The sequence below is a fragment of the Sturnira hondurensis genome, unplaced genomic scaffold, assembly GCF_014824575.4.
Source record: "Sturnira hondurensis isolate 20B ecotype Veracruz unplaced genomic scaffold, ASM1482457v3 Scaffold0011880, whole genome shotgun sequence".
In the NCBI taxonomy this organism is placed as follows: Eukaryota; Metazoa; Chordata; class Mammalia; order Chiroptera; family Phyllostomidae; genus Sturnira; species Sturnira hondurensis.
The window spans coordinates 58,334-194,092 of NW_028084511.1; the positions used below are offsets into that span (position 1 = coordinate 58,334).

Here is a 135,759-nt window from a genome sequence, read left to right on the forward strand (position 1 = left end):
AACACTGGTGATCAGGATGCTCAAAGGACTCATTGGGTACAGCAACAACATAGAGGAAGAAATGAAGCTTCCACTAAATAAAGGTTACACGAAATAAAAAAAAAAATCTACAAGGAATGAACAGTGAAGGAAGGAGGCCAGGATTCAAATCGATGATTTGGAATGTTTTAAAAAAGTGAATATTCAAGCAGAACAGAAAGAAGGAACACAAATTTTTTTTTTTAAATGAGGATAGTATAAGAAGACTCTGAGACATCTCCAAACATGCCAACCATAGGGATGCCAGAAGGAGAAGAAGAGCAAGAAATTGAAAACTTGGTTGAAAAAATAATGAAAGAAAACTTCCCTAATTTGGCTTCCTGCACTGACGTATCAGTGCAGGAAGCACAGAGTCCCAAATGAGTTGGCCCCAAAGAGGACCACACCAAGACTCAACATAATTCAAATGCTGAGTGTAAAAGATAAAGAGAGAATCTTAAAAGCAGCAAAAGAGAAAAGCAAAGAGTTACCTACAAACGAGTTTCCATAAGACTATCAGCTGATTTCTCAAAAGAAACTTTGCAGGCAAGAAGGGACTGGTAAGAAGTATCCAAAGGATGAAAAGCGAGGACCTACAACCTAGATGACTCTACCCAGCAAATCTATCGTTTAGAATGGAAGGACAAATAAAGTGCTTCCCAGGCAAGGTAAAGCTAAAGGAGTTCATCATCCTCACCAAGCCATTATTACATGAAATGTTGAAGGGACTTATGTAAGAAAAAGATGGTCAAAAATATGGATATTAAACAGGCAACAAATTCACAATAGAATTTGTGAATTCATAGTAGAATTCATAATAGAATTCACAACTGTTAACACCTGAATCTAAGACAAACTAACTAAATACATAAACAAACAAGCAGGTTAGGAACAGAGCCATAGGTGTGGAGATCATTTGGAGGGTTATCAGCTCGGAGGGGGGAAGGGAGAATGGGGGAAAAGGTGCCAGGATTAAAAAGCATGATCAGTAGGTACAAAATAGAAGGGGGGGTGGGGTTAAGAATAGTATAGGAAATGGAGAAGCCAAAGAACTTATATTCATGACCCATGGATATGAACTAAGGGGTGGTGATTGCTGGAGGGAAGGGGACTACTGAGAGGAGGTGGGCAAAAGGAGAAAAAATGGGACAACTATAATAGCACAATCAATAAAATATATTTACAATGATTATTTTGGAGGAGAACGAATTTGCATCCTTCAGAGCAGAACACGAGAAAAAAACACTTGAAGAACGCCAGATAAATAATAGTAATGGGTGAAGTGATCAGAATCTGAACAGTGGCCAAATTCGACTTCAAACTAGAAAAGGTCAGAGTGGAAGAATTGTAATCATTGCAGGAGAGGAAGTGCTGGAAATGAGGACAGAAACGCTGGCCCTCATCTAGACAGACAGGAAGACAGACACTGAGGTTGCCGGCCTCCAAACCAATCTCTCTTTGCACAAGCTCGATAACATTAAATATTTGATGGGGTGTATATTTACATGCCTAACAGTAGCTCCGGGATTTTTATCACCTGTGGATATAATAACATGTGGTGACTTAGGGATTAGTTAAGAGTGAAACCACCCAGCTGGAGATCAGATGTGGAGCTGTATCTTTGCCAGTGTATTCTTTTAAGTAATTAGATTATAATTCTTTAAGTTTTGGAGAGGATTATGTCTCCACAGAATTTTGTATGTGAAGGCTTAATCCCAAATGTGTCTGTATTTAGAGATTGGACTTTTAAAGGGGTAATTAAGGTTGGATGAGGTCCGGGGGTAGGGCCTAATCCAACAGGACGGGTGTCCTTGCAATAAGGGGAAGAGACAGGAGAGAGACCCAGAGGGCAAGGCCATGTGAGGACACATGAGAAAGCAGCCCTCTGTGAGCCGAAGAGAGAGACTTCAGGAAAAACCAAACCCCGTGACACCTTGGCCTTGGACTTTCAGCCTCCAGAACTGCGAGGAAATACATTTCTGTTGTTTAAGCTGCCCAGTCTGGTATTTTGCGATGGCTGCCCTAGCAAACAATACAGGTAACAGTGACGATAAGAATTTTCTTGGGAATCTTCCTTGAATTAGGGTTAGGCCATTGATGATAGGCAGTGAAAATCACTGCATTGGAAGCTTCCTGAACTTTTTTTCCCCCCTGTGGCTTTGCTCCGTTAACCAAAGTTAGCTGTTTTCTCTCTGTGGGAAGCAGCTCACTGGATGGATTTCCTGTGCCGTGCAAATCATTCACTCTTGAGCAGTCCTTTGTCAATATGTTGCTGCAAAGGAAGATTATGAGCTCAAATTCAAGCTCTTCTCCTAATCTCCCAGCATTTTCAGTTCCGTCAGCTTTCATCCTGAGCCTTAAAAAAGATTTCTAAAATCATCCCAAGACAACTACAAGCCTGCTACAGTTTCACGGTCTCCATGGAAATGCTAGAGATGGAAGCAAACCTGACTTCTTCACTTATCTCTTGGACTGTTTTGCTAATGCCTTTCATGGATGGTTCTTGGCAGTTTATAAAACCCCTTCTCGCTTTTATCTTGGTTAATCCTCGCAAGGAGCCGACATGGGAAATATTATTACCCATGATTAGCATACTAAGAAACTGAAGTTTGGGGAAGATAAATAGCTCAACAGAGGTTTACACAGTCTGTAGGTGGTAGAGTCACATTTAAACTTTGTTTTGTCTGGTACCAAGGCTACTTGTTCTTGTCCCTACACCCAAAACAACACGGGCTGCAGCACTGGACCTGTCCCACCCCAGGACCCTCACTTTCCCTTTCACGATTCACCTTGCGGGCCACATTTCTGAGATGGGCTATCCATCATTCTTACAGAACCTTTCCAAGAAGTGCGCCAGGCAGAGACTAGGCCAACTTTGGTCTGGTTCTAATGTTATCCCTAAAATCGAGTGACCTGGCCTAATCACCTAATAGATCTTTTTTTTCCTACATGTAAAATGGAAATAATAATCTTTGCCCACTCCTTTTCTCAATCCTCTCCATTATTAATTATGATACTAGGTGAAATACATTAAACTCCAGGGAGCTGGGAAAATTGTAAAGATTTGAAAATTAATGGCTTACCACACTTTCAAAGTATTGTGATTATAAGTGATCCGAAGAGCTTCCCAGTGGAGGTGTTCTGACATGCTGACCCCTTCATAACTGTCCCCAGCAGGTGTTGTACGTTCCCCACCCATATCTGTTGGCATTCACTGCTAGGAGCACACCGATGCTTTCGGGCCCTTGTGACTTCCAGTAAGGGCTTTCTTAGGCCACAGAAGCATGTCCAGATTGCATAGCGCAGTCCAGAAGAGGCAGAGGAGGGGGTGGTTGATGTTCCCTGTGTCCTATAATAGATTCCAGAATATTGAGCTCCAACTTGCCACAGCAGTAACCTGATTGTGCATACGTGTGGAACTGGCCTGCTTCCCTTTGCCGTCTCGTTCAGCCACCTGTGCATCCAGACATAAATAGACTACTGCGCGCAAATCTTCACCTCAGGATCTGCTTCAAGGGAAATTCTAAACTAGGAGACGCTCTAGGATGAGTGATAGCTTCCCCAAGCGGTTCATGTCGCAGAACCCCCCACACACCATGGAAGATGGAAGCAAACCTGTGGGGGAACCCCCCTGTGGGGGGGTAACAGACACCCCCCCACAAACCATGGCCTCCTTCTCCTCAGGAGAGTGTGTCACGTGTCACCCTTCTCGTTTCCCACGTTTCCTCTTTGGCTAGATGCTCTGGACATTTCACACGTTGAAATGTTGGCTCCTTGACCAACTCACACGTTCTTCTATGTAGCTTATCACGTTCTCCCCGCTTATTTTCTTCTTTCAGAATTTTCAGGTTACCCTAGAAAATTTGCTTTCTCGCTCAGCTTCTCACTCTATTCTTAAGTCTCCAGTATTTAATTCACATCTGAAAATGCAAAAGCACCTGGAGTGAGAAAGTCTTGTTTTCCAAGTGTCACCTGACATAGTGAAAACCATCACCTTAAACCTGACACTGAAGTGTCCCGGAGATCTCCTCCCAGAATCACTGTAACTGTCTTCTTTCTCTCCATTCAGCTCCTGTACACCCAATTTTCTCTGAGGACCAACTTTGAGGATAGACATCCATCAGATTATTTTGTGGTTTTTACATTTTTCTTTTGCTTTTGCTTGCACGTAAGACATGAAGGTGTTTTTAAAACTATTTCTTACCACAAACGCTCAACATTGCAGTAACATTAAAGATGCAATAGTTTTCCACGAGTGAGCACTAGACAAAGCAGCATATATATTATAATTTACATGCATTTTTGCATCTTGGAGGATGACAGCACCCTGCCCCCTTAGCAATATTAATAAACATTACTCAACTTTACTAACAAATTGGACAGGAATAAGAAGTTTTTATTCTAAATACATCAGCTATCCACAGGATACCGCAAACTTAAAATACGAAGTGTTTCATTGTGCTCTAATGTAAACGGCATTGGGAAGTGATCAGATACTACCTTTGTCTATGGCCATACCACCCTGAACATGCCCGATCTCATCTATCTCGGAAGCCAAGAAGGGTCGGGCCTGGTTAGTGCTTGGATGGCCGGTACTGGTTTTGTCTGTTTGTTTCCCATGATGACATGCAACGCACATTCTGTGCCACTATTCAGTTTACGTGTTCATTCACTTATTCATTCTCTTTGCAACACTTTAAGTTGGTAAGAGAGAGAATATATCTGTTGTGCTTATTCAATTAACTGGTGACAGACTTTCAACTCAAATCAGTTTAAGCAAAAAGGAGAATTTATTTACGGAGGTAACTTCCCAGGCTGGGGGTAAGATGCTCATGGGGCAGGACTGAGGGGCTCAAAATAAAGAAGTCATTGCCTCATCGTCACTCGGCTGTACTTCCCTCTGTGTTGGCTTCTTTCTCACACAGTCTCCCCTAAGTGATGATAAAGATGTTTCTCAGGAGCAATGGGTTTTTATTAGTCTACAGATAGAATCCCAATAGAATGAGAATCCCTCTTCCCCAATCATTCAGCAAAGGTCATGGGGAGTAATCTGACTGGCTTTGCTAGAATCACAAGTCTACCCCTGGTCTAATCACCTTCCCCAGAAGAACAAAATACGGTCACTGGTCAGGCCTGACACTCGTGTCATTCAGGAGCTGAGGAGCTTCAATAGCCACATGGCCCCAACAGGGGAGAGATGCGATTTCTTGTGGAGAAGCTAGACTATGATGGAGACGTATGCTATGATGACTACCAATATGGTTGGCACCAGCAAGGATGTGAAATAGAGTGGGGGTGCGCTTCTCAGCGTTATTTTTTTCGAAGTCCAAAGGCAGTAAAGTCCAGAATCAAATTGTGTCACCCCCTTTAAGTTAAAGTTTAAAGGAAGTCAAATCCTCTGGTTGCTCGGTGTGCTCCTTCTCAGCTGTCGAAATCATTCCATCAGCACCTGAGATCTGAGGTATCTCTCACAGGAACTGGGGGAGTTATCCCAGGCTAAAATGATATTCCTAGTCTTTTGTTGAGATTTGGTGATGTAAAAACTAGAAAGGGAAGATGGATCATTCTCACTAAGATGCCAGGAAGTCTATGCAATCGTCCAGACTATGAACCTAAACACAATTAGGAGCCATCTTCCCACAGGAAATTAATTTAGGCGCCACGCGTTTGATTAACTTAGGCACAAGGGGGAGGTGGAACCTCCTACGTAAACTGCCTCTTTTTTAACAGAATAGACTTAGGCATTGCTGCTTCCTGACGAAGAATAACTTCCCGACAAAGTTATACAAGTGCAATGGCAAGCACCAACTCTGTTTACCTGAGATCTGTTTCTTTCTCATCCAGTGACCCCAATAGACTTCCAGTTCTCCTTTGAGTTCTGTGTTTTCAGCACCTACATGCTGCCCCGATGGTGAGTTTTACGTAGGAACAGAGCCTCCACAGTCCTGTGGGAGGAGACAGCTGCTTTTTCAGTTCCATATTTCAGTGGCTGCCACCACTGCCCTTATTAAGGGCTTGTTGATGCCGAAGACTTTTGCCCCGCACAAGAGGTGGTGTTGTTCCTTCTCACTTATTGTGGCTGAAAGAGCTCGCTTTTCAGATTCCCAGACTAAAGTTGCTTTTCTTATTTTAAAATTTTTATTTATTCATTTTTAGAGAGAGGAAGGGAGGGAGAAAGACAGGGAGAGAAACATCAATATGTGGTTACCTCTCATGCACCCCCTACTGGGGACCTGGCCTGGAACACAGGCAGGTGCCCGGACTGGGAATTGAACCGGTGACCCTTTGGATAGCAGGCCGGCACTCAATCCACTGAGCCACACCAGCCAGAGCTGAAGCTGCTTTTGCTGCTTCTTAATGCTGTACCCTGGGACCTAAGGAAGACCGTACCCCACCTCTTATTTTTTTAAGTGTTATTTTATTGCTTATGCTCTGCAGTTTTTCCAACTTTTCTCCTTTATCCCCCCCTTCACCCTTTACTCCCCACGCTCCAGCATCTCCCCTCCTTAGTTCAGAGAAGTCAAAAACTTATATGTGCCTCCTGTTCCTTAAACACCATTATTCATGGCTCTCCTCTGCTTTTGAACTCTGTAGACTTCTTAGGCATGATCCCTCAGGGCACTTGGAATATCTATTTTCTTACCTTCTGTTACCTTGAAACTCAGAAGACAATTTAATATTTATGTTTTTTAACACAGAGTCATATAATCTCAAGATTCATTACCCCTTTTTCAGCAATAGCCAGATTGTTTTAAGTGTTCTCATCTCCTCCACCTAGTCCTTGCATTTTGGAGAACTTAGTCTTGTCCCTAACTCTGGAAATGGTCTGGTTTGGCTACAGCCAAGCTGTGCACTCCATTCCCCACCCACAAAAGTCACTAGTGGGTCTGTGGCCCAAGATGGCCGTTAGGAGAATCTCAGGACTTTTTTAGCTGAGCTGGAGGAAAGGACTCTGTCTCCCTCTGCTGGTCATGAAAAAGGGAGCACAGGGTTGGTAGCCACCCTACAACCAGAAGAGAGAAGTGCTAGAACTTGTATGGAAAATAAACATTATCTTCAAGAAAGAATCACCTTGGGGGATTATATACTTATTTTAAATAATAACTGGCCAGCCCTGGCTGGTGTGGCTCAGTGGATTGAGTGCCAGCCTGCAAAGCAAGGGGCCGCTGGTTTGATTCCCAGTCAGAGCATATCACATACCTGGGTTGTGGACCTGGTCTCCAGTGGGGAGCATGCGAGAGGCTACCACACATTGATATTCCTCACTCTCTTTTTTCCCTCCCTTCCCCTCTCTAAAAATAAATAAACAAAATCTTTAAAAAATAAAAATAAAATTAAAAGTAATTTACCAACTAATTGAGAAATTCCTCTTTGAGAATAGAGTTTCCAGTCTACATCATATTTTTTGATATTTATATCTATCTATCTATCTATCTATCTATCATCTATTTATCACTGGTGGTAAAGTCCTGGTCTTTGAGAATAGGTTTTACTTTTGTAAAATCTAGGAGTTACTCAGAATCAAGAATGAACAGGTAATGGGTTTGAATGATAGAATTTATGTTTTTTTTTTCAAAAGCACTTTTCACTCGCAAGTTCTTTTTACTTCCTTGTGGCTAAAACACTAGTCCTGAAGGTATCATCTCGGGGTTTTTGTTTTTTTAAAATAACTTTTTAAAGATTTTATTTATTTATCTTTAGAGGGGAAGTGAAGGAGAAAGGGAGAGAAACATCAATGTATGGTTGCCTCTCGTGTGTTCCCTGCTGGGAACTGGCCTGCAACCCAAACACGTGCCCTGACTGGGAATTGAACCGTGATCCTTTGGTCTGCTGGCCCGAGCTCAATCCACTGAGCTGCACCAGCCAGAGCTATCGTCTCGTTTTGAACAAGTATAACCACTGCTGTTTATTGTGAGAAGAAAAAGTCTTCACTTCTTAATTGTACTTTAATGAACTCTGGCATTTCTCTGACGTTTTAAAATATTTAGATCTACTGAAATCTCAAAATAGGTAATTCTTAACAAAAAGTTTTAGCACTAAACATCCTTTCTTGAAGGCTAAAACCTCAGGTTCAGTTTGTCAAGTTGCCAAGGCAACCATGACACTCCCACCTGCACATGGCATCACAGTGTCAAATGCAGTAAGAGGATGTTTCGAAGTTGAACGTACATTTTGCTTAGTCTGGTATTCTCAGCCAACCAAACAGGACATGAGGCCAGATGGTTCCCTGTCTGTGTGGCCTCCCACACAGCTTGGATCCACTTGAAGTTCCTATTTCATAGAATGAACTGTTATCACTTCCTTTAAACTTTTACACCCCTTATCGTGCATTCCAACAAATGCGTGCATGTGGTAAATATATATGAAGAGGCACCACACCACAGAGCCCAGATAGACATAACAAAGCTTGATAAGAACCATTTAATCTAGCAGTTCTCCAAGAAGTTCTGTGCCCATACCAATCTAGACACCAAATCCGTCCTTAAGACATACCTTGAGTTAAGGAGTTTTCCTCAGTCATTTATTCATTTTTTAACAAATAATCATACACTCCCTTTAAGACCATGGTAAGAATGATATAGTACGTTGTCTATCAATACCTCTTTTGAGTAAGCACAACTCCTTCTGAAGCTTTCCTGAGGCCCGACATGAGCAGGTCAGATTCTTTCATAACCTGACTAGCTTCACTACAACTTTCCTTGAAATATTTTGCAGAGGAACAAACAATTAAGTGGAGATTTTTTACTGGGTGCTTGGATTTCCTAATCCAGACTGGAAAATGGTCACATGGTTTTCCATAACCCCTCTCTTCACTGGCGTTCTAAAGACAGCTATCTCGTTTGCCTTCAGGACATGACTGTGAGGTTGAGAAGGATGCATTTCCATTTTCAAACAACAGCTTTACTGGTATATGGTTGATGTACAAGAAATGTGGGCATATTTAGTACGTGCAATTTCATGAGTTTGGAGATACGCATACACATGCAAATATGGATTTGCAAGTTCCTAGTGGAGATCCAGTTTTCCTGTTTCAGTAACAAAGTGATGAAAAGTATTTTAAGAAGCTTTGCCATCTTTGCAAATGATTCATTTATCTAAGTGCAAAAATGTAAAGTAAAAGAAATGTTATGGGCAGGCCCACATTAATTTTAAAAAGTTACTGAATAGGAGTCCCTCTTTTTAGTTTCTGTTGGTGAAAAAAGTGCTAATTGTGTGGAAGTACACAAGATGTATGATACACATTTAACTGCACAAAGTGCCCAGTACACTAATATAAAAAGCAGGAGGTTTGTCTACCAAACTATATGACACTGAGTCATTAAAACAGAAGCCACTTTAATTAGCAATTATGTCAGCACTCAAAGTTGTCCAGTTAAAATCTACTTCCATCCGAAAAAGAGAAATATACCCAAGGGAGATGCCAGGAGCTTGAGAATGGTACCCCAGTTCCTCACAACAAGGATAAAGTCCGCAGCCATGGCTGTGGGAAACTGAGTCACAGGGAACTACAGGAAGCTCGAAAAGGCCAAAGGAGAGAAGATGTGAGCTGGGTCATCAGAGGAGTGAAATGTGAGAAATGTGAGAAAAACGGAGAAATGTGAGAAAAACAGTTGTGAAAGGATCATGTGCACGAGGGAGAGATATCTGCATAGACGGCAGGGCCCAGATATAAATCCAAGTTCCCAATTAAAAAAAAAAAACAACTAAGACTAGAAATCTGAAACTTAAGGCCACACGCCTAGTCATGTGACAGTTAGACACCCCCTTCTCTGTTCATCACCTTTACTTTCTCTCTATGCTCATTGAGCAGAAGGTCAGTAAGAACCAACGTACTCTTTCCTCTCTTGGTTTAAATTTTATAGCTGATCTGAAGGGTCTGTGGGTCAGCGGAGATTACAGTGAGAAGAGCTTTTCGAAGCAGGGCTTGCAATAGATCTTGTCACTCTGTTCCCTGAAGATTCCCTGTGACAGCTGAGTCAGGCAGAAAGCACACACGAAGTGCTCGGGATGGAACTTGTGGCCCATGGCACTGATGCAGCGGCCGGCGATGGGCTGCCCACACACGTAGCAGAGCGTCCCTCGGCGGTGATGGTAATGGAGCTCACAGAAGGGTCGTCCATCCAGCTCAAAGAAGGAGCCGGCAGAGAAACTGCTGAAGCAGTCCTAGGGGTGGAGAGAAGATAAAGGGAAGGAATGCAGATGTCAAGAAGATAAAACCTCAGTAAAGTAAAACTTTCAGGCTAGAGATTCCTGCCAGTTACCTGCCAGCAGCAGGGATTCATGCGGGTCCTTGACAAACAGAGGAGAGAACGTGGCCCACTTGCAACACAGACAAGCAAATGCCCACAACAAATGCTCAAGTTCGTGTCTTCTTTTGGAAGCCCACACCAGGGCCTCATCCCAAGCTGTGAACCCTCTGAGCAGCTCTGCCTCTTGGAGAGGAGAACCCCTGACTTTCCCGAAATTCAAAAATAACTGAGTGTACAGACCCCACAAACAAAGCACTCTGGATGCCAGACATTGTCCATGGCTGACAGGTAGTTTTCCAACACTGGGCGGTTGCAGCCACCGCACTTGGGTGAGAACATGGCTAAGAAATCCTTTCGGCAGTATGGCTTCTTGTCCTTCTCGTGAAAGCCTGCAGGAAGAAAATCAAGGGTTCACTGTTGCACATTGAGACCTTAAGCCAATTCAGAGGTGTGGAACTCATCCAGACTCAGGGTCCTCATATTAAAATGGGGCTAGGAATAAATACCCACCTCAAAGGATTGTTATAAGAAATACATGGATAACACGGGTAAAGTGTTTCAGCATCGTGCCTGGTTCATAGGAAGCACCTGGCAGTGTTAAAGATTATTCCTCCTCGTTGCCTTAGTGTGAACTATTCTGTTGGCCTTGACATGGCCAGCCTCATCTTGGCATTCACTGATCAGCTAAAAGAAAAATCATCTTGTTGGAGAGGCATCTCTCCAGCCTGTATCTATCACTTCATCTTTTTCATTGACCTTATAGCATTTGCCATCATCTGAAATCACAACATTATCTGAAATGTCGATATCTGATACAGGGAAGGCAGTCCCAATGAGGGCCTGTCTTCCTTCCTTGGGGCATGAGCTTGGAGAGAAACAAGATTTTGTTGGTCTTGTCACAGTGTATTTCCAGTAGCTAAAATGGCACCTGGGGAAAAAACTGCCTAATATTTTAAAATAAACTACTATGAAATAATAATTTCCAAATGGGTGCCAGATCTAAATGTAATAATTCAAATCATGCAAATATTGAATTAAAAATGAATGGGTTTAACAGACAACTGTAATTGAATGACAATAAAATAATTTTTAAAAAATGATTGGGTTTTTCTTTAATCTGAGAATGACATGAGAACTGTCATAAAATGGTTCAAATTCCAAAAGGAAGTTAAAGATTAATAAATTTAGCTACACTAAAAATATTAATGACCTACCCACGACCAAAAACACCTTAAGCAAAGTCAAGAACAGGACAAACTGAGGAAAATATTTGCTAATTATACCTCAGAGAACTATAGTGAATATAAAGGTCCCTAAATAAATATATGGTTTCAGTTATTGTTTTATAAAATATATTCTTAAAAACTGAATCAAGTTGAAACAAATTAACTACATATCAATTGGTGATACGACCAAAGAGAGGCAATGATTCATTCTGGTGTCTTTAACGCATGGTATTTTGACTGTACAATCCTACTGGATGTATTCTAAAGACAAAAAGAATTACAAAGAAATCCTAATGGACCCTGACCTTGACCTCTCTGTGGGACCTGATAGTATTGGCTGAGTCCAAATATCGTAAGTGAACAGCTTTGTAAATATGAAAGCTCTGCCTGTGCCCACTACATGCTCAGTGGATCAGAGAGCAGCTCACCAAGAACATGATTTCTAGAAATCTACTTTGATGGTAGCAGGCAGATTTTTTTAAGGTGGTTGGAGGTTGGAAGAAGCAATGGCAACAGCCAGGGATTGGGACCCAAATCAGGTATCATGGTCTTTCCATGATGCCCCATCACTATTGGATATGCCTTGCCTTGTGCAACTGTGCTGTCCTGGAAAAGCAGATAGTTGAACAGATTCCTGAGGCCCACAAATCTAACAGTCTAAACTAATCATTTTATAAGCTGTCCTGTGTTCTCCTCCCTGAGACATAGGACAAGCTTACTTTACTTTTTTTTTTACTTTATCAAAGAACTTCTAGAGTTTGATCAGTACGACAGACTGTGGGAAGACCCAGTATCTAAGGAAAACAAACCAAAATACACGATTCTTTTTTGCTTTTCTGTGGCCCAGTATTTCTTAAATGTTCATGGGCATCCATCACCTGGAGAGTTTATCAAAATACAGATTACCGGCCGGGCCCCACCCCCAGAGTTTCTGGTTCAATAGGTCTGAGATGGGCCTGAGCATTTGCATTTTTGACAAGTCCTCGGGTGATGTAAATGACCTAAAATGAGCTTGCCCGTAAGTCAGTGTTACTTGAGAAAACTACAAGACGTGCCAACTGACCTAGGGATGACCTTTATCCAGGCATTTTGCAGGGTAGCTGGTCATAAGAATGACATAGCAGGGAAATAACAGTCTCTTTGAACTCGGGTGAGTCTCAGGAGAGGACTCAAAAGCAATCAAACCAAACGTGCTGTGATACCCCCGCAGTTGGTATCCAATAAATTGAGAAAGTTTCTGCACTTACTTTCCTGGAAGCTCTCTCTGGGGCCAATTACCTCTGGAGGAAGGATGAGAAACACTAACAATTAAAAGTGCCACCAAGAGAGGGGACGAGGCTCTTAGCCAGGGGGGAAATTAGGGAGCACCTGCATGGCCTGGATAATGAACAATTAAAAAGAAGGGCAGGCAACCAGGACCCAGTCCCGAAGGGAGGATGTTGAGGCCTAATGTGCTTAGAAACTTGAGCCTTGAAGTGGAATTCCCTGAAGTGGAACAGAAACGCAGATGAATTTGATTTCCCAGAAGGCTCAGGGGTTTAGCTGTCATCATGGAAGCTCTGTGTGTGACCATGCAACTTGGGTATGGCAAGATGCCACTTAACTAACGGACTACCTGTATGGCAGGAAACCCATTTACAGAAAGCGAAGGATAAAAAGAAAGATACTACCCAAGAGGAGCCTCTGATTAGTAAATGGCCTTTGGTATCAGTTGTCTAAATCCATATATCTTAGGTATGGCTCCATATTTATGTGAAGTTATAAATGACCCGGTCTGCCTCGTCTATTTAGAGGAGGCCCAGGACAAGAGCAGGGGTGCTTCCTGGTCATCCTATGGATAGGACAGTTTTCTTTTGTGTATAACTTATATGTCTTCTCGACATATGTCTGTACTCAGTTGTTCTGTTCTCAGGCAACTTCTGTGTCATAATTGTCCCTGGGCAGTGTTTATTTGCTGACTGCTCTACTCAACTAATCCTCAGACTTCCATGGCTACCAGTGAAGCACTAATTCACCACGACACGTTTCAATATACTTTATATGAAATCTAAATGAAAAAATACCGTGTAACAAAAGTGCAATCTAGAAAGGAAAGACCTAGTGATGTGGGAAGAGCATTAAACAAGCTTCAGTGAAGACGCAAATGACGGCAAAACACTTTGCTGGTGGAGGACATCAGCACTATTCCATCCAGGTCTATCTTCAAATAAAGTGTATCATGTTGGGGCCAAGGAAATAAAAAGATCCGGTGACAGGACAGGAAATTGAGTCTCTATCAAGAGGGAGTTGTGATGTTGTAGAAAAAAGACACAGGAAACTTGCAAAAATAAGACCGTAAATTAAATGCCAACTCTTTGAGTTTCCCATTATATGACTTTAAATAAACCACTTTTCCTCCCTGAGGTTCAGTGCCTTCATCTATAACTAGGTAAAATGTGGAATAAAATCAGTCCCACACAGTCATGGTAGGGATTAAACGAATGGTAGTTAGGAGTTTACATAATCACAGGCCTGGCATTAGGAGAGTCCATGTTGGTGAGAGCAAGACACGTGGGATTATTTTCACTTCCCCTTGAAACATCACTGACGTGACAGTTAAAGAATCACTGGAACTAGAAGGAGCCATAAGGAAAAGGAGAAAAAGAGAAGAGATGCCACAAATGAGATATTAAAATTTTTTCAAAAATTTAAAGTAGGTATAAGTGTGACAACTAGCTTGGCAAAAATACGAACACTGAAACCTACATCTCCAGAGAGAGGTGCCAATAAAACCCCAGCCATCTGGAGCTCCATCACATCAGAGGGGCTCAAGAACTGAATGCATAAAATACCCTTCAAGGCTGCAAACAGGATTGTTTGCGAGTTTGAAAACAGGATTGTTCTCACACCTCCTCACAGGAGCTGCGAGAAGATCAGATTCCCCACCCTACCGAAGATGCAGTGATTAATTCTGGGAATATCAAACCAGAGAGTCTCAATGATCAGGGAAGGGACACTGGGCACTGTGAGAGAAGAAGTTAAGCTTTCTACCGGAAAATGGGAATTAGATAAAAGCTGGCATTCTGAATGGCAGAACCTCAGCTTCCAATCGCTTTTGAAAACTCTCATAATGCTGGCAGAAAGAACGTCTTTGGGGTAGAACTGACTCAAGATTACTGACCTAAAATATTGGTATTTAGGAGCCGTCCAGAAAAATGGCCAGAGCATCCCACCTAAGTACCAACAGTTGAGTCTCCCAGTTCACGTGTTCTGCCTATATTCCAATCAGCATTTTAGTGTCTCATTCTTAAGTAGGAAATGGGCAAGCAAAGACCAGCAGCATTTTACAAAGAATAGTATAACAAGATATAAGGCATTGAGACATTATAGACATCAAATTCCGAATTAAGCTGCAAGACATCCCTCAAAGTAGATAGCCATGGACTATTATCACAATTCTTGAATTCCTCAGTCACATGGAGGACACAAAACAGGTAAAGAGAAAGAAAAATTGAGAGAGGGATTTCTTTGAAGAACACTGTGCTATGGGTGATCCACCACCCTGCTTCACCCCCAACAAGAGGGAGGAGGCATGGCTCTTGCTAATCTCAAATCAAGAGAGGATCGATTCCCAGTCAGGGCACATGTTTGGGTTGCAGGCCAGTTCCTGGCAGGGGACACACGATACATTGTGTGTCCCTGGCAGAGGCAACCATACATTGATATTTCTCTTCCTCTCTCCTTCCCTTCCCCTCTAAAGATAAATAAATAAAATCTTTAAAAAAAAGAGAGAGGAACTTCAACAGGACCACTCAGAGAGCTGGGTATATGTCCCCTGCCATTAGTGGGATACCACTGCTGGTATTTGGCTCATCCCTGGAAAAAGTCCATAGGTGAGAGTCTGGTTGAAGGGGCCTACGACAGTTGAAGACGGAGTCAATCCCACTGGCCGCAAGAGAAAGGCACAGGTTTCCTGTGATCCATATATGCAAATGTGAGTTAAAGAGATGATCTGGAACTGCTATAATCACTTCTAAGAAATCAGCAGGAGCAAACAATGTCAACCCTGCAATAAAGAATCAGTATGATAGGGGAGGTATTTAGAGGAACATACATAAACGATACATGGACAACAACTGAGAAGGGTGGAAATGGGAGGGAGGGGGGAATCACTGGGGGTGGGATGGGATGGGAGTAATAGACAGAAAACTGTACTTGAAAAATAATTAAATAAATTTTTTTAAAAAGAATCAGTATGAAATGGATCCTCAAAGAAATGTGCCAAGGGGAGAAGAACCAGCCAAGACACATGAAGGGGAATTAGGAGCTTGCAGCTGGGCCTGTACTAAATCCACAAAAGGATCCATGGAGAATAAAAGGCAGAGTTAAACATCTGCCAGGCCCACGCAGCACAAAGAAAATGTGTAACAGTACTAGACAAATTGGAATTCTCCTGCCCTTTAGTCTCATCTCTGTCCACCCCTGTTTCACCTCTGAAGGAATCAAATATCAAGAGCAGTAGGCTAAGCCAAAAAAGTCAAATTGAAAAGAAGAACTCTATGATTTCACTCATATGTGGAATATAAAACAAAAAGCAACAAAAGAATAAACAAGAAAAACAAACCATGACTCTGGTTCTATTTGGCTTGTTTGTTTGTTTTGCTGATTAGGTTCCACTTATGGGTGAGATTGGGGGAAAGACGGGGAAGGGTCATCAAGGAACGTGTACGAAGGACTCATGGACAAAGCCAAAAGGCAGTACGACTGAGGGTGGGAGGAGGGGGTGGGTGGGAAGGGGGAAAGTGGTGGCAGGAAAATGGAGACAACTCTACTTGAACAACAAGGAAAAAGAAAGAAAAGCAGACACAAAACCTCGTAGCCACAGACAACAGCATTGTGGTCACCAGAGGGAAAGGGTGGAGGGAGAGTAAAGGGGGTCGAATATGTGGTGATGGAGGAAGACTAGACTTTGGGTGGCGAGAACACAGTGCAATATACAGATGATGTATTCGTGTTATAGAATTGTGCACGTGAAATTTCTAAAATTTTATTAACAAATGTCACCCCAATATTAATAGATTAGCAATGGGGGTAAGTGTGGTAAATGTCAAAGGCAGGAAAGGACAGATGAGTGGCAGTAGCCTCCTGCAGCTTCAAGGCCCACCAGGGAAGAGTCACTACCACTTTCAATAAGTTGTAAGCTTTAGCTATTGCACAGACTGAATTACCTAAGGATTCGGTTTTATGTTTCGACTCGGTTTTCTATTTAGAACGGTTTATTAAGAGTAATCAGATGGAAAATGTCAAAACCTATATGGTATTACTCATATGTGGGATGTAAAACAGGAAGCAACAAAAGAACAACAAGAAAAACAAACAAAAAACCTCATAGACACAGGCAACAGCATTGTGGTCGCCAGAGGGAAGCGGTGGAGGGAGGGTGAAGGGGCTCGGATATGCGGTGACAGAAGGAGACTGCAACTGGTGGTGAGCACACACAAAGTGTTATACAGATCACGCGTTACAGAATCGTCGACTCAAAACTTATGTAATTTTATTACATAATAAATTTAATTTAAACATTTTAAAAGAAAATAAAAGAGTAATCAGAAGAGACATGGGGCGGCCCGAGTTTTATTTAGGAGAGAGGAGAAAACGTTCCCCATCGAGTTCATTGCAAAAGGACAGCAAAAAGCAAAATACAGAAGCTTTCTGATTCAAGGCATGAGTCATATTTGTTCAAAACAAACATAAAAAGAAGTCGGGAAAAAATCAAGATGATTCCGAAAACAGAAGGGGAAAAACATGCAAAGAGAGAAAAACAGATCACACAGGAAGCATTAGGAATAGGAACAAAATCTTAATAAAAACTTCTCAACCACAGAAGCTGGAAGACAGCAAAGCAAAATCTTCAAAAATATGAGGGCATACAACTTCCACCTCGAACTGTCTGCCCAGGCAATTTAAAGTAGACAACAGAACAAATATATTTTCAGACATTCAAGGTCTTAACAGTTTTACTTCCTATCCTGTTTTCGGGGGCCATTAAAGGATGCGCCCCACCAAAATACAGACAGTAACATGTATTAAGAGGCTTGAGATCCAGGAAATGAAGGACCCAAAGAGGAAAATAGTAAAAGGAATTCCCAAAATAATGACCTGGAATAACTGTTTCTCAGTTGGCCTGAGGAGCAACCATTTCAGCCTAGAGCAGGAATATGGAGGTTGCCGAGACAGTCTACGAGGAAGAACAAACGAAACTTGACCTATCACCACATGTGGCTGACCATTTTGAAAAGGATTTCACAATTCTGTCTGAAATATTAGTGATAAGTACAATAAAAATTAAGTTAATGAAAAAAGGATCCAAATATTACCTTCAGGATGAAATAAATTTATAGAAAAAGGTTACCATGATAATAATAATTATTATTATTATGTCTCCAGGTGCCAGGCACTGTTACAAACATTATACTTGTGTTGTCTCATAAAATCCTCATAAGCACCCTGTAAGGTAAGCATCACTCTTAGGCCCATTTTGCTGAGGAGGAAAGTGAGATACGGAAAGGTCAAACGACTTGAATGAGATCAGAGAGGCAATAAATACCACAGCCCAGATCTGAACCAGGCGGTCTGACTCCCAAGTCCACGCTCTGCCATCCTCACGGTCCACCGCCTGGCCCAAATGGGAGCGACATGTACGTGATCATCCACGTGTACACACTGAACACTGATCTGACCTGCAACCACCACCTAACTACATATTGAGAAAGCGAGGGAAATATGTTGGGGGTAAGATGGGATAGGAATAACATTTCTAAATCTTCTTCTCTGGTAGAAAGTGAATTCATAATGATTCAAATTTGGGGGGTCAATTTTGGTAATATATCATTTAAAACACATCAGTAAATAACAAAAGAGAAAGCTAAAAAATTTTAAGACAGAAGCAGATTTGGGGTGGAGAAGGAGGAGCAGGGGACTCTCCATTTTCAATATTACCCTTGGAGTAATGTCTGACTTTTAAAACTGTGCATTCATATTTCTTGGATTACAATAATTCAATTTAAACAAAATCCTTCAATGTTGGGGGAGAGGTAGGGAAGGATGGCATCTAGTACTAAGATGGGCACTTGGGTGGTAGTAGCAGAAACCCAGGGCAGGGCAGGAAAGGCAGGTCAAGGAGCCCCGGCCGTACCTTCCGCACCGAACACCTCTCCACAGTGAGAGCAGAAGAAGTGCTCTGGGTGCCAGGTCTGGTCCATCGCCGTCAGCACTCTCTGGAGAAGGAGCACAGGGAGAGATGCTAGAATGCCGCAGCGCTGTGACCCAGGACCCTGGCTCCACCTGAGTGAGTAACAACCACAGGAAAGCAGGGGGGAGGGGGTCGACTCACGTCCAGGATGGGAGCCGCACAGTAAGCACAGCGTGGAGAGAACAGGTGGTGGTAGTCCTTGGGGCAGTAGGCCAAGCCACTGCGCTCGAAGAAGGGCCTGGAGCCAATCTCCTCTTTGCAGTGACTGCAGATGAAGTGCTCTGGATGCCACGCTTGCCCTAGAGCGTGGATCACCTGGCAGATGGAACAAAGCCTGGCGTGAGAGCCCAACAGGGCGCTCTAGGGCCTGCAGGATGCACGTCGGTGGTGGGCACTCTTCACACCGTATTCCACATAAATGACACCCCCTGGAGCTACACAACACTGAGGCCTAGACCTAGGTCCTACCTACGTGGTCTGTTCTCCATGCTCTAGGGGGAGAAAAAGGGTGCCTGCTTTCTTGACTGCTCATGCTGATAAAAGCCTGTAAATGCTTGTTACCACTGTGCTGCCCCAGACAGTGGAAGCAGGAAAATAGAGCACAGTAGTGAAAGACAACAGATAACTACAGCCTCGGCATGGAAGGGATCCCTGGAAGAAGAAAAGGCAAGAGGACAGTTTTTATTCCTCTGGTATGAACGCCTTATCTCACGCCTCATGCGGAGTCAGGTCTCAAAGCCCTGTTATGCTTTCGGTGCAGAATGATGCAGAGCAGCAGTCACAGGCTATGATCCGGAGCTGAGTGCAGCTGAAAATCATATGCAATCAATTTAAACTAGGAGCAAAGGCAGCACAGAACAAAGAGCAAGGGCTTAAACTCAGGAGTTCGACTCTCCTGGGTTCAAATCCTAGCTTAACCTCTCACTGGGCCTTGGACCTGTCGGTTAACTTCCCCTAAGCCCTCAGTTTCCTCATCTTTACAAAGGGACCAATAACAGAGTCTCCCTTCAGGACTAATGTGACCACTGAACAAAGAACACTGGTAAAGCACTTAGCTCAGTGCCCTGACTACAGTAAGTGGTCAGTAATTGTTAACTATTATTAGATTGTCTTAGAATGTAGGAGAAAGAGCAGTCCTTGGTGGGACAGAGGCAGACACACCCAGAGACACCGATGGCTGCTGTAGGACCATTATCTGGCGCACCCCACCTTTCCGGCGATCGGCTTCTGGCAGGAAGCACAGTGGCCCTTGGGCACGGTGGCAATCCCAAGGTCCTGCAGTTCCTGCTCCAAACCCCCCAGCATCGAGTCCAGGGAGGCCTTGTCATCCTGCTTTTCTGTCAAGAGCTTCTTGCTGGCCTCTGCTTTCACTGCAACCTGGTAGCGAAGAGAGAACCATGAAGAGAGTCAGCCTCGTGGGCGTTTATCCATGAACTGGAAGCCTCTTCTTCAGGACCCTGTAAGCTCACCTCTCCTGACTACCCCGTTAGTCTTTCCTGAACCTTCCTCCAAGGTGTGGAAGGGTACAACAGTGTAGCACCAGTACAAACACCTTTGTCTCTTTTTCAACCCAAATTCCTCAAGCCAAATAAAATCTGATTTATCCTCCTCCATTTGTAAATCGTTTTCTGACCAGAGGAAACTGAGTGGATTAAGATAATACTTTTTCTGGTTCTTGTAACGACCACAGGTAATAATCTTCTTGCTATTCATTTATTCTGCAGCATTTATTGAGTACCTAGCTTGTGCCAGTACCTGCTCTAGGCTCTTGGGAGAGATAGTGTATGAGAGCAGCCAAGTGTCTGCCTTCATGAAGTTTATATTCCCTGGGTAATAGACAATAAATGGTTAAACGAAATAAATATGTGACGCAAAATTTCAGATAGAAATAAGATATAAGTTATACACATCAAGATAAAAGTGACAGGGTGGGATGGTGCGGGAGAATTGATTAAAATGAGGATGTTTGGAGAAGGACTTCTAAGGATGTGATATTTGAGTGACGTACTTAGGGACCCAGAAATGTTGATGTCTGTGAGGAAAACATTCCGGAGGGAGGGGAGGCCCAGAGGAAGGAAATAATTTGGTAACCAGAAAAACGGTAAGAAAGAGAAGAGGGAGTGAGACTGAGTGGGGCAAAAGACAGTGGGGATGTGAGGCAAAGATCACAACGATCACATTTCACCCTCATGGCCAAAGCCTGGGTTTTATTCCGAGGGTGACAGAGCCGTTGAAGGCTTTCAAGCACGAGAGTGAAAGAATCTGGTTCATAAGATCCCTGTGGTCGCCGAGTGAGGAACCAAGTGCAGAGGAAACTTAGAGGCACCAGTCAGATGGGAGTCTGTTATTATGGCTCAAACCAGAAATGACTGGGACCAGTGTCAGCAGAGAAAGTGGTGAGAAGTTGTCAGATAAGACTTGCTGATGGATGGTAGTTATGAAAGCAAAGTTCCAAAATAAGTATTATAAAACATTCAAAGAAAAAGCCTCAGACTACAGAAAAGATCCCCAATTTATCCTTCATCAGCTCAAGTCCTGATTTCGTCTCTCTCAACTCCTGTCTAACTGGGCCATTGCTACCCTCTGTCTAATATTTCCCCATCAGAAAACTACAATGGCTGTCCAGTGCGTCCAGCATCAAATCTGCACACATCACACAGACTTCCAGAGTCTCCCCATCCACTGCCCTCACTTTACCTCTCCAATCTCATCTTTTATCGCTCAGCAAAAAGCCTCCACTGTCTAAGTCCAGCTAGGTTCCCAGCAGTCTCTTGAATGGGATCCACCACAGTCTGACTTCAGGCCTCCCCTTATCCTATTTTTACTGCCAGGAAAAACCTCACAGTATCTCACTAATCCAAAGTGCTCATTTCCCTTCAAGGAACTTTTATCACCTGACAGATTTCCTTCCTCTTCCCTTATATGATGTTAGTTAATGTTGAAAAGATTAGTGTTCAAAAGGTTAATGTCTAAAAGGCCTAAAGGTCTAAAAGGTGACCAATATTAAGTATGAAAAATAACCAACTAAAAACACAATAATATATCTATATTCACATCTGCATTTATATCTATTTATATTTGCTTCTTTATTCCAGAATACTTGCAAATCGCTATGGAAGAAACAGGAAATGCTGACTACCTCCAGGGACAAGACTGAACAGCTAGGAACAGAGCTGGTAAGAAAACAGTTCACTGCAAACTTTTGTCCTTCTGATTTTTTGTACCATGTGACTGTGTGGCCTATTGAAAACATAAACAGCCCTGGTTGGTGTGGCTCAGTGGATTGAGTGCCAGCTTGTGAACTCAAATGTCAGGGCACATGTCTGGCTTGCAGGCCAGGTCCCCAGTTGGGGGCACGTAAGAAGCAACTGATTGATGTTTCTCTCCCTCTCTTCCTCTCTCTAAAAATTGACTAGTTAGTTAAAAAAAAAACGGATACGTTAAAATGTAAATAAAGCGAGGTACATGTTAAATCAATCAGAAAACACCACACAATTAAACCTAATGTAGATTTTTTCTAGTGTTCCCAGATATACAGCACAATGAAGCATACACTCAGCTTTATTGTAGACATTAAAGAAAACTTGTTTCTGACGTTTATTCACTTGTCCCTCTACTACGTCTGTTTTACTCACAGTGTGTCGGGAACTCTGCTGGGTGTCAGGAGTCCAACGCTGAGCCCCAAAGGTAAGGTGCTTACCCTCACGGATCACACGCATTTTATACACTGCCTTGAAATCATCTCCTAGTCACTTCGTGTGTGTGTGTATCAAATCCTCCAACCAATTTAGAATGGTTGTATTGTCTACCTTAAGAATTCTAGATGCTATTTCCCTTGATAAATTCTTAAGCCCATTTATCCTACTTCCATTCCCCACCAGGCCACGCGAGCTCGCCACTCCTGCTCTGGAGGCTGGAAAGAGAAGGGTTTTATCTCAGCGTGGTGCGTAGGACTTCTCACGCTTCCTATGGTGAAAGCCACACTCGATCTCCCTTGCTCTGCCCCAGCTTGTCCACGGTGCTCCTCTGTCCTGCTCAGGCAGGTCCCCGTAACAGTCCTGCCACATTTCACCTGCCATTGGAGGCCAATGCCCTCCGCGCTCACTCCAACTAGAAGAACCACCGCTCTCATCTCTTTTTGTCCAAACCCTTCCCCTTCTTCAGAGTCTATCCCACACCGGTCCCCGGCTCTGATGAAATCTCCCTGACCTTCTACACTCCTGATGTTCGCTCCACATATTTTGATAAACCACCTTGTCTTTCATTCTACAAATGTTACAGCAGCTTATGCCTCATTTTATGTACCAAGCACACTCCAAGCTCCTGGAGATCAGTGCCTGGATCATAATATCCTCTGTGTCCAGATAATACCTATCGCAAAGCTGAATTCATCCACCAAATTAAATGTAGTCTGGGAAAAGAAATGACAACTGGGAAGTGTCCCTCCAGGGGGCACGCAGAGGCGAGTTCCAAAGACATAAACCGGAAGGCTTTGCCCCAGGGCCTATGCTCACCGTGGCCTGCATTTCACACAGGTGGGCCATGAGTTCATCCAGCTGAGTGGCTGCTGATGTTTTAGAAGGTGTCGGTGATTCCTTGGGTTCTTCGACGTCACTACAGGAAGTAAACAAAAAAATCACACCAACACATCAAAACTCAAAAAATGTTAAGGCACACATAAAATACCGGAAAATGCAATTTTAACTATTAAACACTTAGCTGTCAGTAAAACTAAAGACAGATGATATTTTAAAGTATAGGTACTAGGCCAAAAATGCATCTCCATGTCTCCCTCTGTTCATCTCCCAAACTGACTATTATTCTCAAGTGCATGAAGAAAAGCACTGGGCATGTACCTGGCAGGCCATTCGGACCCAACAGCCAGGTGCAAAGCGGGCTCTGCAAAGTGTTTTGAGACTGTGGCTCAAATGTGTGTGTGTGTGTGTGTGTGTGTGTGTGTGTGTGCGTGTGCGTGTATTTTAGTAGCATTCTTTTTCAGTTTTAAAGTATTCGATCTTCTCTCAGTTATTATCAGGCGAGAGACAAAAAAGTAAATGAGAACATAGAACAGGCATCCATCCAATAGATTGAGGTGCATGGACCACATTTGGCCATGTCCATTCATACGGTCTGCAGCTGTTTTCCTACAGAGTTAAACCACTGTGACAGAGAGACACCTTATGGGCCACAAAGCAAACATAGTCACTATTTGTCCTTTGCAGAAAAAGTGTGCCGGCCCACGATAGCATTTAGATAATGTACATGATGTTGATTTTAGACCTACATAATTATGAATCAATTATTAATAAATAAAATTTGGGACCCAAGACACAGAATACAGATTCTATTCAAATACTTGCACAATTGTGTGTGTGTGTGAGAGAGAGAGAGAGAGAGAGAGAAAGAAGAGGAGAGGAGAGGAAAGAAAGAAGCATAAGTAAAAATAGTGGAAGTGTGTCTAAAAATACCACAGCTGGGTAGTGTTTATACTAGTCATACAAGGATGTTCAGCATTATCAAATGGATTAATATAACACATTATAGCAATGCATAAACACATTGATAGGTGCTGAAAAGCAGCTGAAAAACAAGTTCAAACACCATTCCTGTTACTGAAGATAGATGTTTTTCCACACCCTTATGTACATCCTTATCTGTCCTTTGCAACCATAATAGCTAACATTTATTGCTTACACTGAGCCAGGCCCTCTGTAAAGGGTTTTTAAATCCTTTAAAGGGTCTTTAAATCCTTATAACAACCTTAGGAGTCAGGTACTGTCACTCCCAGGGGAAAAAAAAACTGGGGCTCCGGGAAGGTAAGATTTTGCTGTACGTGAGTAACAGAGTTTGGGCCTGCAGACTCTAAAGCGTACGTTCTTCCTCACCACAGTAAACGACCTTCCAAATGATGTTTAAAGTCTATGTAGTTTTCAAAGGTACAATGTGCCATGACGTACTAAACCAATCATTTATTGTTGGACACCCAGATTAGGCTTGGTTTTTGCTGATCAGTACTGCAAAATAAATATTTGTACCCATATTTGATTATTTCCATAGAGTAAATTTTGAGAAGTGGAAAAACTGGATCATGAGGGCAACTGACTCAAGTAATGTTTGTAACCAACATTAATCAAGGGAGTTCAGCAAATCGCCCACCAAACCGACTCTCTCTCTCTCTCTCTCTCTCTCTCTCTCTCATACACACACAGCGAAATACTCAGTCTTTCACTAAATGCATTTTCTACAATGAAAACATATATTTACTACTTTACTTCTTTTTATGTATTGACCAACCAAGAAAAAAAGCAGAAGGAGAATGTATCTCTTTTTCTTTTAAGAAAAGCAAGGCCTTTCCTTGGGTGCCTGTGGCACCACTGACCCACTCGTGTTTGAGAATTTAACAACGAGGAAAACGCAGGAGAAAGGTGGATCTTCTCCTCTTAGGATGAAAGTCCTTGTCTTTTAGGTACCACATGGTCTCCGAGAAAACATACAATGTTTTTTTTTTTTTTTTGAAATCTAGGAACAAACAGGGTCAGGTATACAAGTGACTGATTCAGTCCTTGGAGGTTTCCAAGAAGAGTGTGGAGGAGGTGACCCTCGCAGCTCTTTCCAGACATAATCCCTCAGTAATTGCTGCCACAGGGCATTGTCTTGGAGGCACAAAGGGCAGCTGGACTGTGAACACTTTCTGCTACCCTGTGCCCCAGGGGAGGGTGAATGCAGTTTCCTAACACAGGTTTGTATAATCCTAAGAAACCTGTCCATCTCACAGCTGGGGCATACGTGTGTTTATTCAAGGAATTCTCACTGGTTATTAACTTAACTCCTAGGGCACTGTGTAAAAAGAAGTAAATCATCATCATGATAACTTATTAGTAATCGAGTCAACGATATAACATTCTATGTAAGAAATGGGCTGGTGATTACATCATTATAGCCACCCTGGCTCTGTCTCCTGACTTCTTGAAAGTCATAAGGGTGATTTGCTCTGCCACCAGTAACGACTCACTGCGCTTCTCAGACATTTTAATAACATAAATCACAAGTGATGTGTTCAAAAGAATCCAGACCTGTCGAGTAAGAGGCTTTACTGTGCTGGGTTACCCCGCTTCCCCTTGCTCTGCAATATTTTTATGAATTGTTTCTCCCTCTTCATACCAAAATTAGTTTTGCACAGGCAAAATATATATTTCTAAATTATTGGTCACAGTGCTTCTCATATATCGCTACATTAGAACTATTATTCCATTGTTATATTCACAACTGGTGTTGAATATGCTTTCAAGGTCCAAAGCAATGCTTTGTGTAAGCAAATCAGAGGAAATGGTGAACACAGACGGCAAGAATCTGGTTTCTGAGTCCTGTGTTCTATCTGGACTGGACAGCCTGTCTGCTCTGAATTATACCAGCCTTGGGGATTTGTATCATTCTATTATGTATTTACTAGGTCACCTGGATTTGGTCTCACTCTCCTTATGGGAGAGTGAGATACATTCTGATACACAGAATGTATCATTCAGTAATGGGAAGTGTGTCAGTTGAGATGCATTCAGAAAAAATACAAGCATTGTGAGTAAACAAAAGGCATTTAATCCAGAAATATGATTACACAGGAGATGGGAGAGCTAAAAAGCAAACAGAGGACACTGAGGGAACTCAGAGATTAGCCACAGCCCTGTCATTAGGCTGAAGGCACAAGGCCAGAGGCAAAGTGACCAGAGGCCAGGGGACCAGGTCAACAGGCATAAACTGGAACCATATCAAACCTGTTTTGCTTCAGCTGAAGCCATAAAGGAGCTATAACCGCAGATGGAGACTGTGAAGCGAGAGAGAGATTGGGGGAGAAATGCCTAAAATCTCCTTGCCTTTCACCTTCCAGTCTCTCTACAGTGTCTCCCATTGGTTGAAGCCAGCAAGAGACTACTGCCCCTGCAGCCTGGAAAACCCCATCCACAAGGGTCAGCTCCCCTGGAATACAGAGCAGAGCAAGGGAGGAGGAAGGAATAGGCCTGATGGGAGACCTCTCAGTGACGGAGGCGGTGGAGAGGATGCTGATGAGTTAGTGCTGATGCACCGTCAATTCACCGCAGTGCTGACAGACAGGAAATGGCTGCTGGTTGGGCTGGTTTCCATGTTATATGTTCATACGTTCATTAGCATTTCTGTTAAAGTCTTGGCGTCCTGGACTTAAAAAGCCAAATATTTACTACGAGCCTATTGCGTGCTGAGCACTGTTTTGCTACTGTTGTTTTGCTTTGTTTGCTTTTTCTCACAAGAGGGTGAACTGGGAGGTGTAGGGGGCATGCCCACCCGGCAACTTTCTGGAACTGGAATAAACTGGCAATTGTAATAATAAATTGGCCTCCCTCCTATCAAAGTAGAAAGTGGGAAGTTGTCCAAAGGCTCTTTGATGGCCTAGGTTCCTTCCTTATTTTGGCATCGTATGTGCACTATCGGCTGCACTTATGAAACCAAATAAAATGCCGTGTAGTGCCCTTCACCAAGCATGAGCCTTCACCAGCTACATTTTAAGTCTTTTATGTTGTGTCCCAGAATATTGTCTGATTTTTTTTAATTGCAAGCAATAACTGAGGAGAGAGCAAAGAAAGAGGCCTTTTTCTTTCTTTCAGATTATTGATTCTGCTTTGGCCAGTAGACATTATTTAGTAAATGAATCTGTTTCAATCTGTAACTTTGGTTGAAAGGTAATCCCTCTATCCACTAAATACATTTGAGCAAACATGGAAAGAAGAAGTCTACATTCATTAGCCGAAGAGACCCACTAGCTCTGACTTTGTGAACATCTTGCTGAAATTTCACATGGTGTTTTCTCTTTTGTGACCTGGAACACCTGTGATGATTCACACTATCCACACTTTTCCAGGTGGTGAAGGGAACAGCAGAGCTTGTTAGCTGGGATGCCCATCCAGAAGGCCCCTGGAGAAATTGCCCCATCAGCCTGGCAGAATTCCACCTCTGCTCAAAGACTATAGAGAGGAGAGGAGGGTAGCAGGAGTTCCAGGCAAATTATTGTCCAAACACAGGCTGGTAACAATTATTTAATGACTTTATTTTTTCAAGTATTTAATAATAAAAAAAATACCTGTATGCATTGGGCTTCTTGATCTCAGTAGTGTACACGAGTTGTGCCTAAGACAGAGAGATGGAGAATGAATTTGTTAGTAGAATGTTGGTGCTTATCTACACCCAGAATTAGAGAACGCTTTCAGCTTCTGAAGGGGGCTGCTCACTAGCGTATCTCTGAGATATCCTTTTACAAGGCAGAGGAATACCAGCCATCGCACAGAGAAAGGCCAAGTTCTAAGCAGAGTAGCTGCCCTGGGGACAGAGAGTGGCCCTCTCCCTGCCCTAAAAACACTGAAACAGAGAAGTACTCAGATAGAAAGCATAAAACATAGGAAATGAGTTGGAGCAAAGCCCTTTTATAGGGGAAGACCATAACACAATTAAATTTAACATACCAAAAGAAACAATATGTGACTGTAAAGGGTAGCTGGCTAGCAACTCACTTCTTTGTCGAACGAATATTTATTGAGTATCTGTGTCATGTGTCAGGGCTAGAGATTTAGCAGTCAAAAACAAAACAATAAAAAACAACTGAATAGTCTACCCTGGATCATACACTGTGAGAAATAGATAATAAGCAATTTAATATGTAAAAACTAAATTGACTAATGTGTACAATTAACCAGGAGAGGGAGATAGGAAATGCAGAAGAAATGGCAATTATTAAATATATTGGTCACCATGAAAAAGAAATCTTACCATTTACGACACTGTGGATGGACCTAGAGGGTATAAGTCAGCCAGAGAAAGACAAATACCGTATGATTTCACTTACATGTGGAATCAAAAGAGTCCACAGATGAACAAACAATATACCAACAGACTCGTGGCTAGAGAACAGACCAATGGTTGCCAGAACGGAGGGGGATTAGGAGGGTGAGGGAAAAAGATCGAGAAGTGTAGATTGGTAGTTACAAAACAGTCATGAGGATGTAAAGTACAACATGGTTATATAATCAATAATATTCTAATAACTACGTATGGTGTCAGGTGGGTACTGGAAATATCAGGGGGACCACTTCGTAAAGTATATGATTGTCTAACTACTATGCTGTACACCCGAAACTAATACAAAATAATATTGTGTATAAACTGTCCTTAAAATTTTTTTTTAATTTTAAAAACGTAAAAAAAAAGAAAAAGAAAAAGAAGTACGAATGGACAGTTACAAAACAGTAATGGTGATGTAAGGTACAGCATGGGGAATACGGTCGATACTACTGTAATAACTATGTATGGTGCCCGGGGTTGGGGGCGTGGGGTGGGGGGCAGTTCCAGACTTACTGAGAACACTTCACAATTTATATAATTGTCTAGCCACTATGCTGTACACACGGAACCAATATAATATTAAATGTCAACTGCAATTGAAAAAAATTAAATATAAATACATAAATAAACCAGCAAACAATCCAGAGAAGGACTCACTGAAAGGGGGACTCTCGAGCAAGGGCTGATAGGTGGAGGTGAGGAAAGTTTGCGGGTATCAGGAGTAACTTGGTTCGGGCAGAAGGAACAGCAGGGAGAGAGCACCCTGGGGCATCTGGGAACAGAAAGGAGGCCAGAGTGGCCTGAGCCGAGTGAACCAGGGAGACAGGGGAGAAGAGTAACAGGGGCCAGATCACACAGGTAGAGGGACTGGGTAATTTATTGTTCAAACCAGAATACTTTTGAGAGTGAAAAAGGCTATGAAAAATAATGTATAATTTTATTTTATTTTTTATTGTTCAGTTTCAACTGTCCCCATTTCCCCCCCATTGCTCTCCCTCGCCCTTCCCCGACCCTGCTTTCTCAGTCAGTCCCCACCCTGCGGTCTATTGCCGTGGGGCCTTTACACGTGCTCTTTGCCTAGACCCTTTCCCTTCCTTCCCATTATCCCTCTCCCCTTCCCCTCTGGTCACTGTCAATTTGTTCCTTATTTCTATGTCCCTCGTTCTATTTTGCTCATTAATTTTAAAAACATGTATTTATTGATAAAAAATTTGGTTTCATCATATTGGACAAACTACAAAATAATTATTCAAAACTTATTTTCAGAGTAAAATTTTCTAGAATATTTTTGAATGACACATACCTGTGAACATTTCAGCAAAATTTTTTTTCTTAAAATACCTATTCTATTGATTACTTGAACATTTAAGAATAGCACCAGTAAATTATTATTCTTGATATAGATCGGTTTACATACCTTAATTGGTTACTTAGCCATTGTTGTTTCTAATATTGTGATGTAGAATTTTTTCTCAAAAATGTTTTAATATGATCTTAAATTTGTTTAAGATGATCTTAAGATTTGTTTTTGGGGGGGGTGTTTTTTTTTTAAAGATTTTATTTATTTATCTTTAGAGGGGAAGGGAAGGAGAGACGGAGAGAAATATCAATGTATGGTTGCCTCTCGTGAGTCCCCTGCTGGGAACTGGCCTGCAACCCAGGCATGTGCCCTGACTGGGAATCGAACCGCAATCATGTGGTCCGCAGGCCCGCGCTCAGTCCACTGAGCTACACCAGCCAGGGCGATTTGTTGTTATATATATTTTTCAATTGCAGTCTTCTACAAAGCTGCATTTTCTGGTTAATATATTTGAAATTGTTGACACTTTTAATTGATAGATATTTCTCTGTAGACCATACGTCTTTAGTTAGGAAAGCCTTCTCTCTCTAGATGCTGATGAGCCTATAAGTCCAGACGAAATCCTGCTAAATGGAGGATAGTCTCAATTCTATTTCTTACATCAAAACGTATAAATATTTCAGCCCCCAAATTTTCACAGGTGCTGCATTCCCACCCCCATTCAAAGCACCTTTCTTCAATAATATTTTTATAAGACAGACCTCTTGAATTGTCCCTATGTGTGGTCCTTTTGAACATGTCATCAAATGTAGATACTGCAAAATCACAGGCCTTCGCAATTTCATCCCATTCTGGTGGAGAAGATAAATTTATCCGATTAAAATGAGCAGCTCTGTCAAAATCAAGATTCTTCTAAAGCCCAATTTTCAAATTCGGGAATTAAGCCACTGGAGCTCTCACCTCTTGATTTGTTCAATTCCTCTTTGGCTTTTGTAGGCAGAAATTTGGGCCTCTTCCTTTGTGCGAGCTTTCTTTTATATAATTGCAACTCGCTAACAGCTGAATTTTTATGCTACATTCATTGAATATTTGATTAAATATTTCCAACTGATTTTGCACACGCTGTGACCTGAATTTAGGTTGCTTTATGAAATGATCTTTCAAAGCCCCGGGCATTTCTAAAATTCAATTGATGACGGGCAACACAGAGAGAAAATACATATGGCCATGCTGAAATACTTTGGGATTCAATATCAGCTTCTGTCACAAAAATTTTGTTGGTGATATTTATAGCTATGTATCACCTGATTTGTGTATATATAATATTTGTATTTTTTTGATTGGAAGAACATTGTAGCTTGTTTGGATGCAGTCATAAATTTTGTGCACTTCACAACTAATTCAAAGTACATTTCTGCTCCACAGGTCTGTTTAGTATGTAAGAACATTGATTTTAGCACAGTGTGGTTCTCCACCAAAATCTGTATTCATATTATCACCCCCCTCACAAAAACCACAGTTTATCTTCACTGTTGAACTTTTCAACTGAATTTACAACGGCATGAACAATGTCAGATGTTTCATTTTTGACAAAAGAATGAACTTATACTTTATTTTGATCCTTTGAATTGGATGAAAAAAATGAAACCACATTAGAGTTAACAAGTTCTCTAAATGCAGCCTCTGATAATAGTGATATAAATCTGACTTTATCTGTTGGTTTAAAAAAGGAATCAACTCATTAATAACCACCAGTTTACTTTCAAGCACACACACACACACACACACACACTTGGAGTTTAAAATGAGCAAAATTTATTTAGATGAGTCATTTGACCCACATGGAAAGGTATGTTTTACAGTGACATGTAGGTATACATGTCACTCCTGCAGCTATACATGTTAAATCAGCATATTTGTGTGCATTCTTCTTAAATTAAGTATAAACCTTTTAAAAATATTTATTTATTTATTTATTTATTTATTTTTAGACAGAGGAAGGGAAGGAGAAAGAGAGGGAGAGAAACATAAATGTGTGGTTGCCTACTGGGGACCTGGCCTGCAACCCAGGCATGTGCCTTAGACTGGGAATCGAACCAGCGACCCTTCAGTTTGCAGGCCTGCACTCAATCCACTGAGCTATGCCAGCCAGGGCTAAACTTTTAAAGTAGATACTGAAGCTTCTTATTTATATCTGTGTCTTCTAGTTTTCAAAGGGACAATGCCATCTCTACTTATCTCCATGGTAGACAGTAAATGTTGACTAATATTTTGTGCAAATTACTTATTCATCATCAACTTTCTTGAAAAATTAAACATGTAGTTTTGGTTTTGGTTTTGTTTTGAGCCAAATGCTGCTAAACCTGTTTGTTGCAAAATTTAAAAGTATTAGCAAATAAAACAAATAGTTATAGTTTTATACGTACAATTAATGACAAAGCTGCTTTACCAGAAACATTTAGACGACACCACATTCTATGGCAAGCATGCGTAGCCTCTTGTTTCTTCAACAGAATTTACAACTTGTATGACATTAAACCACAGTTTCTCATTTTTCTTTATGACCCTGAAGAGGATTCGGGCATCTCAGAGGCCACCAATGGAAACATAGCAGGATGTGAATGGTGGTATAACAAGTGGCCAGCAGGGGAAAAAGCTTCAAAAGTTTTCTTACCGCAGCCTAAGACCAGAGAAATTACCTGGCCCTGACCGCTGTGCTTGGACTCTTAGCCTTAACTACCAGGACATTGCACATGAAGGGCACTGTCAGTTAGGTTTTGTCTGAACAGGATCAGGAAAAGAGAAACGAGTTAACATTAGTCATCTTTTGGATTTACCCACAATAAAATAAGAACTCTGTTTATTGTATGTGTGTTTTATATACTACTACATGAGACCATAAAGGAAGCTAGAAGAACCTAATGGATGTTTATCAACCCATGCTGCTTTACTTTAATATTAATTCCAATAAGAAAGCTTTATAAAAATGAAAAACCTGGGGCAAAAGGTAAAGCCAATAAGTGGATGTCAAAAAAAAAGAAAAAGAGCATAAACCCTGGGCTCTTGACTCAAAGTGAACTAAGACATATGGCCACCCCGTAAAGGTCAGTGTAAAGACTGTGACTCCAAATGAGGTAGGAATTCTGAGTACAAAAAAATTACATGATCTGATTTAAGTATTACAGGATCACCCTAGCAGCGAATAAATGACAGGGGGCAAGGATAGCAGACCAATTAACGACCTATGGCCATAATCTAGCAGTGAGAACAAAGACAACAGCTACCCAGCAGAGAGATAAACATGCATCCTTAAAACTCTATGTGTAGCTGGAGGGAAGATAAGTTAAAGGTGGTACCTACCTATGGGCTCCAATTTTGGATCCGTGCCACTGGTGATTTCATATACTAGTGTACAAGGATAAATCCAAATACCATAGTTCAAAAACACCAGATATAAAGAGCATCTACTTAATTCTTCTCACACTAATTTCCTTCTTATCAAGCAACCTTCTAATTATAAAGTAAGGTGCATGTAGACTTATCCACACGAAGGAACACACACATCAGCAAACACCAGCATCTGTTCTACTTGATAGTTTTAACTCTAAGAAAAAATGAATAAATTGGACTTCTGAAGTTTTTATACATTATCTTCTATGAGTTTAGTTTGTTTGTGTTGGTTTCCTAGAGCTTCATTATCTCTGGCTATACCAGTAACTGAATTTCTTAACATATCCAGCAGAAAAGAAGACCTGGAAAGTGATGACCCTAAAACGTCACCCTGAAAACACTCAGCTGCCACCTGGTCTTGCCCAGGTGATCTGTGACCTTATTGATGGTAATACCAGAATACGCCAAATGAGTTAGGGAATACTCTATTATTATGCTCTCATTAGAAAAAATATAGTTCTCAAAGCCTAATTCTTCTATGATGATTTTCTCAATCTCCTCCTCTTCCCCAAACCAAACACCTTTAAGTTATCATTGATGGATTTTTCTCCTCTTTCCTGGATATATGATTGCCCTTTCACATTCTTTTATGTGAGTTACAATTCATTTTCAGAAAGCACTCCGACATCTATATTCAAGGCAACCAATAAACGAAAAGTTACCGGCAAGGGGCTTGTGTCATCCTGAAGAGGAGGGATGTCTGAAGTCTCAGCGCAGTTACGCTCCTTTCTGGAATGCTGGTCCACGGGGAGAGGAGTGGGACTGGAGTATTCGTCATTGTCCTGGAGGGTGGAGCGTTCCAGTTCCTCCAACAAAGCATCTATGGCATGATGTACAAGGGAACCATAGTATAGAAAGTCTTCTGAAGTAACTTCCCCCTTAAATGTCCCCCAGTGCCTCCATCATCGCCCTCAGCTCTCGGAGTAAGGTCATGTTCCTTAAAGTATCTTCTTCCACTCTTATTTTACTTCTAGAATGTGGTCTATTTTACCAGGAGATATTTAAGGCCTTCACCTACTGTGACCAATTTCTCATATCTTATAGTTGCATTCAATTTCATAGTCTCACTCTATAATTTGACTTATTTTATTGCAGAGTACTAATTTTTATTATTTATTTGGGGTTGGATGGCTCATAGAGATCCCCAATTGGAAAAAAAAGCAAATTGTAACCATCATCAACATGAAAAGGGACTGATCATATGGGAGAACATATTTGCCAATGATACATTCGACAAGGGTTTGATCTCCAAAATATGTAAAGAACTCATCCAACTCAACACCAGGAAGACAAACAATCCAATTAAAAAATGGGCAAAGGACCTGAATAGACACTTCTCCAAGAAGGACATACAGACAGCCCATAGATATATGAAAAAATGCTTACTATTACTAGCCATCAGAGAGATGCAAATTAAAACCACAATGAGATGTCACCTTACACTGGTCAGAGTGGCCATCATTAACAAATGAACAAACAACTGGTGGAGAAAAGGGAACCCTAGTGCACTGTTGGTGGTAATACAGACTGGTGCAGTCACTGTGGAAAACAGTATGGAATTTTCTTCAAAAACTAAAAATGAAACTGCCTTTTGATCCAGTGATTCCACTGATGGCATTATACCCTAAGAATCCCAAATCATCAATTCAAAAGAACTATGCACCCCCATTTTCATGGCAGCCCTATTTACAATAGCCAAGTGCTGGAAACAGCCTCAGTGCCCATCAGTAAATGAGTGGATCAAAACACTGTGATACATTTGCACAATAGAATACAATGAAGCAGAAAGAAAGAAGGAGCTCCAACCTTTCACAACAGCATGGATGGAACTGGAGAATATAATGCTAAGTGAAATAAGCCAGTCAGTGAAAAACAAATACCATATGAACTCACCTATAGGAGGAATCTAATGAACAAAATAAACTAGCAAGCAAAGTGGAACCACAGGCATGGAAACGTGGAACAGACTGACAGCAACCAGAGGGGAGGTGGGAAAGGAATAATGGTGAAAGGAAGGGAAGAGGCTAGTCAAAGAACATGCATGAATGATCCATGGACATGGACAAGAGTGTTGTGATTGACTGTGGGAGTGGGAGGGGGGTTAGGCTTGTCAGAGGAGGGCAGAGGGGGAAATATTGGGACAACTAAAATAGAATAACAATAAAAAAATTTTAAGTAAATTCTACATATTTTTCCTATCAGAAAAAAATAAAAGTAACTATATTATAGTTTTTCAAAATATATATACCAGGATAATAACATTCATTCTTAACCTTGATGATTTTTTTAATATTCCAGGCACATAATAAAATTCTCAAAGGAGAGTATAAGTATTTTGTCTTTTAGAGTATAGGAAGAAAAGGAGATTGGGGGAAAAAGGATATTTTAAAATCAAGCAAGATGTTGCAATCCAAAGAGTTGAGATTATTTCTCTTGTGACAAAAAACAATGGGAAAAAACAATGAACACCACAAGTATTACCTTTCTGTGATGATGAAATTAATAACATAATAATAATTTATATATGATAGGCACTGTGGTCCATTTACACATTTAATTCTGCCATCTTAATTCTTTGAGGCAGGTGATATTATTACCCTTATTTTGTAGATCAAGAAATTGCCAAATAAATGGTTTGAGTTCACACTGTTACTGGGTTCAGAACCTGGCTGTCTGCCCCTGGGCCATCTGATCCCCAGCTCCTGCACGACCTTCACATCAGACATTCCAGGCCCCATGCTCACGTGGATTCCCTGGGTGATGTGAGCATGGTGTGCTCTTCTCTGAAGCTGTTTCTTCTACATAATGAACTAATTATAGTACAATAGGACTTTGCAATTGTATTTTTTTTAAGTTTGCAAAACACTATATTATATTATTTCTAAGGATCTGCCTATCTCTGAAGTCCTCAGATGAAGAAAATGAACTTCAGGCAGTTTCAAATAAGATTTTCATTTATTTCAGCTGTTGGGGTGATGGATATTTCTTGATGGCATAAGAAAAGACCTAGTCACGTCTTACAAACAAAATCTACAGATCTTTCATATGGCGGATATAAAACTGAAAGCAACAAATGAACCAACGAATGAAAGCAACAAAAGAGAAACAACAAAACCTCTAAGAGACAGACACAGTATGGTGGTTACCAGAGGGAAAAGTGGGTGGGAGGCAGTAGTGAAGGGTAAAGGGGGTCAAATACATGGTGTCAGAAGGGAATCTGACTTTGGGTGGTGAACACACAATGCAATATACATACACTGTGTTACAGAATTCTACACTTGAAACCTATATAATTTTATTAACTAATGTCACCCCAATAAATTTAATTTAAAAATCTACATATCTTTCTAAACTATCTATTTCATAAAAATATTGAATTTTGTGCACCATTCTAGAGATAAGGAAACTGAGTTAAATTCTTCAGGGAAAATTACCCTTTAACAAAATAAACTGTAATAAAAAAGGAGTTGGAGGGTGAACCAATAGATTCAAGAAGGCTTTAGAGACTTATAACTGATTTTACTACATGAATCTTAACTTAAAATGATATGATAAAAATAAATAAAAGTACCAACTGTGTTTTGCCATGTATAATGTGTCCTTTTTGCCCAAATTTTTTGAGGGAAAAAATAAGGATGCACATTATACATAGGTAGTACTAATTCCATGTCTATATAAATGTTTTTAATTCTTTTATTTATGCTTATTTGTTAAAAGTGTAACTCTAGAAGCAGATGGGACAAAGCCACCATCTATGATCACCTTTAAAAGAAAAACATTTCTGAAAGAAAAGAATCCAAGTGGAGTTATTGTCCATGCGCATGAAAAAGGATGGATGAATGAAGAAGGCATGAAAATCTGGTTTAACAAAGTCTGGTCATGAAGGCCTAGAGGATTACTTTAAAAAAAAACTTGGCTTGTTTTTGATCCCTTCAAAGCCCATGTCACACAAAGGGCGTAAGTGATCGCAGCAGACTTCAAAACCCAACTTGCTGTGATACCAGGCAGACCAACCAGCTAACTACATCCTCTTCATGTATCAGTAAACAAGCCTTTTAAAGCCCTGATGAGGAAGAGTGGGCATGGTGGATGCAGTCAGCTGGTAATGATTCAACACTTGCAGGCAGAATCAAGAAATCATCCATCGCCCCCGATTCATGATTGAATCCTAAGGTTGTGGTATGGGGTTAAGAAGGAAGTGGTTGTAAAATCCTTTTTAATACGTGGCATCAGCAATGTTTTGAGTGGAACTAAGGATGATGAAATTTACCGGGATGAGAAAAATGACTAGTCCTTCAGAAGACACTGGTAATGTAGAAATTGAAAAAGATGATATTTCTAATATTGACAGTGAGGAAGAGTTCGTGGCCTTCTATGATGCGTAAATATCATAAATTTGTTACCAGTACATAACATATCTGGAACCTTGTATCTGTTCTTGTGTTTTGGAACTATTTGTTATATAAAATTTCTTGTACCATAGTATGCTCAAAAATAAATGCTAAAATTCCTTTATAATACAAAAAAACCAAGTATCTAAATATAAATAAATAAAAATTGAATTAAAAAATTAAAACGAAAATTCCTCTTCCTGAAAGTTGGGGCCAAAAATATGGGTGCGCATTACACATGGCAAAATACAGTAAATAAGCAAACCAAAAAAAAAGGGAAAAGTCAGGAATATTAAGAACTGACTTGATAGTCAATAACACTAAGTAAATACTGTTAGGCATGATAAACAATATTTGATCACTTCTGTTAATGTTTTAAGTGTGACCATTGTATTTCATAATATTAAGGAATTACTATTAAAGATTTTATGGGTAATAATGGTTGTATGGTTATTTGTGTCAGTACATATATATTTATTTTAAAGGCTATGCTGAACTATCTACAGATGAAATTATATCATTTCTGAGATTGCTTTAAAATAATATAGAAATTAAAAGAATGGGTAAGTCTAAAAATGAAATAAGATTGGCCAAGACTTGATCGTTTAAGCTGCCTAATGGTTACATCAGATCTCATTAAGCTATTTTCTTTACTTATAAAATTTATTTATTTTACTTTATAAAATGTATTTTATAAATTTTAAAATTCCCTGCAATAAAAGATTTTTTAAAAAATAAAATAACTAAGGTAGAAAGATAAAGTAAAACTTTTCTCACATTTTTACTAGCCAGACTGAATGCCAAATTTCTAAGTTCCAAATTTTTCATCTATATCCTTCTGTTAAGCTATAAATAGCTCTTTTCTATTTTCCAAAATTTGCTCCAACCAGAAATTATGGATCCACTTGAATTCAAACTAGAAAGTCATTTATAACAAAATTAGAAGGGGTGGGAGGCCCTATATGAGAGAAACAAACCATACCACTGGGAGTAGGTCAGCCTTAGAAGGGCCCGCTAGCCAAAGTTACTGAAACTCGTCCGTCTGGGTCATGAGTTAACAGGCGCTTCCTGTTTCCTGAGTCCACATATCATCAACACCCCAAGATTATCTTGTCCTTTGCCAGATTCTGTAATTTGAAGATGACTAACTTCAGTATGACAAATATGGAATGACTGGTGGTGGTGGGTACTAGACCAAAAACCCGACAGTACTTCTCTGTAGCCCTTCATCTGAGGAAATCAAATAATTATTGGTATTAACATGAAAGGATTTATAAAGTGAGGTCTCTTGGGGGTCTCCCTGGATTGTAATGATTTCATTCAGAGCCAGAGTCTGCTCCTGGTTTCCCTTTACCTAGCATTCCCACGTAAAGAAGGAGGCAAGGAGGAAATACAGGCCTGCCTGTGCTGACCTACCCTCCAGGCGATTTCTCAGCAGCAGGAAGAGAGACATAATCTAGGTAAGTCTTTAGGGTAGCTATTGGGCTGATGAAAATTTGAAGAAGCGGCTGGGGTTCAGCCACCTGAATCATCCACAGGAATGTTGATTTCCAGGTTGCATGTACTTTCCACATTTCTGAACCAGATTTCTCTACCATTCATCCTGCTCAAGAAATGGAAAACTGTGCAAATCTATCTACTCACTGTTTTTATTATCTAGGTTATTCTATCAGCCAGAACACGTAGCTTAATGTATTTTGGTGCCAGGTGCTCCTGAGAGTGACATAGAACTAGTTATTTTGCTTTTCTTAGTTTTCTCATTTTGACACAGAATGTGGATAATACTCATTTTAGAGGATTGCTTCAGACACAAAAATGCTTAACATGTAAAAATGTTGAGTTTTAGCTTAAGTTACTGAAAAAGTATTGGTGCATTTTTTTAAATTACTGGCGTAAAGTCCATTACATGTCCCTAAATAAAACAAAGCAGAGCTAGATTCTAGTGGAACTCAGGTGGAAATTTGAAATTCCCTAACCCTCACACAGGATAAGAATTTGAATTCCACCCTCAGTGTCAAAATAGACTTCACCTTCAAAACCGTTCAATACATATTTATCGAACACCATCTTTTCCTGTTCCCTCCTTTAACTTGCCCTCCCGCCTCTGTTCCTCCAGCTCTCAAACTACATTGCTAACAATTTTTAAAAAAGAATGTGCAAGATGTGTTTTTGTTGTTGTTTGCTCTTTTGACATACCCCAAATATACAAAAACTCGGGACATTGTGGAATTCATACAGCTTGGAAATTGGGTTAGTGTTAGTCAGGTTAATAAGGATGTCAGCAACAAAAGTTGGCAAAGAATATGGAATGAGTTCCCAAGAATGACAAACCTTAAGTTACTCCAAAGATTTAAAATCAGGGACCTCTCTTGAGCAATCTGGCTAATAGTTTCACTGCTAGTTTTAATTACTTTGGAATGGAAGGAGGTATCCTATTTGCAGGCCACAATAATCTGTTTCCTCAGTTTCTCTGAATAAAAAGCTGAGCAACAAAATATAGTGCTATGTCATCTTGATTTAATTAATACTAAGTCACAGAATGAATCAAACCACCCTGGCCTTTCTCCAACCTTTGCAAATCCCTCATTCTTGTACTCCTGTTTCTTCTCCTCATTACACTCTTTTTTTCTTTCTCCCCCAAACCACATCTCTGCTGTTGCCTACTGTGTGATCACTCTACAATCCCAGTAGCCCCCAAGGGGCAAATGCCCATAATAAAATGACCATTTCAACCACCACTCAATACAAAAGTGTTTGTGCAGAGTTCACTCTGTGGTTAGCACCAAACTTTCTGTCTTTTGTGCCACCGAAACAGTGAACCTATATTTCCCCCAAACTATCATAGTTCCTCATGCTTTAGTCTTAGTGGGGTGAGGTCAGGAGAGAAGTGAAAACAAGATCTTCTAGCACTACCCTCCTTCTGGCTAGTAGTACGCCCAGCACACATGCAGATCGCAGCCAAGTCTTTATTCCCTCAGAGCTTCTCTTCCAAGAAACTCCTCACTCACCCAATTCTTCCATTGTCACACACCCAAGGTGCTCTGGTGCCACGGGCTGCAAGGAACTGCTTTGGTCTGTGCTGAAGAAGGGGACCGCAAAGGGACTGAATGAGACAGCGTGAAGCAGCCTCTATAACCCTTTTTGGTTCCTATATTTGCTTAGCACTTCCTCTCTTCTCATTTGGTGAGTTTCTTTTCGTTTTTCTTTTTTTGTAGGTCAGACTTTTTAAAATGGGACTGACATAGAGAGGTAGATACTGATATCAGAATTCTGGTGGTACATTGACCAGGACAATTAAGATTCAAAGTTCATTTTGAAAAATTTGAGCACTTACTACATGCCAGAACTCATCTTGAATTCATGAGAATGGCAGATTTGCACTTGTGATTTTTTTCTAATGTGAGTATCCCACTTCTACCGTGCATTAGAAAACTTGCTTTTTTGTTGTTCTGTGAAGCTGGGGGACCATGGAGGCATGGTTTGCTTTATAAAATTTCCATCAGAGTTGACCAATACCCAATTCATTTTGCTGTCTTTGTTTAGCTTTCTAGAAATTATGTTTATCTGATATTCTGAATAGATAGTAAATCCATTAAATTTGGCAGAGGCATATTCACATTTGGATTCTTGGGGCCTGTTTATTTCAGTGGTCCAAAACGCAGACAACTACAGGGGTCAAGAAGAAATGAGACTGAAAGATTTAAGACACCGGGTGCTAAGCTGCAGACATCTCAATTAAACTCAACTCCTGCTTAGTTACATTGCTTTACAGCAGTTTTCTGAACCAGTGATTTCATTCACCTTGAACAAAATAAAACATTTACAAAGGCCTATTATGGGAAGACAGTAGGTAAAAGACTATAAGTATGGTTCTGTGAAGTTGATATTATCCCCACTTTTACCAGTGGTGACATAGATTCAAGGAATAGTAACTTGCTAAACTGATATAATTAATTAAATTAATCCACATTTAACTTCAAAGCCTGTGAACTTTCCTGTATAACAGAGTGGTATTTTTTTTTTAAGATGGTCTAAAGAAATAATTCATTCTCCATTCTCTAGTGAGTGAAGACTTTTTAATGGAGATTCCCACTCTGCATTACTTTGAGCAGCCATTGGATGTCAGTACTGTCCCAAAAGCCTGCATACTTTAAACACGGGTTTGAAAAAATTCCCATCCACACTGTGCCATTTTTGTGCCATTTTAAAAAAAATATTTTATTTATTTATCTTTAGAGGGGGAGGGAAGGAGAGAGGAAGAGAAACATTAATGTATGGTTGCTTTTTGTGCATCCCCTGCTGGGAACTGGCCCCTGCCGGGAACTGGCCTGCAACCCAGGCATGTGCCCTGACTGGGAATCCAACCGTGATCTGGTTCGCAGGCCCGCGCTCAATTTACTGAGCTACACCGGCCAGGGCCACACTGTGCCATTTTTTACAACTGAAATGCTATTAGTGCAAAACACTCATTGGAAAATAGAAAACATCAGCCTAATCTAAAGTGGCAACTGAGCCAAAGTACTGTAAGGAAAAATGTACTTCAGCACTTGGTATGCAAATACTGGACTGTATGTTCAGCTTTAACTGAATGATTAATGTGAAAATTGGATTCCCCAGATCTTGTTTCCATTCGCTTTCTTTGGGCATTTTACTCCCGGATACTTTATTTTCCAGGAGTGGGAAAGTAGTCCTAAAAATCCCTCCTTGATTACAATGGATCAAAGAAAGGAAGGAACGCCAGAGGCCCACTCCCATCACCAAATGCAATTCATAGATAAGCAAGTGGAAACTCCCGTTTATCGCATCGGGATGATTTAGCCGCACTCGCTATTGGGCTGAAAAGAAATTTTGACAAAGCTGCTAATCTGATGTACTTCCTGAGAAGCAAAAACATTTAAAAACCGCAGAAGCAAGTCGCTTCAGAGCGAGGAGCCTGAGGGAGGGCTTCAGTTTCTACGGATTGGTGACTGTAGTCACGCTAACAACTTCCCTCCGGCCCAGGGATCACAGCCAAGTTAGACAGTCTACGTCAGCACCTTGGTCTCCAGAATGTCTAGTAGAAACGCAACTCCACAATTCCTTCCACCAACTTTTATTAAGAATAAAATTGGTGGGTAGGCCCCCCGAGGACCCGATAGAGCCAGATTCAGTCTCTGATCTCCAGGGGCTCACAGGTTGGTGGGTCACACACAGGGTGACAAGATGAATATTGAAGACATGAACGCCAGCTGGTTTAAAGGAGATGCCATCGAAACAAAACCAAGGAAAGGGCTATTACGTAATCACCCTAGAAATGCTTCCCGACGCCAAGAAACGAAGCAAGAAAAAACTCAAGAAATCCTGACAGGCAACTGGCTCAAAATTTGCGCCGGGATGTGCTCGGGCGTCTCGCCTTAACCCAGAAACACTGCCTCCCAAGAAAAGGACACTCGGACTGCGGTAACACTGAACTACTTTTCCCACTAATCAATCAAAAGCTCCCAGCAACCTCTTCGCCTCTGGTTTCGTTTTCTCCATAGCCATATGGTAAGTAGGACTTCATATCCCAGAATGCCTTTGGGCAAGTTAACCATGCGCATGCACTGAAGAGGCGGGTCCTCTGCCTTCACGACCACGCCTCTGTTCTACCGCCGCCATTTTTTCAGAGACTTTCATCCGGCAAGCGACGGGCTTTTTTTCTTAAAGGAGAAGCGACAGCTCAAAAAAAAAATCCCCTTCTCCCTGCAAGACCTGGCAACGCTGGGGACAGAAAGGCTACATACAGGAAAGTGGGATCGGGGTGGAGGAAGTAAAACGCCGGGGCTACTTCGCTGGCTTAAGAAAAGATAGAGCCCTTGTGGCATAAGCGGCTCCTTAGGGAGGCAGGTGCGCGCGCAGCCACACCGGGGAGCGCGCGAGGCGGGAAAGAGGTGCGTTTTCCTCCAACAACCTCGCGAGACCTGCCCCTCCCACTGTCCCTAGCGTGCGTGGAACTCCGGAGGGAGGGGAAAGGTCACTTTAGGATTGTCGCGAGACGAAGCCGTTAAACGGTGAGAACGGGTACGCGGGGAAGGAAACCTCGCGCGCTCCCTTGGATCCGTTCCCTGATTGGTTGAAGGAAGGGGTGGGGGAGGAAACCGAGTACGTCGCTGCGTGAGAGATTGTGGGGGCGGGGCGAGGAAGCCATTCCTCCTCTTGGATTGGCTCGCCGAGCGTCTTGGGCGCGCGCGCGCGCTCGCGCTTGGGAGCTTGAGTGGCAGGGGGCGGGGGCTGCCCTCGGAGCGGGGCGGAGGGGTTTGGGGGGGGGGAGAGTGGAGCGCCGAGTGAGAGTGTGCAGGACGCTCCGGGAGGAGGGGGGCGGGGGGAGCAGCGCCGCGGCCGCCGCCGCCTCCGCCTCCACCGCCTGGGACGAAGGGGTGGGGGACGGACGGGCCCCGATGCCGGGGGAGACAGAAGAGCCGAGACCCCCGGAACAGCAGGACCAGGACGGGGTAGAGGCGGCGGCGGCGGCCAAGGCGGCTCCAGAGGAGCTCCAACAACAGCCCCCTGTGGGGGCGGCGGCAACGCCGCCTGCGGGGGCCACTAGCAGCCGCGTGCTGAGGGGAGGACGGGACCGGGGCCGGGCCGCTGCGGCCGCTGCCGCCGCGGTGTCCCGTCGGAGGAAGGCCGAGTATCCCCGCCGGCGGAGGAGCAGCCCCAGCGCCAGGCCTCCGGATGCCACAGGGCTGCAGTCCCAGGCCGCGAAGCCCCCGTCTCCAGCTCAGGGCAAGAAGAGTCCGCGACTCCTGTGAGTAATGCAGTCTTTCAGACGGTGGGAAAGACCCCCCTCTGTCCGCACGCAACCCTCTCGGCTGCCGTAGTGCCCACTCCACGTGACATCCTGCTTGCTGTGCCCTCCCCCCCCCCGCCGGGGCTCACCACTGATGTCACAGCGCTTCTCTGGTTGCAGTCTTAGCACGGCTCCTCTCCGTTTCTGTGTCTGTCGGGCTCCTTCCCCACCCCGTGAACTCGTTATTTGTAGCGGACACCTCTCCTTCCTAGCGGCTCTCCCGTCCCCGGCCGTCGCAGGCTTATCGCGCACTCGGGCTTCTGCACTCCCTTTGTCAGCCTATCCCTTCTCCTCCAGCGGCGGCTCTCCAATATTACATCACGTCCCCAGTGAGAAATCTACGACGGGGCTTAGCCTTCAAGTGTGTCGGTCCCCGCACCTCCTTCACTTTAATTTGCTTAAGAGCGTAGTAGCTCTGTGTAGCTTTTTTCACTACCAAATTTTTGTTACTTTTCACTTGCTACTAGGATAAAAACGTGACTTTGCCAATTTTGTTAAGTGTAGTTTTTCATATAACAAGCTTAAATGGGTATTCATTTTTGTTGTTTTTGCTCAGTAACACGTTTTGGGGGTATTTTCTTATACGTTTTAACATAGGAACTTCATCCCGAAGAACTAGTCTGAATAGAATTTCTTCATTTCCTAGAGATAATAGAGGATATAGGAACATAAATATTTGAAATTGTTTATTAAAATAATGTTTCTTTGTTGAGAACTGTAAAGCACACAGATTTGTAAATCCTGGAAATTAATTATATTAGCCACTGAATTCGTGACTGGCAACATCATTTTTGTCTTCTGACTTTCGAGTGAAAAAAAAACCTAGTAAAAACAGGGAGAATCGAAAAGGGGTGGGAAATTAGGATTTTAAATCACCCACTTTCCTACTGAAGTGTGGCAAGATTTGGTTTATACCTGCCCCAGTAGACTCTAAAATTAAGAGTGAAGTTAGTATGAGCCTTATTTGGATATAACTTCCTTCCATGAATTTCTTAAACAGCCTGTTCCTCATTTTACTCATCTGTAGGACACAATGTTAATCCCTGTGAGATTAGTTTGTGAGAATCAAATACAGCGTGTGAATCATTTAGCGTAGGGATTTTCAACTTTTTTGCACCTCAAAGCACAAAAATTAGTAAAATCCTTCGGCACACCAAGAAGTATATTTTTTAGATGGTCTGGTAAAAAAAAGTATTATTTTGATTCATTCACACCAGTTGGCTCTTGTCATTTTTTTATTTGACAATCTAAGGGAAAGGAGGTCAGTATTGCAAGTTTTAAAAATTGCTGCACACCGGTTGAAAATTGCTAGCTTAGCGCAAAGCTTGGTACATAGTGAATTTTTTCATAGTTTTTTTGTTTGTTTATTTTTCCCTCATTATCATTTATCCCCTTTATACCCTCTTCCACCTCCATCTACCCCCGAATATTTATTAAAAGCTATTGGTTTTGAGTAGTGGTGTCATGAAAGAGGTATAAATGGTGTGCTTTTGTGTAAATTGTGCAAAACTGGACTTTTTTATCACCATACATTGTAGGGTTAATAATTTAGTATAGTTTTCAAAATTCCCTTTTATTCTTACTTACCCAACTGAGAGTCAAATATACCTATCTCCTTGACACCTTTCCCTCCCTCAGTTTCAACAGTTTTCCTTACAGAAATGATCTTTTCTTAAGATGATTATAGCTACACTAGTAGCTTTACCCTCTATCGTGGCTTATTTTTTCCCCGACTTGCCCAAAAAGTACTAAACTTTTGTTAATTCTACAGTATAAATACTAGAATGGTCAAACTTGAATAAAAAGGACTTAAATTTTTTTCTCTCCACAATATTCCTGTGGGGAGGAATGGTTTTGATTCTTAGCATCTCTTCCGCACTTCATCAAATAATATAAAAGGTATTAGTGTTCTTACACCTTCTGTTAGCCTCTGAACTATCTTCTGATTATTTTAAATTATGCCAGTTTGGATAGCTTAAAATAAATTTTCACCATGACTCTTTTTTTTGTTACGCATTTTCAATTTACTGCCTGTCCTGGAAATGAAAGCAGTCATAAGGCATTTCAGCTTCGTAGACCCTGATTGAGCAGTAACTGAGCCTGGTGCTGTGCTGATCTAGGTTTTATAAAGATGAATGAGATGAGATTCGAATCTTATCATCAAGGACCTTGCAGTGTAAGGGGAAGATTCATTGATTAGTGGAAGTTTATCAAACACATGTGCCTGCTTTACAGATTGTCACAGTGATGAAATAAATTTTAAAACTAAGTAGAAAGGTTAATCTTTTACGACATGTCAAGAGGTTTGAGTATCAGTTTTTCAGAACCCTGGTCAAGTGCCTGCTAACCTTGATTCATCTCTGCTTTCTAATAACATTATGACAATTTTTTTAAAGGAGTAAGATAAAACTTTTTTTAAAAACCTAAAAAAGTATGATTTAATTTCTATATTAATTGTCTTATTCAGACCCTTTTTTCACATTTCAATATTGCCCCTTATAGACTCCCAGTAATGAGCTATTTAACCTACATTTGTTACTTTTTGATTGAAGAGATAGCAGAATGAACAGTAGCTTAAAAGGTCAGTAAATACGGCAAATTGGATTGATTGAATCCTCTTTTCTTATTAGGAGGCAAAATAATACAGTGGCAAAATCATAGGACTTCATCTCAGGTCCCAGCTTTCTACCACTCACTAAGTGACCTTGGGCAAGTCGCTTTAACCTCCTTAAATCTGCATTTTCACCTATAACTGATCATTTATGAGTTGTGAAATTAGATTTATAGGTCGATCACAATTAGGTTACAGTTTTTACAAACTTTTTTTTGACTTGGGTGTAACAGATGAAGGATTTTAGGGTTTTCTTTTAGGTTCGTTAAATTTTTATTATGAAGATTTTCAAATATAAACAATATTGGCAAGATAGTATGATGAAACTCCAGTGTTTATTAGCTAGATTTAACAGTTATTTAGATTTCGCCATGCTTGCTACCTCTATCCCTTTTCCTCTTTTTCTTTTGGCAAGGGGCATTTTAAAGGAAATCTCAAACATTTCATTTCACCTCTTCCTACTACATTTATGTAAAATAAGAACATATTATAGAACCACTTAGTGAGACAAAATTAGTAATATTTTCTTTGTATTAGTTTGTGCAGATACAGAATATTTTCATCACTGCAGGAAGTTCTGTTGGACACCCTTCTGTTAGGTGCTATCAGCATCACTGTAGAGGAATTTGTATAAGTATTATGCTCTGAGAAAGTGTGTACGATTGTTCATTTAATGTTTTGTTTTTATTTCTTTCAGATGTGTAGAAAAATTAACAGACAAAGGTAAGACTTGGTCGTTCTTACCTCTCATGTACATTTCAGTGATTGTTATTTTATAATCTGGTAGAAGATAGAATGAATGAACTTCAGCCTGATAATTTAAGTTGTTCCTGTTTAAAGATGACTTTTAGTAAAGAATTACTGGAATGGGTAGGTAGAATCCAGGCAGGTTTGGGCAAGTGGAACATTTCGACATTATTTAGAAACAATGATGGAAAAGCAGATTATTTGACGTTACTTTATTGCAGTTTCCTGTAAGTGCTGTCTTTTTTGTAGGGGGGGAGTAAAGTTACAAAGAGAAGAATGATACACAATATACAAAGTAGAGTGTAGACAGAATCCTGATGCTGACAGAGACTCAAATTATAAATGCAGTTTGAAGAATGTGGAAAGAAAGTGTTCTAAGATTTCAGCCTGGTGAATAATTAAATGAGGTCATGAGGTCATTTCTCTTTCAAGAGTTTTAGCAATATTGAATATAGTCTTCTGCTTATCTGAGTGTATGAAGGAAAGCTAATGTTCACTTTCTCTTTTTAAACACTTTAACTTTTTAAATTTAAACTTAATTGTATTTTTTTCATTACCATTTAGTCCCCTTATGCTCTCCTTTCCCCAGCACAGCATTCACCACACTGTGTCCATGTCCATAAGTCCTTTTTCTTTTTCACTTAGTTTCTCCATCCCCTAACAACACCACTACCACCCAACCCATCCACCCACCCCAGTAGCTATCATCTGCTCTCCATCTATGAATCTGTCTCTGTTTTGCTTGTTTGTTCAGTTTGTTCATTAGATTCCACATACAAGTGAAATCATATGATATTTGTCTTTCTCTTACTGGCTTATTTCACCTAGCATACAGGTTTCCAGGTCCATCCATACTGTTGCAAAGGGTAAAATTTTCTTCGTTTTAAGGCTTAGTAGTGCTCCATTGTGTAAATGCCCAATGGTTGGTTTATCTGCTTATCTAGTGATGGATACTCAGGCTGCTTCCACATCTTGGTGATTGTAAATAACGCTGCAGTGAACACAGGGGTGCCTATGTTTTTTTGAATTAGTGTCTTGGGTTCCTTCATATATAGTCCCAGAAGTGTGATTTCTGGGTTATAAGGCAGATGCATTTTTAATATTTTTAGATATCTCCATACTGCTTTCCATAGTGGCTGTACCAGTCTGCATTCCCACCAACAGTGCACTAGGGTCCCCTTTCTCCACAACCTCACCAGCACTTGTTTGTTGATTTATGGATGGTAGCCATTGTGCCAGGTGTGAGATGGTATCTCATTGTGCTTTTAATTTGCATTTCTGTGATGGTTAGTGATGCTGAGCATCTCTTCATGTGTTTGTTGGCCATCTGTAGGTCTTCTTTGGAGAGGTGTCTGTTCAGGTCCTTTGCCCACTTTTTAATTGGGTGGTTTGGGTTTTTTTGATGTTGAGTCTTGTAGATTTTGGATATTAACCACTTATCAGATGTATTGGTGAATATGTTCTCCCATTCTGTGGGTTGTCTTTTTATTTTGTTGATGATTTATTTTGCTGTGCAAAAACTTTTTAGTTTGATGTAGTTTCATTTTAACAACTTTTTAAAAAAGACTTTATTGTTCCTTTGCAGATTGGATTATTAAAATTAACCCTGCCCTGGCTGGTGTAGTTCAGAATTGAGAGAGGGCCTGCAAACCACACAATCTCCGTTCGATTCCCAGTCAGGGCACATGCCTGGGTTGCAGGCCAGTTCCCAGAAGGAGACTCACGAGAGGCAACTGTACATTGATATTTCTCTCCTTCTCTCCTTCCCTTCTCCTCTAAAGATAAATAAATTAAATCTTTAAAAAAAGTATTCCTTAAAAAAAAATTAACCCTATCATGTTGGTCCAGTTGCTTATTTGTTTCATTATTTTTCTAGTTATTGGTTGTTTTCCTTGATGCTAAATTTAAATATATAGCATTCTTTTTAAAACTGGAACAAATATGCTCTTAAGCATTTTTTTACATGCCTCCCCCTCTTTAATTTTTTAAAAACACTCATTTATTTTTAGAGAAGGCGGAGAGAGAAACATCAATGTGTGGTTCTCTCTCGTGCAGGTCCTCCCAACCCCCGGGGGACCCGGCCCACAATCCAGGCGTGTGGCCTGACTGAGAATCGAACTGGTGACCCTTTGGTTCGCATACTGGAGCTCAATCCACTGAGCCATGGCAGCTAGGGCACTTTTAAGCATTTTTAAACATGTTTTATATGTTGTGCCTGACAGGAATCTACTTAATATCTGAGGGGTGACTAATTAATTTATTCTCATATTCTTATTCCTTCCCCTTTCTCTCTATATAGACACACATAATTTTTTATAAAAGTTTTCCTCTTCATGAAAAATAGTTCCAGTATATGTATGTATGTGAGTATACCCACCACACACAGCAAGTTTAAAACCTGTTGAAATAATGACAGTGTGACTAGGAACCAGTAACTTGAAGTGGTGGCTGTTTTGTAAACAATTAGATGTCAATGCTCAGGTTTCTTTTTTCTCTGAATTTTAGAATGAGGCTAGTATTTCCATAGTGTAACAGGCAGAAGTGTTTTGTACTAGGCAGATTTTTGTATAGAAAGCTGTATATGGCTATTTTGTATAGCAAGTTTTTTATTTTGTTGCTGTTGTTAATGTGGAAAATAGGGTATGTCTGCCAAAAATAGAAAGACTTGTGTTCTTTTTGGAAAATTATATGGAGAAAATGTAGCTATAGCTGGCAATCAAATACCAGGACAGTTCTTATGAAAACATAAATCCTAACCTGCCTTTATTTTTGGAGCTAAAAATTTTTTGTGTGTGTCTAAAGAGTATTTCTAAAGAAATATTTTGGATTGCCTTGAGGATAACTTAGAGAACGTGGTTGAAATTTTGAACCTTTGTTGGGAGGTGAATTAATTGTTCTTTGTGTAGATGTCTTAAACCAGAAGTTGGATGCTACTTGGAACAGCAGTTGTACAGCTATGAAGAGATTAAAACTGCATTATGGGTAATTCCATCTCAGTATCAATCCTGCTCTAATCCACCAGTTAACTGCTCTGGATATACAGTTAGAGCTCAGGGTTTGAATTCAAGTTCTATCATTTATTGCAAGTAATTCTAATACTTAGCATCTAGTAATTACTCAGTAAATGGTAGGTGTTAAGTTTATAAAATTTTGAAGAAATAGATACTCTCCAACCAAAGTGAAATAATAATAAATAATATAGTTTCCTGTTCCTACTACATTTATGTAACCCTATGGGTATGTATAAATAAAACAAATGGAAAGTTGCTTTGAAAAATAGCGTTATTCATTCCACAAGTAATTACTGAGTATCCACTAGATTCCAGCATCATTCTAGGTACTGGAATGGTTGTATTGGTAATCAGTTAAGTGCAATGAAGACATTAAAACAGTGTAATATAATGTTTGATGAAGTTAGGGGTAGAGAAGTTGAGTTTCCATAAAATGGCAAATTTGGGATTATCTTGAGAAGGTAACACTTGAGCTCAGGCCTGAATATGCAGATAGATATCTGGATGAAGAACATTCTGCAAAGAAGCAAAAAGCAAAAACTTAAAATATGAAAGCTTGGTCTGCCCACTGCCAGAGGATTCCATGGTCATTGTGAAACTTTCAAGGATATTAGGAGAAATTTTAAGGGATAGAGCCTGGCTAGTTCCTTTTTACCTTGGCTTTGTTTTTATTTTGTTCTTTTTGCTTTGAACCAAGGCACATATAATTCTAGTTTTAACCATTGGATATGCTGTCAGTTTTAGCTGAAACAACTCTCTTTCATAAATTAAATTATACTCTTCTGAAGTCAGCTTAAATGTTAAAAAAATCTCACTTTCCCTGACTTCTCCATACTGCTGAGATTAGCTAATATTTCAATATGGACTTTACTAATTATTTATGGAAAACAAAGTAGAGCTAGTTATAGAAATACACAGAGTAGTCTGATCAGGTTTCTGACTGTCATAATAATGCTTATGTCTCAAATGGCTGACAGTACATTAGATAGACATTTTATTTATCCTATTTTCCTCCTAGCCCATTATCTTAAGGTAGCAGAAACCAAATTATTTCTATCAGTGTGAGAGTGATCTACTTGGATATCATGTTCTTTCTTAGTAATACCCCATATCCTTTAAATCATTTTTCTAGTTCAGACATCTGGATATGCAGATATATCTCATTTATGGCATATCTGGATTGACAAACAGTCTTAGAAAACCTTGATTATCAACTTATTTCAGTTGTGGGACATTTTGTAAATCAGATAAATGAGTGTTTCTCTTTACCTACAAAGAAATGACTTTATAATAATTTGCCAGTTACACTGTAAAACCATCTCTGACACAGTTTTAAGTTTATTCTGTTATATATAGTAATTATTTTATATTGAAATCCTTTTCCATGCTGGAACCACTTGAGAATTGTAGCAGAATGCTTTGGTGTAAGAAAATTAAAACAGAAGAAACCTAAGCTCCTGAGTGGGGAAACCTATATTCAGCCGATAAGAATCCAAAATCTTTAAGAGACATCCACCTCTACCTGAGGCCCTGACATTATTTTCACACTCATATGATCCTGAGTGGGCCAGAACCTCTGACAAAAAGGAATTAGCTCTGATTTAATACTCCCTGGCCTTTTAAGTCCGAGAAAGATAAAGCTCCTCTGAATTACAACTAGCAAGATTGATCCAACAGCATCCAGACAGAGGCCCCTTTAGCTTCAGTGCAGTTAATTCCTTGCAGGTAACCATGATTTTTGCCTTCTGCCTCCCCACCTCATTAAACTTGGCATGCTTCTTTGACCCTAATCAAATGCCCAACTCTTGTCCTAACTTCTTTTTTTTATTCTTTATTTTTAAAATTATTTATTTATTTTAATATATTTTATTGATTATGCCATTACAGTTGTCCCATTTCCCCCTTCACTCCCCTCCAACCTGCACACCCCTCCCCCACCATTCCCCCCTTCCGTTCATGTCCATGTGTCATAAGTTCTTTAGATTCTGTATTTCCCATAGTATTCCTGCCCTCCCCCCTGTCTGCTTTCTACCTACTATTTATGCTACTTATTCTCTGTACCTTCTCCCCCCTTCTCCTCCCATTCCCCTGTTGCTAACCCTCCATGTGATCTCCATTTCTATGGTTCTGCTCCCGATCTAGCTGTCCTCTTAGTTTGCTTTTGTTTTAGGTGTGGTTGTTAATAGCTGTGAGTTTGCTGTCCTTTCACTCTTCACATTTTCTATCTTCTTTTTCTTAAATAAGTCCCTTTAACATTTCATGTAATAAGGGCTTGGTGATGATGAACTCCTTGGATTTGACCTTATCTGAGAAGCACTTTATCTGCCCTTCCATTCTAAATGAAAGCTTTGCTGGGTAGAGCAATCTTGGCTGTAGGTCTTTGGATTTCATGACTTGGAATACTTCTTTCTAGCCCCTTCTTGCCTGTAAGGTCTCTTTTGAGAAGTCCGCTGACAGTCTGAATGGGAGCTCCTTTGTAGGTGACTGTCCCCTTATCTCTTGCTGCTTCTAGAATTCTCTCCTTCATTTTAATCTTGATTAATGTAATTATGATGTGCCTTGGTGTGTTCCTTCTAGGGTCCAACTTCTTTGGGATTCTCTGAGCTTCCTGGATTTCTTGGAAGTCTATTTCTTTTGCCAGACTGGGGAAGTTCTCCTTTATTATTTGTCCAAATAAGTTTTCCACTCATGGCTGTTCCTCTTCCCCTTCTGGTACCCATATAGTTCAGATGTTGGAACGTTTAAAGAAGTCCTGGAGGTTCCTAAGCCTCTCCTCTTTTTTTTGAATTCTCATTTCTTCATTCCTTTCTGGTGGGATGTTTTGTTCTTCCTTCTGGTCCACTCCCTTGATTTGAGTCCCGGTTTCCTTTCCATCACTGTTGGTTTCCTGTGCATTTCCCTTCATTTCAATTAGTTTAGCCTTCATATGTTCCTCTAATTTGTGGCTAAAATCAACCAATTCTGTGAGCATCCTGATCACCAGTGTTTTGAACTGTGCATCTGAAAGGTTGGCTGTTTCTTGGTCACTTAGAATTATAGGCTCTGGGGCTTTGAGCTGTTCTTGAGTCATGGTGTTTGGTCTGTTCGCACCTGTTTTGTATGAGGGGCGGAGCCTTTGGTGTTCGTCGGGCAACCCAGTTGCTGGGTTGTGACATGTTCTGTTCTGGCTGAGTGGTTCATTGTTGTCGGACTTCCGTACAGTTCAGTTTTCACTGCTGTTTTGGCTGCGTTTTTGTTTCTAAAACTTTGCTGTCTTTAAATTTAGTTGTGGGAGGGGGCACAGTGTTTCCACCTACGCCTCCATTTGGCCAGAAGTCTGTCCTAACTTCTTATTGGCTGTTTCTGTTTGTAATTTTGCCTCTGTGAGAATTTCTAAACTATATTTTTTACTGTAACTCTCCCCAAACTCCAGTGTCAGTTATCTATTGTATAGCAAACCATTAGTAGTTAAAAAAATTTAGTAGTTAAAAATACAGCAATTGTTTTTTTCTAGTTTGGCTGTTATTACTTTGTTGTAGTCCAGACCTTTTCTTGTCATGGTGGTCTCAAGGAGTGTTCCAAGGGGTGAAGCCAAAAGCTACAAGGCATCTGGAAGCCCGCACCCACATGATACAAGAGCAACATAAAAAGTCAATTGTGTCTGATATTAGCAACAAAAATTGAAAGTATAAAATTAAAAAATAATAACATTAAAATAGTATCAAAAGTACTGCGTAGGACCAAATCTGATAAACATGAGTAAGACTTACACATGGAATGTATAGAACATTGCTGAGTAAAATTAAAGACCTAAGTAAACAGCCATGTACCTTGTTCATGGGTTTGAAGATTTGATATTGTTAAGTGTGTGTTGGGGAAGCTGGACCACTCTCGTACACAATTTACAAAAATAAACTCAAAAGTGGATTAAAGACAGAAATGTAAAGCCTGAAACCATAAAACTCCTAGAAGAAAACATAGGGAGTAAATGACATCAGTCTGAGTAATATCTTTTTGGATACATCCCCTCAAGCAAGGGAAACAAAAGCTAACGAATGAGACTTCATCAAACTACAAAGCTTCTACACAGCAAAGGAAAACCAACAAAACAAAAAGACAACTGACTGAATGGAAGAATATGTTTGCAAATGATATGTCTAAAGGATTGATATCCAAAATAGTAAGAAATGACTCAGTAACAAAAAATAATCTGGTCCAAAAATGGTCAGAGAACATGAAAAAAACATTTCCCCAGATAAGTTACTCAGACTGCCAACAGACATGAAAAAATGTTCAGCATCTCTGATCATCAAAGTAACGCAAGTCAAAGCACAGTGAGATACTACCTCACACCAGTCAGAATTGCTGCTATCAGAAAGTCAATAAATAACATATTGGCGAGGATGTGGAGAAAAGGGAGCTCTTGTGCACTGTTGGTAGAACTGCAAACTGTTGCAGACCCTAGGGGGAAAAGTATGGAGCTTCATCAATAAAAATAGATATGCCATATGACCCAGCAATTCTCTCTGGGTATTTATTCAAAGAAAATTAAAAAACTAATTAAAAAAGATAAATGGACCCTTGTGTTCATTTCAGTGTCATTTACAATAGGCAAGTTATGGAAGCAACCTAGGTGTCCATTGATAGATGAATAAAAAGATGTGATACACATATATCCCTACATACCGTGGAATACTATGCAGCATAAAAAAAGAATGAAATCTTTCCATTTACAACAACATAGATGGATCTACAGGATATGCCAAGTGAAATGAGGCAGACAAAAACAAATGTTACATGGTTTCACTTATATGTGGAATCTAAAAAAAATTAAAAAGCAGACTCAGAAACAAAGACCAAAGAGACTATCAGAATGGAGGGGTTGGGAAGGTGGGTGAAAAGAGGTAGGGGGATATAATCAATAATATTTTGATGAGTTTATACAGTGACAGATGCTTACCAAAATTAGTGGGGTGATTACATTGTAAGGTATAAAAACATTGAATCACTTTATTATACATCTGAAACTAATATACCCAATATGATTATATACCAACTTACTGAAATTTAAAATTTTCAATTAAATTTTTCTTTTTAAATTAAAATTTAATTAAAAATGTAATTTCTCCCTATATTGGTCTATAAATGCAATTAAAATCCCAACAAGATTTTTTGTGGAGAGTTTTGACTTTGAAAACTTGAAAAGTTCTTGGGGACCCTTTGAGGTATACATACACCTCTTTTCTAAGAGTGGGATTGATTCTTTAAGGAAAGAGGAAGAAGTGAATAGATACTTCATGGCCATCACGACTACTACACATGTGTATTCCATAGTTTATTTAATTGTACCTGATTGGAGGACCTTTGATATTTCAGTATTCTGGAATTGCAGATTTTTTTTTAAAGCAAAAGTAGATTTAGAGTTCATATGGAAAATAATACAATACTGAGTAAATAATAATACAAGGATAAATTCTGTTTCGTGTACTCAAAACTGTAAACCTACTTTTGCCCAGCCCTCTAGTATACTGTTTATTTGCTGATGTACTTCTCTCCCATTCTAGGGAATATAAAAAGCACATGTTTTCTGTTTCCTGAATTGCCCATTTCTTTCCACTTTTTTCCCGCATCTGTTTAGCCTCTTAGAGATTTTCCTCCAGTTTTGGGTGTTCTCTTTTTTAGAGTAAAGTACTAAAATGCTGATTGGAAGGTCTGTGTATACACAGATGTTCTACTCGGTAGACATCTCTAACTTATATGTCCAAAATGGAACACATACTCTCTACTATCCCCTCAAAACAAACAACAAAATCACCTGATCTTTTTCTGTGAATGCTCTTCCACTATCCATCCAATTGTTCAGGTCATAAATGTAGAAACCAGTTAAATCTGTCCCCTTCTGTTCCTTTATTTAAGTCATTCTTTAGTCCTGTCTGATTTTTCTCCTAAGTGTTTCACATTATTTCCAATTCTTTCCATCTGTCATACTATTTATTACTCTCAATCATCTGTTAATTCATTGCCTAGTCTGTCAGAGTAGACTTTGAGCAGGTATCCTTGAATCTACTTTTCCTACCTAAGTCATTCTCTCCCCTGCAGCCAGAGTGAACATTAAAACCAAATCTGATCATGCCTTCCACTCAAACTCACTGGCTTTCTGTGGCTCCCCTTTTTTAAAGACTTTTTCCTGCCTCTTCAGCAACCTTGTAAATGACAGTTTCTGTCATGTTCTCTCTGCCCCAGTCATATTGGTCTTCTTTCATTTCTTGTCTAAAAGCGATTACATGCACTATGCCTACTTTTTTCCTCCTATCACCCACCCATCTACTTAAGAGTCCAACCATATTTATTCAAACTTAAATGTTAAATTTTGAGCTAATTGTTAGCTATAGAGAGTTTCAAAGAGAACATCCTTTCACTCTCTCAAACTTACGTCTAAGCAGTCTTTTAATGTGTTAGAGACGATTTATTCACCAAGTGCCTCCACTGTGAAAATAAATGGCATTAACTCGTGATTCTGATTTTTTCCCCTAAACCTTTAGTATCTATAGAAATTTGTAAATGCTCACTAATATTTTTTATCCTTTCACTGTTCCTGGAAGTAAAATCAAAACATAGACGTAGTAAACAGAAGCAGATGACTAGAACAAAAAAAAATGAATTTAAGTACTAACACACACATATATATAAACTGTCTTGTTGATTTAAAAATGAATAAACCAGATTGGAATATATAAAAAAATCAGCTTTTATGCTGGTCTCTAATTTTAAAAAAAATTCCTCCAGTTCTCTGTTTTAAAATACAACAAAATGCAATCTTAGATTTAAAAATTCACTTTTACGGAGTAATTCTTGTGGTCTTTTAGGTCAGTGTATTACATAAATGGGGCTCCCTCTCTTGGCACTTGAACCTAAGGCTGAATGGAAATGAGCCAAATCTGAATGAAGCCCTGAGTCTCTTTTGTATGGTTAGGTGTGGCATATAGAAAAAATACAGACTTTGGACTTAGATATATCTGGGTGTAAATTGTACCTCCACAACTTAATATGTGGTAAGCCAAGGGGATTCAGTTACTACCTGCTCTCCTCATCTATGAAGAATAATATTACTTGACAGGGTTATGAAGACTAAATTTAGAAAGATGAAGAAAATACTGCCAAACACCAAACACTTACCCAGTGTTTAAGATTTGTCAGTTTCTCAGAGGAAATGAAAATATTTTAATAGAGGTGAGAAGACCTTTACTGTAGCTGCTTCCCAGCCAGTCAATCAACCGCTCCCTGTTTCAGCCAACATGCTGTGTTAGCTTTGTAATCTTGAACAAGTCATTTAATTTCTCTAAGTGTCAATTAGAAAAATAGGTAACCTGAGGGAGGACCAGATCATACTAGGATAACCCTTGTACAGGTATTTTATCCTGGTAAAGTGGCTATCATCTTTTGGAATTTAATGAATTAGGTTGCTTTGAAAAAAGTATCTTTTGCTGTAGGATTGAGATAAACCACTCTTACATTTCATCTTTTGCTACCTAGAAGAATTAGGATAAATATTACCTGCCAGTAGTGCTAACTAATATCTTTTTGTCTCAGTTCACACTGTCAGCCACTCTTAATTTGCCCTTTCTTCCTTTTTCTAGAAAACAGGGTTATATTCACTATGCCTACATGTTGTTTAGACAGTGGCTACCTGGTACCTTTTCCACCTAGACCACTGTGGCTTTTCTCTTTCCTTTCGTATTATATGTCAAGAAGTTTCTTCAGATCAACTAATAATATGAAAAATGGCCTTATTAAAATATCATATTTATTTATTTTTAGAGAGAGGGGAAGAAAGGGAGAAAAAGGGAGAGACACATCAGTGTGTGGTTGCTTCTCATGTGCCCCCTACTGGGGACCTGGCCTGCAACCCAGACATATGCCCCGACAGGGAATCAAACTAGTGACCCTTTGGTGCTCAATCCACTAAGCCATACCAGCCAGGGCTAGAAATGGCCTTGAAGTGTACCACACAGAAGAAATTTGGTTCGTTCTTTCAAGAGTCATTCATGTTTTAGCATGGATTAGTGTTTCATTTGTTTTTATGAGTAATACTCCATTGTATGGATGCAGTACGTTTTGATAGATGCCAGTTACCACATTTTGGCTCGTGTGAATTATACTGCTATGAATTCGTGTATTGTCTGGATACCTGTTTTCATTTTGAGGAGTGTATACCCAGGAGTGGAATTGGTCTCATAATTCTGTTTCTGTTTTTGAGGAACAACCACCTGTTTTCCACAGTGACTGCACCATTTTATATTCCAACCATCAATGTACAAGAATTTCAGTTTTTTCATATCATCTCTAAAACTTATTTTTAAAATTATTATAGTCATCCTAGTGAGTGTGAAGTATTAATCTCATTGTGGTTTTGAATTGCATTTCACTAGTGACTTACATTGAGCATCTTTTTCTGTACCTTTTGGCTATCTGTACTATCTTTGGAGAAATATCTAAGTCTTTCGGTCATTTTTTAGGTGAATTCTTTATGTTGTTGAGAAAGTTCTTAATATATTCTTGATATTTAGATTCTTATATCTCCCATTCTGTAGTGTTTTTTTTTTAACACTTCCAGAGTTTTTGAGTGTTAGCTCTTATGTTTAGGTCTTTGCTCCATTTTGAGTTAATTTTTGTATATGGTAAAAGGTCCAACATCTTTTTTTAAGACCATTTAGTATGCTTTTGTATTATAGGATATAAAAACAACCCCCATCTGTGGAGTGTTAAGCTGACACCCAAGATGACCGAAGCCTCCCATATTCAATATCTCACCATTTTCTGGTTGTGCCCCCCAAAAAACAGCAACTGACTTCACCTCTTTTTTAAAAAATCATTTACACTGAAACAAAGTGGGATGAGCTGAAATTATCTCCTTTTTCAAAATGGTTTTAGAGCTGGTTAGAAAACTTGGGTTGGTAATAAAATAGTTGATAAAAATATTTCTCCGATTGTGCAAGAAGGGAGACAGAGACCACTAATAGGATGTGTATGGTACTGATCAGACTTGGCTTCTTTTTCTCTTCATCTGAGACTGCACTCACCTTGTTTTTAGTTTCTCCATTTTCCGCACCTAAAACTTTTTAGGTTCTGGATTAGCCACGTTGCCTATTTGTCCTGTATTCCCCTTTTCCTTTTATTTTGCTTTTTTTTTTTTTTTTTTTTTGTCTGCAGATTTATCCTGAGAAGAGCGCCATGATGTATGGTCAAGTATCATACACTGTGTACAATGATTAGCTAAAAGGATCGATTTTGAGCTTATCGTTTTTAGGGGTTGAAGACTCTTTTCTGTCACCTTTTTTGGCTTTGTTTCCACTTTTTCGGGAATAGGTTTAGCTGACATCCTCACTGATTTCCTCTTGGGCTCCTCCTTCACCACTTTCTCAGTGGAGCTGACCTTCTTGTACATCAAGGCATGGGGCACCTAGAGCTTCACAAACCTTGGCTGCCTGGCAGCTGCCACTTCTCCCACTACCCAAGCTACCCCGAACTTCATTCTTTGCATGTGAATATCCAGTTGTCTTAGACCATTTAGATTTTTTGTTTTGTTTTCTTATGTGGTGATTACCAGAGGGAAAGTGGGGTGGGAGGAGGTAGGAGAGGGTAAAGGAGAAGTAAATGGTGATAGAAGGAGACTTGAGTTGGAGTGGCGGCATACAATGCAGTATACAGATAATGTATTTAGAATCATGCTCCTGAACTTACATAATTTTATTAACCAATGTCACCATAATAAATAAAATAAAAACAACTAATATTTATGCAGCCTTGCTAAATAAGTGTTACCTTTAATAGGATTTTTGTTGTTGTTATTGGGTTGTTTTTGTTTTTGTTCTTGTTCTTTTGCTTAATTGCTCTGGCTAAAACTTCGGGTATCCTTGTCTTACTCCTCATCTTAGGGTGAGAGCTTTCTGTTTTTTGCCACTGAGTATGTTACCTTTGGGTTTTTGTTAAATGCCCTTTATCAAGTTAAGGAAGTTCTATTCTAGTCCTAAGAATAGGAATAATAATACATAATAATACAGTTTGTACATCTTATTATGTATTCTTACCATGAAAGTTTGTACATTTGTCATAGGCTTTTCTACATCATTTGAGGTGGTCGTATACTTTTTTCTTCGATTTATTAATGTGTGGTACATTACATTTATTGATTTTTGTGTGTTGTACCACCCTCAAAATCCTGGGATGCATCCTGCTTGGTCATAGTGTTTAACATGATGCATAATCTTAATTTAATGCTGGATTCAGTTTCTGAGGGATATATAGCTTACTTCTGGTCTATAGCTTACTTATGATACCTTCATCCGTCTTTGGTATCAGAGTAATGGCCTTGGAGAATGAGTTGGAAACTATTCCCTCTTTGTTTTTTTTTTTAAGAGTTTTAGAAGGATTATTGTTAATTCTTCTTTAAATATTTACTATTCAGTAGTGAAACCATCTGCTTCTGGCCTTTTATATCCTTTGGGAGGTGTTTGATTAATACCAAAGTCAGTGTCTTCACTTGTTATAAGTACATACAGATTCCCTGTTTCTTGAGTTAGTATGTATGTGTGTAGGAGTTCATTTGGGTTATTTGTCGGTATGCAATTTTTCGTTGTATTCTGTTATACCTTTTTATTTCTGTAAGGTCAGTGATAATGCCCCAGTTTTATTTCTAATTTTAATAATTAGTCTTTTATTTTCCCTTAGTCTAGCTAAAGTTTTGTCAATTTTGTTGATCTTTTTAAAGAACCAACTTTTGGTTCTATTGATTTTTCTCTGTTGGTTTTTTGGTTTTTTATTTATTTATTTATTTATTTATCTTTAGAGGGGAAGGAGAGAGAGAGAGAGAAAAACATCAGTGTATGGTTGCCTTTTGTGTGTCTCCTGCTGGGAGTTGGCCTGCAGGGAACCAGCCTGCAACCCAGGCATGTGCCCTGACTAGGAATCGAACCGCAATCGTCTGGTTCGCAGGCCCGCGCTCAATCCACTGAGCTACACCAGCCAGGGCTCTCTGTTTGTTTTTCTATTTTCTTATTTATCTCTGCTCTATGTCCTTTCTTCTAGTAGCTTTGGGTTCAGTTGGCTCCTCCTTCCCACTTTAAGGTGTAAAGTTAGGTTATTGTCAAACATGATTTTTTTTGTATTTTAATGTAGGCATTATGTCTAAATTTTCCTCTGAACACTCCTTTCACTGCAGTACATAGAGTATGTTGTGTTTTTATTTTTATTCATTCATCTTTAAGTATTTTTTAATACTTTCCCATATGCGTCCCCCCACCAGGATCTAACCCATAACCTTTTGGTGTACCAGATGACACTCCAACTAACTGAGCCATCTGGCCAGGGCATCCTACACCAATTCTTGACTTGAAGTCTGCTTTGATACCAGTAGAGCTACTTGCAGTGGGTAGAATTATCCCCCTTCATCCCCCTCCCCTGCAAAAAAGAAATGTTGAGTACCTGTGAATATGACATAATTTGAAAATGGGATCTTTGCAGTAAATAAGTCTTTGTTGTAATTTCATATGCAGCCCTAGTAAGCGAACACATATGTTGGTACCAGAGATGGAGTGTTGCTGTAACAAAGTACCTAAAAATGTGGAAATGGTTTTGGTTAATGGCTAGTAGTGTTTGAGAGAATTCTGAGTCACTTAGTCAATAAAAAACAAACCTAGATTGCCTTAGGAGACAATCTAGCAAGTTGGCCGAAATAATGGGCGTTAAAGGTGATTTGGGGAGGTCATAGAGGAAAATGATGAACATGTTGGAAAATGGGGGAAAGAAAGGCGATCCTTGAAACAGAGCTGCAAGAACTATGTTCTGTTCAGAGGAAAATCGAACTTCTAAGTGGTGAACTTGCATTTACCTGAGAAAATTTCCAAGCGAAGTATGGCAAGTACAGCCTGGTTATACTAAAATTTGAGTGGAAAGAGATAAGTTAAAAAATGAACTGTTAAGTAAAAACGAACCAGCATTTGGTATCTTTCTATATAGTATTGTGTGTCCATTAACATACATTGTTACATGTTTTATATATTTGTCTTTTAAGTCATGTAGGGGGGAAAAAAGAGGAGTTAAAGGCCCAATGTACAATAATACTGTTTTCTATTTACCTGTGTAATTACCTTTACAGCTTCATTTCCTCATAAGGCTTTGAGTTACTGTCTAGTGTCCTTTTATTTCAGCCTGGAGGACTCCCAATAGCACTTGTAGGGCAGGCTTACTAACAACAAACTCAATTTTTATCTGGGAATGTTTTGATTTCTCCTTCATTTTTAAAGTTTAGTCCCTTTACCTGGCAGTCATCAGTTTGTTCTCTGTTTCTGTGAGTTAATTTGTTTCTTTTGTTCTTTAGATTCCACGTATAAGTGTAGTCATATGGTTTTTGTCTTTTCCTGTCTTTCTGTTTCATGTAGCATAGTAACCTCTAGGTCCATCCATGCTGTCACAAATGGTAAGCTTTCATTCTTTGTATTCCCAAGTAAGATTTCATTGTATATATGTACCACCATCTTTTATCCACTTGTCTATTGGTGGGCACTTACGTCACTTCCATCCCTTGGCTGTTGTTGTAAATAATACCGCAGCGAACACACAAGTGTATATATTCTTGCAAATCAGTGTTTTGGGTTTCTTCAGATACATCCGGAAGTGGAATTGTTGGGTTATGAGGAAATGCCATATCTGAGGAACCTTTATACTCCTACACCAATGGTGTGTTCCCAGCAACAGTGCACTAGGGTTCCCTTTTCTCCACATCTTTCCAACACTTGTTTGTTCTTTTGTTTATGATGGCCATTCTGACAGGTGTGAGATATCTTAGGGTGTTTTTCATTTGCATTTCTATGATGATTAGTGACATTGAGCATCTATTTATATGTCTATTGGCCATCTGCATGTGTTTGGAGAAGTGCCTGTTCAGGTCCTCTATACATTGTTTAATTGCATTTATTTTGGGGGGGGTGTTCAGTTGTATGAGTTCTTTATAAATTTGGGGTATTAACCCCCTATCACTGGCAAATATTTTCTTCCATTCAGTAGGTTGTCTTTTCGTTTTATTGATGGTTTCCTTTGTTGCGTGAAAACATTTTAGTTTGACATAGGCCCATTTGTTTATTTTTTTCTTTTGTTCCCCTAGCCTGAGGAAATACATCAGAAAAAATATAGTTAAGGGAAATGTCAGAGATTTTACTGCCTGCTTTTTTTGTAGGAGATTTATGGTTTCAAATCTTACATTTAAGTCTTTAATTCATTCTGAATTGTTGTACATGGTGTAAGAAGGTTGTCCAGATTTATTTTTTACATGTATCTGTACAATTTTCCTAATACCATTTATTGAATAGATGGTCTTTATCCCATTGTATGTTCTTGCCTCCAGTGTCACCTATGAATTGACTATGTAGAAGTGAGTTTACTTCTGGGCTCCCTATTCAGTTCCACTCAACTGTGTCTATTTTCATGCCAGTACACTGTACCATGCATTTTTTATTACTATAACCTTGTAGTGTAGTTTGATTTCAGGTAGTGTGATACCTTCAACTTTATTCTTCTTTCTTAAGATTGTTGCTATTTGGGGTCGTTTGTGGTTCCATGTAAATTTTTGGATTGTTTGTTTTAGTTCTACCCAAAATGCTCTTGGTATTTTGATAGGAATTATATTGAAACAATAGGTTGCTTAGAGTAGTGTGGACATTTTAACAGTGTTAATTTTTCCTATCCATGAGCATAGTATATATACTTCATTTATTTGTGACTTGTTCAGTTTATTTCTTCAATGTCTTATAATTGTCCAAGTTATGGGTCTTTTACCTCCTTAGTTCAATTTATTCCTAGGTAGTATGGTTTTTTTTAAATTGATTATGCCATTATAGTTGTCCCGTTTCCTTGTCCCTTCATTCCCCTCCACCCTGCACACCCCCTCCCACCCACATTCCTCCCCTTTAGTTCATGTCCATGTGTCATAAGTTCTTTAGCTTCTACGTTGCCCACACTACTGTTGCCCTCCCCCTTTCTGTTTTCTCCCCTCTGTCTATGCTATTTATTCTCTGTACCTCATCTTCCTCCCCTCCTGCTCCCACTCCCCTGTTGCTAACCCTCCATGTGATCTCCATTTCTTTGGCTCTCCTCCTGTTCTGGCTGTCTGCTCAGTTTGCTTTTGTTTTAGGTGTGGTTGTTAATAACTTTGAGTTTGCTGTCCTTTTACTGTTCATATTTTTATGTTTTTGATGCAATCGTGAATAGGATTGTTTTCTTCATTTCTCTTTCTGATATTTTATTATTATATAAAATGTAAATTATTTCTGAATATTTTATATCCTGATAGTTTACTGAATTCATTTATCAGTTCTAGTAATTTTGGGGGGTTGAATCATCAGGGTTCCCTCAATATAGTACCATGTCTTGTGTAAATGACAGTTTTACTTTTCCAGTTTGGGTGCCTTTTATTTCTTCTTCTTGTCTGTTTGGCTAGGACTTCCCAGTACTATGTTGAATAAAAGGAGTGAAAGTGGACATCCCTCCCTGCCTTGTTCCTGATAAGGGAAGCACTTTCAGTGTTTCCACCTTGAGTATCAATCATATTAGCTGTGGGTTTGTCATTTATGGCCTGTAGTATATGGAGGTATGTTCCCTCTGTTCCCACTTTGCTTGAGAGTTTTTAAAGTCATAAATGGGTGCTAGATTTTTGTCAAATGCTTTTTTGACATTTGTCGATATGATATGATTATGTGGTTTTTATCCTTCGTTTATGTGGTGTGCCACTTTAATTGATTTGCAGGTACTGAACCAACTTTGCATCCCAGGAATAAATCCCACATGATCATGCTGTGTGAATTTTTGTTAATGAATTGCTGGATTTGGTTTGCTAATTTTTAGTCGAGGATTTTAGTATCTATGCTCATCAGGGATATTGGTGTAATTTTCTTTATTTGTGATGTCTTTATTTGGTTCATAATCAGGATAATGCTGGCCTTGTAAAACAAGCTAGGAAGTCTTCTCTTCATTGAATATTTTGGAATGGTTTGAGAATTGGTGTTTCTTCTTTTCTGAATGTTTGGTAAAATTCACTTGTGAAGCTGTCCAGTAGAGGACTTTGTTTGATGGGAGTTTTTTTATTAGTGCTTCAATTTCATTGGTTGTAATCAGTGTGTTCAGGTTTTCTGTTTCTTCCTTGATTAAGTCTTGAGAGAATATATGTTTCCATTAATTAATCCATTTCCAGATTGTCCAGTTTGTTGGCATATATTATTTGTAGTATTTTCTTATGATGTTTTTTATTTCTGTGGTGTCAGTTGTCACTTTTCTTTCATTTCTGGCTTTATTTATTTGGGTCTTCTTGTTTTTTTCTTGATGACTATGGTTAAATGTTTTTTTTAAAATATATTTTATTGATTATACCATTACAGTTGTTCTATTCCCCCCTTCATTCCCCTCCACCCGCACCCTCCCTCCCCCACCACTCTCCCCCCGCTTAGTTTATAACCACGTGTCTCAAGTTCTTTGGATTCTATATTTCCTCCACTATTCTCGCCCTCCCCCCTATCTATTTTCTACCTACCATCTATGCTATTTTCTGTGCCTTCTCCCCCTCCCACCCCCCTGTTGCTAACCCTCCATGTGTTCTTCAGTTCTATGGTTCCACTCCTGATCTAGCTGTCCTCTTGGTTTGCTTTTGTTTTAGGTGTGGTTGTTAATAACTGTGTGTTTGCTGTCCTTTCACTGTTCATATTTTTCATCATCTTTTTCCTACATAAGTCCCTTTAGCATTTCATATAATAAGGGCTTGGTGATGATGAACTCCTTGATGCTCCTTGAACTCCTTGGTTTCATTGATGCTTTTTTTTTCTCTTTTAGGACTCATGTATTTTCTCTGATCTTTATTGTTTCCTTTTTTCTGCTCACTTTGGGCTTTGCTGATGTTTTTTTCCTAGTTCCTTTAGGTGTAAATTTAGATTGTTTGAGGTTTTTCCTGTTTCTTGAGGTAAGTCTGTATTGCTATAAATTTCCCTCTTAGAATTTCTTTTGCTGTGTCCCATAGATTTGAAGTTGTTGTGTTTTCATTTGTCTCAGGGTTTCTTTTGATTTTTTTCCCTTGGTCTCATTGTTAACCAGTTCACTGTGTAGTAACGTGTTATTTGACCTCTGTGTGGTTGTGTGGTTTTTGGTTTTTTTCTTGCAATGATTTCTAGTTTCATACCATTGTGGTTGGAGAAGATGTTGAATATGATTTTGATCTTTTTAAATTTGAGGCTTGTTTAGTATCTTAACATGACATATGTCTTGGAAGATGTTCCATGTGCACTTGAAAAGAATGTAAATTTTGCTTCGTGGTGATATGTTCTAAAAATATCAGTTAAATCTATCTCGTCTAATGTGTAATTTCAGGCCATTGTTTCCTTGTTGATTTGGTGTCTGAGTTCTATCCATTGATGTCAGTAGGGTGTCAAAATTCCATATTATGGCTGTATTTTGATCTGTTTTAGTTATTTCCATCAAGATTTACTTTATATATTTAGATACTTCACTGTTGGATGCATAAATGTTCACAAGGGTTATATCTTATATCCTCTTGTTGGATTGATTCCATTATCGTTATGGAATGTCCTTTGTCTATTATTACTTGGCTTTTATTTTAAAGTCTACTTTGTCAGATATAAGGATTGTCACCCACACTTTTGTTTGTTTCCATTTGCATGAAATATCTTTTTCCAGCCGTTTACTTTTAGTCTGTCTTTTCTATAAGTGGGTCTCTTGTAGAGAGCATTTATGAGTCTTTTTTTTCCTATTCATTCAGCTAACTTATGTCTTTTGATTGGAACATTTATTTAATCTATTTACATTTAAAGTGATTGTTAATAGATATGTATTTATTGCCATTTTTATTCATATTTCTTTTCCCCCCCTTCATCCTAATTAGTCACTCTACATTTCTTATAATACAGGTTTGGTGATGGTGATCTCCTTTAGCTTGTTCTTGTCTGAGAGGCTCTTTATTTCTTCCTCAATTTGAAATGATAGCCTTGCTGGGTAAAGTAGTTTGGGTTGCAGGTTCTTGCTTTTCATCATTTTGTATAGTTCTTACCAATTTCTTTTGGCCATTCTGTTGACAAATTGGCTGACAATCTTATGGGAACTCCCTTGTGGGCAACTAACTTTTTTTCCTTGCTGTTTTAAATATTCTCTCTTTGTCTTAACCTTTGCCATTTTAATTATGATGTGTCTTGGTGGAGCCTCTTTGGCTCCATCTGCTCTTCCTGGACTGTGTGTCTTTTTTCTTCACCAGGTTAAGGAAGTTTTCAGTCATTATTTCTTCAGTTAGGTTTTCAATCCCTCATTTTTCTCCTTTCAGTATTCCTGTGATACGGGTGTTGTTTTGCTTGGTGTTGTCCCAGAGGTCCCTTAAACCATCATTTTTAAATTTTTCTTTTTGCTTCAGTGATTGAGTGTTTTCTGCTACCTTGTCTTCCAAATCACTAATACGATTTTCTATGTTACTGATTCCTTCTAGTATATTCTTCATATCAGTTATTCTCTTTTTCTCGCTGTTTTTTTTTCCTTTTTATGGTGTATGTCCTTTTTTATGTTATTGAAGTTCTCACTAAGTTTCTTTGATCATCTTTATAACCATTATTGTGAACTCTGTATCTGGAAGATTGCTTGCCTCCATTTCATCCGTTCCTTTTCTGAAGATTTCTCCTGTTTCATTTGTGGCATGTTTGTCTCCCCATTTTGGCTTCCCCTTTGTGTTTGTTTCTATGTATTAGATCTGCTATGACTCCCAGTCTTTGTATGGTGGTCTTCCACAGTAGGTGTCTTGTAGAGCCCAGCGGTACAAGTCTCCCTGATTACCTGAGCTGGTGCTTTGCATGTGTTCTTTGTGTGCATTATGTGTGCCCCCCTGTTAAATTTGAGCTTTGATTGCTGTTAGCGTGTCCTTGGGTAGAGAGACTCTCAGACTGGCTGGCTGCGCGGATTGGTCATGACCACAGTGTATGAGATGCTGCGAGAGCTGATTCCACAAAGCAGAGTTTGCCCCAGCACAGTCAGGAGCCTGCCAAGACCTCCATCTGGGTGTGCAGCTTATGGTGCTAATTAGGTGGTACTCTGTTGTAGTCTGAAGCCCAGTCCCCAGGTATGTTGTTCTAGGACCTCTTGGGAGGAACTCCTGTGCAGGTTAATGTCAAATACTGCCTATGACCAGCCCTACGTACTAGCAGCTACAAAGTGATCCTCGGTTGGTAGCTGCCTCTGCTATGCCTGCATGCAAATTGGATGCTCCTAGCTTCGTATAAGGCTTGCTGCCACCAGTACCAGGCCTGGGAAAGGTCAGCAAAAGGCCCAAGACACTCTATACCTGTTAGCTTCCCATTAGGCTCAGCCACTGAAAGAGCCTGAGGCAGTACATGAGTTGTTTGAGGCAAGTTCTTAGGGATTCACCAGGTTAATAAAGATTCAGACTCAGTGCCAGTGTTGGGTTTGAGACCCCTCAGCAAAAGTCTCAAGGTATATCAAAGCCAGCCTCTACCTGCCTAAAGCCTGTGGACCTTATTGTTGGGGTCTCTGGAAGTCATCAGGGTAGACCAGTAGAGTTCATCAGACTAAAGCAGATTAAGACTTGGCAGTGTGGAGGGAAGGCTCAATGCAGGGAGGTGGCTTTTACCCAGCTTCTGCACAACTCAGACTCTCCCTGTGTGTCTCCGTCACCCCTTGGTCCCACCCAGATCTCCCTAAGTTTTTTTTAAAAAGTGTACAATGCAGCCCTAGGCTCATCGCCACTAACAAATCTCACAGCTGTGGATAAGCTGGGCAGGGTGGAACAAGTGCAGCTCTTCAGGTTAACACCATATGTGCAGGGTCCCATCTGGGATCAGTGGTGCTGGTTAGGCAGGCACATGGGGGAAACAGCCCTCACCCTAAATCCACACAACTCACTCTCCTTGTGTCTCTGGTATCCCCATGAACTTACCCAGAATTCCTTGAGAATTTTTTAGATAAAACTGTAATGTAGGCCCAGGCCAATTGCTGCTGGTAACACCCACAGCCATGCACAAGTTGGGTAGGGCAGGGCCTTGGAGTTGTCAGGCTAGAGCTAGTGTAACTCCCCTGGTTGATGCCATTTGGGGGGAATGCCCAACCCAAGAAAGATAGCATTGGTGGGCTATGCTGGTAACGGACTCAACACAGGGACATTGGAAGCTATCTTTGCAGCTCTTTCCCTGCAGCCACACAATTCAGTCTCTCCCTGTATGACTGACACCCTTTGAGCTGCCCTTGCTGCCAGAGACCAGGGTGAATGCCTGCAAGTAAGAGTTTGTTCTCTGTCCCTTGAACAAGATATGCCTGGGTTTCTAGGAACCTTCTGCTTACCTAGGCTGGTGAGATCCGGGCTGGTTTTCACAACCATATGTTATGTGGGTCCTCTTCCTGGCACTGGTGCTTCAGGCTGGAGAGCCCAGCTTTGATTGAGACCCCTTGCTACTGTATTCTCAACCACATGTGGGTGCAGGGCCAGCTGTTCTGTGTCTCTACTCTTCCACTTTCAATGTGGCTTCTCTATATCCTTGGTTAAAAAGACTAGTCTTCAAATCTTTAAATGGTTATCCAGGTTGACTTCATAATTTACTTATAATTTTCATACGGACATGTGAGGAGGTGAGTGTAGCTTCCACCTACTTTTCATCTTGGGAAACTTACCAAAATTAATGAATTTTTGTGCAGCCATTTTTAATATCGAAGATGGAAGAAAATACACAACGTCATTTGGCATGTTATGCTGCATTATTTTAAGAAAGGTAAAAACACAACAGAAATGCAAAAGGAGATTTATGCAGTACATGGAGACTCTGTTGTGACTTATCAAACATGTCAAAAGTGGCTTGTGAAGTTTCTTGGTACTATTGACATTTTGACCAAATAATTTTTTTGCTGTGGGGCTGTCTTATGCACTGGAAGATGTTTAGCAGCACCCCTGGCCTCTACCCACTAGAAGCCAATAGCAGGAGATAGCCGACACAACTCAAAATAACCGTATAAGTCACTGATGAAAATGAAAAATGTGTTTTTTATTTTATGGAAGAAACTAAATGGACTTTTTGGCCAACCCAGAGCATTGTGCCGATATACCAAGAATTACGGGTTCCGTCCCTGGCAGGGCACATGAAACAAAAACAACTAATAAATGCATAAATAAGTGGGATAGCAAATCAGTGTCCCTCTCTTTCTCTCAAATCAGTAAAAGTGTTTTTAATGTTTTTAAGTATATTTCATTGATTATGCTATTACAGTTGACCCATTTCCCCCCCCTTCACTCCTCTCCACCCTCCCTCTCACCCACATTCCCCCCCTTTAGTTCATGTCCATGTGTCATACTTGTAAGTTCTTTAGCTTCTACATTGCCCATACTATTCTTGCCCTCCCCCTATTTTACCTACCTTCTGTGCTGCTTATTCTCTACCTTTTCCTCCTCTCTCCTCCTCCCACTCCCCTGTTGCCAACCCTCCATGTGATCTCCATTTCTGTGGTTCTTTTCCTATTCTAGTTGTTTGCTGAGTTTATTTTTGTTTTTGTTTTAGGTTCAGTTGTTAATAACTGTGAGTTTGCTGCCATTTTACTGTACATGTTTTTTATCTTTTTCTTCGATAAGTCCCTTTAATATTTCATATAATAAGGGCTTGGTGATGATAAACTCCTTGAACTTCACTGTATCTGAGAAGCACTTTACCTGCCCTTCCATTCTAAATGAAAGTTTTGCTGGGTAGAGCAATCTTGGTTGTAGGTCTTTGGATTTCATGACTTGGAATACTTTCCAGCCCCTTCTTGCCTACAAGGTCTCTTTTGACAAATCAGCTGACAGTCTGACGGGCACTCCTTTGTAGGTAACTGCCTTCTTATCTCTTGCTGCTTCTAGGATTCTCTCCTTCATTCTAATCTTGGCTAATGTAATTATGATGTGCCTTGGTGTGTTCCTCCTTGGGTCCAACTTCTTTGGGACTCTGAGCTTCCTGGACTTCCTGGAAGTCTATTTCCTTTGCCAGATTGGGGGAGTTCTCTTTTATTATTTGTTCAAATAAGTTTTCCACTTGTTGCTCTTCCTCTTCCCCTTCTGGTACCCCTATATTTCAGATGTTGGGGCATTTAAAGATGTCCTGGAGGTTCCTAAGCCTCTCCTCATTTTTCTGAATTCTTGTTTCTTCATTCTTTTCTGGTTGGATGTTTCTTTCTTCCTTCTGGTCACACCATTGATTGGAGTCCCAGTTTCCTTCCCACCACTATTGGTTCCCTGTACATATTCCTGTATTTCACTTAGTGTAGCCTTCATTTCTTCATCTAATTTGTGACCAAATTCAACCAATTGTGTGAGCATCCTGATCCACCAGTATTTTGAACTATGCATCTGATAGGTTGGCTATGTCTTCATTGCTTAGTTGTATTTTTTCTGGAGCTTTGATCTGTCCTTTTGTTTGGGCCTTTTTTTTTTTTTTTGTCTTGACTCACCTGTTAATGTAGCAAGGGGCAGAGCCTTAGATGCTCACCAGGGTGAACACAACCCATGTTGTCTTAGGTGTTCACCAGGGTGAGCACAGCCCATGTCGCTCGGTTGTGATGCTATATGTGAGGCAGGGGTCCAAGAGGGGATAATGGCGCTTGCTCCGCTCTCTACCGGATTTCAGTCACTTCTCCCGCTTCCCTCTCTAAGCAAATTGGGCCCTTCTGGCACCAGTTTCCCTGGTGGGTGGGTTTGTATACGTTCTAGGACCCTGTGGGTCTCCATCAAACTCTCTTGTGAGACTGGGAGTCTCTCCTGGCACCTCAGCCCCCACAGGTGTTTTCAGTTGGTGTTTTGAGGCTTTATTTCCCCACACTGGGACCCTGGGTTTTTCGGTCTGTCTCGCTCTCTGGTTTTGCTTGAATGTGGGGCCATCTGGTCCATCAGCTGTGCCACGCCCCTCCATAATCTGCTGCCTTGCCGAGTCCACCTGCTGCCACCTTGCGCACCTGGGGTCCGCAAGCCACCGCTCTTGTTGCAACCCCTCTTCGCCTGGCCACCGGACTCCGCCCTGCTACCGGTCTGGGTGAATATGTCTACTTTAACTCCTTGGTTGTCGGACTTCCATACAGTTCAGTTCTCTGTCAGTACTAGTTGTTTTTTGTTTTTTGTTTCTAAATTGTTGTTGTCCTTATTTTGATTGTGCAAGGAGGCATAGTGTCTACCTATGCCTCCATCGTGGCCCTGTTTTTAATGTTTGTTTGTTTGTTTTTTAAGAAATATCTTCCTCCTTCCCTGGCTGGTGTAGCTCAGTGGATTGAGCCGCGGGCCTGTGAACCACACGATCCCGGTTCAATTCCCAGTCAGGGCACATGCCTGGGTTGCAGGCCAGTTCCCGGCAGGGGGCTCACAAGAGGCAACCATACATTGATATTTCTCTCCTCTCCTTCCCTTCCTCTCTAAAGATAAATAAAATCTTTTAAAAAAAAAGAAATATCTTCCTCCTTACTTCATTTAATTCTTTGTCATTGGTTTCCTATAGTTCTTTGAGCATGTTTTTAAAGACTGTATTCTTTGTCTTATGTGGTCTCTAAAGGTGCTGTTTCCTTCCACTCAAATGTCTTGATTAACTTAGCCTCTTCATTCAGTTGTTCACTTGGTTGCTATAAACCTTTGACTATTTCCCAGAGTTGGGGTGTGTTTTTGGTGATTTTTTTTTCAAATTTTAAAAAGGTTTTATTTATTTTTAGGGAAAGGGAGGGTAAAGAGAAGGAGAGAAGCACCAGTGTGTAGTTGCCTCTCATGCTCCAGCAACTGGGGACCTGACCCACAACCCAGGCATGTGCCCTAACTAGGAATCAAACCGGTGACCCACCCTTTGGTTTACAGGCTGGCGCTCAATCCACTGAGCCACATCTGCTAGGGCTGTTTCCCAGAGTTTTTACAAAGTTGATTCTGGCCAGGACAGAGTGTGTGTGTTTCTGTTCAAGAATATTTTTGCTGATTTCACTCCCTGACCGTGCTTTTTTTTTTTAAGACTGGTTTTGGAGCATGGATATTAAATTGTATTTAATAAGATGGGCTATTATGCTTTATTTATGAGGATAAGCAATTCTCATCAGATTGCTATCATTTGTCCAGTGGATAAGATCCACAGTATCAGAAGGGATGAGCATATAGTTCTTTCATCATGAAGAAGAAAAGAGCTATATTAAATAGAGGAAGGTTATGGAGTGGATTTAAAAGTCCCAAATAGTTGGGTTGAGTAAAAGAGTTTTCTCCCCCTAATTTAATGTTGTAATACTTGATAGTGTTCAATGTCTCCCTTTGAAAAAATTCTGTAACACAGCCATGATCTATATTTAAAAGCCCTTGATTACTAGTCTAAAGACATGGGTTTTTCATCTAGGTCTGCTTAGCTAGCTTTGTGATCTTGAGCAAGTCATCTTCTTTGCCTTTAAGTTACTTTATGGGTAAAGCTCATTGGAGTGTACTTAGAACTAGATAGTCTTTAGGATTAAGCTACATATGAGATATTTGGGTATTAAATGGATGTGGTTTTTTGCATGAGTGTGATTTTAGTTTTATAGGATATATTCCTAGTAGTTGAAATAAATGTGAAAAGGTGTATATATTCAAATTTTTTATATTACCAAATTGTCCTTGTTAGAGGTTTTCTCATTGCACATATGGCCATGTGTATTAGAATGCCTGTTTTCCTACAGCCTTGCTAGTATACATTTGTTTTCAAGCATTTGGATCGTTGCCAAAATGGTAGGGTAACAGTAGTATCACACTATCATTTTCATTTGAGTTTCTCTTGTTAGGAGTAGATTGAGCTTTGGTATTGTCTGTGTTTTTGAAAGCCGTGTGTTTTACTGAGCTTTCATTTTTCTATTGGGTTGATAGACTCTGATTATAATGCAACTTGCCATGCAAAAAATTACTTTATGTAGTCAGACATGAAAGTCTTAAGATGTGAAATTTTGTGCTATTTTTAGAAAGGCCTTTTTCTATTCTGAGATTATTAAAGGAATCTTGTGTAGTAAAATAGGCTCACTTTTAAAACACTGACTTACGTAGATACAATTAATAAGCTACTCTAGGTTTAAAAGCAAATTTCTGATTCTAAGTCTTTATTATCTTTTTTGCAGATAGGGGTGACCCCTACCTCATTCTCCCTTTAAAGTATGGGAAAAATAGGTAACAAGAATCAAGAGAAGGCATTCCCATTGTGGACTTTCTTGGTTATTAAAACATTTAGATATATGACTTTCTCATTCTTCTGTACTTGTAGTTATTTTTCTGGGGCCACTCTTTTAATTTAGGTCCTTTTGTCTTAGATCTAAAGATTAGAATTTCATGAATTGAATTACTTAGTTATATTTTGCATACCACTTTTTTAGCATTCCACATTTTAATAGGTAAGCAATATAAAATTACTATCTTGCAAAATGACGGTGTTTCTTTAGAGACGGCGATAAGTTTTCTCTGATTTTTCTCTAATTTTGTTTCTATTACTTTGCTTTAAAAGCTGAGGGTTTTTTTCCATGGGGGGAAAAGTTCCTCTCTCCTTGACTGAATTTACAATAGTAGATATACAAAGACGGGTTTAGATATACTTTAAACTTAAAAAGAATGGTCTATGTTTTCGTCTAGATCCCAAGGAAGAGAAAGAGGAAGAAGAGGATTCTGTCCTCCCTCAGGAAGTTTCCATCACGACGACGAGGCCTAGCCGGGGCTGGCGCAGTAGCAGCAGGACGTCTGTCTCACGGCATCGTGACACAGAGAACACCCGAAGCTCCAGGTCCAAGACTGGTTCGTTGCAGCTCATCTGCAAGTCAGAACCAAACACAGATCAGCTTGATTATGGTATGGTGGAAACCGAGAAAGGTTAAGAACCAGCTGCCTGTGGCTTTTAAATGTAATGTTGAACATTGACCAAAACAGCTTAACTTTGGGGGGGTAGGTGTGCTGAAATAAATAGGAGGGGTTCTTTTTTGACAGTTTGGAGATAATCTTTTGTGTGATTACCTTGGGCAATAATTTGGTCTCTTAGCTTCAGGGAGAAAATATATCTACGTATATATCTACATAGATAATGTTTTGTTTTGTCTTTATTTTTCTCCAGAAGTTGTAGAAGAGCATCAATCTGCAGGTGGCATTAGGTAAGGAACATTTCATATTTAAACTCTTGGGGACATAGAGCACAGTCACATTAAATTACTGAAAACTGTTTTCTACTTTAAAGAATTTTGAGTTACAACAGAGAAATTAACTTCAGTTTGGTATTTAGTTTACATTCCAAACTGTTCTTCATTAGAGCATTAACCATGTAATCTTTAGTCCTGACTTGAGCATCTTCTATGTGTTGGTCAGTTTCATGCTGGGCACTAAATATGAAATGTAGGTATTTAGACCAGGTTTTTGAAATTTTATCAGTATCTTTTATGGTAATTCACATGATTATTTTTGATCTGTTGATAGGTCTTTTTTGGTACATCAGGTTATTCAATACTGTATTATAAAGTCAATTGATTTTTAATTCTTCACACCATTGAGCTGTCATCACCTTGCCTTTATTTAACAAAGTGATGACATAGTGAGGATTTTGAGTTCCAATTATTCTTTGGGGAAAGGAGCTAGATTGCAGTTCAACTGGATTACAAATATAGAAATTCTAGATGACTTACTGTGAATCTTTGTCTACCACCCCCAGAAAATTACCTGGTAATATACAATACCTGTTTTGGCAGCACATATACTAAGATTAGAAAATTCCCTCAGTTGTAATCTTTACAACTAGAATTTCTAATCTTTATTTGCTTCTTTTTAGTAGTGATGAGGAGGAGGAGGAGGAAGAGATGTTAATCAGTGAAGAGGAAATACCATTTAAAGATGACCCAAGAGATGAGACCTATAAACCCCACTTAGAAAGGTATGTCTCATTTTACTCTAGACATGTCAGTGAAAATAAGTTTGGAAAGCACTGTTGCATGTTTTTATTTCCCCTTGTTGCCAAACTACTGGTGGGTATAGACTTAATTTTAAGTGGATAATTACTTACAGGCTTATTTTGCAAATTTTCATAATCTTACTATTCCTCGTACAGCCCTCTCTTCCATTATGAACTTTATTTTGATCATATTCACATTATCATTATATCTGCATGTTTTATCATAAGATAGGAATTGCCTGAATACTTGGAATTACCTACTTTTTATCTGGTTTCTCTTTACAGTTATAATGAGAATTCATTTTAGGGTGTCATTAGCCTCAAGGGTCATCCCATAGGCTTGAAATATCAATAAATTGATGTTAATCCCAGGCTTTCCCTTGTTGTCAAGTTTTCCTTGAAAAGGATACTTTGCTAGATACCAATGTTGAAATATATTTATGTTTTCAGGGAAACCCCAAAGCCACGGAGAAAATCCGGGAAGGTGAAAGAAGAGAAAGAGAAGAAAGAGATTAAAGTGGAAGTAGAGGTAGAGGTGAAAGAAGAAGAAAATGAAATTAGGGAAGATGAAGAACCTCCTAGGAAGTAAGTGGGCAATTACTACTAAATGGAAAGTTAACATTTTGAAGCCACTAGTGGAAAAAAGTATGGGAGTGTGAGGTGGGATTTGATGTACACATACACAGTGGGGCAGACAAGGTTTACATTTGCTCGGAAATACTGCAATAATTAATAAGTAATAATATAAGAATAAACTTTCACATATAGCTGTAAACCTGTTTTTGCCTCTCCCTGTCTTGCCGCCTCAAGTAGCTGACATTTGTAGGCATTCTTCTCAAACGCTTGAAAAGTTTAGTTCAAGGCAGTGTTAGAGACATTATAGATGAATGGGTAAAACAGTGGGTACGGGGTGAAGAAGGGATAGAACAGCAAGCAAAAGGTATGGCAAGTGTGGATCTTCAGAAAAGGGCAGAGAAGGCAAATATATTTGGCTGTGTATAATGCACACCCATATTTTTTCCTCAAACTTGAATAAATCTTTCATTTTAATTTTTTAATGCAATTTTTTACTTGTTTTTTGTACTATAAAGGAGTTTTAGCATTTATTTCCAAACATACAGATATCATACAGCTTTCTAGAGTTATACTTTTAATGCATAAGTAGAAGAGTTAAAAACATTTATATAGATATGGAATTAGTACTACCTGTGTATAATGTGCATCCTTATGCTTCCTTCAAAAATTTGGGCAAAAAATTGTACATTATACATGGCAAAATACGGTAATAACTTTGACCACGTGAAAAAACTTTCTGTCTAGCAAACATCTCTCATAATAAGATTTTTTTAAGGTTAAGGTTTTTTGGTTCTATTACAAGGAGATTATAGTTCATATTTTAGGGTTTCTAGATAATAGCCTCTTTCATTCTACTTTTTTAATTGATGAGATTTAAACGGTAGACTTTCTACTGAAACAAGTCTTCATGTAGTAACTGAGGTTTATCCAAATCTTCCATAGTACTGTATAGATTATAAATGGTATATATTTGACTTGTGATATAGCCTTGAAAGTAAAATTACTTCAGGATGAAATCTTTGGTTTGCCAGTTATGTATGTGACTTTATGTATTCTGGGTTATCCTTTGTTTCTGTCACCTGGTCTTTGGTCTTGAGTATATACAAGGTCTGTCTAGAGGTATGCATCCATATAATATGAAAAATAGAGACATGTATTGAAGAAGATACAAGACACACAAAACACTGTACATAATAGGACAATGATGCCTCAGTCCCCTTCAGAGTAGGCACCTTGGGACCTCACACAGTTCTCCTAGTCTCCAGCAGCTGCCCTGTCGTATTTGCCTGAATCTCACTGACAGTCTGAAGTCTCTTCCTTTTCAAAGGTGATTTTAGTTTTGGGAAAAGCCAGAAGTCACAGGGTGCCAAATCTGGGCTTTAGGGAGGCTGAGTCACCGGGGGTGGTTTGATATTTTGCCAAAAGCCCGCACAAGAAGTGATGCATGAGTGAGCACGTTGTTGTGATAAAGCTGCCAATCACCAGTTGCCTGTAGCTGGCCTTCTACATCTGGATAGTTTTCACAAGGGAATATTCAGGCTTAACACAAAATATGATACAGATTCGGTACTCTACTCGTTCAGTCATTTTGAATGTCACGGCCACACAGTATAACATGCTCACTCAGTAGTGTCTGCTGCCCCCACTTACTAGTACAGTGACATCATCATTGTTCACACATGCACATTCCAGTCCACTTCCTTGGCTGCCTGGTTACATCCATATCCAGCAAACTGTTCGCATTATATTAACTGGCTGGACTTTTTCCAGATAGGCCTTGTATGTCTTCGGCCATCTTTTACTCAATAAGCTTCCATCCAGAATATTTGGGAAATTTACCCTTTTTTAATTATAGGAGAGGAAGAAGGCGAAAAGATGACAAAAGTCCACGATTACCCAAAAGGAGGTAAGAATTTATACTCCTGTGTTATTTCAGATGGTAGGCACTTTACTCAAATATGTAGTAATAATAATCCTGCCGGAAGAGACAAAAGCAACTTTGTTAATGACCTTGATGCAGAGTTACTGTGTTTTTATTTTGGGGGCAAGATGTAAATGTTTCTAAGAATCTTAATACTACTTTACCTTTTGAGGGCTACTACTTTATTTTGCGTTATTTTTTTCAAACATCATTAAACATTTTGCAAGTTCCAATAACTTCTAACAACTTATGTGCAAACTATATAATAGTGGAAAGTTCCTATTCCCTAATAGTGCGGTTTGAGTTAAAGGTCACTGGGCAGACTGCTTTTTCTGTTGCTGACTTTTTTCCTACATGCTGATAATAGGAAAAAGCCTCCAATCCAGTATGTGCGTTGTGAGATGGAAGGATGTGGAACCGTTCTCGCTCACCCTCGCTATTTGCAGGTCAGTAAAATTGTTACGGAAGGCAGCTTTTCGGGTTATGTACCATTACTAGTTCTCAAGCTTCATGAGACTTTATAGTATGTGAATTTGTGTAGGTTTTATTATTGACATGCAGTGTCAAGAAAATTCTTTAAACATAAAATTACTCCATTCATTGTGTTAAAAAAGGAAAGAAAGAAAAGTATCTAAGAACCTAAGCCCAAGGATTTCCTTGGAATATTAGAAAATTCCAGTATTTCCTATTGTGGTGTAATAATACTTCTGATATGAGATGATTGTAACAACACACAAAGACACAAATGAACAGGTTTTTAAAGTGTATATTTTTTAAAAAATTAGTAACTCAAACCAGGGATTTCTTGAATACTGTTTAAAATAAATTTTAAAAGTTTAAAATGAGTAGATTTTTGTTTTTCATGTGAATAAAGATACAGCTTATGTTTAGGTCTCACAGAAAACATGAAAGTGAAATACTAATAACTAAAGCTTAAGAAATGACCGATACTTAGTTTAGCAGCAAGTGTAACATGAGATTCAGGCCTTACTCTGTGATTCTGGCTGTGTTATAATAGCAATAGCTAGTATTCCTGTGCTATGTGCTGTTTGCTGCACCATACAATAGGATCTCTAGATTTCCCACAACAACACTAAGACGGGTGATCTCCAGTTTACAAATGAGAACTGGAGCTTACAGTATTTCAATTCATGTCTCCTGAGATCACCCTGCTTGTAAATGACAGGCCCAGATTGGAATCCAAGGTTATTTCCATAGCCTGTGCTCTTACTTTACTGTTGGATTATATTGCCTTTCTATCCATGTACAAAGTATTTGATTTTCCTCCAGTGCTTTTGACTTAGCAGAGGAACAGATATCTAGGAGGCCTGAAATTTTAACCCTCTGCACTTTCTTCAACTGTTTTAGCACCACATTAAATATCAGCATTTGCTGAAGAAGAAATACGTATGTCCCCATCCCTCTTGCGGGCGACTCTTCAGGCTCCAAAAGCAACTTCTGCGACATGCCAAACATCATACCGGTACTTTCAAAATAAAATATTTTATCAAATAGATAAATATACTTGTAAGTGTAGATTGGTAATATGTTTTTTCCTGACATAAATCTTCAGAGTCTACAGTCAAATGTGAGAGAAACATAGAAAAGTAAACTGTAATGACATAAATTTTACAAGGGATGAACAAACCAGGTCTTTTCATTCTTTTTCCTTTATTTCTCTGAGAAGAACTTTTATGATCTGGATGATGATCTTTTGTCAAGCAAATACTGTGTGTCGGTTGTGGACCAAACACTTTACATATGAGGTTTGTCCCAGAAGGTATCCAGCCATGTAGTATGAAAAATACATGCATTTATTGAAGAAGATACATGACACAAGAAATACTGTATGTAAGACAGTGACACCTCAGTCCCTTTCAAAGTAGGCACCATTGGACCTCACACAGTTTTCCCCATTGCCAGCAGCTGCCTCATCGTATTTTCCTGAATCTCATCAGCAGTCTGAAATCTCTTCTCTCCTTCGAAAGGTGATTTTACTTTGGGAAAAGCCAGAAGTCACAGAGCACCAAATCAGCGCTGTACAGGGGCTTAGTCCCCTGGGTGATTTGATGTTTCCCAAAAACCCTGCACAAGATGTGATACTTGAGTGGGAACATTATCATGATAAAGCTGCCAATCACCAGTTGCCCATAGCTGTGGCCTTCTATGTCAGAATAGTTTTCATGGAGGAATATTCAAGCTTCATGCAAAATGTGATGTAGATTTGTTGCTCTGCTCAGTCGTTTTGAATGCAATGGCCACACACTACACATGCTCACTCAGTGGCATCTACTGTCCCCACTGACTAGTACAATGAAGTCATTGTTGTTTACCCATGTACGTTCCAGTCCACTCTCCTTGGCTGCCAGGTTACACCTGGGTCGAGCAAACTATTCTCATATTAACAATGGCTGGATTTTCTCCCAACAGACATTTTGTATATTGTTGTGTATCCCTCCATTCAGCATAACTGAGTTTGCTGTGTTGGTTTTATTTTGCAGCCAAGAAACCAGAGGCTTACCAACATTAAGTAACTTACTTACATTCACACAGCTAATTTTTGGCAAAACCAAGATTTTCTAATTCTGTTTCAGGTAGATTGTTAGAGATTAGGAGTGAGGAGTTGGAAAAGAAGCCTAAATGGTAAAGAGGTTAGCTTACAGTTTATGGTAACTACTAAATGGCTCCTGGGACTTCTGCTGCTGTCGAAGTCATAAAAGCTAGCTATTGAATTTGCATGCAAGCTCCTGCAGGAGAAATTGGCTCAAAAAGAGAAACTGGACGTTTTAGTAATTCAAATTACAGAGTGAATTCAAATTCTGTTCATTTTTAACCATTGACAGTTTCAGGGCAGTGTGGCTAATAGGAACACTTTGGGCTGGATATTAGAGCCAATCTAGTACGTGCCAGGCACTTGATTGTTTCGTGCTACCTTCTCAATAGCTGTAGTCCTGAGACTAGAATTCCAGTGGCGGAAATGCCACGTCTCCTGCCCAGGGTCGTACTGATACATGTGCCATTGCATCACTTACCGTATGTGCAACTTAGGCAACTTTCTTAACCTTTTCTCTTCTCACTTTCCTCATCTGTAAAATAAGAATATTAATGACACCAATATTATAAGGATGAAATAATATATATACTGTGTTATCACACAGGGCCTGCCATAATGGTGGATTTTCAAGAAACATCAGGATTTGAATTTAGGTCTCAGTCATTCCAAAGTCTGCAGTCTTTGCACTGTGCTATGTTTCTCCAGAAGAATGCTCTCTGCCCTCCACTTCCTACTAGGTGCTGCCATTTCTCCCCTCTTCTTCCTGTGAGACTGTTTTGTCCCACAGAAAACTACTTTCTGATAACCAGCTTAGACTTTCTAAGCTAAATGTTACAAGCCTGCTGTGACGAACTGTATTAGAAATTGGATATATTCCAAATATTTATATTTGGTTAATACAATTTTATGATATCAGTGTAGAGCTTTCCTTTTCCAAATTAGTATATACAGGCTCCCTTTGGAAATATAATTTATTTAAACAAATGGATATCCCACTCTTGTTTGTCATACCACAGTGGAGCTGGACAAGTTGAGACCGGGGAGATACTAAGAGTTATCTCTGAGTTAGAACTGTGGGTTTTTTTTTTTAATATTACGACTCATTGTATAGAACATAGACCGGTAAGTATTGGTGGCATCACTGGAGCTCTTGTTTAGAGATACAGAATCTCATACCTGCTTCACACCTGCTGAATCAGCATCTGCATTTAACAGTTTGCCCAGGTGATAGTTCTAAGTACCTTTAAGCCTGAGAGAAAATTGGCTCTTCTCCCATACTTAGTTTTAAAACTGTTTGGGTTTGGGTATGGAATTAATTTATTTGCCTTTTAACTTTCACTGTGTTTGTAATAATTTTAAGTGAAAGGCATAGAAAGTATAGTTTTCATTCATTCAACAAATGATATTGAGCATTCTTTGTCCACTCTTGTGAACGAAATGATGAAGAAATAATTAAGAACAGTGCTCTTTTGCCACATAGTTTCCACACTATGTTACCAAATTCTTCAAAAATCCTGGGAAATTTGGGGGCTTGTGAAATGAGAGAGGGAACGTAGTTGAATGGTGCCGAAGATGCGGGGTAGGAGAGCAAGGTAAGTTACAGGTACAGTGCTGTATATTTGATAGCAGCAACTTGAATGTTTTGAGAGAGGTGTAAATTGTTTATCTTGGGTCACATTTTTTAAGAATAAAGTCCATGGAAAATGTAGTTTGCTTGCCAAGCAGTTCATCCAAAATCTGGATTACTGATAAAATTAAGATTAGGATTTTAGTTCTTGTATATTTCTATCTAGCTTTTTAAAAAATAGATCTTTTTTTTTAAAGATTTTATTTATTTATTTATCTTCAGAGGGGAAGGAGAGAGGGAGAGAAACATCAATGTATGGTTGCCTTTCGTGTATCCCCTGCTGGGAGTTGGCCTGTAGGGAACCAGCCTGCAACCCAGGCATGTGCCCTGACTGGGAATCAAACCGCAATCCTCTGGTTCGCAGGCCCACGCTCAATCCACTGAGCTACTCCAGCCAGGGCTTAAAAAATAGATCTTTATGCTACTGAATGTTTGTAGCAAAAAAAAAAGTTCTGTATATTCTTAATTTTTTGTTTATCCAGTGTTTATATGTATAAACCATTGAAAATAGTATTGCTTTTACTCTGAATCGATCTACCTAATCATCTGTTTTAGTGAAGTATGGGGGAAAATACTTAGAGGGATTCTGAGTGGAACACCAACCATATTATTTTTCTTCTTAGATCAAAGGGATTATATTTGTGAATACTGTGCTCGGGCCTTCAAGAGTTCCCACAATCTGGCAGTGCACCGGATGATTCATACAGGCGAGAAGCCGTTACAGTGAGTATTTATTTATTGGCGAACATCTGGGTGAGAAGTACACCTGTCCCTCAGGAGGGTCAGTCCTTTACAGAAATCTCAGCTGCCACTATTCTTTACTTTTACCAAATTAGGGGGGTTGTTGTTTAGGGGAACTACTTAGTGAACCTTGTTTCTTCTGTCTTCTAAACAAACAGAAGGAAAAATGAAATTAGTGTTCATTTGGCAACTTTTCCTAGTCTTTCATGAGTGTATGCTACTGACAATTGTCTGTGACCTGTTAAGTTCTCACCCTGACTCTGAATAAGAACTCTTTCTCTATCTGATCAGTGTTTCCTCTTCGACTCTCCTCAGATGCGAGATCTGTGGATTCACTTGTCGGCAAAAAGCATCCCTTAATTGGCACATGAAGAAGCATGATGCAGACTCCTTCTACCAGTTCTCTTGCAATATCTGTGGCAAAAAATTTGAAAAGAAGGACAGCGTAGTGGCACACAAAGCAAAAAGCCACCCCGAGGTGCTGATTGCTGAAGCTCTGGCTGCCAACGCGGGCGCCCTCATCACCAGCACAGATATCCTGGGCACTAACCCAGAGTCCCTGGCACAACCTGCAGATGGTCAGGGTCTTCCTCTTCTTCCTGAGCCCTTGGGAAACTCCACCTCTGGAGAGTGCCTCCTGCTAGAGGCTGAAGGGATGTCAAAGTCATACTGTAGTGGGACAGAACGGGTGAGCCTGATGGCTGATGGGAAGATCTTTGTGGGAAGCAGCAGCAGTGGGGGCACTGAAGGGCTGGTCATGAACTCAGATATACTCGGTGCTACCACAGAGGTTCTGATTGAAGATTCAGACTCTACTGGACCTTAGTAGAAGGGAAGACTTTAGGCACTGGGACAGCTCAGACTTTGTACTTAAAAGATAAAAAGGACAAAAAAAATTTAAAGCATTTAAGATCTAGTGAAATAACTGAAGGGCCTGCTCTTTCCAATGTGGATCACAGCACACACACACACACACACACCACACACACCACACACACCCCCTCCTTCCCTCTCCTGACCCTTTATAAAATTGATGTTGCCTTTATCAGAAAAGTAGACAAAAAAATAAGCTCTTAAAGTGAGGGTGATCCTCATGCTCAGTTCCAGCCAAGCAGACTTCGTGCTCATTAGCAGATCCCCTTTTCCAACCTATAATTCTTAACATGCTTTGGATCAGCTTTTAACTGAGTAGTAGAAACTGTCCTATAAATCCCTTCTCCTTTACTGCTGCCCTATGGTCTGGCTTCTACTCCCTGCAGCACACTTATCCTCAAAGTATCATCTAATTCTAATCTCTGGAGGCTGGCAGCTTGACTTGGCACTTTAGAGCCCCTTAGCAGGGTGAGCTGTTAAAACAGCACACATCTCTCACCCCCTTTTCCTTCGTTCCTCACTGGGTTTTTGAAAGGAAGGATACATGGGGACCACTTTGACCCCAGCACCTCAGTCCTCCTCCCAACACCTCCATATGGTTCTCAGTGGTGCTCACTTGTTTGGAAGCAGGCTCCCAGCAGGGAGGGGACTGCCCTCTGCATGGTCTCTGACCACAGGACAGGGCTGTGTATCAGTAAGACAAGAAAGTCCCAGTCTAATGGCAGAAATTTGCACTTTGAACATGTGTGTTTTTGTGTTGTGGAACCTGAGATTCCTTATTTATTAACGGAAAGTCTGATTTTTTTTTTGTCTTTGTTGCTATATTTTGTGGGGCTGGGAGAGATTAGATTATTCTGACATGGGGTCCTTTTCCGTAAGAGGTACTTTTGAAGGTAAAAAAGATATAGGGTTGAAGAAGCACAGCCAGCCTCTAAAATCATAGCTCTCCAGTGGCCTTTTAAGCTGGTCCTCAGCACTAATAAAATCACTACAGTAGCTTAGTGCTTTTTTGGAAGGCTTTTTAGGGAAGAATGTTAGATTTATGGTATAATTAGTGCTCTGTGAATTTTTAAAGCATTGAGATTTAGGAATTTTGAGGGGATGAAGAAGGTGGTTCAGGGTCTGAATTACAGATAAAAGATTTTCTCTTGCAAATTTGTTTATTTTTATTTTGTCCCCATCATTTCTTTACATACGCCTCCCTGTTGGCCCAACTCTGGCCCCTTGCTTTATTTTTGTTTTTGCTTTGCTTTATCATTGGTTCATTCCAGCTCCCGATTAGTGAAGGACACTGCCATTAGTGAAGGAATAGTGTAGGAGTTGTATAGTTTTAGTTAAAAGAAGACTACTCTGTTATGTTTCCCTTCCAGTAACACCTGGGAAGAGGAAAGCCTTCAATAGACAAAATTAATAATATAATAATAGCTTGGCTTCCCCCGGAAATCTTGGGATTCACCACTTCCCTTGAGATAGGGATACTCATGGGATGGATTGCTTATTTCTGTCCATAAAGGAGACTGGTATAAGTTCCTAACTCCCAGGAGACGAAAAGCCTATTTCGGCTCATTTTGGGGGAGTCTCTGCCCTGCGTACCTCAGAAGCTGGAATTCGTGGCTTGCCCTATGCATTGTTTGTCAGAAATGCACGATGGCTGTTGGAAAGAATGATGTTCTGCTGAGAACAAAATAAGGAACAGCTTGTTTTTCACAAACACTAAAACTACAATGTGTGTTCATTTTCTCTGATTTGTTTTTTCCCCCGAGGAGAGGGGTGACAAAATGTCATCTCTGAAAGAGGCTTGCTTTACACCCACTAGTGTCAGTGGTTGGGATGCCAGGAATAGGGAGCGCAACACCTACAGTGAACAGTCTTAAATGCCCTATTGTTTCTTTTCAGAGTGTTGCAGATTTGCTATCCCTCCAGTGTGGGGGTAGAAAATGGAATAAAGATAGAAGGGATGTAGAATATGCTTTCCTGCCCACAGTAAGGATTTGGAGTTGACTTTGGTATGTGGATTAGATTTGAAAATACTCTGTGACTGATTGGACGGGCCTACGACAAAGGTGGTTTCCCACCCCACCTGAGCCCCTTTCGTACTGTTCACCAGCTGGCGTCTGTTCCCGAAGTTCACCTCTGTGTTTGTCACACTTACTTTATCCCTTGTGTCCATAAATTACAGTTTTGGAAGTTATCGGGTATTTTAGCCATGTACTCAAAGGCATACTGCACAGAAAACTATGAGATCGAGAGAAATACGTTCTTCCCTGTTTCACACTCCTTTCCCCGCCAAAGACAACTAGTTAGTTCTGATCATTAAAATTCTGTTATTTCTCCCTCGCTTTGTCCTTTTCATAGCTACCTTTTGCCTACAATTTTGCTCTAATAAATTATCGCAGTTTATGATAAATTTTAAATATTTTCTATGAACTTTTTTGTTTTTCCTTTTGAGAAAGGGATGCTAGCGTACAAAAGATCTGGTGTAAGTAAACTGATTTATTCTGGGCCTTCCCTTTTCCTCCCTGCTCCTCATGCTGTTTACTTCATTGTCCTTCCAAGGAGCTCTTTTAATTTTAAAACTCTGCATTTCGTACTCTTAATAAAATTCTGTTACCACTTTTTCCTACTACATATTCTCCATCTTGAATTGGCAACTCTAGATTCTGAAAAGGTAGAGATACAAGCATTATTTCTGTGCTTCCTCCTTGTTTGATTGACCAGGGTTATTTTACGTAATTGAGATGTAATATGCTTCAGAGAATTTAGATAAACACTGGCCAGGATTACTGGGAGTAAAAAATATATATATTAAGGTATGGAAAAGCATCCACATAGAGCACTTGAACCTCCTTTGTACCTATTTGGAGAAAAAATATAAAGAATGTATTAAATCTGAGGTTATTACAGTCTGGTTGTTTGAAATACCATTTTTCTCTCCTGTCCTTTTCCCACTTTCCAATGTATTCAAAAAAAATTTAAAAATTGTAATGGATCAATTTAAAATATTTTATTTCCTAAAAGCCTTTTGCCTATCGTAATGTGCAGGACCCTTCTCCTGTGATGGGAGAGACAGGTAGTTACCTGAATCTAGGTTGAAAAAAGTTATGTAAAAAGAAATTATAATAAAAGGGATACTCTGCTTTTCAAATTTTTGTTTTCTCTTAATCTAGGTAAGACATATCCAAAATAAATATGTAAAGAAGAAAAATAAAAGTTGTCTTCATGGAAGCAACTGGTCTTCCTTGGTTGTACTGAGTTATGGGTGTCCTAAGGTTGAACATTTGACGCTGCTGCTAAATAAAACCAAGTGCCCTCAGCTCAGGTTTTATGTGGCAGATACTGTTGTTTGTTCTTGTTCAGAATCAGGTAGTCAGTAACTTTTGACTGTTTAGTTCTTGACTTCCAATGCTAAGATGCCATGTGATCCTGTGATCGGTCAGCTAGCACCAAGTTATCCTGTGCTAACTTAATGAAAAAAAAAAAAGAATCCTTCTACCTTCTTAAAAAGCCTACCGTGACATCCACCCAGGCCTCATTTCTTTCTCCCTTACATTCCTCCTTCATTGTTTACCTGTGGAAATTTGCCCCTGAGAAGACATGTATTTCAATTTAGAGGCAATGTCTGTTATGAAATAGTAAAGCTAATTGATTCATTTGAAGTTGAAACTTGCAACTCCTTCCCAATTAGCACCATCCTTTAACCTATGGAATAAGTGAGAATATACTAGAGTAGCAACTCGCCAAGTGGTTTTAAACTCTTCTGCCCTCATTTCAACGCCCAGCTCATTCTCCTATTTTGTTGAAGAGCATATTGGCACTTGAGTAAGACTGCCTTAGAAATGTTACCAAGTCAGGGTTGGGTGTTCCCTGTCCTTCCGAAAAGAAAGGCCTAAACAATACCCTCCAGGTCCTCTAGCTACAAGGAAGGCATCATGATTGAGATTAAAGATGCTTCCTTAGCTAATTTTTAATGAAATGTAAATTAAACTAACTTTAAATACATAGTAGAAGGATGGAGTAAAACTGTATTTTTTAAAGGAGGTTTTTCACATAAACTTTGTTTCTTGAACAAAATGTGATTTGGACAATAAAATTGGGAAGTCAGTGGGAGAAACAGCTGTAGAATTAAATTTTGAGCCTTGTTACTGGGTTTTGTGCACATTCTTTAATTTCTTTTTTATGTGAGACGTGAGAAATAATACCTCACTATTTCTCTGAAGATCAAATAAAGGCTTTTAAAGCCTTGAGCAGTGTCTGGTTCAGGTTAGGTGCTTAATAAATGGCAGGTGTATCAGTCATAGAAATGTAGTATTATTGAATACTTTGCCAGGCCAAAAAAAGAATAGGCCATGGGGATCACAGGGGAGGGCGATAATAAAATGATTGTATGCGTATATAAAGTACCTTCCACTAGGCAGAGGTGTCATGAGGATTAGTGTGATAGTGCCTTTGTTGCTAAGTGCAGAAGCAAAACAATGACATAAAAACAAGTACATTAGGCTAGGCACTCAGTGGAGAATAGAGATGGAAGCAGATGCTGCAGGGAAAAAAAACAGTAAAAGGGGCCTTTGATTCCATGGGCACAAAAATCCACTGCCAGGAATTTGCTGCAACCTCTGAGTCAGGCGGCGGGTGGGGGTGGGGTACGCCAGTCCATTAGTAGAGGATTCCCAGTGGATTTGTTCTGAGAGTCACATTGCCTACCAGGACCAGTGTAGACAGAAACAAACTCCACGCACTCATTTCTTGGGACAGTTGAGTTAGGGGATGGCTTTTGCAGAGCATTCACCGCTGACCCCTCACCGCCGGGACCTCTGTAGCCATTCTATCTGGCTAGCAAGGAAGATTCGTTCAGACCTGACTGCTCTTATGGAATCTTATGTAAGTTGCCTATTTTGCTGATGTCTGTTTTCTCCATCTCTCCTGATCCAGCCCTTCACCATCATGCTTCAGCCCACTATTAACTATGAAAGCCCTAATCATACAGTCAGTTGTGTACTGGGCACATGTTACTTGACATGACTCCTTCCCTTCAGGAAACTCACGAGCTTTTTTTCTCTCGAAGTTTTTTAGGAGACGTGTTCCTTGAGTAAGAAAATACACGTGGGGTGCTAGGTAGGGTTGGCTGTTAGTCTTGGAGGCTGTTTCTAATACGATTGCCTACAGTCTGAATTCTACCAGAGTAGATTAACCACACAGCCCTCAAAGTTTGGGTTCTTTATATACAATGTTCTGAATTCCTAAATTATGTAAATGAAGCAGAATAAGGTTTATAGGATTGGGAAGGAGCAGTGTAGTGTAAGCAACCAATTTCTCCTCCATGGTATTAGCCACCCAATTTTTAACTAAATACATCAAAAGTCTGGGGGGTGGGCTAGGATGGGAGTAAATGACGAAACTACTTGAACAACAATTAAATAGATTTTTTTATACAGTCTGTCTGGGTCTAAATAGGAAGGTCGCCTCTATCACAAGGATCCCCTAGAAGCTTCACTGGGGACTGGGGAAAGCTAACCCTGGGGCCCACACTGGTTTCCTCAGAGTGGAAGATTCTCATGAGTGTCTGTGTAAGATCTGCTGTGGAAACACTCCAGACCCCGTGGAGAGGATCTTTGCACAGCCCCACCAATCAGAAGTCAGACTCTGAAGTACCAGTTTTTTTAAACGACTTTCCGCTGAGTTCTCTGAAATAGGACTCCCTAACCTTTTTGGCACCAGGGACCGGTGTCTGGAAGACAATTTTCCCACTCGGGAGGGAGCTCAGGCTGTAATGGGAGTGATGGGGAGTGGGATGAAGCCTCGCCTCTGGCCTCCACTCACCTCCTCCTGTGTGACCTGGTCCCTAACAGGCCAGGGACCAGTTATGGGGTTACGGATCCCTCTAAAGGATTGTCCTCGACATTAGGAATGGGGGCAAGGATGATTAGGAAAATTTTACAGGGGTTACCTTCTAGGGCTTCTAGGTATGGCCAGAATCTTCAAGTATGTTTAAAAAATACTTAGAACTTCAGTATGATTAAAATGCTTTAGGAGGGAGTTTGAAGTGGGAAGAAGTTATCCCAAACCAGTGGTTTTGAACCTTTAGAACTTAATGAAAACTGCAGACCCTCCCAAGAAAGATGAACAGTAGTCGAAGCCTTGTGTGTAACTTCAGGGACAGTAGGGTCTTTCTAAAGTCCAATCATAGACTCCAAGTGAAGAGTTTTTGCTCTAGCCCTGGCTGTGTGGCTCAGCGAATTGAGTGCTGGCCTAAAACCAAAGGGTCACCACCATTTGGATTCCCAGTCGGGCACATGCAGGCTTGCAGACCAGGTCCCCAGTAGGGGGCATGCGAGAGGCAAGCACACACTGATCTTTCCCCTCGTTCCCCTCTCTCCAAAAATAAATTACCACAATCTTTTTATTTTAAAAAAGTTTCTGCTCTAGTCTTCACTTTATTTATAACTTGGATCCATGACCAGAGAGGTGAATGGTATTTTAAATGAGATCTAGGTGTTACTTAGAATGTTGGGGTGATGACGGAAGATGTGATGTTCTTCTGTGTTCTTGGCCAGGTGAAGCATCAGGGCCTGAACGAGAACATGAGCCTGGATTCCGTGGGCGGTGTGCCAGTGGCAAGCACTGAACGGTGGAGTGAGCTGACTGAGGCTGAGCGACTCCAAGAGAACCTCCAAGCATATCGTACCTTCCATGCTATGTTGACCAGGCTTTTAGAAGACCAACGGGTGCATTTTACTCCTGCTGAAGGTGACTTCCATCAAGCAATACACACACTTCTCCTCCAAGTTGCTGCCTTTGCTTACCAGCTGGAGGAATTAATGGCGCTCCTGGAACACAAGATCCCTGCCAGTGAGGCTGATGGGGTGCCCATTATCGTTGGAGATGGTGGTCTCTTTGAAAAGAAGCTATGGGGCCTGAAGGTGCTGCAGGAGCTTTCAAAGTGGACAGTGAGGTCCATCCATGACCTTCGCGTCATTTCTTCTCCTCAGACTGGGATCTCAGCACACGGAAGCCACTATGTTGCTGAGGAAAAGAAACTGTAGCAGTTACCCATCTCTTTTTGTGGAATATATTTAGTTCTCTGAGGTCTCACTTTTCCATTCTTAAGTTTTTGAAAATCTTTAAAACCACAGGCATTTTCATCCAGTAGGGTTGGAGACAAGGACAAATGGGCATACAGGGTTGGTGGTAAGGTGGGGACGGCGGCTGTTGGGGCCATAAGGGAGTGGCGGCAGGGGCAACATTGTTCCGCCTCACTGCTCCAGCGTTTTCTAGCCTCTAAGTAACCTCTGCAGACACTTAACAGCCTCCCAGGATAAGTATGTTTTTAACCCTAGTCCTGGAAGTTTCTTCTGAGGGGACTGTAACAGGGAATTAAAAACCATGGACTCCTGTCAATTCAAACTCTTGGATAATAAAAGCAGTAACTAACATGGATTATCTACCATGTCGGAGCGGTATGCCAGGGACTTTACATGTATTATAATTTTCACGACCCTGTTAGTGGGAGGTGCTGCCATCCCCATCTGGCAGATGAGGTGACAGGCTCACAGAAACATAACTGGTTCAGGATCGCCCACCCAGCAAATGGCACACTGGATGTGGACCCCGAGCATCCACATCTTCCAGCCCAGATGCTCTTTACTCCGGAGGCCTGCTCTCGAATCTCCCCCTGCAGCTCTTTGCCACGGGGGGCTGGGAATTGGACCCATGCAGTTCATCCCTAGTGCTGAAGATGAAAAAAAAACCCGATAGTGGTCTTGCTTATCCGCACGTTCACTTTCCACCATTTTCAGCTGCCTATGGCACAAAAACAGTAAATGAAAATTTCCAGAAATAAGCAATTTATAAGTTTTAAACTGCTTACTATTCTGAGTACTGGGATGAAGTCTCGGGAAGTCCTGCGCCATCCCACCCAGGACACGGATCATTCCTTTGTCCAGAGAAGCCATGCTGTACCCACTACCCATTAGTCACGGCCCTTTCAACCAGCAGTGTAACATTTATTAGAGTATATTGTCATAACTTTTATTCTGATTAGTGATTACTTTCTTACTGTTAAAAAATGGTGCTGTACTATCTGCAGTTTCAGGCAGCCTCGGGGGGCCTTGGACTGTATCCCCCACGGGCAAAGGAATACTGTACATGTCCTGAAGGGCAAATTTTTAGTGTCACAAGCAGTATTTGTTGTTCATACTTGGCAGAGAAGAGAGCCATGGCGATCTTAAGATTCAGCTTGTGGAAGAGATGAGGCCCACAAAACCCCAACCCCAAACTGCTAAACTGACAAGGCAGCGGGTGTGCGGTAATACATTGCACTTCAAAGCGTCCACTAATGTTCGTGAGTTTGGGGCTGGGCAGAGCTCATACCAGGTTATCATGCCTCTATTGTAATCAGCAGTGCTGTGATACAGTCCCTGTAACCCAAGCGTTTACGAATGATGGATGGAGTATGGCTCAGGTGGAAAAGTCACAGAACTCCTTCACACACATTCTCTGGACCTAGTCATGAGGAGAGCGGGGGAGGCCTGCTCTGTTCCCAGTGAGAAAGCCACCGACACAAACAATATGCAGTAAAGCCCCGATGCTGCACAAGGGGCAGCGCTCTGTGCTTTCTGTTCTCGAGAAACAGCATGTAATGCGCCAACCAGTAAATGAGCATTAATGGAAAAGTTCACTTGCAGTTATTAACTAGTACAAATGTGCACCCAAAAGTTCTCAGGTGTGTCATTTCACACCACCAGTTAATTAAGACTCAAGACCTTGGATTGGGGGCCCAACCACTTTTGTTGACTTACTCGAGGCTTTGTATTCAGTGAGCCATGAGTCAGAGCTAGCTCACAGGTTGCATGAGATGGGATGGGTGACTTAATTTGTGCCCTTTCCCACACAGGTCCACGTCCAAAACGCCATGAAGTCAATATTATGAGAAGACTGGGTAGAAGTTAGGACAGCACAGAGGAAGTAAGGCCCAGCTCCCTAGTATGGAAACAAGGTTGTGTGCATATGAGAACCACACTAGGTTGGAAATAAAAGGCACAGCTTTAAATGTCGCAGAGTTGGAGGAGCGCTGTAAGGACCAGAAAGCGCTTCTTTCTGCTCCAGTGGTTGATGAGTACCAAGTCAATAGGAATCCTGAGAGAAACGGGAAAGAGGTGCCTGGATAAAGAGTGAGGCCATGATGCCCCTAGAAAACCAGCCACTCACGGTTTGGCTTTATTTCATTTGTGATTGTGGTGTAGGTGCGTAGTTCCCCAGGCTTATGTAGTTCAAGCTTTTAGTTAAATTGTTTCATCCACTTAAGGGCAGTATTTTTACTTGATAAAGTTCTGCTTATTAATGTGGCATTCTTTATAGTGTTCAGGTTCCTTCGGTTTAATGGAGAAGATGACCAAAATTCCTTAATGGGGAGTAAGTAACTGATTACAAACTTGCTAAATCTTAAAAGCCGTGGCCCCTCTCCAAATGTTTTGTTTTATATTCAGATGTTGCCGCACAGACACCTGCAGAAGTTTCGGAGACCAATGGAGCATGGTGCAAGCGCCGCCTAGTTGCATGTGAAGGGTTCTTTTTTTTTAAAAAAAATATTTTATTTATCTTTTTAGAGGGGAAGAGAAGGAGAGAGGAAAGAAACATCAATGTATGGTTGCTTCTCATGCATCCCCTGCAGGGAATTGGCCCCTGCTGGGAACTGGCCTGCAACCCAAGCATGTACCCTGACTGGGAATCGAACCGCGATCGTCTGGTTTGCAGGCCCGCGCTCAATCCACATGTGAAGGGTTCTTTATGCATAAGGGGCACATTTAAAGTGGCAGAAGGTCCAGAAAGGGTGCAAGTATTAACCACTGACTGGGAAGAAATAAGGTGAGTTAGTGTGCGCCCAGCACTGTGCCGAGCTGTGTGCATCAGTTTCTTCAAGAAACTTGTAATATATGTCTTAAAAGAAGTGTGGGGAGACTCTTCAGAAAAAGATAAAGGAAGGGGGAAATGAGCACTTAGCTATAATAACAAAGACATAAACAGGTATGGGCCTGTGTGTAGGCATTGCATCAGGCTTGTCTAAAATGCACCACACAGAATGAATGAGGGATTGACATTAGGCCAGTGCTGTAGGTACATGTATATACCGGGAGGATATATATTTTTAATCAACCGCAATGCAAAAGAGATTTTTGATCTTTAAATTTTAATTATGTTGTTCCTTACACCTGTATATAGATAAGATCTCTGGGGAATCATTTTCATATACATATAAATATATAAATACATACAACTACATTATATATGTGTGTATGTAATGAATGCCTAAATTTAGTTCTTTGCCCCTAACTCTTACTTTGCAAAGAGGATTCCTTCTACCTCATTGTCTCTAAACACCTGCTCTCTGTGGGGAAAGAGAGTGTTTTCCTGAATCTGCCAAGGAATTGAATGTGGGAGAGTTGATAGATTCTTCTTGCATCAATTTAAGAGAGCGATTTGGAAAAGATTTGCAAATGAGCACAAACTCAAAGGCCATGCATGGAGTAACATTAGCTTTAAGATAATCAGGTTTGACGGAAGTGAGTTTTAATGAAAATGGAAAATGTTAAGTCACAGCCCTGGTATTGCTGTTATTTCAGGCTGCTGTGGATTACAGCCCAACGGATGACTCATTGTGACCGCTGGTCAAACCAGGAGAGGATAAGTGAGTACTTCAGGGAGACACGTCTGAAAGTTCAGAGTGACGTGTGAACCCTCACCTCATGAAGTAGCTGAGCCTGGGGTTGGAGGGGAGCTTCCATCGTGTTGAGAAAGGGATTGGTGAAGAGAAAAAGGAGAAAAAAAAAACAATTTGGGCACTACTTCAACCGATTTATTGTGCACACACACACACACCTATGTGCGGCCAGCAGAGTTTAGGCCAGAAATTAAAAAGAGTGGCTGGGCTCCCTGCCTCACCCCCCGCCCCGTCTGAATGAAGCAGCAGACCCAGGAATGAGCCCTCTGAATGTGGGCACGTTCAAAAAATGAAAGCGATGGAAATTTCCTTCAAGAGAGCTCCAGGGCAGCGATCTTTAACCGGCGTGCCACGGGAACTTTTAAACCATGCAGCACCTGACTGTCTAGTCAGGGGCACTGACCTCTTTCCCCTTTGTCAAATAAAACAATGGCAGCAGCCAACACAACAATAGCCGTCAGTGTCAATGAATCAAACATACCTAGTTTTCTGTCACACAGGCAAAAAATATATTTGGGGATGTGCTGCAGAATTTTAGTAATTTATGTGTGTCGTGAGATAGATCAAAAAGGTTGATAATCCCTGATCTAAGGTCTACAGATGAAGACAGTAAAACCAAGAGGATTCCAAAGGGCTTAAGAATGTCCCTCTTTAGGAAAGAGGCAACTTGGAATAAAATCCGGCATGCTGCGGGTATTAGGGGACAACGTGATGGTGTGCTTTCCTTTGCTTTCCCGTGGCTGCCTACATGATGAATGTGTGTGTGTGTGTGTGTGTGTGTGTGTGTATAATATATATACATATATGTGTGTATATGTGTGAAAATTTACTCTCGACAAAATGTGTGTAGGGCACAAGATAAAATCGACGTGCATGTGATTCTGACGTTACTTGGCTCAGTCTGTCTTGCACAGACAGAAAACAAAAGGTGCAAGAATGGCCCACAATAAAGATCTCACCTCAGCAAGACCGTGAGTTGCTGCTTTTATTTTTGCATCTTCGGATGAACAAGGGGAATTTCAAGTGATTCCAACACTGGATGAAATGTAATCCTCCCATCCGGCCCGGCTCAATCAGGCGTGCCCGCTGCATCTCCGGGATGCCAGGCCCCTGGGAACGTCTCCCAGGCCAGTCAGCCTAGAGAAGGGAGATCGCCCGCCCCTGTACACCCACCAGCTGGCTTGCCGCTGGGGAAGATTTCCTCTGTTATGGTTTAATTTCAAGTATTTGAGCCCCAATCTAGCCTTTGAAAGACAGAGAACACCTACTAGCTAATTTCTGGTCTGAGAGTAAAAACTAAGTTGTGGGAAATCACGTGAGGTAAATATGAAAAACTGCTGAAAGTGTGTATTTTTATCTACGTTTAAGATAATATGGGGTGGAATACTGTATTCACATAGGTCGGGCATCTTTATCCTATTTTATGTCATCTAATCCTCTGCGATATGATCTCTCTCACACAAGTGAGGGGCGTGAGAATGCACATTAACTTGTCCAAGTCCCCTCTGGTGCTTTATGACAGAACCGGAGTTTTCCATTCCACCCCACTGCGTGAGGCACCAAATAATTGAGATAATCTACTGAGATTCACATTTTGGGGGGTGCTGACAAAGTCAGTACAGACTTGTCCCAAATCTCCCTTTGTGGCAAACCCTATTAAGTTTCCAAACTTGGGGACAAATCACTTTTTCTGAGGAGAGAGTTCTGTAAGTATCTCAGAGAAACGCGGGTTGCTTCCCAGGATCCATCCAGTCGCAGCCTGGACTTCACCCTTCTGCATCTGTGGGCTTCTGGCCACTAGAGGCTGACCCAGTCTCACACACAACAACCTCCAGGAATCAGGCGCCTCCCTGGAGGGCTGAGATGCAGGCTGTTCACTACACCCAGAAGACGGCCTTCACAGTAGGGGGATCAGACGGGTTCTGCAGAAGCCTGCCAGGCTCCAGAGAACCAAGGAAACATGCAAACCGAGGCACCACCCAGGACATGTTAAAGCCCATTTTGGGACATACAGCCATCCCGCCCTACAGCAGTACCTTCCTGGTAATACAAGAAGAAACTCACATTTCATTGATTTCAATCCCATAATTAAACACAGCACAAACAAAAGAAAAGAGGAAGAAGAAAACAGAGCACAAGGGAGCCAGAAAGCTTCAGTAGTCTGTCCCAGTGTCCCAGCCGAAAAATAGAGTGAGAACAACTTAGTCTGGGGCATTCCCTCCCCACTGCACCTCCCTGCTTCTCTGTTAGACCAACTTCATCTTGGGAAGCTTTGAGTGGCTCTGTTTACCTTCTTCTTATTCTCCATCCAGTGCTCTCTAGCATCCTTACCTCCAGTCCGCCTTTGGGAGCTCTGGGAACAGCATCTTAGATAACCCAAACTTCACTTTAATCAAGATGCTAAAATTACTAACATTATGAAGGCTGAGGCGTGAGGAAAGACTGATTCTTGTTCTGACTAGGTCGGGAACTTGAACTTTTTGGATTTTTCAGCCCCGCAGATAACCCTCGGAATACCTCCCACAGGACTCCCGTATCTAGACTTCCTGGCATCCACTACCCAGATGGCCCAGCATCTGACTGACTGCCATTCTGGACCAATCCCTGGGCTAAGGAAGCAGGACTGATGATTCTCCAGGAGGTATTTTTCACTATGAGAAACTTTAACTTTTCTTTCTTCTTCAGAAAACTTCTGGGTTTTTGCCTAGCTGCGTTCCAAATTTGCAGACTGTAAGACCCTTGAATAAATCTTTATCATTTATTCCTGGCCAAAGCCACCAAACTCCTTTCAAGTTTTTTTGACACATAGGGTGTCCGTGTGGTGGCCTCTGAAGAACACTGCCTTATCTCTGTGGGCTGCCCCTGGATTCCAACAAGGTCACTTCTTGACTGCTCCAGTGTTCCCGTGGTCGGTTCCATTGGTTCCAAGTCTCTGCCTCTATGCCTGAGGTTCCAAGCTTTAATTCTTGGGTCCTCTGACACCAGTTTCTGCAACAGGACGCTCTCTTTCTAAGTCTGTCTGTGGAGGAATGAACCTGTTCTGCAGTGCCAGATGGATTTATAGGCTACCCTCTGCTAAGAATGTTTGTCTCGATGGACTTTTCTGCTAAGAAGGGCAATTTGGAATTCCAGCGGCTGCTCAGGGTATCTTCGGAGATCCTGAAATTAATATAATTACATGCACAATTGAAAAATGCTTCTCATTCAGAGGTCTCTAAAAAGCCGGTGGTTCAAAGATAGCCTCCCTTCAAGAAACAGATTTGAAACTAAGTAAAGCAAATTCTGAATTAAACAACGAGAAATCTGAACTCACTTCTTATTCTGAAACTTCCTCAGTCAAATAAGAAAAAGATTTTGTAAGGGAGGACACAGTCATAAACCTACAAGCCTGTTTTCCAGGACCACCCCGACCCTCTTCCGCAAACTAACTTAGCTTGCAGGTGAACACACTACCCGGGGCTCTCGATGGACACTTCTTTTGTCTTGTTTTGCCCAGCTGGGACACCTTTCAGGAGAATCTCTCTCTCAACGTGGGGTCTTTGCCCTCTGAAAGTCCCACAAGCTCCTTCCACAGGAAGTTGAGCCAGTTATAGGTACAAACACTTTGATTCCCCCTCTTCTGCCTTTTGAATTAAATGGACCAACTTAGCCAAAATAGTTTAAAAGTCTAATGGCCATTGAGAAAAACTTTGTCCTAAGTCCACCTCCAGGGCCCTCTCTTAGGGAATTTTAAACCACAGGGAGGATGGGATTCATTCTTTGGCTTGCATAAGCTTCTAAAAGGCAAAATAACTTTCCAAAGAGCTCTGAAAGAATCCTAAAAGAACCTTTCATCACCTGAGCAGGTGCTTAAAAGCAAGGATCTTTTGTAATAGGCTAACAAAAAAGCAAAACAAAATTATATATATATATATATATATATATATATATATAACCTAAAATAAAAGACTGTAAGACCAATGGGTTATTTACCCTTTCTGTCCCAGCGATAGCTTTTCCTGTGCCCCAAGGCTTGGCCTGACTTTTTGCCTGCCTGCTGTTATCGAACAGAAAGAGTTCATCCCCCCAGCACTGCAGAATCAAACACTAGACACCAAGAATGGCTGTGGAGAAATACTGGCTATTTATTTGTGAATGACATCATTCAGGAGAACGGGAAGCTAATGCTCAAGCTTGAACTCCCCGATGCAATGTAGATGACAGATTATATAGGGCAAAACTCACAAGACATTGTGGGTCAGGGGTTTGGGAGTTGTTGGGAGCAAATTGGTCAGAGATGAGTAAGGGTCTCGAATCATTTCTTCAGGCCTTGAGGACAGCTCTAAGGTCTGTTTCAGTGACCCTCCACTGGGGAAGAGGCAGAGGGTCACTCCACCTTAGGGCTCAGGAAATGGAACATAACTTGGGTCACGTGTCACCTCTAGCCTGCCAGAAGTCCTGACCATGGGACCATTACTCAGGTACAGGCCACTGCCTCAGGGGTTGCTGAGTATCAGGGGGAAAGGCCAGTTGTCTGAGGGCTGTAGAGAGTGCAAGAGAGAGTGTCTAGAGCTAGCATTAAAAACTAAATTTAATCAAAGTCATGAGGACCCTCTGTTTCACTAGGGTGGGCAGGCTGCGAGCTCTTCCTTCTGGCTCTCAGATGAAATGATTCGGGAAAATAACGACTTAGGCATTCTCTTGAGCCTGTGGAATTATTTAGCACTGTCTGACAGTTCCTGCTTCTCCCAGCTAAAATCTGACAAGGCATTTGAAAGGATTTGATAACTTTAATCAGGAATCTGGCAAAGCTAGGAACTAAAAATTCAAAGCCTGATAGAAATTTCCTAAAGCCTCCTCAAAGTTAAAATAAAACTATGTATCCAAGGGGAAAGAAGCAAATTCAGATGTGGTTGGACGGGTAGATCAACTTATGAGGTCATTTACCTCACAACCCAGTTCTCCGGGGAACCAGAGCAATTTCCTTTGTCTTGCAAATGTTTGCAAAACCAGAAATGCAGCTCTGGAAGCAGTTCCAAACCCACCTAGCTTCCCCAAACCTCAATTCCTTGGCCTGAAAGGGGGAAAAAAACGAAATTTTTATTTTGCTTGTTTTGTTTTGTTAGGGTACACTGCTGTTCTGGCTGCAAGGCTCCTTGCAAAGGTCAAACACAAATCTTAATTATCTTTCCCACAAATGTGAATTTAAATATGCCTAGATCTGAATGAATATTTCCGGGCTGGTGTGGCTCAGTGGACTGAGTGCCGGCCTTCAAACCAAAGGGTCACTGGTTGGAGTCCCAGCCAGGGCACATGCCTGGGTTGTGGGCCAGGTCCCCAGTGGGCAGTGGGTGGGAGGCAACCACACATTGATGTTTCCATTCCTCTCTTTCTCCCTCCCTTCCCCTCTCTCTAAAAAATAAATACGTAAAATAAATAAATCTTTTTTTAAAATTCAGATCACATGTCACTTTTGTGAACACATTCCTGATCAATACACCTGTATCACCGCCCTCTCCTCTTTGCTGGACTTGTACCTTGTGTTGGGTTGGCCAAAAAGCTGGGGAGGGGGGGGTTGTTTTTTTATTCCTGTAAGATGCCTCTGGTAGCTTTTAGTTGTTTTTAACTTCATTCAAAACAATTTTGTTAGATTGTATTGTGACAGTGTCATGTAAACTTTCATTTTTTAAAAAATGATCAAAGCTGGTGAATTTTTGTGTAGCCATTTTAATATTGAAGATGGAAGAAAACATGCGACATTTTGGCATATTATACTTTATTATTTCAAGAAAGATAAACACAACTGAAACACACACACACAGATTTGTGCAGTGCATGGAGAAGGTGCTGTGACTGAGTGAACATGTCGAAAATGGTTTGTGAAGTTTCGCGCTGGAGATTTCTTGCAGAAGGACGGTGCTCCACGGTTGGGTGGATCAACAGAGGTTGATAGCGATCAAATCGGGACATTAATTGAGAACAATCAACATTATACCACCCAGGAGATAGCCAGTATATTCAAAATATCCAAATCAACAATCGATTGGTGAACATGAAAAACGCATCTTTTATTTGATGGACTTTGAGCCAGCCCAATACATCGTCTACTATCACTATGGCTCCTGCTCCTGACCACGATCAATACCGCTGCCACTGAGAACAGTAAGAACTGTGAGTTCTGACACTGAACTAGATGCTCTGCCTATAGCAGCTGGCTGGATCCTCAACCCCCTCCCCCACTGCAACTGATGTTATTATCATTTACACTTAATGGATGAGAGAACGGAAGCTCAGAAAGGTTAAATGACTCACCCAACAGCTTCAGAGCTCAAAACTGGCAGGACTGGTATTCAAATGGAGGTATTCGGGTGTATAAGCCCTACTTCAACAATGTCTTGATTCTATGACTTAGCACAGTTTGTGCATATTAACTCTCTCCTGCTGGTGTGCGGGCTTCTTGGGGGCAGGGGCTGTGTCTTCCCTGCAATGATGTAGATACTCACCAAATGTAGCCTGAGTGAGGGGAGGGACAGTGGTAAAGGGATGGGAAGGTGTTATGTTGTGGAAGAATGGTTACTGCTTCAGACCAGCGCTTCCCAACATTTTTCATAGAAATGGTGATGTTTGCACGGCACACTGGGGGAAACCCGAGGGGACCTGGGTTGTAGGAGCAAGCTCCTCTGGGCTGCAGGGAACTGGACCCTGGCTGGGATGGTATGTCGGTAGTCCTGGTCCTTACTTGGTTACCATGGAATTAAACAGATGATTACATCTTGACTTCTGTTGGACAGTGTGTGCTTAATATGAAGGGTTAACTAACTATTTCTTAAAGGGCCAGAGAGTAAATATATTTAGGTTTGTGTGCTACAAAATCTGTTGTAGATTCTGCCATTGCAACATGGAAGCAGTTACAGATAGTATGCAAACGAGTGTGGCTGTGTTCCAATAAAACTTTATTTACAAAAGCAGGTGCTCTGCCCGAAAGCCATGTTTGCTGACCCCATACTTATATGAACACTATGCTTCAGAGCCTTGAGTCCTTCTCTTTTTAAGTTTTGATGAAATTGTAAAGGATGCCAAACTTAGACCTGCTCATCTTAGGTTTTCAGCTGGGACTCTAACAAAAAGACAGATGAACAAGAGGAAAATAATTTATTAAAGCAAGATGCACACATTATGTAGGCGAAACCTAAACTAAAAATAAGTCAAAAGAGCAACATAGCATCTTCCACAAAGGATAGATTTATGGAGAAATGATGGGACAAAGGCAAGCTTAGGCTTCCAAGGGCTTCCAACTACAGGTAGGTAAACTGAAGGAATGCCAAAGGATTTGTTTCTGTTTTCTCTGGTGCATATCTGGGTTGATAAGAGTCTGTCTTTAGTGAAAAGAATTTATAGCCTGCCTTTAGGCTGAAAAGGAGGAAGATTTGTGTGTGTGTGTGTTGCTTCTTAATTGCTTTTAGCTCAAAATAATTTTAATGTCAGAGAGAATATTTTAGAATGACATGGTCTGGTTTCCTTCGGGTGTAATTTATTAACTTGTTTTTTTATGGATTGTGCTTTTTTGTGTCCTATTTAAAAATCTTTGCCTAACTTGAAGGTCAGAAAGATTTTTTCCTATATTGTATCCTTAAGTGTTTTATTTATTTATTTTTTAATCTTCAGCACTTAGTAAAGAATCAGCCTTCTTAAGAATGAGTGAATGAATGATTTAAATGCCTTACTTTTCCTAACTTCTACTCTCCCCACTTGGGACTTCCCAAACCATGAAGCTCAACAGAGATTTGAACCCTGGTCTGATTTTTGAGCTCCCTACCTTGCTGATTTGTTTGCCTACAGTGTAGTGGCCCCACCCTTTTGATGCTGCAACGCATTTTTTTCTCTTTAAAATTATCTTATTGCTGTTCTACAGCACATTTTAAAATAACATACACGCATCCCACTTTTATTTACAAGGCCCAACCTGCTTCAAAAAAAACCAATAAAGCTTAAAATTAGTTTTCATTGTCCAATTTTCAGGAACCCCTTGAGATCACCGGAGATCATCTGGACTACAGAATTTTCCCTCTCTTAAGTACAGAGAACACTCGGTCGACAGGATGCCTTGGGACCAAGCCTAAGCCTAGAGGTAGGTGATAGTGGAGGACTGAATGCCGGAGGCAGGGCCTGGAGGCAGACCAGGTGCTTTCTTGTAAGTTGCCTGCACAACTGCTTAGCTTTGTCTTCATTTCTCTTTATTTTAAAAAAGATATTGATGGTGTTTTGTGTCAATCCTATAACATAAAAATCTGGAAAATGAGTTCATCAGCAGAGAATATAGAGACAGAAACCTTGGCACTAAGATTGAATTTAATAATAAAAATGTTGTAGAAGGGGCCAAAATGTGGGTCTGAGCTTTCTGGAAGTCAAAATAAGAAGAAAGATCTTTTTGTTTTACGTCACTTACAGTGTCCACAAGAGAGCAACAACCCAGTTATCTCAGAGAAGCCTGTTCCCAGTTCCCATTCTGTCATCAGCCGGGATGAAATTTCAGCAGCCTCTCCACCCTGCTCCTCACAGTTCTAAAAGGAACGTGTGGATTGGATGCTTACACTATTCTACCCCCTCCCGCTTTCCCACCCCTTTTATTTTTATCTGTGTACTTGCCTGCCTAGAATATTTTGAGACAATGAAAACTGAGTATTATTCATCTTTTTTATTACTCAAGCTATTATCATGGGCAACACAAAACTTAAAACTGGCATTTTAATGAAATGATAATAGTACATTTAAGAATCCAAGAGGGGCAGATAGCCTAAAAGGATTTGATGGCTGGGTCTTATCGCCTGAGGCCCCAGGAGACCTCCTGGGGAGCCCCTGTCAGGTGTTCCACCCAGTGCTGAGCTCTGGAAGTCACCGCAGTGAGCATGACACTATCCCTCCCCCACGGGAAGAGCTCGCAGTCCAGTTGGGTAAAGAACTCATGCAAAGTAAGACACTCCTAGTCACACGTTGCTAAGAGGTGAAGAGGAGTAAGGCATGCATTCTTCCTGGAGACTGAAGGAGTATGTGAGGGTCAGGATCGACAGGGCCAATAAAAAGGTATTCTCAGCCCTGACTGGTGTAGCTCAGTGGATTAAGCGCGGGCCTTTGAACCAGAGGATCGAGGTTCAATTCCCAGTCAGGGCACATGCCTGGGTTGCAGGCCAGTTCCCAGCAGGGGACGCGTGAGAGGCAACCATACATTGATATTTCTCTTCCTCTCTCCTTCCCTTCCCCTCTAAAGATAAATAAATAAAATCTTAAAAAAACAATAATTTTAAAAAAAGGTATTCTCAGTAGAAGGGACATTTGAACCCAGTCTAGATTAAGGAGTAAGGTTTCAACAGGCGAAAGCAGAGCCAGGAAACGACATAACATGACAACCAGTGTGCACAGCACAAGGTGTGCGTCACAGAGGGAGGCTAGCAGAGAGCAGGGTGGCAAGGTGGGCCAGCCCCATGGCAGACGTGTTACCTGTACCAGTGGAGTGACATGTCCCAGTTAACGTGTCCTATCTAATTATTAATAGTGCCTCCTTTCGTCTCAACAAGAGTTCAGATTTGGACTGTAGGGCTGTTCATTCTGCCCCCTTCTTTTTTTTGTTCTGTGTCAAAACCTTCATTACGCCCCAATCACCACCACCTCACCCATCTTGGTGGGAGGAGCGCGGTGTTTGCAGTCCGGGGGCCTTATTTCAGGAAGTGAACTGACACCGGCAGAGACGGGCCTCTAGTTGCTGTTCAAAGGATCCTCCCAGGCCAGAACTGAACAAATCTGAAAATGTGCCTGTCTGAGAGGGGTCCTGTCCCGTCGCGGGAGCCTTGCCAGTGCCCAGGTAGAATTTCTGTCCCTCTTTCATTTTCCCATAGTGTTTTGTGTGGCACTGTGTGACATTCCACGTTGAGTATTATATCTTGTGGGTGTCTGACCCACTCCGCTGTGAGCCCTGATCAGGCATCTTTGCACGCCCTGCACCCGGCTGGTGCTCACCTGCACAGCTGACCATCGGGATCACCTCCACATCGGGACAGCCCCCTGGGACATGCCAGGCACTGCACTAAGGAGTTTCCTTGTATTACCTCTTTTAATCCTTGTGACAATTTATGACACCAGTCACGAGATTACCATTTTGTAGATGAAATTAGTTGTCAGAAAGGTGAGGCAACTTTCCCAGGATCACAGGACTGGTAAGCAGCAGTTGGGGGACTTTGGCCCAGCTCTGCCTGGTTTGACTCCGGGGCCTCACTCTAACTACAGAGGCAAATCAGACACCTAGTGTTAGTATGATAGATTTCAAATTTAGGAAGGGCAGGTTGTTGCAAAGCACTTTGCATTCATTAGCTCATTTAATCTTCTCAAATAGCCTAGGGACTTAACGTGCCAACTTTATTTTAGAGAGAACCAAACTGAGGCACAAGAAATTACCAGAGGCCAATAGATGACTCAGAGCCAAGCCCATAGCTTCACTGCCATGCTCAGCTTCAGGTTCCTGTCAAAGCTGCTCAAACTCTCTGAACTTCAGTTTCCTCTCTGGTAAAATAGATGTATTCTCAGTTCTTAACTAAAACTGTTTTTCAAAGATGTAAATGAAATAATCTTTTCCAAGGGTAATTTAATTTTTTTAAATATTGTATTCTTTATGCTATTACAGTTGTTCCAATTTCCCCTGCTTGGTGTCCTTCCACCCAGCCCCATCCACTCCCTCAGGCAACCCCCACACCACTGTCCATGTCAATGGGTCCTGTGTAGTCTATGTTCTTTGGTTAAGCCCTTCACCTTCTTTCTCCCAGTCCCCACCTTCCCCTGCCCCTCTTCCGTCTCTCAGTCTGTAACATGTGACTGTGCCTCTGATTCTATTCTGCTCATTAATTTTATTTATTAGATTCCACTTACAAGTGAGATTATATGGCATTTGTCTTTCTCTAACTGACTTATTTCACTTGCATAGTGCTCTCCAGTTTCACCCATGCTGTCGAAAATGGTGGGAGCTCCTTCTTTCTCTCTGCTGTGTAGTATTGCACTGTGTAAATGTACCACAGTGTTTTTATTCACTCATCTACTGGTGGGCACTTAGGCTGTTTCCAGCCCTTGGCTATTGTAAATACTGCTGACATGAACACAGGGGTGCATATATTCTTTTGAATTGGTGTTTCGTGATTCTTAGGATATAGTCCCAGATGTGGAGTTGCTGGGTCAAAAGGCAGTTCCGTTTTTAGTTTTCTGAGGAAATTCCAGCTGTTTTCCACAGTGGCTGCACCAGTCGGCTTTCCCATCACCAGTGCCTTAAAGTCCCCTTTTCTGTACATCCTCACCAGCACTTGTTTGTTGACTTATTATCCATTATTATTCTTAGTATTCGAGTCATGTCACATTGACACTTTAAGCAGGTCACATCACCTCTCTGAGCTTCAGTTTCCTCACCTATAGCATGACAACTACTTCCTTCCTTCAGGGTTTGTGAAGAAGGAGGCAGATGCTATTATAAAGGTGTTTTCACATATAGGAAGTCTCTATGAACTGTAGTGACCACAAGTCCAGAGAAGGCTGAGGACTGCCACTAGTCAGGAAGTCCTTCGCCGACAGTCAGCCCTAATGTGCCCAAATCAGACCAGAGGGAACACAGCCATCCCTAACGTCCCACCACTGTTTGGATTTCAACTGCCTCTTCCTCTCAGGACTCGGAGTTCACCCCAAGCCTATCTCATCAGAATCCTGATATATTCCAGCTTGTAGCTAGAGGGGTTCAAACCCCAAGAAGTAAAATGACTCACTTAGGTCACCCGGGGCAGTGGGGTCTGGACAACCCTCTGAGGTCATACTTCCCAACTCCTAGCCCTGAGGGTCTCTAAAAATTAACACAACAAGGGACTCATTTGGACAAGGCCCTGCATGCCCTGTGGTTCCAAGGTTAGGGTTTAATGTGACACCAGGTTCTTGTGACAACCAGAGACCCACACTCAGGAGTTAAATTGGGATGAGATCTGATTTCCAAGATCATTACAAAACTCAGCCTGCCCTGGCTGGTGTAGCTCAGTGGATTGAGCGCGGGCCTGTGAACCACACGATCGCAGGTTCGATTCCCAGTCAGGGCACATGCCTGGGTTGCAGGCCAGTTCCCAGCAGGGGACTCACGAAAAGCAACCATACATTGATATTTCTATCCCTCTCTCCTTCCCTTCCCCTCTAAAGATAAATAAATAAAATCTTTAAAAAAAAAACACAAAAAAACCCCTCAACCTTGTCCCCAAGAAATTGCTGTCTCAGGTTAGAGAGTGGCAGTTTTCTCCGGCAAACTTGGGTAAACAGGACATCCTAAGGCAGTCTCTCCCATGGGGACCGCTGGGCTGAGGCAGAGGGGTGGGGACTCAAATACGTTTTCCAAAGCTAAGCTTCACGGAGCACCCATGGGAAACATTCAAAGACTTTTTAAATGTTTTGGCTGATCACAATTTGAAACATTTTGCGTTGTGACCCAGTGTATTGATACATCTATATTAGTTTAAACCATAGAAAATGGCCAATTTTTGAGTCGAAAAATCATTAGATATGGGCAATTTTATGTAATCAACTTAATATAGTACTGAAACAAAAGTCCACCAAATAATTCTTGTATTTATTTTATGCAAAGCACTATATTTTTTTAATGTCACCTCATGATTCACAAGTAAGTCAGGCCCTGTTCTAAAAAGAAAAGCTGTGACTTAGATCCAGCCCCAGAGAGAACATTTGGGGTCCGACCAACATGATAATTCTGGGGGAACAGAGTGATAAAGTTTTATAATGATTGCAAAACAGAATTCCAACGTCAAAGCTGCGTCTTACATGCTCTGTCTTCCCTGCTGACCCCCCCCCCCCCAGGAACACGCTTGTATTTGAACAAAGTTGACTTTATTGACTCCTTGCAGCAAGGGAGGCAGCAAAACACTGACACTCACCGTGGAGAACGGTGGGGCTTCTCGAAAGGGGGTGTTAGGGAGAGGGATTGTCACAGGACTTGAGCTTGAGTTTCGGCGGGGTGGAGGTGGATTCGAGGACTTCAGAAGGTGGGGCCAAGTCTTTGGTGGGTTATCGCACCGCTTATCTAGGTGGTAGAAGGAACAGAATGGGCTAAAGCTTTAATTAGCATTGAGGCCCCGCCAGGCTGGGTTTAGACAGAGTTCTTGTGGCCCGGGCGTTCAGACAGAGGTGGGCTCTGCGATTTCAGTGGCCCCGTAAGTGCTCCGATCCTGAATCAGCATGCCCCTCTGCATTTTCCGGTAACGCTCTTTCCTGTAGTACCTAAAGCCATAGGTCACCCCGAGAGCAACAGCCACCAAGGCCACCATGGTCCCCACAGAGATGCCAACAATGGCTCCGACAAAGGGCCTGGAGCCAGGCTGGCTCAAGAGATTGGCTGGCAGGAACCCGTCGTTCATGCTGGCCTGCTGCCACTGGCCGGAGCCCTGGAGCCTCACCCAGACATACTGACCATTGGAGTCCACCAGGACAGACAGCCTGTGTGAGCTGCGGTTGTTGGTGAGCAAGGGGGGGCGGGGAAGAAACGGGGGCATGAGGACAGCTGCTTGCTGCTGGTCCGAGAGGGCCCCAGCTCTAAGGCAGTAGAGGATTTGGCACCCGTCAATGAGGTAAGCCTGGTGTTGGCTGTACCCTGCTGGGCACTTCATGGGATGGTCTGTGGGACTGTCCCGGTAAAACATCTCCTGCAGGAGCCCAGGACTCTGGCCCTTCAAGAGTCCAGCCAAGGGGTTGCCTACTTGACAGCTGAAGAAACCCCCAAAGGGAACTGCCTGCGCCGTGCACAGCTCAAAGTCGCTGCTGACACACACCCTGAGGTCCCCAAAAAGCGTCAGTGGGTAGAAGTAGGAGGGACAGGTCTGGCGCCCCGTCAGTGGGTTTGGGTGGTCAGGGCCATAGAGGCCTCCAAAGAGGAAGCTGACGGAGGCGGGCAGGGAGGCCTGGGAGGGCACGCACCAGGACGCAGCCAGGCGCACCACGGTGCGCTGCTCGCGGACCGCGCACACGGGCTGACAGCAGTGGAAGAAGAGCCAGCATGTCTGGCACTGCTGCTGGCACTCAGAGCGGGTCTTGGTCAATGTCTTCAGCTCGCTGTGCAGGGTGCTGGCCTGGTAGCTGGACGGGCAAGAGGTGTTCCCAGTGAGGGGGTTCGGGGTACGATAGGCCTGGCAGAGACTCTCCGCTTCCTTCCCTGACACAGGCTCGCACTCCTGGAAGATGCCCCCGAAGCTGAAGTTGGCTTGGTGGTCGCCATCGCACGAGCCATCGTCCACGTTGGCCTGGGGGTTGAAGGCGGGAGCCCCACGCTTCAGGCAGCCGGGGTGCGCGTTGACCGCGTAGTAGCGGTGGATGGCGCGGCGCACGATGGCCGCCAGGCGGCGCACCGCGGGCGCGGGGAGCTGCGGCAGCGCCTCGGGTTCCAACAGTTCAGGCAGGGGCAGGCCGGACCTGCCGATCGCCACCAGCCTGTTACCGATGCTCTCCTGCCACGTCTTCAGGGTGATGCCTGGGTAGAAGGGTGCCCCGCCGTGGCTGCGGGTCCTGGAGGTCACCGTGTTCCTCATATAGTCCTGGAAGAGCTGGCTCTGTGCCTGCCAGGAGGCCGCGGCCCCAACATTGACCGTGTGGAAAAACACTGCCGAGGCAGCCAACGTGATGTTGCTCCTTTCTCCGGCCTTGCTGCCCACCAGTTCGCGCTTCACCTGGTCCTCCTGCACCAAGGTAGCCCCGGCCTCCACGTGGGTAAGGACGTGCGTGCCATACCTCAGTACAAGCATCTCAGCCAGGTACTCGGCCTCGCGGCTCTGGTTGTTCTCCAGGTAGTCGCTGAGAGTCAGCAGGTGCTGCAGAAAGTCAGGGTGGAAGTCGGGGGACTCTGGAGTCTTCACGGAGTAGATGTTGTGGCGGACCTGCACTCTGACCGTGACCGTCTCATACTCCAGGTTGTACTTCTTGACGCTCTGGAAGTCGGTGGAGAACTTCCCATTGAGGCTGGGGAGGAAGGAGAGCTCTGCGTTGATGGAGGCCGCCCAGGCGTCGGTGTAGCTGAGCCAGTCATCCAGGAGCTCGGCGTGGGTCTCCACCACACTCTCCAGCTTTGGCACCACGTGCACGTGGTCTGGGATCAGGTACTCACCATCCTCAGTGGTGCGGCACTGAGAGTAGTTGTGCCAAAGCACCAGCCCCAGCTCCACGTTGCGCAGGTTGTCCCAGCCGCCTCCCGGCAGCACCCCCAGCACATTCAGTGCCTGCTTGCAGCCCAGGGCGCTCAGCGCCCCTTGATCCCCCAGGCTGCCGTGCCCCGCGGAGAGCAGGACCAGCAGCGGTGCAAAGTACAGGGCCAAGGCTGGACGACAGCTTCGCCGTAGTAGAAGCTCCTCCATGGCTTGGGGTAGTGGAGGACAAGTCCTTGAGTTAGGATCTGAAATTTACGCAGCCTCAGGACTGTGACTCAGCCCCACCCAGGCCCCTCCCCAAGGAACAGTCCCCTGCCCCAGGCGCCTCTCCAAGAAGTCTTGAGGAAAGGCTTATCAGGAGCACCAAGGGGAGTGAAATCCAGCAGATTCCCAGCTTTAGGGTGGGCTCGGGAGAGATCAACTAGGCTTGTGAAGAGCTTGCTGCTGCCCCGGGGCCTGAGAATTCATCTCTATGAAGAAGACCAAACCTTATTAATTGAGCACCTGATATTTGGCTCCCAGCCACAGGTTAGGTCCTGCTATTGCAAGTGTCAGAGGTAGATTGGGTGAGGAAGTAGCCTAGGGACACAGCCTGAGCCTCCCCCAGGCGGCCAATCAGCCGTGGGCACTGTGGCTGGGAAGTCACAGGTCACAGTGACTGCAGGCCAATTTCCTGGAATATCAGCAGATAGTACAGAAAGGAGCCCTTCCTGGACTGGGGTCGGCTCAGGGTGACTCTAAGAGGTGAGGGGTGACCGTGTTACGGAACAAGGGTCCGAGGAGGGGGCAATACTTGGCCCACCGAGGGATGCCAAAAACTGCTACAGAAAACAGAGGCTCCTCCCAAGGACAGTATATTAATATCTATTGGGCTCTTCTGTCCGCCGCCAATTGGAAAGACATCTCTCAATGCCAGAGATTTGTGAAAAGGAAACAAAATGTTTATTTAATGCTATTCAGGCCTAATGCCTTACTTAAAATATTTAAGTCTTTAAGAGTATACACCTACACACACACACACACACACATGCACATGCACATGCACACGCACATGCACACGCACAGCGTTCCCTTCTCCCTCTGTCCCAACTCCGGGTACCTTAAATCAGGAAAAGAACACACGTCCGTTTTTCAGGTCACTGGCACGTGAGCTGTGTCACCTGTCCAGGCAGGATCTCCAATTAATCCAAAGTCATGCAGCACCTTCCACTGGCAAGAGTTCTTTGTACCAAGTTCCAGTCAAAGTCTCTCCTGCTTTCTAGGCCACTGGGCCAAAGGGATGCCCCAAAGCTGCGTGGGCCTCTTCTACCAAAGCTGCAGGGGTCCGCACTTCACCCAAAGTGCGTGTCTTCTTCTTCACCTGGCCGCAGGGATCTCCATTCTGGCAAAGCTGTGTGGTTTTCCCTTTTCTCTCTGGGAAAGAGGGGGTCCTAACTCTGGCAAAACCACATGGCTCTCTCTTTCATGACTAGAAGAGGGGGTCCTAACTCTGCTAAAACCACGTGTCTCTCCCCCTAATGGCTGCCGTGTGTGGGTTTAAATCCCCCCCGTGCCCATCTTCCTCTGTACCCCTATTTCTGACTCCTCCCACGATCAGTTACACCTGCCAGTATTTCTATATTATTACAAGTTTACTGGGCTGCCACTGTTAGTCTGGGCAGGTATGGCCCCATGTCCTGGAGCCAATCTCCTCCAAGCCCCCACGCAGGCGCTGTAACTCAGGGGACCTGCCCCCCAGTCACATCTTGGGGGGAAGTGACTTCATTCCCCTAGCTCCAAGCATGGCCACAGCCATTTAACATATCCAGGTGACCCGCCAAAGGTTATAGACATGTTAAATGACCAGGCCATGGATTAGCTGCAGGGCTGTGGCTGTACAAAACAGCCCTGCATGTTCCTGCTCCATGTGTCCCTTCCCCAGCTCACACCTCGGGGGGTGGGGGGGTGGAGCGTGGGAAGGGGTGGGGACATCTTATATGTCTCTCCAATATTCCTATACACTTTGAGTTCTGGACACCATTCCAAATCTTTTCTGGGCCCCCTCCTGGCTGCACCCTGTATCAACCGTGTCGATGTTCCAGAGTGCTACAGAGCTTCTAAAGCTGGGCTTAGCACACCCCACCAACAGTCCAGGGCCCGGGAATTTTCCTCCTCCTCTCCCATCTGCTTGGAGCCCTCTAGGGGGCCTCCTGCCCATGAGATTATGGACGCTCAAAGTGAGGCCCTGGTCTGGGTGCTTTATAATCTTACTGTAACCTCTCAGCTGCCCCCAGTCACATGGTAGGAAACGGAGGCCCAGAGAGTCTGGTGCACAATGGAGCCAGCCTTTGGCTCCGTGCTCATCTGAGCCGAAGAACCGTTTCCATCTGCTGATCTGAACCTGTCACCTCGCCCCTGTAGCCGGTGTCAGGGCCTTGATTTTTGTCCCTCCTGGGGCTTTTGCAGTTAGAGAAGGCTCCTGGGAGGGGCATATGGGATCCTGTAACCCCGTCTGGGTAAGACCTGGTGAGAGCAGTGAGCTTGGGACAGATGTCTTTTGTGCCTGTTGTGCAGGGGAGGGCTGGCACCACCCAGAAAAGCGGTGCTGGCCTGGACCTCTCCAGAGCTGAATAAGAAGCTGGGGTCTCTCATTTCATCAGCTGAGCCCACCCACTTGCATGGCCTTCTTCTGAGTCCCACTTCCCTTGTCTGTTACAAGATGAGAACAATATAAACCTCTTGAGGTTTCTATTAAACCTGAATAGAGGTTAAACCTCATCTGCTAATGTCAGCGGAAGGGGACCCTAGAAGGCTCCAAGCAGATGGAAGAGGAGGGGGAAAATTCTGGGCCCTGGACTCTTTGTGGGGCACAGTAAGCAGCCCCTCAACCCCACTTAGAAGCTCTGTTGGACGTAAAATGCCCAGTAGAGTGCCTGGCACAAAATAGGGTTTTCATTCAGTAGAGTGGGTTAAGTGACTCGTTCAAGGCCTGGATTTGCACCTGGATCTGAGAGTGGATCCGAAGCCGAGTGCTCCTTCTCCCCCACAGTCCTTCCAATCTCTGTGCTTACATTCCTTCATCATAAAGTGTGACTTACTTACCGCACAGTGATTTGGGATGGATTGTCTGCTAGAGAGAAGACTTTTTCCAGGGAAAATGGGAAAGCTTATTTTCTCTCTCCTGGCACATCTTCCTAGGACAGGGACAAGTATTCATTTTGTGTTCCCACATCCCGCTCAGTCCTCCAGGCTTGTGGCTTACGAACAAACACCTCACGTCATTCTAAGTCCAAAGAAGTCCGGAAATCCATCAGGTTTGTGGGCACTTTGTAGCAGTGGGCACAAGAGGAGACAAACATGCTTGGGCTGAGTGGTGGCGGCGCGTTTGCGGATGTAGGTCCACTGCCAGCAGGGCAGGGAAAGGACAGTCTGGGAGGGTGTCTAGCCACCAGCCCCAGGCAGCATTTGCGGAGGTGGCCCAGGGATTAGGAGAGTCAGATGGCGCCCAGCCTCACCGCCCCCACTTGCTCAGAGGCAGTGTGGGCAACACATAGGCAGAACAGCCTGGAATCAGATGCCAAGGCCTTGTGTGACCTGGGATAAGAAGTGGGACTTCCTGTAAAACAGGAACAAATGGGACTTTTTAAGCTGTTAATTTTAAAAATTACCACAAATGCTTATGATGGAAAAGTAAAAGAGGTAAGAGAAAAAGACCCCTTTCCCCCAGTTCTGCTCCCTAGAGACGACCACTGTGGACAGGTGGGTGTGTGTCCCTGCCAACTTACTTCCATGGGTGCACCCAGGCTCAGGGGCACACACTGCTTTCTTTTACAAAGATGGTAACAGGCCGCACACACTGTTTTGCCCACAAGGAAACTCATTTCCAGAGAAAGCGATGTGCACAAGGGTCACAAGTTGGAGCAGGGCAGGCTCTGAGTCTCTACCTCTGGACTCTGCCTCCCAGGCTCAGTCCCCACCCTACTCTTGGATTGTGCACATTCCAACCGAACAGCCTTAGAGGACACACACCCAACTACCCTGTGGGTAAACTGGGGACATAGCACAAACACTGAGTATGCTGCGCGGCGCAGGCCCAGCCAATCAGAACTGACACTGGCTACAAATAGCCTCCTCGAGGTTACTGGCTAAATATTGCCCCCACGTGGAGCAGTATTTAGCCCTGCCTGTCTCTCAATGCACAACTGGGGAGGGAATACATAAATGCATTATTTGTCCATGTATTTTTACAACAAGAACAAGAGACAAGTAATCATGTGGTTGGAAAAATTATGCTGCTTGTAAAAAAGGGAAGCAGCGATGATGGAAAAGGGAAAGAAGCAGAGAAAGGGAGCTGGCTGGACTTGGGAGAGACCTTGGCCCTTTGTGGTTCTGAAGCCTCGGATGAGAAACTTAATCTCTGTGCACTTTTTTTTTTTTATTTATCTTTCGAGGGGAAGGGCAGGAGAGAGGGAGAGAAACATCAATGTATGGTTGCCTTTCGTGCGTCCCCTGCTGGGAGTTGGCGTGCACTTTTTTGTAAACACCTTTCAATGATAGGGGGTGGAGAGGAATAAGGATTGATTTAACCAAGATTACATCTATTGAGAGGTCTGGGGGACTTCTACTCTGGTGGGCAGACCTTTCACGTCAGGGGTGGCCCAGGGGTCCTAAGTTGCAGATGCGGGTCTTCTGGCCTTTCGCACTCCGAATGCAGGTCGATGGTGATGCTGGGTGAAACCTCTAAATCAGTCTTCTCTTCGTACACCCCACTCCCACCCCGCCAGGCACTCCCAAGAGCCACTGACCACGGAAGCTGCAGGCTCAAAGACGCTTCCAGTTCCCGCCCCCCTGCTTCCACGGACACCTGGGAATCCCTGCTTCCGGCAGGCCTCCTGTCTTCCCCGTGATGTGTTTCCTCAAGGGTTTCTCCTGGGTGGGCCTTACCTGGCGATGAATACACGTGTTCTCTGCAAATTAGCCTGGAGGAGACCCGGAATCATGAAGCGACGAGGAAAACAGAGGAGAGAAAAGCCTTGCCCAGCGTCACTGAATTAACCTGTGTGCTCAAAGCTCACAGTTGACACCCTCGTTCTACCCCGTCTGGATGGTTGCTGGAGTCCCCCAGTAGGTGTCTCTTCGTCTCTGGGAGCACAGCTGGGATGCGCACAGACACAAATCCTGCAGTGGTTCGCTGCTTTGTAGGTGACGAAGGATGAGTTCCCTGTATCCTTCTGGGAGGTTAACCGCGACCCCGTGTGATAAAAGATCAACACACGGGAGATACCCAGGGAGAAATGAACAAGTCAAAGATGTGGCTTCAGAATTCAGTCTCAAATGCCATGTTCCTAGGGAAATTAATGGGGAGACCTTGTAAGGGAGAGACCTTTTGGGAAAAACGAATGGGCCCTTGGAAGATAACGAGAGGGGAGGTGTGGTTGTTTGTGACAGTTTAGCCAGTGGTGGTGCTGAGTTCCAGTCTGTTCTCCAGTGTTAAGGGTCGGCCTTCCCTGGTCGATGAAACTGCCGGGTGGGGACTTAGGACAACTGACCTCCTTTTGCAGGGTGTCTCTTGGCAGATAAGGGGAGCTCCTTCTGGGTTTACAGACTTCCAAATGCCTCTAGCCCAAAATGAGCAATATACCAGAGCAGCATGTTTTGGGGTGGTGTGTGGATCCCACTACCCTTCAGCTTCTAGAACTGATTCTCAATAAAGCCTGCTAAGAGCAGAGGTTCTGGAGTTTCATCCAGTAAGAACTTTTGAAGATGAGCTTTGAGAATCTGTATACTAACAGTGTTCTGAGACCCAAATTACCTACTTTCCACAGAGCTCACTCTCTCCATTAACTGGGTGCTAGCATTGTAATGCCTTTGTTAGCATAAACTTGACCATTCCAGGAGATTCTTGCTAAGACAAATACCTTGATTATGCATTGTAGACATTTTCCAAAATATCCATGAACTCTTCAACAACACCATCGACAGACAGTGTGTGTTAAGGTTATGGGAATCCTTTGCCTACCTTGCTTGGCTGTTCACCTTACCGGGTTGTGTTATGATTTTTACCCAAACCTAATCAAGACCTCCCTCCCTCCAGGGAAGGACCTGCCTGAAACCAAGTGTCCAATTCTCAATAAAGGCTAACCTTGCCTTTCACCCTCCGAGACGCTGTCGAATCTCTGCTGAGGAGGTGCCGTCTCTGCCTCGTCGACAGGTTGTACCGTGGTTTGGGGGGAGCTAGCGCTCCATGGTGGCATGGTCAGACTTGACCACGATCAGACAAAATGAAACTCAAACTGGAAGCCTGCCGTTCAAGCTCTCAGCCTTCCAACTGTTGTCTCCTTTCCACCTTTGGTTCCATTTACTCTTCTTTTCAAACTGTACACTTTAAACCAGGCCATTCTTTTGTATTTTTAGCAACTCTATGGTTTTATGTAGGCTCTTCTCTCTGCTCACTCTTCTACATCTCAGCATCTTCTTCTCACCCTTTGTCGTAAGCAGTCTCCAAGCACGGTCCCCGATTAGCCACCTCTCCAAGGATTCATGCCCCCATGTGCTCCCAAACCACAGTGACTGTGGCCTGGCCCTGAGGTTCTCTTGAACCACTTCCATGTGGCAGACATGAGGCGGTGTCATTTGGGAGTCTAAATGTTGCACTTCCGAGAGCCCTGAGCTGACCAGGTATCTGCAAGAGAGGCCCCATGGAAAGGGACCATGAGACTACCTGGAGAGGCAGAGAGTCCCACTCAGCCAGTGCCCTGGCTTAGCCCAGCCTTCATGTCACCTTTATGTAGGAAATGTGAGTGAGCCTCCACAGACATTCTGCCCAGCTCAGCTCCGTCCTGGCCAACATCCCATGGGCCAGTCAAACCACAGAATAGGATGGGTTAAAAATTGTTTAAAGCCACTAAATTTTGTTATATAGCAACAGAGAACCAAATACGCACTTTCAAGCCTTACCTCAAAAACCTTCCCTTTATGAAACTTTAAAAAAAAGTTTTTAAAATTTTATCTTTAGAGGGGAGGGAAGGAGAGAGGGAGAGAAATATCAATGTATGGTTGCCTCTCATGTGTCCCCTGCTGGGAACTGGCCTGCAACCCAGGCATGTGCCCTGACTGGGAATCAAACCGCGAGCCTTTGGTTCGCAGCTCAATCCACTGAGCTACGCCAGCCAGGGCTTTATGAAGCTTTTTACATTGTCCCACTCAACTCTCTTCCTCCAACCCCCAGCTGAAAGTAGAAATCCCCTCTGTTGAAGGCTGATGGAAGACATTCAACTTCCATCTTTTTCTGGCCTCCTGAAGAGTATTCCAGGAATTCAATCTTTTTCTAGGGCCATCTGGCCTTTTTAGAGGAGGCCAGAAATTTAGGAAAAAATACTTTTCCATTAAGGGTCAGAAGAATTTGTGATATAGAGTCCACCCATCCCCCAGTACATCAAATGCGTTGCTTCCAGAGACAAAACCAGTATGCTGGGAGTGTATACATGACCCGGGGAGAGGCGGGGGGAGCGAACACTATACTAATTACTGAATGGGCCCACCCTTGTACTCAGGGGTCCCCCACCCTGTATTAGGTTCGACTTTCCCACTGCCAGGGAAAGATATCTCTCAGTGCCAGAGATTAGTGAAAAGGGATTACTTATTTAAAGAACTATACAAACTTAAGAGTAATGACTGAATGTCTTCACTGAGATCCCAAAGTCCTTTAGATTACCCACAAATGCACAGTCCTTCCTTCCCCCTGTGCCCAGTCCGGCGTACTGTATCTCAGAAAAAGAAATAGAAGTTTGTGGTTCTTCTCTGCCCAAGTGGAATGGTCCCAAAAAGCCCCCACATGGTCCCAAAAAGACACTTCATGGCTGCTGGGCCTGGGTTTAAATCCCAGCACCAATCTTCCTCTGCTGCACCATTTCCGACTCCTCCCACAATTGGCCACAGCTGCCAGTGTTTCCACATGTTTCCAACTTTACTGGGCTGCCATAGCAAGTCCTGGCAGGTGTGGCCCTGTGGTGTGGAGCCAATCAGCTGCAAGCTTTTACGCAGGCTCTGTAACCAGGGGGAGTTGCCTCCCAGTTACATCCTGGATTGAAGTCACTCCCATTCCCCTGGCTCAAAGCATGGCCACAGCTGTTTAACATATTGTAAAACCAGTTAAAGTTTATAGATATGTTAAATGACCATTCTAGAGGTTATCTGCAAAACTGTTGCTATGCAAAACAACTCTTAATGACCCTGCTCCAGGCGTCCCATCCCCCGGCTCAGATTTGTGGGGGTGAGGTCATCATATATATACATATACTTTTTCTAATATTTTCTGGACACTGAGTTCTGGGCCCCATTACAAATCCCTACTGGCCGCCCACCTTTGGTTGCATCCCGTTACAGGGGTAAACCATTGCTTTTGATGTATTTTAGTTGTATTTAATTATTTATGCTATTACAGTTCTTCCCACTTTCCCCCCTTTGCCCACCTCCACCTAGCAACCCCCTCCTTCGGGCAATCCCACACAGCAGTTGTCCCTGTCCAAGGCTCATGCCTATAGGTCCTTCATCCAATCCCTTCACCTTCTTTCATCCAGGCCCCTCCCTCCCCTTCTGCAGCTGTCAGTCTGTTCCCTGTGTCTATCTTCTGTTTCTATTTTGCTCACTATTTTATTGTGTTCATTTTATTACAGATATAAGTAGGTCATATGCTATTTGTGCTTTTCATGTTTAAAGTCACCAGGTTATGGTTTACCTGGTAGAGGCTGCGATATGGCTGAGGGAATACGGAGGGGAACTTCGGGGGGGCAAGTGTAATGGGGGAAAGGGGAGGAGGAGGCGGCTATCCACCTTCTTGGCTTATTGTGCAGACTTTTAACTAAATTCTTTGCCCACTACTTCACTTTCTGCCTCCTTGAAAAAGCCAGTGAAAGTAAAAGGCTCTCCTAGTGGTGCGAACAGACTTTCCTCTGGAAGCAGGGAGTGCTCTTCTCTGCGTTGGCAGCACCGACCAGCAGAGGGCAGTGCTGACCGCAACTGCTGCCTGCCCCAGCAGCTTCCTTCTCCAGGAAGTTAAAAGAAAATTATATATGTATATCACATATAATACATATTATATATGTATATACACACACACACACACACTATATTTTGCCAGGTATAATGCGCTCTTTGTTGCCCAGGTTTTTGAGGGAAAAATGAGGATGTGTGTTATACATGGGTTACTACTGTTCTTGTGTTTTGTAATTATCTGTTACATAAAATTTCTTGTACCATAATATGTTCAAAAATAAAGGCTAAAATTTCTTTATAATACAAAAACCAAGTACCTAAATATAAATAAATAAATAATTGAATTAAAATTTAAAGCAAAAGTTTTTTTTCTGAAAGTTTGGGCCAAAAATATGGATGTGTATTATACATGGAAAAATATGATATATAAATAAAACACTTCCTGTGATTATTTACTAAATCCACATGAAAAGTGAAAGGAGAGTTACTAAGCCTTAATAATCAACCATGGCCCCAACTGACAGCGCTTTCCTCAATTTCCTGGTCGCGCGCCCAGCCTACGCGGTTCAGGAGTCAGCCAGCTTCCTCTAAGGACAGGCCGCCACCTGCAAGTGAAGACCTGCGGTCGGGGTGGGCGCGCTCCATCCTCGCAGATGCATCACCCGGCAGGCTGTTGCGTGAAACCCAATGACTCCGCCCCCATCTGTGGTTAAAGCAAACACATCACACAAAGCTTACCGTTTTAACTAACTACTTTAAGTCTTAAGAGTATTATCTCTGTCTTCCAGCACTTGGCTATTGTAAATTGTGCCGCTGTGAACATTGGGGTGCATAGGTTCTTTTGGATTGGTGTTTCAGGGTCCTTAGGATATAATCCCAGCAGTAGAACTGCTGAGTCAAAAGGCAGATCCATAACCAGCTGCTGGAAGCAACCTAGGTGCCCATCAGTAAATGAATGGATCCAAAAACTATGTTACATTTACACAATGGAATTCTATGCAGCAGAAGGAAAGAAGGAGCTCCTACCCTTTGCAACGCCGTGGATGAACCTGGAAAGCATTATGCTGAGTGAAATAAGCCAGGTGGTGAGAGACAAATACCATATGATCTCACCTTTAACAGGAAGCGAATCAACAAAACAAGCAAGCAGAATATAGCCAAAGACACTGAAACTGAGAATGGGCTGACAGTGCCCAGAGGGGAGAGGGGAGGGTATTTCAGGGGAAGGGGGGAAGGGTTTGAAGGAACTAGTATAAAGGACAGAGGAATAAGAGGCGGAGACAGGAGGGAGGTGGTGAGGGCTGGGATGGGGGTAACGGGCAAAACTACTTGAACAACAATTAAAATTTAAAAAAGAATATTATCATCGTTATGCCACCGTCACCACCCTCCCTCTCCAGAACGTTTCCGTCTGGTAAAACTGAGACCATGTGCCCATTAAACCACAAGTCCCACCACCCCTCCCCCCAGTGGCTGGCTGGCAGCCGCTGTGCCACTTCAGTTACCTCCACTACATCTCTCAGGTCAGTGGCATCAGGTGGTGTCTGTTGTTTTGTGACTGGCTTGTGTCTTCAAGGTTCACACGTGTGGTAGCACGTGCCAGAATTCCTCTCCTCTTCTCAACCACAGCTTTGCCTTCTGCACAGACACACAGGCAACGTCTCCTCTTGCTTGACTTGAGCACGTTGGGCTATGCTGTGCATTTGGAGTGGGACATCCGGCTCCCCCTTCACCTCCTGCCTGTGCCAGCCCCACACACGAGTTTGCTGGGCAGCCTGGTGCTTGGTATGCGGGCCCAGCTGAGGATGGGGAAGGAGCAGGAGAGCTAGCACACTCACTCTCGGGCCAGTTCCTGCCAAGGGCACTCTGGCTGTCTGCGGACAAACCAGGCCGTCCTGCATACTCCCCCTTTAACTCAGTGTTTCCATGTCTGGGAATCCACTAAAAGAAATCATTCGAGGAAGAAAAAAGTCACATTCGAAACATTTAGAATGGGGTGAATGGGGGTACACAGCTCACTTCTCACGTGTGACAGAGAGAACCTGCTGGGTCCAGGGAGCGTCCAGTCCCTGCCAGAGGTCTCAGTCAGTGGCAGAGGGTCGCTGTTGTGTCATCGTTGCCTGTACCTTGCCTGTTGCATAACACGTAATAGATGATCCCTGGCTTTTTTTAAAAAAGGTGACATTGTGGTCAGCATACTTAAGAGGTTGGTATCATCTTATTAACTTTTAAAAAGTTATTTTATTTATTTATTTTTGTAGAGAAGAGAAGGGAGAGAGAAAGAGAGGGGGAGAAACATCAATATGTGGTTGCTTCTTACATGCTCCCCACTGGGGACCCAGCACACAAACCCAGGCATGTGCCCTGACTGGGAATTGAACCCGTATCCCTTTGGTGTGCAAGCCAGCGCTCAACCCACTGAGCCACACCAAACTGGGCAAAATTATTATACTCTTGAATGGTAACAGTAGTAGCAAACGTTTACTGAGTTTTTGCCATGCACCAGGCACTGTCCCACTGTCCCAAGCCCACACGTATTGGTTCATTTAATCCTCCCAACAACAGAATGAGTTAGTGTCACTAGTCCCATTTTACCGATGAGAGAACTGAGGTACAAGGAGATTAATGAACGCAGCCAGGAGTGCATGGCTGGAGGCAGTTAAGCTTTGAATACAGATAGGTGGACACCAGAGACCCTGCCGTCCTACATGTTCCTGATTCCTTAGGGGCCCCTGTAGCAAGGCTTCCAAAGTGGGGTATGATCGTGAATCATTCAAGAGGGCTAGTGTAGGCGAGACTGTTTGTAACCTCTGTTGTTTAATTAGCACAGCCTTTAACCTATAATTCCCATGGACGCTCATTGTAGCATTCTTTACCTTAAAGGAAAATTTGGATAGAAATTTTTGTATAGCTACTAGTTAGGATTTGGTTAACTTATAATCTGCCTACGTGATGCAAATTCATGCCAACATGAAGATGAACTTTCTCACTGCCCAGCTGCGTCTTTGAACATGAAGCCAAAGGGAGAACAAGCTGATTGACTTTCCACCAGTCACTTTGGTAAAAGGCATCATTACCCCTTTCCCCAAAGGCTGCTTCCCTGAACACTTTCCTGAGCATGTCCTGCTTTCCAGCAGGTCAGATGCGCCTGACGTTAGCCTCTGTCTCACATCAAACTTGCTAAGAGACTAGGTCGTCATCATTTCTACCACCTGGAGAAACGATAATTTTGCGACAAGACAGAGCTGCTGGCTAAGGCTAAAATGGCAATCGTATTGCAATACGTATCAAATCACATGTTATACAGGTAAACTTATACAATGTTATATGACAAATATATTTCAATTTTTAAAAAAGATAGCTCACAGACTTAAAAAAAAAAAGATTCGTCCCAGGCCACTCTTCTCTGGTTATATAGTGTTAGCTATAAGACTGAACTGACAGGTAAATGAAACAAAACAGAAACAAACTCATAGAAAAAGAGGACAAGCGGATGGTTGCCAGAGGGGAGGGGATGAGAGGGTGAGGGAGACTAACAAGTGCAAACTGCCAGTTATAAAGTAATTCACAGGCCCTGGCTGGTATGGCCCAGTGGTTGAGTGCTGGCCTGTGAACGGAAGGGTTGCCGGTTCTATTCCTGGTCTATTCCCGGTCTAAGTAAGGTACGTACCTGGGCTGTCTCTGGTGGGGGTTGTGCAAGAGGCAACCACACACTGATGCTTCTCTTCTTTTCTTTGTCCCTCCCTTCCTGAGGATGGGAACTTGCACCACCAGCCTTGCAGGTGAACCCAGAGCTCTGATGTATCAAACGCTTCTGCGCTAGGCACCGGGCAAGTCCGTTGTCCTCCAGGAGCCTCCGCGTTAGTATCTGGGACGCGAAGGCTGCTTTGAGCGTATCTAACTTAATGTGGTAGGCACAAGCAGTCTGCGCCCAGCCGAAGGAGTTGAGATTTCTGCTACTGCCTGGCCCCCACACAGCCCCACGCTCGACAGGAACAACTCTGGACTTGGCTTCTGGCATTTGGCATTGGCTTTGCTGCTAACGGGGTGAGGGTGACAATAGCAGGTAACATTTGCAGAGTGCTTACCATCTGCCAGATATGATATTAATTGTTTATTTTTTGTTCACTATCTTTATTTAATGTTTGCAACACCAAGATGCTATTATTTACCTATTGTAAAAGTGAGGAAACGGGGCTCCAAGAACTCAGTAAGCTCCTTAAGGTCTCAGTTTATAAACGAGCGGTAGAGCCTTGATTCGGACGCCAGGGGGCACACTTGTACCCATGTGCTGCCGGGAAGGAACTGTTGCAGCCTCCCAGGCCAGGGCCCTGAAGGAAGTCGGGCCAGTCGGTAAATGAAGAGCCGCTGCTGGACCACACCAGGTTTCCAACCAACGTGACACCTCGGGATGTGTTCTTTCCATCAGCGTTTCTCCCGCACCCCTTCCACTAACTTCGGTCAGACTGGAGAAGTAGATGCCAAAGTGGATCTTCTCCTCAAGTCTGGAGTTGGATAAATCTGGAATTTCCCAGCCTAGGGAATTTAATTTCAGCAAGGCACTTCATGTCCTTAAGTTTCAGTTTTGTCAATTCTCAGATGAAAACAATAGTACCTGCCTCCTCAGGTACTTATGAGAATAAATGAGGTAACGTAAGCGAAACTGGATGTCAACCAAGTCTGTGGCTCGTGCTGCTTGTCACCACTCAGCCAAAAAGCAGAGACAGATTTTGGATTATAATTGCACTTTTATTCATATCAGAGGCCAGCAGTCTGAGAAGGTGGCAGGGTTGGAAGCCCTAACATTCACCTTCCCCCAGCATGTCAGGGACAAGTCTCTCTGGGGCAAGTGTGGGAAGGGAACGTGGACAAAGAGCACAGAGCGGGTCCTGGTGATGTGCAGTCTGGAAACCTGAGTCTTTGGGGGGAGGCTGGTTTTGGGGAATGTCTTTATTACTGGTCCCTGGACCAGGATGGTCCGCCTTTTCATTGGTGGAGGGTGCTCCTCTGTGCCTCATTCCGGTGTTTCTGTGGCGTAGTGGATCAGTCTCTGCGTTCCTGGTGACCAGGTGTGTAGGTTCGGGGCTGGGTTGGGTTGACAGTCCCTTCTTTCCTGGTCCACTGTTAACTGCAACAAAATCTCAGCATGAGCATAAGGTTACACATAAGGTTGATTAGTTGGTTACACATTCTACCAGGAATCATCTAAGGCTATGATGGAGAAGGAAGGAAAAAAGTCTTATTTTCAAATTCCATCCCTTATACCTCTATCCTAAGTGTAGTGCCTAGGATAGTAGCGGGCATATCAGAAATGTGTATGAAGTAACCACGGTTGTTACGAAGGCAGTAGCCTTCAATCACGTAGGGTTCCACGGGGTGAAAATGACCAATGATTCTGCATGGCCCCAGACTGAAACTGAAAAGAGAAATCATAAAGGAGACTCCTCAGACAACAAGTCTTTTTAAGAATAGTCAGAGCTACTAGGGACAGATTAGGTTGTCTCTGAAGGTAACGAGCCCCCATGACTCAGGCGGTTCAAGCAGATCCCGCCTGGTGAATGTGCTGTGCACAAACCCTGACCCCAGCAGTCCTTAGAGTCTATGAATTTATTTCAAGATTTAGCCACAGCTGTGGGGTGCTCTGTTGCCCTCTTCCCGTGTCTTGACTCTCTCTCTTGTCTGGGTTGCTACAGGTGTATGGTACCATTTTTCATATAAACCAGAAGAACCCGTTCACGCTTCAGGTGCTGGTGGATGGGTGGCCTAATTTTAACACAGCCAGCATCCAGCTGCAAGTGCAGGGAGGGGTGACTGTTGTCTTTGGACCCTGAGCTCATTCCTCCGCGATACTTGTGTCAGCATTCAGTGAACACATTTTCTGTTCACACAGATTCCCCAGTATTCCAAAGTCTGTTTTCTGGTCTTTTTCCAATCTATCCCGTGCCAGGGTCCAGCCTCCACAGGTTTCAGGATCCCTGAAGGTTGGACGGCGCAGGCGATGAGTGAAGAGTCAGACACCCGGTTGGTTGCCGGACAACAGCCAGCCTCTGTGGGTCTGACCGAACTTGCAGAGTTTGATTTAAGCTTTATTTTTATAGAGATTGTTACATAACATTAAAGGAACAGGTGCATGGCATGAAGTTATGTTAGACAAAGGTTATTTTGACCAGGAGAGTCGTAAATCAGACAATTAGGCTAGCTGTATGAATAGAGCTTTTGATGTCCTGCTTTTCTTATCTGTCTAATTCTATTCCTGTCCAAGGTAGAGGAGGGGGGTTGTTACTGTAACAACTAATATCTAATATTTTAGATATTCAGGGGCTACTTCATTAGGGGGGGACTTTGTTCTCTGGCAAAGAAATTATTTTGCACAACTTCATTGGAATTATGCACATCATTGACTCTGAAATGCAGGTGTCTAAAAATCCCACCACCTATTAATTGTAAAAACAAACATGCGAGGAGAGATAGACAGGAAATCCAGCCACAGTTGCCTCTGCCGTGCAGGTGCATCTCATCCGTCCTGACTGTGTCAAGGGACGGCTGCTGGTTGGCTCCCGACACATCAGAATGACAGATGACCTTGGTCACTACATCAACACTTACCAAATATATTCTAAGAATCCAGGTGATTTGCATGAGGTCCTTGGTTTGTCAGATGTTATTAACTGGCAGCAACATTTGCAGATTCAAGGTGAGCACGTGTTTTGGGCCATTAGTGGGAAAGACATGAGCTTGGTGGAGCGTAACTCTTGGTAACCAAGGTGGAGGGATGGAGTTCTGGTACCAGGCTGGCTTTTGTGTGGCATGTATCCTAGCCAACCAATGACAGGGACAAAGACGTTTATACAGGTTTATGAACTCGTGGATATGGGGGAGGTCTTTGGATGAGGTCAAGGCCAAAGGTTATAAGAAACACAGGGTATGTAACACAAGCTATATACTATAGGGGGGAGTAAAACTGCTGGTTTAATCCATCAGGAATTTTTCTTTTAAATCTTATTTAATAGGATGTTGATGATTTCTCATAAGGTTGATAGTCACTTACATATGTTTACATATGTTTCTTGGCCCCTGAAGTAATTCCTATGAATTACTTATCCTTACTTTTATCAGTTTTTGCTTTAGCTTATTTTGATGTTTGTGCATTAGTTTTTTTATATTTATTTTTTATTGCAATGAGTCACACGCCATAAACTTTGCCCATTTAAAGTGCACAATTTAGTGATTGTAACTATATTCATAAAGTTTGTCATGGTGGCCACAAAAGTTTCTGATCAGTACGCTTCGTGGTCAACTATGTGATTTCCTTAAATGACTGGAACTGCTACTCTCCCAGCCTTTGCTGCAGGGTTTTGCATCTGTCTTGGGGGAAGCCTGCAATGTGCAGGCTGGCAGAGCACTCTGCCTTGACCTTCACGTTCCATGTGTGTACAGCCTCCAGGTCAGGCAGAAGTGAGAGATTAGTTCCTTCTCTGTAATTTTCTGGGCATGTCCTCAGCCCTATATGCCTACAGTCTTCTATATTCCTAGATATGTTTGTAGGACTCGGGTCTTATAAAGAAAAGCCCCAAGAGTGAGGATTTAAAGGGAACTGCCAGAGATCAAGTGAAAATAACCCTCTGAGAACGTTGCTCTTAGAGAGTTCCAAACACATTCTGCCCTCCCCAGTGGCTGCCAGGCTGCTGGCTTTCACCCAGATCGAAGGGGGGTTGGTGTGCATGGCCCCTGAAGCAGTGGGCAAAGGATGATGGGATAGGATGACTTAGAGCCCCATAAACTTCACTATTCTTAGCTGTGTGTATTGTGCCCTGAATGTAACACCAATCCTTACATCAGGGTCACGGTGTGACGATTCAGTGACGATGAATCGGCACCAAGTGAGTAGATAAAAGCCCACATAGAACTCTCAGTAGAGTGCCTGGCACAGAAATCATATTTGTCATGATTATTATTATTCCCTGAAGGGAGCAGAGAAAAGGTGGTTTGATGTCCTTAGCCCTTTGGTGCTGAGGCGCTCTGGATTCCCCAATCTCTGGCCCGTACGTTCTAGAGTTCCCTCCCCACTCCCTCTCCCCTCTCTGCCCTCTCTCTTTCCCTCCCACGTGACTTTTGGGAATGACCACCTGCAGAGACTTGTGGAGATGAAATCAGTGGTGATTGCTTTCCTCGGGAAAATGTTTCTGGTTCCAAAGATCTCATAAACTTTTTTGGTACCTGCTGTTGAGGGGGTGTGAGATTGTTTGCACAAGTGCACGTTCTTGACTTTTCCACGTGCATGTGCCCTGCTCCACACCCTCAGTTGCTTGTCAGTCATTTAGGGAAAAATAACAGTCATTTTTTAAAAGATTTTATTTACTTGTCTTTAGAGGAGAAGGGAAGGAGAGAGGGAGAGAAATATCGATGTATGGTTCCTTCTCGTGGGTCCCCTGCTGGGAACTGGCCTGCAACCCAGGCATGTGCCCTGACTGGGAATCGAACCGTGATCCTTTTGTTCATAGGCCTGTGCTCAATCCACTGAGCTACACCAGCCAGGGCAATATAACAGTCATTTTTATCCCCACTAAGGCCACTGACTAGTTTTGGAAGAGGAGAGTTTTTGTTGTATTTTCTGTTGTATTTTTCAAAACAACTTCATTGCTCAGTAATTTAAGTGGGCATACTTAAAAGCATACGGCGTGCCCAAGTCTACCGCTTTGACACATGTTAGCCCATGAAACCATCACCACACTCCAGAGATAGAATATTTCCTTTATGCTCCACATTTCTGAGACCTGCAGTGGCTCCAGAGCCCTGCAGGGCAGCTTTCAACATTGGCAGCGGGCAAAGTCCACAGAGAAGGCACTTCAGACCCAGTGTTCCCTTTCCTGGAAAAGTTTTCAAAAGAGACCATTGAAATAAAATCTGTAAAGGCGAGTTTCATAAGGCAACACTAAGGAATAGGAAAAAGTAAGACACAATCTCTATGTGGATCACAGGGATAAGGCTACGTAAATCATGACCCCTTAGTGTGCTGCAGCCACAAGGAACCATTAACAGAATAGCTATGTTCCCACTCCTGCGCAAGGAACAGTGTGAAAATGAGAGGAGAAAGTTGGAGTGCGGCTTGGTGATGGGGAAGCAAAGGAAAACAAGGAAACATGCAACCATGACACGAATGCTTAGCCTGAGAGGTCAGAGGCTTCAAGAAAAGGACAGATTAAAACCTAAAACGAAAGAAAAGAAGGATCCTAGTGCAATCAAAACAAGAGAAGTCTCCCCAGACTCTTCCTGCTTATGCTTCCAGTATAACACCCCGCTGGGCCCACCTTACCACATCCTGGTTGGTACCAGCTTTATCAACTTCTCCATCAGGCTAAACTGGACTTAGTGCAGTCAATGATGGACTGCGTCTATGCCAAGGGCGTACCTTGTATAACTGATTGTGCAATGGCTGAACCCGAGAAATTGGGGCAGAAGTATCTAGTGGCTCTGGGGATCGCCGAGGATCCAAGACTTGAACGGTTACCATGCTCACACAAAGGAACCTATGCAAGTGACTGTTTAGCACAGAGAGTAACTCAGCACAAGTGTTACATTGTGGCCACAGTTGACCAAGACCTTGAACGAAGAGTCAGGGAGATCCCTGGAGTTCCCATCATGTACATTTCTAATCGCAGGTACAGCGTTGAGCGTGTGCCAGATGATTATGGAGCCCCTCGGTTCGAATGCTGAAAGGATGAAGTTCCTCTGCTTTCCTTCAACTAATCTCTCTGTTGCCAGTTTATTAAACGTGCTACAGAATGAGTTGTTATTGCTCCACTCACCCATTTGCTCTGTTATGCGCTAAGTATGGTTAAATACACTCCATTTTTGATGTTGCTTTGAAAATGGTATTTTCTGTCATTTTAACATTTGTTACATCTTTTTATAAATCAGATGACTGCTCACAAAAAAATAAGTTAAATAAAAGGAGAAAGTTCAGAACATAAAACAGTACATAATCCTTGATTATAATACGTAACTGTGCTTATACATATGCAATATATATAAGAATTTTAATAACATAGAAAGACAAATTTAGAAGGGAAAATAAAATATTAAAGACTATTTTATAAAAAAAGAATAAGAATCAAGTTACTCCCAGTTCCACTATCCAGAGGTAACTATACTATTAACTTGAGAATATATTTCCATTAGTTTTTATCCATTTTTTTAGAAAAATAATGGCATGTTATATATACAATTTTGTAACTTGTTTTTAAATTTAAAATGACATAATTCATGTCATTAAATGTTAATGGGTATGTATGTATAGTGAATATATTTCATTCTTCTACATGTTATATTTTATTATTCCATTGTATGTATGCACCATACACATTTTTAACCAGTCTCCTTTTGTTGACTATTAGGGTCATTTACTGTTTTTCTCTGTTGTCAGTTATATTCTGTTGAAGATACTCTGTAAATATACATTCACGTTTCTTTTCTTTTTTGTTTGAGTTGCTCATATTTTTATTGTTGATTTTTAGGAATTCCTTAGATATTCTGAGCATAACTTCTTTCCAGAGATGTGTGCTGAGAATATGTTTTCCAAAGCAGGGCTTCCATATTTATTTTATTAATAGTATCTATTTTTTATTGTTGTTCAAGTACAGTTGTCTCCATTCCCCCACCCTTAAGATAAAATGTTTAGAAGTGGAATTGCCAGATCAAAAGAAATGCTTGCTTTTTAAAAATTTTAAATAATATTCAAATATAATAAACCAATTTTAAGAGTTAAAAAATGATTTCATGGTCATGGCATTATAGATAAAATCTTTTAAATAAGCTTTCTTTTTTCCACATGACCTAAATTAACCTAAATTAAATTATCTCATCTGGCCTACATTCTCGTTCATATTTTTCTGAATATTTTCTCTCTGATTTTAACAGAGTATTTCACTCTCCTGCTTAACATTTATCCAAGGAACAAGCTGCCTCCTTTAGCCTGTTTCCTAAAGGACTAACGGAATAACATCTGCCCAGTAGCTCCATAAAATAGGTGCTAAGTGGATAGATGTTAGTTACTCAGATCAAGCATCCTTTCTCGCCAGTGTTATTGCCTCTTCACTCACCCATTAGCTTCTGAAATTCCTTGGTAGCATCTGTGTGTTCCCAGCATCTGTGTGTTCCCTGCATGAGGTCCTTGGTTTGTGCAACTCAGGCGTGTGCCCCGACTGGGAATCGAACCGGTGACTCTTTGCTTCACAGGCCCGTGCTCAATCCACTGACCTACATCAGCTGGGGCTCCTTTTGTTTACATGCTATATTATGTGTATTGATTTGCAAATACTGTACCATCCTTGCATCCCTGGAATGAATCCCACTTGATCATAGTGTATGATCTATTTAATGTGTTTCTGGATGTGGTTTGCCAATATTTGTTGAGGATTTTGACATCTGTGTTCATCAGTGATATCGACCTGCGGTTCTCTTTCTTTGTTGTGTCTTTGTCTAGTTTTGGAATTAGGATGATGCTGGCTTCATGAAAAGCTTGGGAGTCTTCCCTCTTCTTGGATTTTTTGAATAGCTTGAGAAGGATAGGGGTTAGGTTCTTTCTTAAATGTTTTATAAAATTTTCCTTTGAAAGTGCCAAGAGTTGTTTGACTGCTGCTTCGATTTCACCAGCTGTTATTGGTCTGTTCAGGCTTTCTCCTATTTCTCTGCTGAGTTTCGGAAGATTATATTTTTCTAGAAATTTGTCCATTTCACCCAGGTTTTCAAATTTATTGCCATATAGTTTTTTGTAGTAATTTCTTATAATCCTTTGTGCTTCTGTAGTACAAGTCTGTATGAAAAAATGTATTTGCCAATGATACCTCAGGCAAGGGTTTGATCTCCCAAATATATAAAAAACTCACATGACTCCAATCCAGGAAGATAAACAACCCAATTAAAAAATGGGCAAAGGACCTGAACAGACACTTGTCCAAGGAGGACATATAGAGGACCCAGAGACATATGAAAGGATGTTCAGCATCATTAGCCATCAGAGAGATGCAAGTGAAAACCTCAGTGAGATACTATTTCACACCAGTCAGAATGCCCATCATAACCAAATCAACAAACAACAAGTGCTGGTGAGGCTGTGGAGAAAAGGAAACCCCAGTACACTATTGGTGGGAATGCAGACTGGTGCAGCATTCCCACTGTGGCAAACAGTGTGGCAAACAGTGTGAAATTTCCTCAGGAAACTAAAAAAAAAACCTGCCTTTTGACCTGGCAATTCCACTGATGGGATTATATCCTAAGAGCCCTAAAAAAGACAATTCAAAAGAACCTATGCACCCCAATGTTCATAGCAGCACAATTTACAATAGCCGAGTGCTGGAAACAACCTAGGTGCCCCGCAGTAAATGAATGGGTCAAAAAACGATGGTACCTTTACACAACGGAATACTACGCAGCAGAAAGAAAGAAGGAGCTCCTACCCTTTGCAACAGCATGGATGGGATTAGAGAGTGTGGTGGTCTCCGGCCAGCAGAGTACACCTGTTGTGACTGAAGATGAAAATAAATGCACAGACTACAGCAATCCTGTGGAGAAAAGGGGGACAACACAGCCACTCTCTCAAAAGGAGAGCATGGCAACCCTCACCTAGACAAGCTTTTATTGTTTTTCTCGCGTCTTACATCAAAGAAGGATTTATTATCTGTTACATTAGACTATTATTGTCTACATTTTAGGTACAGTCAAGGAAATTAACATAACATGCAGAGGGGAATGGTAACAAGCTGATTAGTTCTGTCCTTGGGAAAATTCACACAGGCTTTGGATATTACCTTGAAGATAGACAATACACATTTACTGTTTTAGACCAGGGTGGTGGAGTTTTAGCAAGAGCAAGCCATGCCAGTCTCTATGCATTTTCTAGGCCTGATTCCCATGGGAAAAGTCGGTTTGAAGGTCTAGCTTCTGCCCACCACCTCGTTTCTGTAGGTTTTCTATGCTGAGCTGAGTCACTTTGGCCGCATCAAAACAAACCGGTCTCTTACAAGAGAGCATTATGCTAAGTAAAATAAGCCAGGTGTTGAAAGACAGAGGGAACCCTCTTGTAGGTTATGAACTGTCTCTCTCTTTTGCTGCCTTTAAGATGGTCTCTTTCCCTTTAATCTTTTCCATTTTAATGACAGTGTGTTTTGTGGTGGATATCTTTGGGTTCATCTTCATTGGGAATCACCGTGTTTCCTGAACTTGTGTGACTTTATCCTTCACCAGGATAGGGACATTTCTGTAATTATTCCTTCAATCAGCTTCTCTATCCCTTTCTGGCTTTCTTCCCTTCTGGTACCCTGATGAAGCAAATGTTCTTACATTTCATGTTGTCCTGAAGTTCCTTTAAATTATCCTTGTTTTTTAAATTCTCTTTTCTTTTTGTTGCTGTGATTGTTTTTCTTGAACCTTGTCTGTTGGAATCCAAACCATACCTCGGGTTTGATCCTCGGCTCCATCCAGACTACTGTTCAGTGCTTCTGGTGTAAGCTTTATTTAGGATATGTTATTCATGATTTCCAAAGGGTTGTTTTTTTTCATGGGTTCTGCATCCTTTTTGATGTGGTTGAGCATCCTTAAAACAATTACTTTGAACCCTGATTCTGATACATTGCTTGCCTCATTTCATTTATCTCTTTCTCTTTTCTGGAGATTTCTACTGTTCTATCATTTGAGGTTTCTTTGTCTCCCCATTTTGGGTGTCTTTTTGTGTTTGTTTTTATGTATTTGATAAAACCTCTATGACTTACAGTCTTTGTGGGGTGGCCTCATGTAGTATACGTCCCGTGGGACCCACTGTTTTCACCTCCTTGATCTCCTAGGCTGGGTGCTCTAAGAATGTACCTCGTGTGGGTTATGAGGACCCTCCTGCTGTTATTGGGTTTTAATTGCTTTTGGCCTACCCAAGGGTGGGCTCAACCCTCAGGCTGGCTGACTGTGCGGCTCAAACCTGTCCATGGCAGGCAAGCTGCTGTACAGGTGTAGTTTCACGGTGATTTCTTCTGCCAGAACTTGGTTACAAGTCTTTACTTCAGCTGGCCTTAGTTGGTAACTCAGGGTGATTGTTCCCCACTTCAGTTTTATTTCCAGTTTGGTTCTGTGACTTGGCGCAAGAAAGATCCACCAACTCTGCTGCTGTCTTAAAGCTCCTCTCAAGCCATTTTTTAGAAGATTTTATTTATTTATTTTTAGAGAGTGGGGGAGGGAAGGAGGAAGAGAGGGAGAAAAACATCAATATGTGGTTGCCTCTCACATGGCTCCCACTGGGGAACTGGCCCACAACCCAGGCGTGTGCCCTGACTGGGGATCAAACCGGCGACCCTCTGGTTCGCAGCCCACACAAAATCCACTGAGCTACACCAGCCAGGGCTCAAGCCATTTTTAGATAAAGATAAACTGCTAATATATTTTATCACTGGAATCTACACTGTTTTGTGTTTCCAGTATTCAGAAAATTTCAATGTTGTAATGATAATCACAGATGCCACGTAGAAGTGCTTAGACCAGCAGAATTCTAGGTCATCTTGCTTTTTCCCTGATGCCTCAGCTTAGAGTATTCTGTGTTTTGCTCTACCATTGTTCATCCCCAGTGTCTATCTTCTCTGGTACTCCTACCTGTGTTACACCAATTCACGAAAGATGTGAGGACTTTGTTGTCTAGCTTTCTTGATGTGTTAATAAATTAACATGCTATTCTATTCTGAAATGTATGCACTATTCTTCCTCAAATTCCTTTTTGAGGAAGACAGATATTTATTTATTTATACCTATATATGACAACAATGCAAAATCCTTTCTTCTTACTTTCTGAAGTTTTAGAATGGTGGGTTGTACTACAAGAGAAAATTCATTGTAAAGTTATCTTCCTGAATATTTTTGAAACTTGAAATTTCTGGAACTGCACAAAACATTAATGCATAGCATACAGTGTTAGTAGGAGGGTTGTAGTCAATATATTATATCTATCATTAAATTGTATAAAACATCCTAGAATTTGATATAAGAATAATGGCTGCTATTAACAATAAAATCCTCCTCACACACAACAGACAATTCCTTTGATAATAGCTCTTACTACCCAAAGTAGTCTTGCCTAATTCATGTTCATATTACAACTTGAAACAAGTCAGTAACATGTCATTTTTTCCTCATCCATTTAACAAAAGTTATATGCAATATCGATCATTTTAATTTATTATATAGAATATAAGTGTTATGTGTGGAAAAATTTCAGAGGTTATATATAATTTTGTAGATTTATCTTCATTTACCCTAAATTTTGAACTATTTTGTGTATGTAAAATAACAATTGTACAATTTTCTCACTGCATGCATATTGTTTCTGAATATCAAGATGTTAAATTGTCTTTGTATTGTATATGACATGGTACTGAATTCTCTAGCTCTGGGTCCCAGGACACAGTCTAAATAAGGATAAATATGCTGATGCAAAGAAAAATAAATGGCACAACTAGAATAGTGGGTTGCAGGTATTCTTTATTAACTATGCATATTTTCCTTAATCACCATATATAGTAAAAGATATTGGTAAAGCAGTGAAATAAGCCACACAGAGAAACACAAATGCTCCAAGGTGTCACTTATACATGGAATCTAAAAAAGAAAAGTCAAACTCATGGAAACAAGAATAGAAGGTGTTTGTCAGGGTAAGGATGAGGTAGAAATAAAAGTTTTGTTAAAGGCATCACTTTCAGTTATAACATGAATA

At 41.9% G+C, this 135,759-nt stretch overlaps 3 protein-coding genes, 1 non-coding gene and 1 pseudogene across 7 annotated transcripts; 4 read left to right on the forward strand and 1 right to left on the reverse strand.

Moving 5' to 3' along the window:
* Positions 1 to 8,388: 8,388 nt before the first annotated feature.
* On the reverse strand, positions 8,389 to 40,883 carry LPXN (leupaxin). 2 transcript variants are annotated; one of them, XM_037060440.1, is made up of 9 exons: positions 40,736 to 40,883; positions 33,999 to 34,156; positions 27,832 to 27,878; positions 23,240 to 23,339; positions 19,935 to 20,102; positions 18,867 to 19,040; positions 18,669 to 18,750; positions 10,509 to 10,657; positions 8,405 to 10,182 (listed from the first exon to the last, which is right to left on the reverse strand). In XM_037060440.1, the coding sequence occupies exons 1-9, from the start codon at positions 40,746 to 40,748 to the stop codon at positions 9,913 to 9,915; spliced, it is 1,161 nt and encodes a 386-aa protein (XP_036916335.1). In that variant the 5' UTR covers positions 40,749 to 40,883; the 3' UTR covers positions 8,405 to 9,912. The 2 variants fall into 2 exon arrangements, with proteins under 2 accessions (XP_036916336.1, XP_036916335.1); XM_037060441.1 differs by lacking the exons at positions 27,832 to 27,878; positions 40,736 to 40,883 and having other exon boundaries at positions 8,389 to 10,182.
* Positions 40,884 to 44,011: 3,128 nt separating this feature from the next.
* ZFP91 (ZFP91 zinc finger protein, atypical E3 ubiquitin ligase) lies at positions 44,012 to 88,281 on the forward strand. Of its 3 annotated transcripts, XM_037060439.1 has the most exons (12): positions 44,012 to 44,493; positions 47,844 to 47,869; positions 75,548 to 75,760; positions 76,020 to 76,056; positions 76,725 to 76,826; positions 77,295 to 77,429; positions 79,276 to 79,326; positions 79,709 to 79,787; positions 80,710 to 80,824; positions 84,146 to 84,245; positions 84,579 to 84,951; positions 87,033 to 88,281. In XM_037060439.1, exons 1-12 carry the CDS (start codon positions 44,144 to 44,146, stop codon positions 87,135 to 87,137), a joined length of 1,686 nt encoding a protein of 561 aa, XP_036916334.1. In that variant the 5' UTR covers positions 44,012 to 44,143; the 3' UTR covers positions 87,138 to 88,281. The 3 variants fall into 3 exon arrangements, with proteins under 3 accessions (XP_036916334.1, XP_036916332.1, XP_036916333.1); XM_037060437.1 differs by having other exon boundaries at positions 44,013 to 44,493; positions 84,579 to 88,281; XM_037060438.1 differs by having other exon boundaries at positions 44,013 to 44,493; positions 76,728 to 76,826; positions 84,579 to 88,281.
* Positions 88,282 to 88,555: 274 nt separating this feature from the next.
* CNTF (ciliary neurotrophic factor) lies at positions 88,556 to 94,478 on the forward strand. The gene is made up of 2 exons (XM_037060442.1): positions 88,556 to 90,014; positions 91,688 to 94,478. The coding sequence occupies exons 1-2, from the start codon at positions 89,901 to 89,903 to the stop codon at positions 92,174 to 92,176; spliced, it is 603 nt and encodes a 200-aa protein (XP_036916337.1). The 5' UTR covers positions 88,556 to 89,900; the 3' UTR covers positions 92,177 to 94,478.
* Positions 94,479 to 96,463: 1,985 nt separating this feature from the next.
* LOC118996945 (small nucleolar RNA SNORA67) lies at positions 96,464 to 96,602 on the forward strand. Its single transcript, XR_005068574.1, has one exon. It is a non-coding gene; the product is annotated as a small nucleolar RNA SNORA67 (small nucleolar RNA).
* Positions 96,603 to 129,126: 32,524 nt separating this feature from the next.
* On the forward strand, positions 129,127 to 129,728 carry LOC118996928 (rRNA-processing protein FCF1 homolog; annotated as a pseudogene).
* The last annotated feature ends 6,031 nt before the right edge of the window (positions 129,729 to 135,759 follow it).

Coding starts and splice junctions, on each gene's coding strand:
- LPXN (XM_037060440.1), bottom strand. Junction 18,751..18,866: donor GTGCGGCTCCCATCCTGGAC/GTGAGTCGACCC, acceptor CTCCTTCTCCAG/AGAGTGCTGACGGCGATGGA. Junction 10,183..10,508: donor CAGAGTGCTTTGTTTGTGGG/GTCTGTACACTC, acceptor CTCCACCCCTAG/GACTGCTTCAGCAGTTTCTC.
- ZFP91 (XM_037060437.1), top strand. CDS start 44,144: ATGCCGGGGGAGACAGAAGAGCCGAGACCCCCGGAACAGCAGGACCAG. Junction 47,870..75,547: donor AGAAAAATTAACAGACAAAG/GTAAGACTTGGT, acceptor GTTTTCGTCTAG/ATCCCAAGGAAGAGAAAGAG. Junction 75,761..76,019: donor CACAGATCAGCTTGATTATG/GTATGGTGGAAA, acceptor ATTTTTCTCCAG/AAGTTGTAGAAGAGCATCAA.
- CNTF (XM_037060442.1), top strand. CDS start 89,901: ATGGCTTTTGCAGAGCATTCACCGCTGACCCCTCACCGCCGGGACCTC. Junction 90,015..91,687: donor CTGCTCTTATGGAATCTTAT/GTAAGTTGCCTA, acceptor GTTCTTGGCCAG/GTGAAGCATCAGGGCCTGAA.